This window comes from Sminthopsis crassicaudata, chromosome 3, assembly GCF_048593235.1.
Source record: "Sminthopsis crassicaudata isolate SCR6 chromosome 3, ASM4859323v1, whole genome shotgun sequence".
Lineage (NCBI taxonomy): Eukaryota > Metazoa > Chordata > Mammalia > Dasyuromorphia > Dasyuridae > Sminthopsis > Sminthopsis crassicaudata.
Window position 1 is genome coordinate 43421175 of NC_133619.1, and position 144179 is coordinate 43565353.

Sequence of the window (144179 nt, forward strand, 5' to 3'; positions counted from 1 at the left end):
TGTCTCTCTTCTTCTCTTTCTCCTTCCTCTTTCTTTATTTTTCTTTCCTTTTGTCATCTTTCTTTGTCTCTCTTTCTCTGTTTCTGTCTCTCTTATATTTTTTATTTTATCACTCTATTTTCCCAGCAAAATCTTTCTGAGAAAACTTTCAGCTTCCCATAATAAGAAAATACTCTGATCTTAGACAATACGCTCACCTACCCCTGCCTTTTTTTAATGAGTTTCTAAGTCTTGCAAGAACTACTGTCCGATGGATACACCCATACCTAGCAAATATTTCTAATAACTCAAGTCCTATATTCATCCATTTGCTTCCTTTCCTCTCTCCCCATTCCCATGTGCTGTCTCATTGAATCCATCTCACCTAGTCAGGGTAGGATACTTTAGCTCTGAAAAGTGATGGACATGAAATTGTCAAACACTGAAGGAACTAATTAAGTTTCTTGCACCATCTCTGTGAAATAAAGTAGTCTTCACTTTCCTTCTCAAATAACTATGTGTTTTCATTTTAATCCATTATAAGCACTTTGGGGTGATGACCATTTCTCTAGCTCAATTTGTATAGTGCTGACACAGCATCTTGCAAAGACAGAACTAAAGAAACGCTTTAGGCTAATGATACTTGAAGCATGATGTGAAAAAAATTATTAGGAAAACAAATAGACTAAATGAGTTTTTTGTCACATTTAGAAATAGGCAAATAATTTTGCATTTGCTCACATTTAAGCACAGAAATATATATGCCAAGCTTTATTAATTTGACATAGCTTGAACTACCTTCATGCATAATGATACTTGGGGTACAATGACTCCATCTTCAGAGAAGAAGGATTTTTTTCTCCAAATCAATTCTGCCATTTGAGTAAATTTTTGATATTTTGTGCCAGATTATTAAATTACCAGAAGTCCTGTTTTGAGATGTTCTCCCAATTCCTCCATTGGCCACTCAAGTGGGGAGGGGGCAAGGAAGAATGCAAATTCTCAGAACACACTGCAGGGAGTTCAGGTAGATCTCCTTTTTGGCAGATTAGAGGAAGCTGCCATTAGATTTAATGGTAACTGTGTTTTAGAATCATTTATAATCCACAAAAATGTTTTTTTTAAGAGTGCACATACAGCAAGATAACTGTATAAATATGCATACATATATTGTATTTAACATATACTTTAACATATTTAACATGTATGGGACTACCTGCCTTCTAGGGGAGGGGGTGGAGGGAAGGAGGGGAAAAGTTGGAACAGAAGGTTTTGCAAGGGTCAGTGTTGAAAAATTACCCATGCATATATCTTGTAAATAAAAAGCTATAATAATGATATAAAAAGAGTGCACAGAGCAGTCAAGTCTTCAGATTCTAAGGGACAACACCATCATCCAACCTTTTCATCTTTCCAATCCTGATCAACCTTGGAGTGGAACTTAGGTGGCTGAGAGGTGAACCTCACCTTGCTGCTGCAAACTATAAGGAGATTTACCTGAAAATCCTAGGTTAGACCCGTAGCATAGAAGATTACTCCTAAAACAATCTTTTCCAATAAGCTCTTCTCTGAACCAGGGAAGGACTCACATCATAGTCCAGAACTCACTGTGTCTTGGCACATGGCAGCATAGAGCTTTGGCAGGAAATCTTGGCAAAATATGGCAGACTGTAAATTTCACAAATTAATGAAAAATGTGTTGGGGAGAATTGGCTTGAAGATAAAAAAGAGGCTTTCCATTTTTCCATTACAGATAATTTTATTTCCTGCTATAGTATAGTTTTGTTGCTATATAAAGATATAAGCCATATTTACTTTGGCTAATTCAACAAATATACATTGAGAAATTAAGCTTATGAATATTTCAAATAATTCTTAACACAATGATACAATGTATAGTCAAGCCTTAATAAGAATGAAAACACAACTTAATAAGAATCTTAACTAGTCAATATATCTTTTAAAGTTTTAATCTTTTTTTGATGGGGGAAGAAAAGGATATATAGCTCTATTTGTTGTTCTGGAAATTGCAACGTAAAAATGAAAGCATGATGGAAAAATGTGATTCAGGAGGAGTGAAAAGACACATTTTAGACTAGATATTAAAAGCCCTGAGAAGGAATGTGAGCTTTGCCACTAATTAGCTACATGACTTCACAATTGGCTTCACTTTTCTCGGCTTCTGTTTCCTCACTGGTAAAATGACTAGGTTAGATTAAATGAGCTTTGAAGTCATAGAAAACTCAAAGTCTCTAAATCTATTTTTTTTTTTTTTTTTTTTTTTTGCAATCCACTCTGTGCAGGGAAGAAATAGTAGCTCCTTCTAGATTAATGTAAAGCAGTAATATATAATAAACACTATCAGAAAATCAATTCTGTAGAATGCTAAAGAACAGCCCTTTATTTTACTTATTTATTTTTTTTGCTGAGGCAATTGGGGTTAAGTGACTTGCCCAGGGTCACACAGCTAGGAAGTGTTAAATGTCTGAAGTCAAATTTGAACTCAGATCCTCCTTGACTTCAGGGCAGGTGCTCTATCCACTATACCATCTAGCTGCCCCAGTAGCCCTTTATTTTTGACTCAGTCTTTATCTTTTCCAGGGAAAGGGATCAAAGGCCTTTTGTTTTTCTTGATTCAATTCACTTTGTTGCATTGTATACTACGGCAAGCAAAAGATGAGTGAGTAACAGAATGGATAAAGGAATTAGTTGAATGGAGTTATTAAGATTTGAGGATAAAAATTTTTCAAGTGATATAGATAATCCATCAATGACTAAGAGAGTGTATGGAAGTTACATGACAATGAAAAGGGAATTAATTGGCTTATTATAGAATGAAAAAATGTTTACAAAGGATTCTTAAGGATGTACTTGGCAATAGACTTGATGGCCAACATGGTCTCTTTACAGGTTGCCTTAATCTGTGATTCTGGGAGGAGAAAACCATATCTTCCTCTATCTCGGAGCTCAAAAGCAAATGAACGCTTGATGCCAAGGTCGTAAGTCCAATCTATAGATGAGCCTGAGGTTGGATCTGTAAAATATAAATATTATATTGGAGGGAACTGTTAATAATTTTTTTCCCTTAAGAAAGAAATTTACTAGAGCAAAGTTAGATAACAAAAGGAAATTATACATATTATCTACAGCATTAATGCTGGTATAGCCAATGAAATATTATCTTCCAGTGTTATCAATATATGATAACCAAACTCCATCTTATCATTCCTAAATTCTGGAGTAATAATAGCATTGACCAGGAAGCTGAGGTATTGAGATAGAAATGAGACAATACTGCTCTCTTGAAGGTTATTTTGCTGGATATCTTATTTAGGCAAAACCAATCAACAGTGGGCAAAAATATGCTTTTAGTGACTTAAATAATGCAAATAGGATAATATTTCAAATATTCTTGATATGTGACTTTGACTCCATTCTACAATGTTACCTGTATACACAGGCCCACATGAATGAAAATGTGTTCATTGACATTAGAGCAATTATAAATGAAGCATTTTTAATGGATACAGGGATTATGGGATGCATATCAATGAAATCATATATATATATTTACATATATATATGCTATTTATTAATGACCTTGGGCAAGTCACTTAACCTCATTTTCCTCAAATATATATGTATATATATATATATATATATATATATATATATATATATATATACACATATATAGAGAGAATCAGAGACACACATACATATACACACAGAGAGAGACAGAGAGATAAACAGAGACAGAGACAAAGACATAGACAGATACAGAAACAGAGAGAGAGGGAAGACACATACATCCACAGACATCCACACACACACATCCACACACAGAAAGAGAGAGAAAAAGAGAGAAAGAAACAGCATCTTACTATTAAGATGAATTTAAGATTAAGAGATGAAGGAAAATATTTTTATGAGTGAAAGATCAAATGTATAAAATAAGTTAAACTAAGGAAACATATAACCTCTCATCTTTTTTATGATCAATCTCATGATCTATTTATTTAACTGTGTTCTTTAGGAACTTGACTTCTAAAACACAACCCATCAAACTTCACAAATATCTTTTGAAGACAGGAACAGGCCTCAAAGAAAATTGTTAAATAAACGTGCCCCTAGGCAAGGAAAAGAAGCTTTAAGACTGAAATCCAACAAATGTTTGGTGTGGAGGAGGATGAAGAAATAAAGTGTCAACACATATAAAGTTTGCTAATTTGTTGCCTCTTGATAAATATTATCCAATGAACAACAATAATAGTACTATTACTTGTTAAGTTCCCCAAAGTCTTAATACAGTCCAACTCTTAAATGATTTAAAAATCTTAGGACTTTTGGATTATTCTTTACTTTAATCTTTTCAGGAAAACTATGATTTAATTGATTTACATTCCATAACACTTGAATTTATATTTCCCTATGTCCTTTAAAAGTGCTTCATTTTCTCCCTCTGACCATCCTTTCTCATCACCCTTTCCCTTTACAGATTTTACTCTACCTAGAGTATAATCTCTCAGACTCTATAGCTCTTGTTCAGGCAACTGGTGGGTGCAATGGGTAGAACCCTGCACCTGAAGTTAGGAAGGAATGAGTTCAAATCCAGTCTCAGAAACTAACTAGTTTTGTGACCCTGAGCAATTCGCTTAACCTCATTTTCCTCATCTGTAAAATGGGAGGATAGTAGCCCCTATGTCACAGGACTGTAGTGAAGATCAAATGAGATCATATTTGTAGAAACACTTAGCATAGTGCCTGTGTGCAGTAGGCTTTATATAACTGATTATTCTTTTTTCTTCTTCCCTTCACAGCCTATAAGTTTGAAATAGATCAGTAGTAGTGTATCTGAAACCATGGAACTTTACAGTCAATGTAGTATCTTATATTTTATTTCATTTAATCACAATTGCCCTACAAGTTAGGGACAACTGATGAAGTGGATGGACATATACTGACTAAAGCTTCTCTCCTACATCACTACTCAAACAGGCAAATGAACATTAGGATGGCTAGAGTAGTTGTGTGCACATGGGTATTTTGGGAAAACCTTGGCTAATTTTTTCATGGTGGTTCCATGGTGGTATTAATGACTGATTTTTAGAAATGGTTGGCATTTCCAAAGATTATGGAGAACATCTTTATTCCATATGGAATAGTTTTCTTTCTGTAAAATTTCCCATTTGGATTAATGACACTAAATGGAGAAGATATACACTAATGGTAGGCAGTCATTTGTGGTAATTTTCCTCTACTAATGCATTGGGGCTTAGAGGAATGTCTTATTATTTTTTTTTTGTGATACATGATGGCAATTGTTACATTTTACAAACCTTAATTTGCAAAGAAAAACCATGGAAGTTAGAAAGCAAGGGCAGACTAGAGAGGTAGCTACAAAAATGTGCATCATTCCAGATAGAATGGATGGAATATAATCTGCAGTTTCTTCATTTATCTACCTATGTATCTGTATTCTCATCAATACAGCCTCATGTTCTGGTGCCATTATGGTTTGGTCAATGCATTGGCCTTTGATGGGCAATGGCTTCACAGAAAAAAGAGTAGAGGGGTCCTTAGAAGTTATCTAGTTCAACTCCCCATTTTCAGAAGAGGAAATAGGATTGGTTGATCAATAAACATTTATTAAGCACCTCAATAGTTAAGACTCCTCAAAATGCTTTTAAACACATTAATTAAAATAGATAAGATTACAAAGGAAACAATTATAATAATTTAAAAATAAAAAAATCTTTTAAAAATTAAAATAGTAGAATAGTTCTAAGTATTTTTCCATTCGTGTTTACAGACTCCCCTGAAATCTGCAGATTCCAGGTTAAGAACTCCTGGAATAGATGCTTTCCAAGGTTCTTTATAGCTCTAAAGGCGATGATACCTCAAATGACAATAAGGCTATCAGTAATATACCTTTCATCTACAAGATATAAAATCTAAAAGATAGTATATTCCCTTGGGCCTTTCATTATCTAGCATCCTACTAGGTACCATGTGCCAGGGTACAACTTCACAAACAAGACTTTTCCCTCTATATGTGACCTTCCTTTGGTCAACTTTCTCTAGTTGTCATCCTGGGTCTTGAGTCAGTCTGGGAGGGAAAATACAAAGACTCTTGAGTCCCTGACTCATATGCTTAGCACAATTTCTGGTACATGGTATGATCTTAATGAATGCTACTTCCCTGGCTTATCGGGGTGGTATAATGGATAGATTACTGATTAGAAATGAGATCTGGGTTAAAATACTACTTTAGTTACTAACTAGTTTAAAAGCCCTGGCCTTATGGTATGTATCATCCCTAAGGTTCCTTCTCCTCAAAATCTAGGACCTCATTATACAATGTGTTTTCCAGGAAGGTCGCAAGGTCATTGTCTTAGTTCCTCAAGGACTAAGATCCTTTTTCATGTTCACTTCTCTTCTCCCTCCAACCCACATATGTCTTTGTATTATTATTATTATTATTATTATTATTATTATTATTATTATTAATTTTTTTTTTTTGCTGAGGCAATTGGGGTTAAGTGAATTGCCCAAGGTCTCACAGCTAGGAAGCGTTAAGTGTCTGAGGCTGGATTTGAACTCAGGTCCTCCTGACTTTAGGTCTGGTGCTCTATCCACTGTGTCACCTAGCTGCCCCATGTCTTTTTTATTGATTTATATAGCACTTTAAGATTTACAAAGTGGTTTAACTATGTTACCTCATTTGATCTGCACAAAATCCCTTTGAGGTGCTTATTATTATTCCCATTTTACAGATGAGGAGACTGAAGCTGTGACAGGAAAAATGATTTACTTAGGCTCACATAGCTGGTAAGTATCTGAGGTAGGATTTGAATTCAGGTCTGTGTTTTCTGCTATGATTTTTACTTCCATACATATACTATGTCACCTAGCTGCCAAGACTTTGCATTTCAACGCAATAGTGTTCATAATGACATTGTGTTCTCTATGTTGACTCCCCTCTAGTATATAGATTTTTTGAGGGACGTGACTATTTAATTTTTATTTTTGTGTTTCTACATCCTAACTGTTCCTGACACATAAGTTTTTAATAATGCTTAGTTAGAAAATAGTCACATAAGGTTTAGAACTTGGAGTCAGAAAATCTGGCTTTAATTCTCTCTTTAAATACTAATTACAGTGTGACCCTGGGCAAGTCACTTTAGCACTTTATGCCTCTGTTTCCTCATCTGTAAAGTGAGAGAACTGGACTAAATGACTTGTAAAATCCCTTCTGGTTCTAAAATCTACATTCCTGTAGTTTCTGTTTTTCTTGGACTTAATCTTGGATTGTCAAGCAGAGATGGAATTTCCTGGTTATGTAGTTATTATAACACAAACATATGAAAATATAACAATTTATGTCTACACATGGATAGTGAGTAGACCCGTGGTTTCACTGTGATAGAAAATTCCACCATGAAGAAACTATCTTTATCAATATAGATTGATATCTTCTAGGCAAGTTACAGTCTCAGAGAGTGGCTTAAGCATGGAGAAAATACATGACTTGCCTAGTGTCACACAGTGTGAAAGAACTTGAATCTAGCACTTGAATTTCTGACAGAGGCCAGCTCTCTACCCACTATGTCATGCTGTTTCTCAAATACCCACTTATTAAAACAAAACAAAGTGAAGACTCACAAATTGTTGTTGCAATGGGTCCATAGACATATTGTGTTTCATATCGAGATGCTAAAGCTTCTGTGGCAATTCTGGAAATTTTAAACTGGAGAAAAAAGAAAAGAAAAAATGGAAGATTAATAATATGTTTATCCAGTATCCAAACAATTGATAGATTCAGTGGAAATCAACTTAACAGGTGATCTGGCACAGTGGAGACCCATCTAAAATGTTTTCCAGTTGAGTATGTCTACACAATGTCGACATAATCTAAATAGCAAATGATTTCACCCAAATCAATCAATAAACAAGCATTTATTAGCAACTTACTATGTGTCAAGAAGTGGATTAATTCCTGATATAGAAAGAAAAAAATGAATCAATCCCTGTCTTCAAGAAGCTTATAGTCTAATGGGAGAGTCATTATATACATGTAACCCATAGAGAAATTGTTGTAGATCAGTTGTGTCCAACTCTTCATGACTCCATGGACCATAACATCCATGGAGTTTTCTTGCCAAAGATATTGGAGTGATTTGGCATTTTCTTTGCCACTGGATTAAAGAAAAAAAAAAAAAAACGGTTAAATGACTTACCTACTCACAGATAGTAAGTGTCTGAGGTGAGATTTGAACTCAGGTCTTTCCGACTAGTCTAGCTGCTGAGCTACTTAACTACCTCCAATAGTGTATCAACAACCCTCGAGTCTTTCCACAAGCTGGGTTGGGCTCATTCACCTCATTTGTATATTTTGGCAAGTTAGTTGGTTCCTCATGGATAAAGGATCCTGTGACTACAGCAATAACTCAGAGTTCTTTAATACTTGTGGGTAACTCTTTTTATTAGCATGGATAATCCATGAGCCCCATTGGTGTACTTCCCTGAACAAATCAGCTATTAATTCTCAATTATCATAACCAAAACATCTACTGAAAATGCAAAACAAGGAGATGATATTTACAAATCATTCCACCTATCAATCTCAATCAAACTCTCCCACCAATGCAATAATATATGTTGGGACAGTAAAACACATTTTGATTTCTGGTGAATCAAGAGACATGTAAGGAATAAATATAAGCTCAGTGAAAATCATATTTCTAGAATTCTAGAATTTGTTGTTTTCTTTCTGTCTCTGAAACTCTTCACGAAACTTTGAGTAAATCTTTTGTGCCTTATAGATATCTCTCTTGCTAACCTGAACTGATTCACTTTATGCTTGACAAAATCCTCCCTGGATATGCGGCCTCAGCCAGACCAGTCAATATTCTAGTTACCTCTCTGCTTCCAAATAATTCCTCTGCTCAGCTAGATTTTCTGTAATCTCATCAACAGCTATAGAATGTATCACTCCTGGATTGATGTTTAATTAATACCTTTAGCTGCAGTATCGATATGCTCTATTTCCTAAATTAAGAAAAGGTGATGAACCATATTAGAAAGTTAGCATAAAGTTCTCCAATTCTGCTCTTTGAAGGCTTTGTTTTACTTCTCAGTGATGACAGGGACAATGCAGAGAATTATCTTCTATCACCTCTTCTATTCAATAGTAAATTATAACAGGGAATAGGGTGTTTTTTTCCTACTTGATTTTCTTCTTTGCAGCAAGTAAAAATAGAGAGTAGAAGATTTTTTCTCCCTTCTTAGCAGTGATTGTCAATAACTCCAGTTCCTCCCTAGCCAACCAGATTTCATAGTGACAAACTGACAGTGGGGAGAGAGAGAGAGAGAGAGAGAGAGAGAGAGAGAGAGAGAGAGAGAGAGAGAGAGAGAGAGAGAGAGAGAAATTAGGGTATTTAACATGTCTCTGAAATCTGTCCTTCCTGTTTTAACACTTTACCTTAGTTTATGATTAGTAATCAAATCCTTATCTTCTGTCTAAAATCAGGTAAATTACATTTGTCTTGTAATCACAACAGAATCACCGAACAGTTCTGGTGTTCATATATTCTAAATTCTTAACCTAAAAGACCTACAATTTTTGGAATTTTCACATGCAAATCACTGAGACAAACTGTGTTTTCTAACATGCTATCATTCGTCTTATACAAATAGCAAATACTATTTCAGAATGATGAGTGAGACTCATCTTAGTTACTTAGAAGTCCTGAGCAGAATTACGCCACATCCAAGTGAACTGTCAAGGCAGACTTAACAACTGCTTTTCTCAGAAGCAGACATGCCCCACACAAGGGAGTTGTCAAGGGTCACCCCCTTACATACAAATGTGAAGAATGAATACAAGGTAGTTTTAGGAAAGAGGGCACTAGCGGTCCTCCTTTAACCTTGTCCCTCCCTCACCATTGAACCTTTCCTTGAACAAAGAACGTATAAGCAAAGCCAACTGACACAGCTTGACAATATTTAACAATGTACACCATATTCCACATCTGCTGTTCCTTACTTCTCTACTGAGCACTCACAGTTCTTCAGACTGTGATTATTCACTACGGTTTGTCAGAGTTCAATTCCCTTTTGTGTCATTATCAATTATATTATTGTGACACTGTGTACATTGTTCTCTTGACCCGATACCCTTTCTATTGTGTCTCACTGCCTTAATCACATGTGTTGGAGTTCCTAAATAGAGAAGATCAAGAAAAGCTTCGTGAAGAAGATAATTTGAGCTGAGTCTTGAAGGAAACCAAATATGCCAAAAGGCAGAGGTGAGGAGAGAGTGCAATCCAAGGATGGGGATTCACCCAACATAAAGGTGCCTCACCTTTGTTCTCACCCTAGCTTAATCTTTCTTTATATTCCTCATAGCCTTCTCAACCCCAGAGATGCTGCCTTCCTCAAGTAAGGGGGCTGGAAGAATTCTTTCTTCCTACCTTTTTGTCCTTCCCGTTTTCTTGCTGATCCTTCAACATCTAATACTTTCTGCCATCTATCGAAGCGCCCTACTGTTATAAAATTGATATTATCGGTGCTTCTCTAACATTACTATTATGAACTAACACTTCTACTGTTCCTTCCCCAGAGGAATGATTTTCATCCTATTTATAAAGCTTCAATAGAGCTGTGTCTATGGGAATGGAAGGGTGCAGAAAGAAATTCTTGGTTTTTATATTTTCTTGACAAAGATACTTTGCCATTTCCTTCTCTGGCTCATTTTACAGACAAAGATTGAGACAAATGGTTAAATGACTTGCTCAGGTTAACACAGTATTTGAGGTCACATTGGGACTCAGATCCTCCTGGCTCCAGGCCCAGCATTCTGTGTGTTGGCTGCCCAATACTACAAATACAAACCTCAAAATATTTCCAAGAGCTCAACTAATGCTGGAATCAGGTGATTTTCACAGATAAAAGTTGTTGCCTTGCATTGTCCAGACATAATATCGATTTGTAAAACTTAAGAATAATGTTTTTAAAAACAAATACATCACTGTTGCTTTGCTTATGAAGGTGCATTAATAAAGATTGGGTCAGAGGACATTGGTGGTAGAAGTGTGCAAATTGGAGACATCATTAAAAAAACAAAAACAAAAACAAAAATCTACCAGTTCCTCATGATTTGGTGTCATGACCTTAGTGTAGCCATAAGGAAACATGAGCATCTGGGAGTAGGCGTGGATGGAAACATAGGCTTCAATTGCATGAATGTGACTTTGAATGAAGTTAACCACCGCTTTAGTCTCTTTCTCGGACTCTGGTGCCGTTCCTCTATATATTTCTGCACAAGGGCGATTTGTCCATGGATCAGCTATGAAAAAAGAAAAAACACACAAAGGATGGGGTTATTCATAGTCTGAACCCCATCATCATGGCTTATGTCTCCTCTGATTTAAATGTTCCTGTTAGCTCCAAAATCAGACATAAAATAAAAACTGATGCGGAGTTCAGTACTTTCAGGAGCAGTCCATCTCTTTATTGAACAGTTCAAATTTTTCCTACCTCTGTTTGTCTTTGAAAGCTCTTTATTACCTGGACTTTTTCTAACTTTCTTGTCCTCTTACAGCTTATTACTCTCCATTGACTATGTGATCCAATAACCCTGGACATCTGGTTATTCCTTACACACAATGCACTAGCTCTTGAATCTTAGTATTGTCACTGGCCATTCTCCCATTGCTTGGATTGTTCTTCCTCCTACTCTGGGTTTCTTTCAATTTCTTGTAAAGTCCTGCCTTCTGAATGATACCTTTCCATGTCCTCCTTGATTTAACGCTTTCCCTCTGAGACTACTCCTGGGTATATCTTGTTTTTATATGGTTATTATTATGTTATCTCTTTGGTGAGCTTCTAAAGAGCAGAAATGTTTTATTTTTGGCCTTTCTTTATATTTTAGGTACTTAACAAAGAGATTGGAATAAAGTAGAATCCTAATGAATGCTATTTGACTAACTGATTACTAACACTTTTCAACATTCTATCTTGTTCCTAACCTCTACTTTCAAATATCACTGGAGTCTAATTTCATATAAAAAGGAAATTGTCCAAATACATCAGATTGCAATCGCCCTTCTTAGTGCAACTCCTCCTCCCCCATCTTTCCTACATTTCCAATATCCTGGGAATGGTGCTCACAAAAGCTATCAACTTCAGCTCTTACAGACTTTTCTAATTAAAATTAGTTCATATTAACTTTTTTATTTATAAGTTTTATTTTTATTTATAATTTTTTCAAATTAACTTTTAAAAATGTAACTTATTTTCTTGTTTCCTTAAGATCTTACCTCAAGGGCCACTTTATGTATGAAACCTTTCCTGATAACTCTCCTTTCAGTTTATATTGTTTATATTTTGTATATATTTCATATATGCATTTATATGTATATGCTGCTTCTTCTGATAAAATATAAGTTTTTTAGGGGACAAAAATGATTTCATTTATGTTTTTGTAGATCCATTATGTGGCACAGAGTACACATTATGTGTACTTAATAAATGTCTCATGACTGATGAATGAGTTCTAGACGCACTATCAACTGAACTTAACTCCAGGAAAATTTGTCCTTATTTCATTAACTCTGGCTTACCATCACGGAGAATGAATGAGGTCCATTTCAGAAGAAAAGGATTTAGCCAGGGGAAATATAGAAGAAAAAAAAAGTGCTTGGAAATATATACTTGGTTTGTGACTGGAAATGAGTAAGGAGAACATAGGATGGATTTGGGGTTAATCTGAATTTCTAGTACACTGTATTATTTGGCAAGAGTTCTTATCTCTTTGGGGATGGTGGCAAATTGAGAAGGAGCCAGTATATCAGCTTTCCCAAGAGGGATGCTTTACTACTACTGTATTAAATTTCTCCAACTTCTCTCCCACAAAGGAAAAAAAGAACTGAAACTTCATTCCAGATAAATGGTATTTTGGAACATCAGGCAACTTTTCTAGTCAATTTGGATGTATATGAGCTTTTTGTTTTATTTCTTAGAAACAAAGTATTTCATAGTGTTTTATATTGCCCTTTAAGGTTTGCAAAACACTTTTTAAAGCATTCCATCATTTGATCTTCATGACAATCTTCTTAAGGAAGGACTATAATCCTCACTTTACAGATCTGGAAACTGAGCCTCAGAGAGATTATTTGATTTGGTTACCGTTATACAGCTACCAAGTTCTAGAAGATGAATTATAAGCAAGGTTTCTCCTGACCCTAAGGCCAGTGTTATCCAAAACATCATGGTAGCAATCCTAAATTAACCAATTAGTCTTTACAATATCCCTCTAAAAATGTTTTATATACAAGAAAACCATAGTGTAAGTCAGATTTCTCAATTTTTGGTGTCCTAATTACCAAATGGTCTTGTGTTTTCGTGATTTCTGTGCCTCTGTTCTCTCTATATGGGAATGTTCTTCCTTAGCTGAGTCTATTGATTTCCTTAATATTTCTTAATACCCAATTCATGGCCACTTCCTCCTTGGATCTTTAATATGTGACTGCCCCCTTGGCCCATTCTAATGTTGGTGATGAGCTTCCTTCTTGGGTTTCTTTTGGATAAATCCGCTGCACTTATGCATATATTTAATATAGTTATCTATATTTGTGTCTCATTCCTCTCTTACATTGTTGCATCCCCAAGGACAAAAAACACTTATTTTCTAAAGTGGCTCCTCTCCCTTTCTCCGTCCTCCCCTCTTTACCTTTTTTGGCCTCCTTTATTCCTTCTCCCACCCAATATGGATTTGAAAATAAAATCAGTGGTAGAGCTAATTTTACACTCTGATCCTCAACACAGATCTACAGTTTATCTTAAAATTGTCTACTACTTACAGTCCCATGAGGCATTAAAATTTCTGTTGAGGTCAATGCCTATACAAGTAGGTATGTAAGTCTTTGCTCTGTTTTTCCTCCACATTCGGTCCTATGGGAAAAAAAATCATGGATGGGCTTAAGTGGTCATTTTACAGCAGTGATTGGACAGTTCTGAATAGGTCAATGAATAGGTCAAAAGGACTAGCTGACATCTACTTGGTTACCAGGTAGTAAAAACAAATCCAGCTGACATGCATTGGGGCCAATTTTGAAAATGGGACTGTCTTATGAACTGGATGTTTCACATTTAACTCTGTGTTTCTTTATAATTATTCCTCATTGCTTTACATGGGGATTGCCTTCTAGTTAATTTTTAAATATTTTCACCACTGTTGCTTTTCATAGGGATGGATACAGATAATTCAATTAGTTTGAAACTCATGAATATAATGCATGTCATATTTTTAAACTTTGAAAGTTATCTAACAGTCATAATTTTATGGGATCTTGGGTTTAGATTTGGCAGGGGCCAAATCTTAATTACAGATGAGGAAATGGAAATCCAGAGAAATTCAGTAGCTTATTCAAAGATTAAGATGTAGGATTTGATCCCAAGTCCTTGGATAATGAAACTAACATTCTTTCTTCCTATTATGCTGTTTTGTTTTCTTCTTGTTCTGTCCCTATAACATGCCTAATTCCCCCAATTTCTTATAGTTTTTCCTACCTCTTATCACTTGAAACCTACTAGTCTTTACCTAGGAAATGAAAAGCCCAGGTTTTCCAACTGGTCTATTTTATTCTGACTAGGAATCTTTTGTCTCATGTTCTTTTAGCTCTTTTACATGGAACAGTTCTTGAATCAATGCTCAAGGATACCCTAATTTTTGGCCAGAGTTGGTCCAAAAAGAACTCCCCAGTGGTAGCCTATTACTCACTCTGTGATCAAGTGGCCATTTCGCTGTTCCTCAAGCAAGAAAATCCATTTCAGAATGTAGGGATTTTTTCTGACTACTCTTCATGTCTGAGATTCTCTTCTTCCTCTCCATTTTTTGGCTTTCTTCACGTTTCAGCTAAAATCTCACCATGTACAAGAATTCTTTTTCAATCCTCCTTAATTCTAATGTCTTTCCTCTTTTGCTTATTTATAATTTATTCTGTGGGTTATTTGTTTGTACATAGCTATTTGTGTTGTCCTTATTCCTATTGGATTTGTGAATGCCTTAAAATCAGGGACTCTTTACTTTTTTTTGTATCCCCAGGGCTTAGCACTATGTTTAAGAGCACATAGTAGGTGCTTAATAAATGTTTATTGATTATTTGATTGTTTTAATTTTTGCATGTGTATCCCTCTGGTTAATTTGACAAAAAAGGAAAATGATAAATGATGGAGAGAACATGGGAAAATTGGGATCCTAGCATGCCAAGTTGGTAGAGTTGCTCTGGAGAACAAAGGGCAACAAAACGGTGTGTTTCCCAAAGAGATCGTTAACAAAGAAAAAGGACCTACCACGTGCAAAAATATTTATAATAGCCTTTTGTAAGGGGAAAATATTAGAAACTGAGGGAATGATTTTCAATTGAGGAATGACTGAATAAGCTGTAGTACATGAATGTAATAGGATACTATTATGCAATAAGAAATGACAAACAGGCACATTTCAGAAAAACCTTGGGGGACTTGTATGGACTGATGTAAAGTGAAATGAGCAGATCCAGGAAGACATTGTACATAGTATTAGCAACATTGTATGATGATCGGCAACACAGTAATCTAAGACAAGTACAAAGGACCCATGATGGAAAATACTGTTTATATCCAGATAAAAAACTGATGTATTCTGAATGCAGATTGAAGAAGATTTTCACTGTATTTAAATTTTGCTTTTTACTTTTGATCTGCTTCTTCTTTCACAACTGTGACTAACAAGTGAATATGTTTTACATAATTGCACATATACAACCTATATATATCAAATTACCTACCATTTTAGGAAGAGGAAAGGCTAGAAGGAGGAGAATCTGAAACTCAAAATCTTGTAAAAATGAGTGCTAAAATTATTGACATGTAATTGGGAAAATATTATTTAAAATTCCCAAATAATTATTTGTTAATTTTTAACATGAGAAAATGACAGTATTCATTTTCTATATTTTCTATAGAAAGGATTCTGTATAGTTTTCTCTCTGTAGGCTAACCATTATATTACATTATATTAATTACTTTAACAAATTCTGATCAAAAGATCTCAGCTCAAATTAGAAGACCTTAAAATTGAATCATTTCATTCAGAAAAATAAGCATTATTGGTGTTGGTCTTGTTTCTCAATAGACAGAAAGGTATTTCATTTCATGCATTTCACAGGCCCATTTAAAAATAATCACTAATATTTTCAATTCCTTTCTTTGGTCCATTAAGAAATGATACCTTCAGGGATTTTACCTTACATTTTCTCTCAAAGGATGTAGTACAATGAATACCTTGGCTGTGATTTTTTTTTTTTCTGCATCTCTCTAAAGCTTGATTCTGAAGATTTAATTTTTTTGAGTTCACATTTTGATCATTTACTTCCATTTTCCTTTAGAATAGTTTTTCCAAGGTTACACATTATTAGAATCAGGCACCATGCATTTAACCAGGATCATGCTTGCCCCTCAGCCTGCAACTTATATTCTTCTTATGCCATTCTGACTTTGGAGAGAGTGAATTATATTAACATAAAACCTAAATGAAATTATTAATTTGCTTTACTTGGAACATTCTTGCTTATATTTAATACATACTTGTTATATTTAGTATAATCACATTGGATTGGAAACATCCAAATAAAGAGCCTTCATACCTTTGTCCAACTCCAGATGTAGCCATCAATGTTGAATACAGGAAGAACATAAAAATTCAGCCTGTCCAGAAGCTTTGTCATTATTTTGTTTTTCCCATAGGTTTTGGCTGCCTGTAGAGCAGAGAGAAAAAAGGAAATGTAGTAAATTCTGGCCCTAACCAAATTTTTAGCAGCTTTCAAAGGTAGAACATAAACTCTTTGAGGACAAGCATAGTATTTTATTTGTTGTTTTATCCCCTAGAACCTAATGTAGTGCTTTTCACATAAACATTTTTCAATAAATTCTCATTGAAAGAATGAATTTTATTGAAGCTAAAATTTGGGTTATTTTCATCTGAAATTCCATATTGAATACAAACAAATATGCTAAAAAGACACCATAACATCCAGAACATTTTAAGAAGGTTTGTTACATAGTCCTGTCTTGTAAAATCTCATCATCAGCAAGATGAGATGTTATGAAATAAATATTGATGGCCCAGGAAGAATGGAGCTCGGATAGGAGATTAACATCAGTATTACTAAGGCTAAAAGTAAAATGGATTCTATTTTATAAATTAAAAAAATAACAACAAAAAATACTGATCCTTAGTTGTAATGTAACGATGGGGAGAAATTGGATAGGGTCCCTAGCAAAAGTACAAGGAATCATCCAAAGGACAGAACATGGAGACCATCTGTGGAAAGGTTCAAGGATTTGGAGAGAAGTCAAGAAATTCTTCCTTCCAACTGAATTCTTTCCAGTTCTCTGGAGTCAACTCTGGACCTCTGCTTTAATGTAGATTCTCCCCTCTCACCCGGGGCCACATGTGAACGTGTCCACAAGCTTTGGTACTCTATAATTTACATCTTGTCATGGGCTGAAGCAGTCCGTCTCACACTGGAGAAAAGTTCTCTTGAGTATATGTTCCCCCAGGGACAAACATCTGTCCCACAACCAGTGAGCTTGCCCATAAGTGCCATGGAATCGGCATGTATATGGGATCAATGTGTTGTCAGACTAATAGCTAGTAGAAATAGATGATGAAGAGATGATAATAGTTAGTGATACAATGGAAACAGCAGTGGGTGGAATAATAGGGGGTTCTATTAGCGATGAGAATTTACTGTGAAAAGATTCTTTAGAATTAGAATGGAAACTCAAAGGAGTATGGAAATTTCCAGGTTGAGGTATTGGAAATGTCTAAAGAGAGCAAAGCTTTGTGTTCTCAGCCCTTTAGAAGAAAAGTGACATTTTTATGCACAATGGTTTGCAAATTGGCAGTACTTCCTATAGGCCCCTGTGTCATTATGGCACAAAGTTTCCTACAGTTTTGAAAACTTCTAGTGTAAGAGAAAGAAGCTTAAAAGATTGTTAGTTTTTTCAAATTGAAAAAATGAGTGAGATTCTGATTATGTTATCTCCTGGCAGTATCAAATTGAAACTGATCTGCCCAGGTGGAATTGCACTTACTTAAAGGGGACAGATTGACTCCAAAAAATGCTAGCAGAATGATGTTCAGAAGGGAGTTGTCAAGAGGTTCAATTTCACCAACCTGATAGACAAACCACTGGCAGAAGGCAGGAGAAATCCATTCTCGGGCGTGAATTCCACAGTCCATGAAAATGATCCTTCTCTGTCCACTCTTTTTCCCAACCTGTTTTCAGAGAAATTTGAGGCCTTACTTTGCTTAAAGTCACAAATGTAAACACACTGTCCACTTCTTAACTTAGAGATCTCTAATCTGCTCACTGAAATCCTCTCTTGGGGTGAGGTACACTCTCCCTCACTGCATTGTTTTTGCTTAGGCAGGTAATAAAAAATTCATGAGGGATATAAACTTAAATAAACTATTGCTTTCATTCAGTCCTATTTAGTAGTCAACTATTTAATAGGCTTAAAGGATAATTGTGGGGATGTACTGCTATGTTTTACTGGAGAATCATGTAATACAGGTAATGGCCATTAGTATATAGACAGAAATTCTTCATTTACTCCCTGTTTATGTCAGCCATTTGGTGCAGTGAATAGAATACTGATGTGAAATCAATAAACCTGGGTTTTAATGTTTCCTCAAATATTTACTAGCTGTGTGACCCTGAGTAAGTAACTTAAACTTTAATTTCCTCATCTGCAAAATGAGAAAAGTAATGGCATAATAACAATGGGAATAATAATAGTAGGAATGTTCTGGGCACCAGTGCTTTTCAAACTATTAAATGTTATATACATGCCTGTTATTATTAATTTGTATTTCTTCATCTGGTATTTGCTTTAATTTTCAAAATCTTTTTTCTACTATCTGAGTTGCTGATGAGATTATTTTCTATAGTATTTCTCATTTTCAAATTAGTACTCTTCGGTCAGAAAGATGACTGACTCTGATATTTGCTCCTCCATCCTCCCTCCATTTATTTAGTATATTTTCTCTTTTCTGCTTGCTATTTGTTAGTGTCCCTCCTTCCACTGACATAAACTTGTCTAGAAAAGTCATAAGAATAAATAGTTCAAGCTTTTATTTTGGTTTGTATAATATCAGATCATAAAATCTGATAAATTCAGTTTATATAATATAAGACCTTCAATGAATGGCTTAATCAGACTCTGCCTCAATTTCCATATGTGGAATACAAGATTAAGTAACAATACTATTTGTTTTTTTCCCTTCCTTCCTTCCTTCCTTCCTTCCTTCCTTCCTTCCTTCCCTCTCTCCCCTCTCTCCCCTCTCTCCCTCTCTCCCTTCCTCTCTCCCTCTCTCCCTTCCTCTCTCCCTCTCTCCCTTCCTCTCTCCCCTCTCTCCCTTCCTCTCTCCCCTCTCTCCCTTCCTCTCTCCCCTCCCTTCCTCTCTCCCCTCCCTCCCTTCCTCTCTCCCCTCTCTCCCTTCCTCTCTCCCCTCTCTCCCTTCCTTCCCTCCTTTCTTTCTTTCTTTCTTCCTTCCCTCCTTTCTTTCTTTCTTTCTTTCTTCCTTCCCTCCTTTCTTTCTTTCTTTCTTTCTTTCTTTCTTTCTTTCTTTCTTTCTTTCTTTCTTTCTTTCTTTCTTTCTTTCTTTCTTTCTTTCTTTCTTTCTTTCTTTCTTTCTTTCTTTCTTTCTTTCTTTCTTTCCTTCCTTCCTTCCTTCCTTCCTTCCTTCCTTCCTTCCTTCCTTCCTTCCTTCCTTTCCTTTCTTTTCCTTCCTTCCTTCCTTCCTTCCTTCCTTCCTTCCTTCCTTCCTTCCTTCCTTCCTTCCTTCCTTCCTTCCTTCCTTCCTTCCTTCCTTCCTTCCTTCCTTCCTTCCTTCCTTCCTTCCTTCCTTCCTTCCTTCTTTCTTTCTTTCTTAGGGTCACAGAACTGGGAAGTATTAAGTGTCTGAGATTGTATTTCAATTCAGGTCCTCGTGATTTTAGGACCTTTGCTCTATTCACTGCAGCATAATCATCATTTCTTATCTCAAGATATGTAATTGGGTTAAATACAAATGTGAAGAAATTAGTAGGAACTCTTAAAAAATTTATTTTATTATCTTCAAATTAGCACATATTTTGCAACAAAACCAACAGATTTATTTATGTAGAACTGTGATTTCCTCCATGTGGAAAACTTAAGGTCAGGAAGCTATCATTAATATACGTCAACCATTCCTCTATAATTTATAGTTGGAGATAGTTAATGAAGAGGGTAAGTGGATTGGTCCATCATGTACCTTGTATGCATCAGAGAAGAAATTGAACCCAGGTTTTCCTGACTCAAAGACTAGTTCTCTGTCTACAGTGCTGGCAGTTCTCAATTTTTTTTTTTGGCTCAGAACCTTTTTACACTTTTCAAAGTTATTGAGATAGGTCTTTGGAGACCATTTATGGAGATCCATTTATGTGGATTATCTCTACTGATATATATTGTATTAAAATTCAAACTGCTAAATTTTTTATTAATTCATCTTTAAATAATAGTAACAAATCCATTACAAGTTTATGTGACACATTTTTAAATGAAAAATAATTATTTTCCAAAATTAAAAATATTAATGACTGGAATTGCATTGACTTACATACTTTTTGAAGATCTCTTTAATTTGCTTAAGTTGTCTGGCCTAATAGAAGGCAGGTGGAATCTTAGAGTTGTTTTTGCATTTCATCTGTTGTGATATTTGCATGAAGCATATGAAAAAAAAATCCATCCTTACACAGAAATGTAGTTGGAAAAGGAAGAGTTTGGATAAGCAAATAATTAGTATTATTATGAAAATAGTCTTGATGCTAAGTTCTGCCTGAAAGGGTCTTGGGCACCCATAGGGTGTACAGACTACACTTTGAGAAGCTTTGCTCTAAAACCACAGGATCTCTCTTAATTGTTGGCTGCTTCCATCGCCACCATCTCCCACTTCCACTTAAGAAATATTTATTTTTGTTTTTACCTTGAGAACATACATTGGATTGTTTTCTCCAGTTTTTCCAATTTCAACACGAGAGATCAGTTCTGGACTCTTTTCTGTCATTCGTTGAGTCCAAGCAGCAATCTAAAGAGCAGAATCCATTTGAGGTGATTGAAGTACTTTGAGAAAATTCAAAACTATATAACAAAACAATGTGTGTGTGTGTAATGGTGTAGCTGAAGAGTTTGGTATTCTTTTTACATGTAGGATTTCTCTCCCGTACCTTGCTCCAGTCATTGTATTTTGAATAGCTGTGTCTGCCAGGAAAATCATCTTTCACATCAAACTGTTTTTCAATCTCTTCTTGCAGATCATAAATCAGGACTCTATTTGACAGAGGGATGACAAAATACATACTTACTAGAGAAAGGAAAACAGTTATCTTTTATTTGCAGCAATTCTCCCTTCCTTTCTTCTTACATCAGAATCTGCCTGCTTTTGCTCCCTCATTACTGTCTTCTCATTCTGTTCTTAAGCCCTTACTAACTCTCCTACTCTCACCACCTATGTAGATAATCACGGTCCCCCCTCATGGGTCAGAACCTATAGTTATTATCAGAAAAGTACTTCCAAATCCTCAGGGGAGAAGTCTGAAGCCAGGTTAGAATGGTCTGAATGAATTGGAAATACGGCTTCTGAGTTAACGGATGTAGCCTGGGACAGTACATTGGGGAATCCTGCTGGTGTCACAGTGAGGGATAATAAGCTCACTGCTAGCTTTCCAGGAGTTGTTTGCGCAAGATATTCAAGTCTAATGTTGACCTTTATCCACATCTATTCATATCTTGGAATATAGTTTCTACGAATGTCCCAATAAAGGACAATTACTCCATGGTCAAATTTAAACCCCTTTAGTCTCATTATTGCCAACCACTTTTGAGTTTTATGGTCCCGCCAAATCTTGGCTCTCTGCCCATGTTTAATTTTTCCATCAACTTTCTCTCTCAGCAACCCCAACTGAAAGCCTGAAAGACCTGTTGTCAGATCTCTATATTTTTGAATTTGGATTCTACTGCAGAGGCATTGTATTATAGTAGGAAGGTATTAGATTTCACATTGTAGGACCCAGGTTTAAATTCTGGCTTTCCTATTTCTGCATGAACTTGTATCTTAACCTCAGTTTTCTCATCTGTGCAATGAGGAGATGGTCTGTTTAACCTCCAAAATCCTCAACAACCCTAAAATCTATGATCCTATTAACTTGCATAATTTCCCATTTTACAAACTTTCCCTTTTACTTCTACTATTAAACACAAAATCCTCAACTGGATCTTTGCGAAACACAATTAATTCAGATCTAAAGTATTTTTCTTGGTTTGTTTAATTCTTCATCATCAATCTTATCTTCCAGCCAAACTGAATTATTATTTGTTTCCCAAACTGAATACTTGGTATCCTGATTCTGTATATTTGTCTAAATCTCAATGTATAAGGCAATGTACCAGGAAAAACAGCCCTTTCTCCCAAAATACTTACATCCTATGGAGGAGTTCTTAATCTGGGCTTCTGGAACCTTTAAGGAGTTTTTGGATGAGTTTTAGGGGATCTGTACATTTGGAAAATGACATCTTAATTTCATGAGTTGCTAGTTGAAAAGTAACATTCTTCTATCATGAATATGAGGGGAAAGCATCATTGTGGGAAAAGGTCCATAGGCTTCACCAAGCTGTGGAGGGAGTCATGATGCAAAAAGACTAAGACTCTCTGGACCAGGGGGTTGGAGCCAAGATGGCAGAATAGAGACAATCCAGTTTAACTTTCAACATTTTCCTTCCAAACAACTTTAAAAGAACATTTCAAATCAAATTTTGGAGTGGCAGAGTCAACAAAAGATGAGAGTGAAACATTTTTCATCTTAACAAAACTTAGGAGATCATCAGGAGAAATTTGGGTCCACTATAAGGGATCAGGGATCCTGGTTACAGTTTTTAGTCGTTCTAAGATAAAGAAGGTGTGTGGTTGCAGAGAACCAAAGATACTTTTTAATTAAAGACAAGGGCATAGGAAATTAGTGACCATACCTCTGTCTTCATTATACCGTATCAAAAGTACTGAAAACTTGCTCTGAAACTAGCTCAGAACTAACTCTGAAAATCACGTGCATGAAAAACCTGAAACTTAGGATAGTGTTTCTTCACTGCCAGGTGAGTAGAGGCCAACTTTAACATAAGAGTCAGAATTAAGAAATAGGATGGAAAAATGAGCAACCAAATTAACAAGAAGAAGGAGCAAGATTAAACTCAGAAGACAACAATGTAAAACAACTATGAACAAAGCTTCAAAGAAAAATGCTACTGGAACTCAAACCCAATAAGAATTCCTGGAAAAGTTAATGAAAGACATAAGAATGACAGAGGAAAAAAATGGAAAAAGAAATGAAATTGGATAGTAATGGGAAGGGGGGGCACAGAGCTGAGATAGCAGGGAATCACCTGAGCTCTTTCAAATTCCCATCTGAACAACTTTAAAATAATACTTCAAAATCTTTTTGAAATGGCAGAATTAACAAAAAGATGGGGTAAAACAACTTTCCATTTCCAGACAACTTAAGAAGTTCAGCAAAAAAGGCTTGTCTCATTGGGGTGATAGTGAAGCACAATCTAGAGCAGGCCATATTGTGGCAAACCAGCAGCAGACCTTGGAAATGAGTGAATCAGCAGTGATAGCTTCTGGAGATTTTAGCCTGTAGACAGTGAGAAAGTCAGAAAACTGTTTGGAAGGAGAGCCTTTATTGGCAGTAGATGCAGTACTCTATTGCATCACCCACAAATAGTTCTAGACCCATACAGTTTTAGACTTATTCTAGAGGAATACTAGCAAGAGCAGTGACACTGGCCACAGTTCCAGGGTAGAAAAGAATGCTTGTGGTCACTCACAGAGCAGAGCACAGGCAAGGAAAGCAGTAACTACACCTGGAAAAAGTACAAATATACAGACCCACAGAATTAGCTCTGGAAAGAGGAAAAAACCCTGAAACTTGGGACAGTATCCCCTGTGCTCTGGGAGAAGGATCCCCTTTGAACATAAAGTTCAAAGTTTTTTTTTTTTTTTTTTTTTTTTAAAGGCTAAAAAAATGGGCAAACATAAAAAAAATTAACCTGACCACAGAAAGTCACTACGGTGACAGGGAAGGTCAAAACACAAATTCAGAAGACAATAATGTCAAAACAACTACAACTAAAGCCTCAAAGTAAAATGTGAATTGGTCTCAGCCTTAAAAACAATATTTCTAGAATGGTTCAAAAAGGTGTTTAAAAATCAAATATGAGAGATAGAAGAAAAATTAGAAAATGAAATTTATAAAAATAAGAGCCATTCCCCAATTGAGATATTGTCAAAGGATATACAAAGGTAGTTTTTAGAAGAAGAAATCAAAGCTCTCTATAGTCATGTGAAAATAAGTTCTAAGTCACTATTGATTAGAGAAAGACAAATTAAAACAACTCTGAGGTACCACTCCACACCTATCAGAAATGACAAAAGCTAGAGGAGATGAGAAAAATATAGGCACACCAAAGAACTGCTTGCAAAGTAGGACAATGATTCAACTTCTCTGGAAAACAATTGGAACTAAATCAAAAGGCTTAAAACTGTGAATATACTTGGACCCAGCAAAACCATTACTAGGTTTGTACCCCAAGAAAATCAAAGAAAAGGAAAAGGTTAAACTATATACCTATACATATGTGTGTGCTTATAAGTTCCTTTTGTAGTGGTAAAGAATTAAAAATTATCAATTGAGGACCAGATGAAGAACTTATGACATATAACTGTGAGGGAATATTATTGTGCTGAAAGAAATGAAGGAATTACATGCACAAGAACTTACATGAATTGATGTAAAGTGAAGGGAGCAGAACCAGGAGAAGATTGTATATAGTAACAACAATATTCTATCATGATCAACTGAAAGAATTGTACACTCTGTTAAGTAAATTCAGTGATCCTAGTCAATTCCAAAGAACTGATGAGAGAACTGATGAACCTTGAGTACAAATTGAAATATAGTTTTCTCACTTTTTTTCTTTTATTTTATGTGACTGATATGGAAATATGCTTTGTATGATTTCATGTGCAGAACTGTTATCCTATAGCTTGCCTTCTCAGGGGATGAGGGAGGGAGAGAATTTAGAACTCAACATTCAACAAGAAAATATTAAAAATTAATTATAAGAATTGTAAAACATAAAAAAGTTTCTAAACCTTTTTGGCAGTCTACTTCTATCGGTCTGTCTGTCTGTCTGTCTATCTATCTATCTATCTATTCTCTCTCTTTCTCTCTCTCTGTCTTGGTAGTTTTCTGTACCTTTTTCTTTGAGAGACCCCTTGATAGAATGGATAGAAAGAATACCTGGTTCCAGGAAGAGCTGGATTAAAATGTACCTCTGACATTTACTAGAGGGACCTCTCTGTTCATTAAGCAACTCCTAAGACTTATCTACTAACGCACAAAAGGTTGCGGTCTGCACATGTGAAGGGAACTCCTACATTGGTGAAAAACCAATTTTTTAAGATATCTACTTATATGGGAAAGGAATAAACATTTATTAAGCACTAACTGTGTGCTAGGCATTATACTAAGCCCTTTACAATATTATTACATTTGATTTTCTCAGCAATCTTTTGATTTATATATTTATATATGGCGTGTGTGTGTGTGTGTGTGTGTGTGTGTATGTGTGTGTGCCAGGTGCTTTCTAAGATTGCAAAAATTATTCATATTATCTTCATAACAATCTTGGAAAGTAGGTGCTATTATTATTATTATCATTATTCCCATTTTACAGATGAAGAAACCAAGGCTGGAAGAAGTTAAGTGACTTGTTTAGAGTCACACTGTTTGAGGAAAGATATAGGAAGTCATTTTCCTGACTCCATGTCTAGAATTCTATCCCTGGTGCCACCTTATTGAATATGAATCATGTATCTGGTTGGGAAAAAATGAATTTGTCTATTGTAAGGTCATTAAATATTAATGTTTCAATGCTATTTTAGTTTTTACTGTGATACAGAGGAAATCAGCACTGGGGATGGAGAGCGGGACCTGGAGTTAGAAAAATCTGAGCTCTGTCTTGTTGCAAATACTTACTAACCAAATCACCTTGGGCTAGTCACTTAGTCTGAGTTTCCTCTTCTGCAAAAAAAGGACAATAAATGCTTCCTCCACTGGATTGTTGTGAGGGTCAATTGAGATACCTTAATGTTATCTGTTATTTATCCTTCCCACGATGGATCATCATCTAGTTCAAGGAACATTTATTAAGCACCTACTGAGTACAAGACCCCATGTTAGAAGACAGATCTTAAGCTCTTAATAAGATTTCTCTGAATTGTCCTTTTTTATTTTATTATTATTAAAGATGGCTGTTTTCTCGTTACCTTTCATTAACGAATCCCTAATCTATTTACTAATTTTAACATATGCTCCAAGGGAAGAGAGGTTAAGTGGATATTCAGAAACCCAAAGGAAGTAAGAAAAGGTGTATTAATCTTCTGACTCTAAACTCAGTTTTCTCGGGAGTAAATAAGTGCCCACTTCCTGTCTCAGGTTTTTTAATGAGTAAAGGGGTGAATTTTTTTATGAGCCACTTATTTGTGTTTTCTGGTTTTGTTTTTAACTTTGTAAAAATATCATTATAGGAAGAAAAACATTCCATTTTGAAAAGAAAAAGCTCTGTTTCTTTGTGATTTAATTTTCAGGAAATGGAAAAATAGAATAGGATAAGCAGATGCCTTGTAACTAAATCGTGTGTTTGCCCTGGCTAATGAGGGATGTCCAATTAAATAATTGTGTTGAATATGTCCCTTAATATGTTTTTAGAAAGGCAAGTATGGAGGACCACCCAGATGTTTCTGTTCTCATTTAAGCACAGAATCTAAGTGATAACTACTTTCAAGAGTGTTTAATATGCAAATGCAATTATGTATACAGTAAGGCACCTAAGGGGCAAGATTTCAGGATCATCCTTCAAAGCAAAAACTGTCACTGTGCATGTTTATAGTTTGGAAGGAAAAATAGGATTACAAATTCAGAGCTTTAAGAGAACCTCAGAGTCAAACAATCTTCTTCTAGATGAAGAACCTGACAACTAGAGAAATCATCCCTTATTTAAGATTGGAGGGGGAGAAATGATCACGGGTGGGATTTGAATCCAGTTCCTCTGCCTCCAAAGCCAACATTCTTTCCTCTTTATCAGACTGCCTCATCTGAAAAATGCTGCTCCTCACTTTAGCCATATTTAAGAAAACTTGCCTCAAGGTATCTCAATAAGTGAGCTGTTATTTTTCACAAGGCCTGGAACTTGTTAGACGGACATCCTGTGTCTAGATTTGCAGGAAGGCATGGACAAGAGAAGTCAACATGGACAGGAATGGATAGCTTAAACAATTAGCTGGTGAAGTGACAAACTCAGGAAAACCTAAGTACAAATCCAGCCTAAGATACTTACTAGTTGTGTGACTCTGGATAAATCACTTAGCCTCTGCCTCAGTTATCTTTTCTGTAAAATGGGAAGGACAATAATAGTCTCTACCTCTCCTAGCTGCCATGAGGAAAAAATGAAATAATATTTTTAGGTGATTTGTAAACTTCACAGAGTGATATATGAATAATATTACTATTATTATTAATCAGCAGCATTGGGTAGACTACCACTATTAATGAGATCTCAGATCCATTGACCTAATAGGATATTTAATACTTAGATTCTGGGTAGAGAGAGCAAAGAAAGACAGTTCAATAAGAATGAAAATAAAAGTCTTTATCCAGGTTTCCTGCTTGTATTTTGAAATAAGTGTTGTGCTAAAAGACCTAGTCAAGTGCTTGGAAACAAAGGGAAGTCCTGAGATTAATTTCTTGGTGAAATTGCCAATGTAGAATCATGACTCCAAAATCTGCCATGTTTTCTGTCATTGGTAATGCAGGATAGAAGCCCCTTTTCTTGATCAACACAATCCAGCAAGGCAACTTCAATTCACTTGAATTGAATGAATTTTTAAATAAATAACAATTATATGCATTGACCTGTTTTAAGTAATTTTAAGAAAATGACAAAGCAAAACTGAGCTAAAGAGATACATGGATCATAACTCAATGAATAAAGGTTTTGAATCAGGTTCCCTGATGACAAATCCAGTATTCTTTTCACTGTAACAACCACCCCAATTTGTGCTTGTTAATTTTTGTTACCTACTGGTCAAAAAGCTCTTCTTCTGAGATTCATTTTAAACATTCCCATCTTTACAAAACTCGCCCCAATTCTTCCAGCTCAAAGTATTCTTCCCATCCTTACTTTTTTCTTTACCATTTTGTCTCAGTCTTTCCTTTCTATCATTCTACTTTAGTTATACTATTCTTATTCTTGTACATATCTTATGCTTCTCAATACCCTGTAAGCTTTTTGAGGTCTATTATCTTTTACCTTCCTATATTCTGAGTCCAGTCAAACACTTTGCACATAGTAGGTACTTTAAAAATCTTTGGTTAACTGACAAAAATGTTAATTATATATATATATATATATATATATATATATATATATATATAAATTTAAATTATATATAAAATCAAAATTGTGTATAATTATAGATATATATATTAAATGACATGTAATATGTATATACTATATTACATATTATTGCATATATTTATATGAAATTTGTACATATAAAATTATATATTATATAAAATTGAAATCACGTATATATTTATTATTACAAAGAATTAGAAGAAAGCTAAATACCTACTGTTTGATAATAAGCTATAAATATGTAGAAAAGTAGAATGTTGTTAAAATAATAATATAATTTTAAAAGGAAAAAGAAGTAATCTGAATTTTAAAAAGCAGAACCAGTGGACCTGTAAACATGCTGACTTTATGGACAAATAATGAGACAAATGGAGAGAGAACAAAAAAATGCTTAATAGTCATTATGGGCATATTATATGTAGATATTTATATTTACATATAAATTACGTATGTGATTAATTTTGTTGTTTAAATTTGAATGCATAATTAATTTATTTTAATAAGTTAAGGAGGAGGCATAAGGTGGACTTTTTCTCCATGTTTCATTGGAGTATATATTTAAGAACAGAAAGAAACCTTAGAAATAATATAGTTCAATTTCTTTATTTTGCAGATGATGAAACTGATACCCAATAAGGTTGTATCATACTCAGGCTCACATAGCATCTAGAGAAGACATTATTTGAACCAGGACTTGCCATTCTATGGTGAGTACCCTTTTTTTTTTCCCTTCCATATCACATGAAAATCATTTTGATAACTTCAAAATGTGCTTCACAATCTTTTCTAAATGTATCTAATTCATGAACTGAAAGAGATCCCCGTTCTTTCTTTCCCTTATCCAATCTTGCCTTCATTGGGCCATATAGTAGAAATCAGGGGTCATTCTTGTAAGAAGAGTCAACTCTTAATTTATAATCATTTAAATGTAAATTTTCATTGTTAGGGTTATTATTAACCTTATATTGACTGGCTTATTAGAAGCTGAGAGCTATCAACATGACCTAAGAGAAAATGGTGTGATGCTAGTTTGGCAGTTATCATTAAATTTTGGCTTAACAAAAGAAAGATTCTTATTAGAATGGCTAATTAGTTAATGTATGTTTTGTACAGTTTTGAAATATATGATAAGTTTGGGAAGTTAAATAAAACTTACTCATATTCTATTTCATTTTTCTTCAGAACAGAATGGATATGTGGGAACTGATCTTCTCCAATACGGAAGTCCACATCCATTTTAGGTATGACATCATAAGCAGAACTAGGATGCCAGAAGTCAATCTATAGAGAAAAAAACACTTGTGTCAGAAGATGCCATTAAGGATGGGAAAAAGCACCTCATTGTGACCATTGAGCCTCTTGGGTCAGTGAGTGGAGACAAGAGAAGGTGTTGATTTTAGCCATCTTTAGGTTCAATATGGATAGACTGCCATCCATCCATAGTTTGGCGATTGATGAATTACAAAAAATGGATGGAATATGTGACTTCTAGCCTTCTCTGTTTTGGGAAACTTCCAGGTAAAGGATCATTTGAAATTGTAAATAGGTTGGTATAACCTCCCTCTTAGGATTTTTGTGAGTTCTAATAGGAAAACACTTCTAGGGAGTTTTGAGGATTTTAAAGTGCTCTATACCTCTAATTTTGCTGATATGGAAGCTTTCTCCATCTGTTGGAGATAAAGTGATCCTGTAATTTATCATCCTCACAGTATGAGTGAGTGCTGAGAGGATGACTGAGCTGTCTATTATCACACAGCTAGTACATGTCGGAGGCACAGGTCCGAGTCCAAGCTGATCCCCCATCCACTATCCTATGCTGTCATTCTGTTACAAAAATGTCACTTATGATGGTGATGACAATGATGATGTTGCTGTTTTTGTTGCCATTAACATCATTGCTATTTTTGCACAGAATGCCACATGAAGTTTGGTCAAAGGAATTGGTGTCGATGAAATAAAAATACTTAATAGCTGTGACTATTTTAGGGAATATGGTTAGATCAGCAGTCTCCATTCCTGAGTCTCTTGGCTTTCTCTACAGTGCCTCTGCCCACTAGGTTCCTTCATCTCCCCATACTCCCTTTTTAGCTTCCTTTAAGTTATTGTTTTCCCCCATTAGAGTGTAAGCTCCTTGAGGGAAGGGGCTATCTTTTCTGCTTATACTTCTGTTTCCAGTGCCTAGCACAGTGCCTGGATTTTCTTGATTTGGTTTGATTTAATTCTGGGCAAGTCACAAATAGCTATTTGTCTCAGTTTCCCCTATCTGTAAAATGGGGATAATAATAGAACCCATATCTCTGGTTTGTTTGAGGATAAAATGAGATAATACTTCTAAAGGAGCTCTGCAAACCTTACACTCTGTTTATTGTTGTTAAGCAAACATTGGAAAGAAGGAGTGGGAGCAAGTGTTGTTAGATTGCATGGTATGATTTCAGAAAGCCTCTGAAAAGCAGCCCTATTGCCTGTAATTGTCAGTCCAGAACTGATGCTCATAAAATATAGATTTTACCATGTCTCCTTCAGAGCAAAAATTCTTTAATGGATCTTTATTTTCTCTTACACTACAGAATTCATAGTACTCCATAATCTAGCATCCACCCATCTTTCCAGTTTTATTAAGCCCCTTCACATCCAGTCAAAATGGTTGATTAGCCATTCATTGTACAGGCGATTCCATCTTCTCCCTCCCTGAATCTGCCCAGGTGGTCCTCCCTGATCGGAATGCATTCTTTTTTCTTACTTCCCTCCTTTCCCTTTCTCTTCCTTTTGATACTGATTCTGGTGTTGCCTCTTCCCACAAAGACTTTCCCTGATCTCCCCCAAGTACTAGCCCCTTTTCTCATTTAAAATTCTTTTGTATGTAATTGGTATCAATTAACTTGTATCTATTAAGACACCATTGTGTAATGACAAGAGCACTGAGTTATAGGATCTGAGTTAAAATCTCAGCTTTGCTGTTTACTGCCTGTGTGACCCTGGCCTAATCATTCCCCTCCTTGATCTCAGTTTTCTCCCCAGGAAAATGAACTGATTGGACTTAGGATCCCTTTCAGTTCTATAACTGTAATTCTATTTGTATTCCTAAAAGGAGATTGTCAGAGCATTTAGAGAATGACGTTTTTAGTCACAATCTTTCCACTGCTTATAGATCTGCTTATAGAAAGACAATAAATTTTGAATTCTGTTTTGCAGGGATGAATGTTGAAAACCATTTATGCATATATTTTGAAAATAAAAAGCTTTAAAAAATAAAAATAAAAGGACCCAAATCCTGGGTTGTTAGGAATTCCCCAATGGCTAAATTCCTCTAAGTTCTAAAAATCTGACTGTCTCAGAATCTCCTTTTAAAATTCACATGCTCTTGCTTGGGTGGAGACATTTATCTTATTCTAAATCCACAACAATCCAGTTCTGATTTAATCTTTAGTTACTTCATTAATCTGGGATTGACTAGTTGTCAGGAGAAAGAAAGAACCAGAAGAATAAGTGGGAAGAGCCGGACAATGGAATGGCCAAAGAGAAGAAGGGAGGAAAAGATGTTGAGAAAGGAAGAGGAAAAGGAAAGAAAACTGAAATCGACTTTTGTCTATTTTATAATTCTACCTTTTACTTGATTGAAGTAATAATTGTTTAGCTAACTTAGCAACCATACAATATCTGACAGAGGCTAGGACCTATGATTTCATTAGCACATGGAACTTCCAGATGAGGAAATTCACTGTATAAATACAGGCTGGTACCTTCTTAGAGACTTAACCTGGAATACTCTTGACAGGTTAATTGTTTAGGATCACACAGACAGTATATATCAGAAGCTGGACTTGAATTGAGATGCTCTGTGTCTTAAGACCATCTCCTTAAGACCACCAAGGAGGCCACCAACCAAGCTGCCTCTGACTTGACAGAAAGGCATTATTTTTTCCATTTTACATTTGAGGAAACTGAAATGTTAAATAACTCCTCAGCAGGTCATGCAGTTAATAAAATAGAAGTATTTGCCAGAATCATCCTATTTATTCCTTTCCTTTGATTGTGGAAAACTGTTCCCAGTTATACCAAAATGGTTTGGCTTTTGAAAAAACAAACAAACATATAAAGCAAAGAAATTAATTAAAAAAAACATAAAAATCTTACCAAAGTAGTGTCAGCCAAGTCCTTCAGGATGCTCACTTGTTTTTCATCCTGGGGCTTCACCCTCAACACCTTCTCCCTTTAAGAACATAAAGGTAAGTGATGATCTGGCCACTACTTGTCACATTGAGCAGGGGATGTTTCGGGCTCCCAGATTTACCTGTCAAAGCGGCGAATGGTTGGGCTGGCATGAACGGAGGCAATCAGCACCAGAAGCAGCACAAACTCCATAGTTCTTTTTTGCTCTTTGTAAAGGCCATCTGGGGCTTTTATGTCTTTCTTCTAATCTCAGAGAAGCAACTGACTTCCTCTTCTCTGAAGTTCTATGGGGCTGCTGACATTTTGCTTTTCTAATCATTTATTTAATCTTATTGAGAGCCATGAGAGTAGCAAAAGATAGAGACTGACAAGGACAGGCAAGAATTTAACTCTCTTATGGTATGTTTGTTCAATAATAATTCTAAGGCTCTTGAGTATGAGCAGCAGAAGGTGGAATGGACAGAGAAATTACATAATTTAGGGACTGACATGGATCAGGTTGGTGGAGAGTGCTTGTTAACATCCTACAATTGTTTCAGGACGGGGATATGCTGATGAATGTTTAACAACTGGCTCCCTGTGAAACACTGACAAACCAAACATGATTTTATCTTAAGTTTAATCTGCAATATTAACATTTTCTCTATCACTTTTTTTTAAAGTGTAGGCAATAACCAAAAAAAAAAAAAAAGAATTTAAATGCTGATTTGCAGCAGTTCTGATTCTTGAGGTTTAAGTGCTCACACTGAGAATTTAACAACTAGTTCTTTGTCAGAGCTGGTTCTTGCACCAGATTTTTTGCAACCAGATTAGCAAATTCTTTCTGTTCATTGTTATCGAAAATGTCCCCATTATGACAATAATAACAGTCGGCACTGGTGTAGCTTTACAGCTATTGGTATAGCACTTTTCAATTATCATCTCACTATCACCTCTCATGTGATGCTCACAATTATTCTGTATGATAGAGGATATTATTATCTGCTTTTTGTGGGAGAAGAAACTGAGTCTGACAAAAGTCTCTCCCTCACACTTTCTATCTATATACATGTGTGTATGTCTGCATATCTCTATATATATGTCCAGGGAGCTATAGATATTGATATATAGACTTACACACTTTGTTCATGTAGTTTTCTGGCAACAGAAAGTAATTTCATTCAGTTAGTTTTTCTTGCACCCTAGACAAGAGGCTCTGAGTGTAGCACCTACTTTGAGGCGATCACTCAATTCTCTCTTATGGACACACTTATTCAGATATAAATGTATTGTGTGGGCTCCTAATCCTAAACTATAGCTCACAACTCTCCACTTACTATATAGTCAGGAGATGTAATGACTGGAAAAGGGAAGAGAATAAGTATCTAGTAAATGCCCACTATTTGCCAAGTGCTTTCCTAGTATCTCATTTGTTCCAACAACCATATTGCGAGGTGGATACCTATTATTATATCTATTCCACATATGAGGAAATGGAAGCAGACAGAAGTTAAATAACTTGCCCAAAGTTATACACATAATGATTGAGGCTAGATTTAAACTCAGGTTTTCCTGACTGCAGGTTCAGCATGCTATCCACTAGTTACCTCTAAAAAACATTCCCTCCATAATCCTGGGACGTGCTCTATCCCAGCTACATCCAGCATCAGTGGGAGAAGTGGCACCTGCTGAGGACCCTCAGGTGACTAAGGAAATCCATACTTCTGGCCCTGCAGGTCCTGATCTCTGTTTTCCTCTTGTGCTGTCCTCATGCAGCACCCCTTGTGTAGATCATTTCTTCCTTGGGCCCTTTTCTCTAGTCAGCTTAGCTCCAGTCCCATAGGGAAGACCCTTTTCTGGCTTCTTTTTTCTCAGGTCTATCTCTTGGACCTCTTCTCTGCCGGGCAGTTCATTGGATGACAAACTCTGCTGCAAGAGTGCATGGTCAGTGGGAGAAGAGGGGAAATAATATTCCCTTTCCCCACTTTCTGTCCCCTGGGCAAGAAATGATTCTCCTTCAAGAACTGACTTCTTTACTATATCTGGCTCTCTTTTCTATAGTCAGATGTCCAGTTTACTTCCTAGAGAATTGTGCTCACTTTTTTGGGAAAGTGACTTGACCAGGGTCACACAGCTAGCAAATGTCTGAGTCTGGATTATAACTCAGATCCTCCTAAGTCTTGGGCTAGTGCTTTATCTATTGTACTAGGTAGATGTCTCTGTGTCTCACTTTTAAATGTTCCCCAGAATATAACTGATCTTTGATCCAATGGTCCAGTGCCCTCTATTTATATCAATTTTGCTCCAATTGATTCTTGACACTTGGTAGAGCAGACATGTGTGGGCAATCCATTTAAGACCAAAGTAGTGGATTGTGCCTGTGAAGGGGGGGAGAACAATTGATCAGGTGAATCCCCTCAAACTTCTCCCTCTTTCCCCACTGAATTTTGGTGTTTCTATAGTACTCTGGAGTTTAATGCAATCAACATTCAGCAAATTTACTCAGAAGCAGGAGCATGTGTAAGACCTTGCCATGTATACGGAATTCCTCTTTTATTTGAACTCTGCACAAGATTTTCTGTGATAGTGACCAATGAATTTGGAGAACAACCAGTCCCTTGCCTTTTTTTTTTTTTTTTTTGGTCTCGTTTGCTATTTTATGACGAGGTTCAATCAGTGCAAACCTTTTGGGAAGCAACTGGGGATTTTGCAATTCCAGCCTTTAAAGGCCATGGTCAAGAAGAAAATTCCCACATACATCAACAAAGCTATAGCAATTTTTTTTTTGTGAGAGCAAAGACTAGAAACCAAATAGGTGCTTGTTAACGGGAGGAATGGTTAGACAAATTGAATGCAAGGAAATATGCTAGAAGAAGAGTGACTGATGCAGAATAAAGTGAGCAGAACCAAGAAAACCCAGACAGAATGTCTACCACAATGCAAATAAGAATGAACAACCATATACACATAAAGGAAAGTAATGTGAAATTATAAAGAACAAATAAAGCTTGAAAGAAGAGATATAAGAAGACACACTCCTTTACAGAGGTAGATTGTCCACAAGTGTTGCATGTTATATTTTCAGAAAAAAAAATTTTTGTATATTGATTGATTACACTGATTTTTTTTTTCTTTTCCTTTTAAAAAATGTTTGTAAAAATACTATGTGGTACATGATGTGGTTCTCTGGGAGGGGAAAGGAGGGACAAAAATAATAAAAAAACTTATTTAAAAAGAGAAGACAGAAGATTGTTGAATCGTTATATCTATGGTTGAATCTCTTAAGGATCTTAAAATATGCTCAAGAGATACTTTGTGAGAGAAGAGCTTGACTTTGCATTTTACTTTGCTGAATTAAATACTTTTTTGTTTTTTAATTAAAGCTTTTTATTTTCAAAACACATGCATAGATAAATTTCAACATTCACCTTTGCAAAACCTTGTGTTCCAAATTTTCCTCCCCTCCCCATCCCCTCTCCTAGACAGCAAGAAATACAATATATGTTAAACATGAGCAGTTCTACACATATTTCTACAAATATGCTACCCAAGAAAAATCAGGTCAAAAAGAAAAAAAATGAGAAAAAAACAAAATGCAAGCAAACAACAACAAAATGAGTGAAAATATTATGTTGTGATCCAAATTCAGTTTCCACAGTTCTCTCTCTGGGTACAGATGGCTCTCTCCATCACAAGACCATTGGAACTTGTTTGAATCATCTCATTGTTGGAAAGAGCCTCATCCATCATCAAATTGAACATCATATAATCTTGTTGCTGTATACAATGATCTGGTTCTGGTCCATAAGCAGAGCAAGACAACATGGATCTTAGTTCATTCTCTGAGCTTTGTTCTTGAATCTTGCATCTTGTCTTATTTTCCTCAGCAGAGGAAATGCCCAGTCCATTGTACTGTTCACTCCACTTCTTTGGACTTCTTCATTCCCAATCCTCCTTCTCATTTCCCTTTTCTGTGCGATCTTCCCCTGTTAGAATATAAACTCCCTGAGGGCAGGCATTGGCTTTCTTTTTGCTTATGTTTATATTCATTGTACTTAGTACCAGGCCTGGAACTTAGTAAATTCTTAATAAACTTATATTATTTTGACTTGGAAACAAAATTGGTTATTGTAATTAATCAGTCAGGGCACCTTTTAGTGCTCTTTCTGTTTACATTATTTTAGTCTTAGTGTAGACAGTTCTCCTGGAACTGCTTTAAAAATTATTATTAATATAACAGTGATCAACACAAACATTTCAATTTATAAAACAGAACAAAAAAGCGGATTGTATATGAAACTGTGAACTGCTATTATCTCTAGTTTTCTTTTGTAAAGGACATATATTATATTTAAGAAAATAGCAACAAAATGCTTTTTTCCCCTTGTGAACTTCTTTTTATTTTTAATCTTAATTCTCTTCCTTCTCTGCTCTCTTTTTCTCCTTCTTTCACTTTCTACTTTTCTTCATTCCTATCTTCCTTTCTCCTCTCTTTCTCTCTTTTCTTCCATCACTATCTTCTAACTAATCTCTCCTCTAAATAAAAGTCGTCCTTTGTTTAAAAAACAAAAAAAAGTAGTCAAATAAAGGGACAGCTACGTGTATAGTGCTGTTTGTGAATTCAGGAAGACTCATCTTCCTAAATTTAAATCTAACTTCAGACACTTACTAGCTGTGTGACCCTGGCAAATCACTTTAAACCCCATGTGCCTTAGTTTTCCCAGCTTAAAATAAGCTGAAGAAGGAAATGGAAAATCACTTTAGTATCTTTGCCAACAGAACCCCAAAAGAAATTGTACACAACAAGTAAATAAAACAAATAATTACATTGGTCATTTCTAAACATGGTTATCTCATTCTCTACCTCTGGTCCCCTGCCTCACTGCCAAGAAGAGAGAGACGTGTTTCGTTGTCAGTCTTCTGAAGTCATGATTGGTGACTGCTTCAATCAACATTCTGGTCTTTCCTGTACATTATTGTAAGCATCATGCACTTGTTTTTCTGGTTATATTCATTGTATTTGCCATAAGTAGTTAGAAGTCAAGCTAATTTCTCTGAATTCTCCTTGTTCCCTATTTTTATTGTTTAATAATTCATTACAAGCATTAACAACAATGCTAAGCCATTGTCTAACTGACGGTCACTCAATTTGCTTCTAGTTTTTTTTTTTTTTTTTTTACAATAAGAGAATTATCTCATTTTATTTTTAAAAAATTCTTTTAAGATTTTAATTTAATATTTTTCTCCAGTTAGATTCAAAACAATTTTTTAAACATTTATTTTTAAGATTCTTGAGTTCTAGATTCTCTCCCTTATCTCTACCCACAATTAAGAAACCACTTGTGAAGCTATGCAAAACATTTCAAAAGGGGCAGCTAGGTGGCGCAGTGGATAGATCACCAGCTCTGAAATCAGGAGGACCTGAGTTTAAATCTGTTCTCAGATACTTAACATTTCCTAACTGTGTGACCTTGGGCAAGTCACTTCACCCCAATTGCCTCAGCAAAAAAATAAAAATAAATAAATAAAAATTTAAAAAAGTCAAGTTGTGGGGGAAAAAAAACACAACACCAATAGATCTTCCACCCTAATAAAAATAAAAATCCTCAAGAAAAATTAAGTTAAAAATAAAGAAAGAGATAGAGTAATAAAGAATACTTCGATGGAGTCTGAATATAGATACTCAATAAGGGTACAGAGCATTTATGTTAGAGAATTATTTTAAGTAGTTTTGCCCACATAGGTCTTTTCTTTCTGTCTTTAACCTCATTAATGCCTAATAGTATTATAACTAGTTAAAAAAATCTTTATAGTTTAATGACATTTGGAGTATAGCTTCAAATTACTTTTCAGAATGGTTGGAACAATACTCATTTTTATGAACAGAGCATTGGTTTGCCTGTCCTTTCTTTGTTCTTCCAACAATTATGGTTTTTATCTTCTCTCATCTTTGCTAAAGATAAATTGCAACATTTGTGTGTAAAATTTGAAATCTTTGAGTTAAAATTTGAATTTTTTCCCTCACATCAATGATTTGTAGTATTCTTTCATGTAGTTATTAGCTTTCATTTGAAAATTGCCATCTACTTGGCTCTTTTCAACAATTAGGTGATTCAGGGCAATTTCAATAGTTATGTGATGAGCCATCTGCATTCAGAGAGAGGATTATGGTACTGAATTTGGATCACAACATAGTATTTTCACTTTTTTTGTTGTTGTTTGCTTGCTTTTTTTCTCATTTTCTACCTTTTGATCTGATTTTTCTTGTACAACATGACAAATGTGGAAATAGGTTTAGAAGAATTGCACAAAGTTAACCTATATTAGATTACTTGCTGTTTAGGGGAAGGGGAGAGATGGGGAGGGAGGGGAAAAATTTAGAAAACAAGATTTTGTAAGAGTGAATGTTGAAAACTATCTTTGCATGCATTTTGAAAAATAAAATAAAAATCTATTATAAAAAAAAGAAAGTTGCCAACCTAATTGCCTGTTGAGGAATTTCTTTTTCTTTTGGTATCAATTTGTATCAATTCATTGTGTATCAGACCTTAGCAGAGATAGTTGCTGCATATATTTCCCCACTTAATTAATTCTATTCCAACTTTAATTGCATAGATTTTGCTTATGCAAATGGAAAATTTCCATTCTATTTTCTATGATCATTGCTATCATTTTCTTAGCCATAGTTTTTTAACTTTAAATTTTTATTGATATCTTTTACTTTTATAACAATCATTTCATTTTCTTGTTAAAATTTTTATTGTTTAATGAACAGAAGTCTATTTTCTTTCTGATTCCTCACTTTATTGGGAAAAAACAAAAGAAAAAATATGCACAGTTAAGTAAAATAAATTCCTTTATTGACCACAGTCAGAAATATATGTCTCATTCTGCACCCTGAGTTTATCCTTTCTCTATCAGGAAGTAGAGTTAATAGCATCATCATTGGTCTTCTGGAATCACGCATGGTCACTGCATTGATTTTAATTCTTACAGTTTTCAAATTGTTTGTCTTTTCAGTGCTATTACGATAAAAATTATTCTTCTTATTTCTCCCCATTCCTTTTTTATCATTTCACACAAGTTTTCACAATGGCCCATTTTTGTTATATTATTGTTATAGTATAAACTATCCTTTAAGTTATGCTCACTTCTCCCTGTATCAAATTATACAACTCTTTCAGTGGCTCTGAGAAAAAAAAACTATGACTATATTTCTTACAGCAAAATGTTATATATCGCAAATTTTTTCAGCCATTCTCCAATTATAGGACATCCAGTTTGTGTGAGTGTATGTGTGTGTGAGTGTGTGTGTTTGCCACTTCAAAAAGAGCTACTATAAATATTTTTGTACATATAGGATGTTTTGTTCTTTTTTTGGTCTCTTGGGTATAGATTGAACAAGTTTATATTTAGGTTAAAGGACATGTAATATTAGTAACATTCTTGAATATAATTCCAAATTGATTTCCTGAATAGCTGTAGTCATTCATAGGTCAATCCTATTTTCCCACAGTCCCTCTAATCTACTGAGTGTGAGATGAAACCTTCAAATTGCTTTAAATTGCATCTCTTTAATTATCACTTATTGGGAGAATTTTTTCATCTGGCTATAAATAGCCTGAGTTTTTTCTCTTGAGAATTGCCTCTTCCTAGCCTTAAAATATTTATTAATTAGGGAATGATTCTCATTCTTATAAATTTGAATCAGTTCCACATGTTTTAGAAATGAGGTCTTTTTCAGTGAAAATTGTTGCAAAGATTTTCCTCCAGTGAAATGTTATATTTTTAATCTTAGCTTTATTGAATTTCTTTGTACAAAGCCTTAAATTTTTAAATAATAATAATAATGCATGTATATTTAATTATGTATAGTCAAAATATTATATGGTTATGAACTTTTATTCTATCTATACATCTGATAAGTTAATTTTATCCAAGTTATTTTTCTCATAGTTGTTAATGTTATCTTTTTCCCTTCTTTTTAAATTTTGTGATGTAACCTTTTACATTTAATTCAAATATCATTGGCTTACTGTTCTCTTTACTAATTCTTATGAACCTTATCATGTTACTCTGAATTTATCATATTTATCATTTCTTATGACACAATTATTTCTTCAGTTTTTTTCTATTTATTGTCATTTACATTGTTTCCAGGTTTTTGATACCATAAATAATATCTATGGGATCTTTTTTGTTTTGTTCTTTTTGGTCAAGCAGTCAGTCAACAAACATTTAATTAAATGCTATTATATACCAAGCAGTATGCTAAGAACTAGGGGTATAAAAGAAAGACAAAAACTTGGTTGCTCCCTTAAAGAGTTTACATTCTCATGGGAGAGATATCATGCAAAAATATCGTATGTACAAGATAGCTACATTATAAATGGGAAGTAGGTAAACACTAGCAGTAGGTGGAAGGGAGGGGTTGGAACCAGTAAAGGTATCCTCTAGAAAGTGGGATTTGATTTAAGTTGAAGAAAGACAGGGAAGCAGAAGGCAGAGGTAAGGAGAGAGAACATTGCAGGATTGGCTGGCTGGCTATCCATCCATATCTCTCTCTCTCTCTCTCTCTCTCTCTCTCTCTCTCTCTCTCTCTCTCTCTCTCTCTCTCTCTCTCTCTCTCTGTCTCTCTCTCTCTCTCTCTCATTATATATATATATATCCATCCAATAATAGGATAACTTGGCCCTGATTCCTCAGGTTGGCTTTGGGAGGGTGAGAGATGTAGACAATGTTTCCTACTCCTATTTTTCTGATCTATAGTGTCCACTGGGCTATATGTCTTAGACATTGGTCCATTGAAAACTCCAAGGCATTCCCCATTGGACAATTAGCCTTGGAACTTGCTTTTCTTTCTAGCAGTTATGGCTTTAATTGGAATTCTTGATCATCACTTCCTCATGGAAAGATTAGAATTTGCCATGCTTTTAGAGTTCAGTGGCAGAGACTTTTATAGCTTTTTTTTTCAGAAAAGCAACTGGTCCATCCTGTAAAAGCCTTCTTCAGGGAAAAACAAGAACATAAACCAAACCAAAACAAAACCCTCTTGAATTTTTCCCTTATGGAGTGACCTGTCATGTCATTTTTAAAGTTATGGCTAAGAGACTTCCCATCTCCAAAAGGAATTTTTTTTTTGCCCCAGACACTAAATTATCTTATCAAAACCCAAGTGGCAAGGTCACATGTGGTCTTTCCTATTAATCTGGTCTCATTCCTGGCCTCTCATATATAGATATTATCAATCAAAAGTGAGCTGTACATCGCTTGAATAAATTTATTAAGCCTAATTTTTCCATCATGCTTATAGGGATCTGTTTCTTTCTCTTCTGTATGAGCATAAAATAATGTCAAAAATTGTTCTTCTATACCTTCAAGACAGGACTTTTAGCATGTAGGGACAGAGTTGCTTTCAACACGCATCCTTATAAGCATTAAATACTACTGACTGTGCCAGAAGGGTCAATACCATTTAAGTAAGGTTTGTAATCCCCAGAGTTTTGGGAAACCCAGAGTAGAAGAAAGGATTTTAAACGCCATTTTAGTCTAATATGTGAAAATATGTGGAATCTCACAAAGGAGACAAATTAATATATTCTTAGTGCTTAAAACCCCCAATATTGTTATGTAAAGCACCAACATGATATCGTTCCATGTCTTTGAGGCTCATATTCTCAAGGTTATTGTCAAATGTATGTGGAAAAGAGCTGGTTTTAATATTTGTGTCGGTTTTGGTAAATCACTTAATTTAAATGGATTTTTGTCACTCTGCAGAGTGAAACCATTAGATTTCCTGTTCCAGATGTGTAAGCCATTGTCTCTAGTAAATATGTGAGAGATCTGTGATTGCTGCTGTGAATCTATAGCTTGCCACATGATTGACCAGTTTTCCCTCCTAGACCCTCCATTCTATTTAGGTTTTCCTGAACTGCTCCTTCCTGTTGTCCTCCTACCTCTCTGGCCACCACTTATCAATGTTCTTTGTTGGATCATCCTCCATGTCCCACATGCTTCCCTCCCTAATACAATCCAGTTGTTTCCTCTGGAATAAAATAGAAATTCCTATGGCTTGTAAAGACCTTTGCCATTTATAGCTGGGTGGTCCAGTGGATAGAGATTTGAGGCTGGAATCAGGAAGGCCTTGAGTTCAAATTTCATCTCAGGCACTTACTACCAGTGTGATTCTGGGCAACTCACTTAATTTCTATTTGCTTCAGTTCCTCATCTGTATATAGAGATAATAATAGTACCTACCTCTCAGGGTGGTTTTTAGGATCGAATGAGTTAATATTTGTAAAGCTTTTAATATAGTTCCTGGCACATAGTAAATGCTTAATATATGTGTGTTTCCTTCCTTCCTCTCTTTCCATATTCAATGATCCAGAAAACTAGATTTCTTATAAATGGAATTCTATTTCCACCTTTATGCCTGCACAATGACTACCCGCCCTCCACACTTGGAATATACTTCTTCAATTCTACTTCAGAGAATCCCTAGTTTTCTTCAAAATACAGATTAAGCATTGGCTTTTTACAGAAAACCTTTCCTGGTTCCCTAACTGCTATTTGTACCCTCTCTTTATAACTTCCTCTTATGTATTTAGCTGAGCTGGAGAAAGAAATGGCAAACCATTTTAGTATCTTTGCCAAGAAAATCCCAAATGGGGTCATGAAGAGTCAGACATGAATAGAATGATTGAACAAAAACAAATCTTTTGTTTATTTTGCATATCCTCATATGTGAGCATGTTGTTTTTTCTAACAGTATACAAGTTAGGAAGTTCTAAAAGCTGGATTTGAATCTATATCTTTCTGATTCTAAGCCCAAGACCCCTTGCCTTTATAGCCTATTTTATATTTATTTAAATATAAAAATTTCATATTTATTTCAAATATGTAAAGCATGTTCATCAATGATAGCATGCTCAATTCTCTTCTGAGGTAATTTTTTGTTATTATTGATTATATTTCCCCCTTTTTCCTATATCTATTGGACATAAAGACTAGACTCGAAGGTGTTTTATTGTATTTCACACTTCAGAAACACATCTTTTGTTCATATTTCTCCTTATTTCTCGGGGAATATATATATTGCATTTTATGTTATAATGATTCTCTCAGCTCAGAGTACTCTCTCTCTCTCTCTCTCTGTTTGTCTCTGTCTCCCTCTCTGTCCCTTTCTTTCTGTCTCTCTGTCTGTCTGTGACTGTCTGTCTCTTCTCCTTCTCCTCCTTCTTTCTCTCAAATTATTTCATATTTATTTTGTATGTACTTTGTATTTATTTTTCTGCCACCATGTTGGATCCATCTAATAGAATAGAAATCCCTCGATGACAAGGGTAATCTTTTTTTTTTTTTTTTTTTTTTTTTGGTCTTCAGAGTATCTAGTCCAGTTTATTGCCCGTTGTAGGATTTAACAAATGTTTGTTGAATGAGGAAAGAATAAATGTATACACCATAGCTTGTACTTTTTGCACAACCCCACTTTTAGACACCCTAAATCTTTTAAATTCTCCATAGTAGCTTACTACAAAGTAAAAATATGATTTATTCATTTTCTTGTTTGCCCATTCAAATTGCCAGAGAAGTAGATGGTTTTTAAATTGGGGATAATTTTTATTTTAATTGATATTAAGACATGATTGAACTTATTCTATGGCTTAAAATTGTTGTCAGGATTCCAAAAACATTCAAGATGTTAAAAATAAGAGTAAGAAATGAGAAATTGCATCTAAGAGTAAATTTTCTTTGGTCTTCAGAGCCTTTCAAATTAGTAAAGATGCTCCAGGACATAATTGGAAATATGCTTGATGGCCAGCATAGTCTCTTCACAAGTTGGTCTGATCTGAGATTCGGGGAGCAGGAAGCCGTATCTTCCTTTGTCCCGGAGTTCAAAGGTGAAAGAGTATTTAATACCCTGGTCATAGGCCCAATCATCAGAGCCTCCAGCTGCAGGATCTGAAACATGAGAACAAATAGAACCAGAATGATTGAATGAATCAATCAACACGAACTTGTTAAGCTTAATATGTGCTAAGTACTGTGCTAGGTGCCGAGTATACAAGTACAAAGAAGGAAGCAATCCTTTCTTAAAAAGAAGCTTATATTCTAGGGAAAGTGAAAACAAACCTTTACATAAATATGGATAAATATAAAGTGAATGTATATATATATGTATATATATACATATATAAAATAATTAAATATGAGATAGTTTGAGAGTAAGAGCATCAGTAATTGGGGAGAGGGCAAAGGATTGGGAAAAACTTCAGAAGATAGCTTTTTAAGAGAAGAAAGGAGCTCATGCTGTGCAAGTTATCACTTAAAGCTAGAAAGGTAGGGTTGGGCCAGATCCTGAAGGATTCTAAAAGCTAAACAGAGATATTTCATCCTACAAGTGAGTAGGGATCACCTGGTTAAATTTGTGCTTAAGGAAAATTATGTTGGCAGCAGAGTGGAGAGGTAGGAATAAAGCAAGAAGATCAACTAGGAGGCTGTTGTCATGATTAAGGCAAGGGGTGATGGGAGCCTGAACTAAGATGTGGTTCATGAGCTGAGATAAAGGGTCTGATGAGACAGAAGTGTGGAGATGATAACAGCAAGATTTGGCTATGTGGGGTGAGGGAGAGCCAAGGATGGAAGATGATGTTGAGATTACCGACTTGAGAAACTAATAGGATAGTAGTGTCTTTGACAGAAATGGTATACTTGAGGTAAGGAGTAGGGGGAAAGGATAATGAGTTCTCTTATATATGTATATATATATAAATCTGAGTTTGAGATGTCTCTGAGATTTCTAGTTTAAAATACCTTATAAGCAAGGAGAGAATAGACATAGAGATCTGTCTCTTTTCTTTCTCTCTTTCTCTATCTTCCTTCCTCTCCCTCTCTCTGTCTGTCTCTCTTTCATTGGTTCTGTCTGCTCTCTTTCTATCTCTGTGACTCTCTTCTCTCCCTGTCTCTCCTTGTCTTTGTCTCTCATCTTTGTCTCTGTCTCTCCTAGTCCCTCTTCTTTGTCCCTCTATAACTCTCTCTTTTGGTAATTTTATCTCATTTGGTAATTTGCACATTGATCACACATTATATATACATACCATGCATATGCTTTTACATATACATGTTTATATATATATCTATATATGCAGATAACTCAGACATTGTAAACACATATATGTGACATATATCTATATATAACACCCACATATATACCAATACATATGTACATAAAGATTTAGATAGATAGATAACAGTGTGAACTAAAAGTATTAGTGAAGTTTAAACTTTAATGATTTAAAACTCATCTAGGAATTCTGAAGCATGCTGGTGTGTGTGTGTGTGTGTGTGTGTGTGAAAGAGGGAGGGGGGGGTGGGGAAGGGAGAGAGAGGGAAGGAAGGAGAAAGGGAAGGAGGAAGGGACAGAAAGAGGAAAAGGGAAAGGGAGAATGGGAGGGAGAGGGAGAAGGAGGGAAGGAGAGAAATCTGCATAAAAATGACGGCAGCTGAGATCAACAAGAGAAACCTGAGATAAGTGAGAAGAAGGGACAGAACTTTGGCAAATACTCCCATTCAGAGGCTGAGATTGGGAGGGTGTGATGGCAAAAGACCCTGAGAAGGAGCAGTCAAGGGAATAAGATACCAAAATCCACATAGGATAAAGTATTGAGAAAAAGGAGGATAGTCAAAGGTGAGCTCTGAGAAAAGACCCTAAAATGAAGAGATCTATGGTAAGTTTGGAGAGCGGTTTCCATTGTGTGATGAAATCAGAAGCCAAATTGCAAAAGATTAAGGAAAAAGCAGGGAAAGAGGATTTGAAGACATCAGATCTAAAAAGGAATTAAACTCAGAAAGGAAGGAGAAATATGTGAGGAGAGATTGAGGGAAGAGGAGGGCCTAGGGAAAGCTTTTCAAGGAAGAGAAGATTTGGCAATAGGGAAGGAACTAGTAGAAATCTAATATTTGAGGGGGGAAACAAATGAGTAGGAGTATTCAACCAATAGATTTTCCTGTCCTATATTAAATTCACAAAGAAGCAGCATTGTATTCTGGAGAAAAGATCATCTTTGAAGTCAAGAAGACCCATTTTCCTGTATTGCCTTTAAAATAATCTAGCTGTACAACCATGGGTAAACCACGTAAACTCTTGGTGTCTTAGGTAATATTCCAAGACTATAATTTACAAATGCTTGCGTATTGTGGCTGAGTTCTTTGCACCTGTAAAAACATAGGTTAAAACAAACAAGCAAGCAAACAAAAAACCAAATATTAAATCTGTCTGGATTTACCTCACTAAGTATAAATGATTAAATGCATAAAACAACATGGGACAGGGATGCTCATTTTTCTAGTTCACTGTTTTCCTCTGAGAGTGTTGGTAACATTAAAAAAATGTGGAAGGAAAATAGAGTTGGAAAGAAATTAAGAGGTTATCTATTTCAACCCCTTCCTTTTACAGAGGCCAAAGGAGTTAAATGAGGTATCTGAGATCACAAGGGAGTACATGCAAGCAAATATGGCCACTATATACAGATACATAGACTACATAAGTCTCTCTCTATAAATAGTACATTAATACATGCTCTATATTCTGTATAGATGATGATTTTAATCATTTGCAAGTATTAAAAAATCCATATCTGTTTTCTTCCTTAGGAAGCACAAAATTTTAAATGATAGTTATGGTATAGAAATTGTCACCAAATTTTAGAGGAACCCAGAGGAGTATTTGCTTCAGTGGTGAAAGCCAATTCTTCTAGGATTACTTATATTGGGTGATTAAATTTGTCTTTTAGTAATTAAAGTTATGTATCTAGAAAATTAAAGTCATTGTTTAAAAATAATCAGGATATATATATATATATGTATATATATATATATATATATACACACACACACACACACTCACTCTAACTTTATTTCACATAAGCTCACTGGTCCTATGATTAAAAGAAATTCAAAGAAAATTAAGAGAAATCTAAAATAAATCATGCAGAAATCAATTCAGAATACAAATTGAAATTGAAAATATAATGTACAGATCATGTCTGTGTTCACACTCAGAAGATATCTAATCTCCATTGCGTTCATTTGTGTTTGAGGAAGGAGTAAGCAAAATATCTAGCCCTGGCACTTGGTTCTGTGGTTTGAAAGGGTCTGCCCACACCCACATCTTTTCTGAAACAGAAATCTGATTAAGATTCCATGTTTTAGAAAACAAATTCACAGTTGAGCTAAAGTCACATGAGGAACATTTTGGAAGAGAGAGTTAAATTGTCAGTCAGAAAGGGCCATGGGCCTGCTTTACTGACTCTTGACTAGTATTTGCTGGTGGTTATAGAGATGAATCAGACACTCACAGATGGTTGAGGCTCCAGGACCATAGGTATATTCTGTACCGTGCAATGTTGCCAGTTCTTTGATTGTTGCCTTGGCCAGGTTGTTCTGTGTGGAGAATCATAATGAAAGAAAATTCAGACACTGAAATGGTACCATTCATATTTCTGATTCTTGCTTTTTAATTACTCTTCTTCCCTTCTTTCAAGTTTTTATGGTAGTTTTCAAAGGCCCTGTGTAGCTGACCTGATTAAACCCTAGTGAGGGAGGTATTTGGAAATAAGAATATAACCTTCATCTTTTTTGGCAAGGCACTTGGGGCTAAGTGACTTAAGTGTTTAGGGCCTGGGAGCTAGATTTGATCTCAGACTCCAGGGGCAGTGTTCTAGCCACCATACCATTTAGCTATTATAATCTTCATCTTTATAAATTAAAATATTTTTTTTTATTTTTAAAGCTTTTTTATTTTCAAAATATATGCATGGGTAATTTTTCAATATTGACCCTTGCATAGCCTTGTGTTTCAGATTTTCCTTTCCTTCCCCCCCACTCCCTCTCCTAGATGGTGAGCAATCCAATATATGTTATACATGTTAAAATATATCTTAAATCCAATATATGTAAATATATTTATACAATTCTCTTACTGCACAAGAAAAATCAGATCAAAAAAGAAAGAAAATGAATAGAAAACAAAATGCAAGCAAACAACAACAAAAAAGTGAGAATGCTATGTTGTGATACACATTCATTTCCCATAGTCCTCTCTCTGGATGTAGATGGCTCTCTTCATCACAAGATCATTGGAACTGGCATCAATTATCTCATTCCAATCTTCTTAAAATGGTGAAACTGAGGCTTGGGGGTTTGGTGACTTAAGTTCTTCACAAATTAATTCGGGATTCATATTTTATTATTCATTTCTTTCCCTTTTTAGATACTTGGGAATTAGCTCTGGAATTATTAGATTTGTTTTGTTCTTCTTTGTTTTTAAATTCTTATTAAGCTTGAAAACAATCACTCAGAAAACATTTTGCTTATTGATGTTTAAAGGTCAATATATTAAGGAATTTCATGTGTCCTTAGGTTTAATTTGCTGCATATTATTGGCCTGTGGAATTGTTAAAGAGGAGAGAACCAGAGGCTGAGGCTTCTTCATGATTTTAAGAACTTTTCCATATTCAAGATACTCTATGAGCTCCCTATATTTTCTCTGGTTGTCCCCCATCCCTAGAATGTTCTCCCTCATCAGCTTCGTCTAGTGACTTCTTTGGCTTCCTTTCAGTCCCAGCTAAAACCCTATTTTTTGCAGAAGACCTTTCCCAATGCCTCTTGATTCTAATATCTTTCCTCTGTCAATTATTTCCTATTTATCCTTTGTATAGCTTGCTTGATTTGAATGTTGTCTACTTTAGATCGTAAGTTCCTTGAGAACAGGAATTGCTTTTTGCCTCTTTTTTGTGTGTGTCCCCAGTGCTTAGCATAGTGCCTGATATAGAAGCAGATGTTTAATAAATGTTGATTGATTGATGCAACTCGGGGAAAAAAAAATAACTGGGATGGCTTTTAAAGGTTTGCAGTGTAGGCCAGCCTGCCTTATTGTGCATGTCTCCTCTTCCCACATACCACAGTCCAGTCAGACCAGCCTTCTTACATTCCTCATGCATGACATTCCATTTTCCATCTCTGTGTCTTTCCACTGTCTGTTCCTCACGTTAGCAATACCCTCATCCCTCAATCTATCTCTTAGAATCCCTTATCTCTTTCAAAACGTAGTTTCAGAGCCTCCTTTTAGATGACGTCTTTCTTGATCCTTGCTCCCCTCTAGTCATCAGAATGCTCCCAACAAAACAATTTTGAATTTATGTAGTACATTCTTATTATACATGTGCATGTCAGTCTGTCCCTTTCCCCACCTTAGAATATAAGCTTCTTGAGGGCAGGGCTGGTTCTCTTGGGTCTTTAATCTTTGTATTACCAGCTTCTAATGTGGTTTCTGGCACATAGTTGGGACTTTACAAATACTTGTTGATTGATTGAATGGGAGGGAAAATGAATCCAAGTTTTAGCAATAGTAAATATCTGAAACTTAATGAAATGGTATAGAAACTTAAAGTAGGAAAGACTTAGTAGCCAAGGTGATCTTTGGGACCAGCAAAGAAATTTTCGTCAAAGTTGGAGGGCTCCTTAAAGCTCAATGAGTCAATTCCTTCATTTTTATAATTGAGGAAACTTAGAACCCCAAAGAGGGCAATTAGCTTCCCCAAAGATACACAGGTAGTGAGTAGCAGAGTTAAAATGGCATCCAGGTCTTTGGCTCCCAGGCTCATTCTCTTATCACCAGATCATGTGGCCAATAGTACACCATTGCCTTGGGGTTTTAGGCTATAGATCAGAGAATCTCAAGTCTGGTTAATTAGAGACTGTGCATTGCATTTCCAATTGCAGATGATTTGAAGTTAGGTAGAAAATGTTTTCAAGAATTTATCTGTGGACTAAAAGGGGTTGTCCCCATTGTTGCCAAGCATCATCCATTTTTCCATTTCCCATTCATATTGTCTTTCTTCCTAAGTCCCATGATAAAGGGCTCATCTTTGGTCTTAAAGGGATGGCCAAATGACCACCCTTTTTAATAACTTGTTGGCCTTATTAATAAAATGATCGCCCCCTCCAAAAAATAATTTAATTGTATTCTGCTGTTTTATAAGCAGTATTGTACTTTAATAAGACTCAGAACTCTTTAGCTTTCTAGCTCCAATCCCAAAGATGATTTCCCCAAGAGAAGCAATACATTAAAATGTTCTCTTACTTCCACTGACATACTGCATATTTGAATGAATCATTTAAGCAGTAGAGCCTGAATGGGTCTTCTGGGAAATACAGATTGGAAAAACTGATTGTTTACTGCTAGGGAATTAACTACAATTCATTCTGCTTATAAAACAAGCAACATTTCCTAGTGCAATAATATCGTTGTTTCTTGTACATATGCTGGGGATAGGCAGGGGAAGTTGGAGATAGAAAAAAAATTAGAATAATTCAATTTAGAAAAATTGGTAATTGCTCTGATTCCTTGTCCTGAACTCAAAACCAGCTGAGTAACTTGAAGGGCTGTGAAGCAAGTAAGGGGATCTGGCAGTTCTGTAACAAAAGATCTGATGTTTTACCTAACTAGTTATAAATTAGAGGGTTTGAAAAGAATTGTGAAATCAGACTAATGACTCTTAGAAAAAGCTCTTGAAATGACCCAGCACAAGCTCTAAAGTGAATTTACTGTCCATTTAAACTTTATATGCTTTGGTTTTTTTCTAATTTTTAGCTAGAAAAGGATACTTCCTCCAACCTTATAGAGTAAATGGAATCGAGTGCCATCAAAATGAGGTTCATACAGGGAGAAGGGAATAAGCATTTATTTAATACTTTACTATTGCTGGGCACTGTACTAAGCATTTTTACAAATATTATCTTATGTGGTTATTATTACCACAACTTTATAGATAAGGAAACTGAGGCAAACAGCACTTAAGCAAATCTTCTAGAAGTTAGCTGTTGTTTAATCATTTTAAAATGCATTACCACCTGCCTCATGGAGTGTTAACTATGTCAGCAATCTTTATTATTATTTTAATAGTATTAGGAGGAGGAGAAGGAAGCAGAGAAAGAAGAGGAAGAGCAATAGCAACATTAACATTAATATCATGGACATATTACATAGTGTAGTGGGGAAAAAAAAATAAATCATGACTTGAAGTATGGAAACTCTATATTTGGGCTCCATCTCTTCCACCTTTTGGTTTTGTGGCCTATCTCTTCCTCCATATGCCAGGAAACTCTCAAAAATTGTAGTTTCAGAATAATGGCTGATTTCATCGACAGAAAGTGTCTCTCACTAAGAGTTGTCCCCTCCCAAAAAAAAGCATTATCATTTTAGAAATTCAACCAAAACATTAGACTTGTTTTCTAAATCACTCATTATTTCATATTCTAGACACTTAATGAAATTAGGATAGTGTACCTGTGTTAGCTAATTATATGTAATTAACTAATCCTCAAAATGCTTTAGAAAATAATGTGCTATATAGTGGAAAGAATACTGGATTTGTAATTCAGAGGCCCTGAATTCAAATCATACCTCTGGGACTATAGAGGTATCTAGGTAGCACTGGGGATTCCAATCTAATCTTTGTATTTAGTTTATTACTAGCTGTGTTATTTTGGGCAAGAAGCTTTTTTGGAGGGGTTTAACCCAATATCCCCCAAATGGAGATAACTACAATACCTACCTTGCAGAGCTGTTGTATCAAAGCAGATAATATTTGTAAAACTCTTAGTACAGTACCTGGCATATAGCAGGTGTTAGATAAGTGCTTATTCCACTTTTGACTCATTATATATGTGATCTGAGGTCAGTCACTCTTGGGTTTCAGTTTCCTCATCTGTAAATTGATGGAGGCTGGACTATATGACTTCTGAGATCTCTTCTACTTCTGAATTTGTAATCCTACACGTGAAACACTGGTGAGGATTTTTTTTTTTTGCTCTTCTGATAATTGATGCCCTGATTCCCACTGGTCTATGATTCTCTCCTACTTGCCATTCATCAAAAGAAGGTCTCACTCATATTTCTGTGAAGTTAAGCCCTGATCCTACAGATGAACTTCCAGCCCTTTCTAGCCACTTTCCTGAGGCTTTTCTTCTGTTCTTTTCTTTCCTTTAAGCTCTGAAATCTTGAATTATATTTTTGGTTTGTTCTTAGAATACCATTTTTTTGAGCTTTTTCTGAAACTCCTAAAATTATGAATTCTAAAATATAATTTTGCACTCTTCTCTTGGCCACACACATGGAAAGTTTAGTTGTGTACATAGGAGTTTATAATTTGATCTCACCCACAGACATTTTGCTTATCATATATAACCTCCCCAAAGAGGCACTTGTGATCTTTTATCTTCCATTATCATTTTCAATCATAATTACAGTAACATTCTTAAAAAAATAAGCTATTTTCAGTTGGCCACTCCTTAAACTGTTTCTGAAGTTGTGAAATGATAACCTAGTGTTCCCTGATCATCTCTAAGTATCTTTTGGAAATCGTCAGTTTATTCTTTTTTTCTGAAATGTAAGATGAACATCAATTGGGCTGGCCATTATGTTTTATTGGCAATACCACTGTTGAGGGCTAGCATCAAGGCACTGGACTTATTAAGGCCATCTCATGACTTTATTTTAAGCATCTCATTTAAAAAAATTCAGCTCATCACTAGGTTCAAAGCCTTGGCTTAGAAGAAAGCTGTTCAAACAGTCCAAGTTTAAGGATTAAAGTATGTGTGGGGGGCTAAATTGGAGAAGGAAATAACAAGTCTGGTATATTTGCCAAGAAAACCTCAGAAAAAGGTCATGTTGGATGCAACTGAAAACAACTAAACAACAAAGGGGACTAATGGATATTAATGGAAATGGAGGCTACTTGAGTTTAAATATAGAAGATGAAGCGATACAGAAATGTCTCATGACTTTGGCGGTGGAGGATAGGGCCTTTAGGGTCTTTGATGGATGGTTTGCATGGTGGCTGGGATGACGCAGGATCATGGGCAAGAGGGCAGGGGACAGAGTCAGAAAATTCTGCTTTTGCTATTAACTACCTGTGTGGTATTGGCTCCTTCATGTAATCTCTCAGCTTTAGTATTTTAATCTGTAAAATGGTAACATTAGGTTAGATGATCATGAAGATCCCTTCCAGTTATAAATCTTTTTTCTTATGATTTAATGATTTAGATCCAGCTAGAACTGGATCCTTGAGATTGTCTTGGCCATCTGATGCCCTCATATTGCAGATGATGAAACTGAGACCCAAGAGATTACATATCTAAGGCAAGGGTACATGTAGTAATGGCCAAGATCTGAACCCAAGGCTTTTGACTACACATTCAGGAACTTTTGGTAACAGCTCAAAATGTTGGCTTTTGTCTTTGCTTTCCTATTTGCAAGATCAAGGAAAGTCCAAAATAGTTCTTAGGCTCTGTGTATGTCAGTTAGCCAAGCTATGAAGCTTCAGGCTTTCTTCAGCTGATAAATCCTGGTTTGTCCTTTGGAGGAGACCAGAGTGTTTTATCAATATTAGCTTCTGGTAGACACAACATGTCTAAGGTTCTCTGGTTTAGAGATATAGCATGTGAAGGGTACATTCAATGGAGAGCATAACTTCCCACCAGTTCCTATGCTAAGAACTGTCTTGGGAGGGGTGAGTTCCCTCTCACTGAGAGCATTCAAGGGGGAGTCTGGCTATGGCTTGCTAAGAATATTATATCTATAATTTCCTTTCCTTCGGAGAGTCTCTAGTTAGTGAATGGCTAAACGAGTTGCAGGAAATCCTTACAGAAGTATGGGTGGTGTAAGGAATATGATGCATTTTGGGCAGTTCCTAGCCCTGTGATCCCTTCTCCCCTCATAGTACTATAGTATTATTTGTGGAAACTTTTCTATTCTTGACTCAACAGAAGATTTGCTAGAACACGTTTTACATTGCATTGAAGGATAAAAACAAATAAAATATAAATCAGGTGAGAATCAAGCCTCTTACAGGCCAGGGCCACTGTGGATGTTCTCCAAGGCACACCATACTTCTTACCTCTGAACTTTTGCTCATGCTGTGCTGCCTCCTTGCTTTCCCTCTTCAGTTCTTTATGGCTTTCAAGCCTCTATATTTCCCCATTCAAACCTCAATCTTTTTCATTTCTTATATTCTGGTTTTAAAAAGATACATGACCGACAACATCCATTTGCTTGACTTGGCTGCAGATGATAATGGCAAATGGAGACAACAGTAGCTCGTGGCTAATGGAGTGGGGACTGTGAGGTCAGGGACACTGGGAGGTCCTGTCTGCCTCAGAATACTTTATTAACTAACCTGCCATTGTGCCTAAAACAGTGTGTCTAAAACACTAGAAAAAAACATGCCAGACTTAGAACCAATTATGGATGTTCAATAAATCCAGTAATTTCAGAATCACACGATCGATCGTAGATTTAGAATTTGAAGGGACTTTAGGTAGCATTTAGTCTTAGGATTTTACAGATCAGGAAGCTAGGCCCTAGGACTGATGTTAATCTTTTCTTCTGATATCAAGTTCTTTGGCATTAAGGAGAAGCTTATGAATCCCTTCTTGTAATGATGTTTTTAAATACAAAAAAAAAAAAATACAAAGTAAACACATAAGGAAAAAATGGAATACAACTCAGCTTTCAGGATGGAGTGCTAAATGGTTAGCCAACTCATTATGGGTGTTCACTTATGATAATGCAAAGAGAAAGATTATCATCAAGGGCAACTTCCTTCTTTCTATCCAGGAAGCTTCTTCTTGTGATAAGGAACAACTAATTCAGAGAGAAAATAGAGAAAATTTGACTTTTGCAGTTCTGGTTGGAAAAGAGAAGGCCCTAAGACCTTAGAAACACAAGTCAAGGTCTGAGCATGAGAGATACGAGACAACAAACATGTTTCTGAGAAAAAAGGGCAGTTAAAGGACTCGGGATTTTAGTAAGAGGGCAGAGAGTAAATGAGGGAAAAGAATGAGGAGAAATTTTGGCTTGCGAGAGAAGGGATTGTCAATCTTTAAAGGCCCTGTGGGATATGTGAGAATGCTTCCCCTGATTTAAAACAACTTTTCCTTCTTGGTTGATGGATGTGCATTTTTTTGTAGCTATGTAAAATTGGGGTGGGGGGGTGGAGGGGTGGAGGGAGAGGGAGAAGAAGGGTGAGTCAGCTGTAGTTATAAGGTCCCACTACATTCATTTACTCTGGTGAACAGCCAGGTTTCTTCCAAATAAACATTTAAAAGTACTGTGTAATCGAGATGACCTAGCCCTCTTATATTTGAGACTTGTAGAATGTCTCTTGCTATTTATTAACAAAAATACTTAGGATTCTGTGAAAGCCCCAGATACCTTTTGCCAAGAATATTTTGGAGTAGTCTTATCCTTATTTCAAGCAAAACAGATAAAAAGCACACGGATTAATTGTAGATCATTTCAGGAAAAATCAAGTGAAATGAATGGAAGAATATATTGGATTTCATACTTCTGGTAGATAATGCTTTATCCTTCATACTTCTGCCCAATTAATCTTCTGAAACAACACTGTGTGTCACTCCCCTGCTGAAGAATTTGTACTAGTCTCAAAGTATATATCGAATTGTTTGCCTCACCTTTCCACTGGGATCTTATCTTTTACTACTCTCCAACATGAACTTTTGAGTCTAGCATCTTTTGTTCCTATGATCTTTTCTCACTCTTCTCTCCTTTAAATTCATCCTCCCTCAACAAATACATTCTAGATTTACTCTTCTTTTTTTCCATTTCAAGACTAGTTTCTATCATATTTCTGCATTTACTTTGTAGTAATTGATGTATATATATATAAAACTTCTCTCATTGGAATATCAATTCTTTAATGGCAGTAAACCTTTTTTTCCTTTCCTTTTAAAAAAAATATTCTATGTATAGAGTATAGAACACAGCAAGTTCTAAATAAATTCTTGTCCATGAGTGGATTCTTACAAACTTAATCATAATTTCTTTCCTGTGCCTTTCTTTTGTCCAAATCCTATCCTCCTTTAGTTCCATTTCCTTTATGAAGTCTTCTCTGATTAATTTTACCCATATTCTCTATCCTTTTCTAAACTATTAACTCAGTCTAAATCTGCTTATTGCTCTTTTCCCTTAGTAGGGGAAAAAACCAAAAAACAAACAACAAAAAAAAACCCAACAACAACTTGTAGAAGAGGGCAGGGACTATTGCTCATTTTATCATCTTATCTCTAGTCTCTTATACATAGTTGGCACTTAATGGATACTTGTTGGACTGGATTGATTTATGATAGCCTCATACAAATGCTTCCCTCTCCCTCATCCTCCAAATCCAATCAATTGTCAAATCTAATCTCTTCTACCTCCACAAGATTTCTGGCACCCAAATTCTAAGGCTCCCTTAGGCCTCTGGAATAAAATACAAACTCATCTTTTTGGCATTTAAGATCTTTCACAAACTTGCTCTGACCTAAATAAGTCTCCAGACCTATTTCTCATTAATCTCCCTGAGGTACTCTATGTTCCAGCCAATCTGGCAGCTCCCCAAACATAACAGTCTATCTCTGACCTCTGCACCTTTAAACAGGCTCTTCTCTGGCTGAAAGCTCCCTCTCTTCACTTACTTTTTGGAATTCCTACCTCCTTTTGATGCTCAGTGTAAGTATCAGATCTCCTACATAAGAACTTTCTGGTTTCCCTTTCTTGCCTTCCCCCCTTGTTAATTCCTGTTTTCCAAAATAAATATGCATTTACTTTGTATTTTGTGCTTACTTATATATTCTACTTACTTTATTTTGTGTCCACCTTTTTAGTCTCTATTGTATATTTTTCCTTAGTAGAATGTAAGCCTCTTGAGGGTATGACATGTTCTATTTATTCATTTATTTATTTGTCTAGATATTTATTTATTCATGTGTCTTTCTATCTATCTGTCTATTTATCTATCTATGTTTGTTTTCATATTTTCCAAGATCTCGTATAATTTTGATATAGTCATAAAGACTTAACATGAAAATACATGTTGAAGATAGAGCAAGATGGTGAAGTACAGGCATGAACCCAGATGAACTCTCCCAGTGTTCTCTAAAATAACTCCTAAAATAAAATGTTGGAATGGCAGAGTCAATGAAAGGTCAGAGGGAGACTTTTTTCTAGCCTAAGATAACTTAGTTTGGAGGTCACACTTGCAGTAGTATGAGAGCCAGTCAACTACTGGAGAGCAGAGGACTAGATTACAGTTTTAGGGCAGTGAGGAGTGCTAGAATTTGGGGCTCTAATACAACAGGAGCCCCTCCTGGATACAGACTAGAGCACAGGCCAGGGCATTAATGATTACACTTCTTCCTGTATCACATCACTTTGGAAGCACCAAAAGTTTGCAGACCTCAGCACTAACTCTGAAAACAGTACCATGAAAAAGACTGAAGCTTGGGGACAGTAACTCCCCACTCCCAGGTGAGCATAGGCCAACTATCACATAAGGTTCAAAGTCAAGAAATAAGTAATTTGGAACACAAGATATTGCAAGGGTGAACATTGAAAAGTATCTTTACGTGTATTTTGAAAATAAAAAGATATTAATAAAATTAAGAAAAATAGAATGGGAAAATAAGCAAACACCAATAGTGACAACAAATCTTGACCATTAAAAGCTTTTATAGCAGCAGAGGAGACCAAGATATAAATTCAGGAGAAGTGTATGTAAAAACAAAGTCTCAAAGAAAAACTTTAATTTGACCTAAGCCTGCCACAAATTATTAGAAGAGTTAACAAAAAAGATAAGTGGTAGAAGAAAAAATAGGAAAAAGAAATGAGTTGATAAAAGAGACAAAAAAACCCTTAAAAAACAGAAATAGCTTAATGGTAAAAGAGGCATAAAAATTCACTGAAGAGATAACTATAAATATGTATACATATTTTTAACATATTTAACATGTATTGGACTACCTGCCATTTAGGGGAGGACTGGAGGGAAAGAGGGGGAAAGTTGGAATAGAAGGTTTTGCAAAGGTCAGTGTTGAAAAATTACCCATGCATATGTTTTGTAAATAAAAAGCTATAATAAAAAAATCCCCTGAAGTAAGTATTCCTATAAAAGCATGATAGGTCAAATGGAAAAGGAAGTCAAAGAAAAGAACTTAAAAAGCAGAATTGGTCAAATGAGAAAAAAAAGGTACAAAAGTTCACTGAAGAAAATTAATTTTTTAAAAAATTAGAATTGGGCAAGTGGGATGTAATGACTATGAGACACCAAAGAACAACAAAACAAAGTCAAAATAATAAAAAAATAAAAGAAAATATGAAATATTTCATCAGAAGAATGACCTGGAAAATAGATCAAGGATAGATCACTTAAGAATTATTAAACTATGTGCATTTTGTTATTGTTATTCCAGAGTTATTCCTGGACTCAGGAAGATGTATCTTCCTAAGTTCAAATTTGGCCTCATATAATCACTGATTGTATGATCCTATGCATGAACTGAAGAAGAAAATGGTAAACCAGTCCAGTATCATTCTCAAGAAAACCCTCAAAAAGGGTCACAAAGAGTTGGACATAACTGCAATGACTAGACAACACATATATCATATTTCAAGAAATTTTAAGACAAAACTGCCCTAATACCCTAGATCCAGAAAGTAAAATAGAAATTAAAAGAATCCATCAATCATCCTGAAGTAGACTCCCAAATGAAAACTCCTAGGAATAGTATAGCCAAATTTCAGAGCTCTCAGATCAAGGATAGTAACAGCCAGGAAAAAACAATTCAGGTATAGTGAAGCCACAGCTAGAATCATGTAACATTTGGTAGCTTCAACATAAAAGAAGCAGTAGGTTTGACATCCTATATTCTGGAAAGCAAAGGAGCTAGTATTACAACCAAGAATAACCTAGGTGAATATAAATTTTCAGAGAAAAATGGATACTTAAAGAAGCAGAGGACTTTCGAGAATTCTGGTGAAAAGATGAGCTGAACAGAAAATCTGACTTCAAACACAACATCCAAGTGAAGTATAAAAATATAAACATGAAAGAGTAACCATAAGAGATTTAAATTGTCTACATTACCATATGGGAAGATGATCATCTATCTAGCTAAGCTATTATTAAGAACTTTGTCATCATTAGTCTTTTTATAAAGTCTATATAGACAGAGGACGGGAGGGTGAGTCGATAGGATGATTTCTAGCTCTCTCCCAATGAAGGAGTGAGAAAAAGAGATGCAATGGGAGAAGGGGAAAGGGAGAAATAGAATGAGGAAAATTTTCTCACATAAAAGAGGCTTGCAAGGAAGAATTTTATAGTTGAGGAAAAAATGGAGGGGTGGCAGGCAATGCTTGAGCTTCACTCTCACCTGAATGGATTCAAAGAGAGAAGAATACACTTACATATACTTATATCTATATATATATCTATGAAGAGAAGGAGATAAGAGATAAGAGTGAAGATTATAAAAGGGAAAAGGGAAGGTGAGTTAAAGGCAATGTGAAACAGTGGTTCAAAGCAAAACAGACTTTTGAAGAAAAAAGATAGAGGGAAATATCCAAATTGATAAAAATAGAAGTCATTCTCTAATAAATAGTCAACGGATATGAACAAGTAGTTTTCAGAAGAATAAATCAAAGTTGTTTATAGCCATATAAAACATTTCTAAATTGTTATTGTTAGAAAAATGCAAATCAGATAGCGCTGAAGCACCACTTCATATGTGTCAGAAATGACAAATGCTGGAGAGGATAAGGAAAAATAGGCATACTATAAACTTTTGGTGGGATTGTGAACTTGTTCGACCATTCTGGAGAACAATTTGGAACTATACTCAAAGGCATAAAAAGCTGCATACTGTTTGACCCAGCAACATCACTGTTAGGTCTGTACCCCAAGGCGATCAAAGAAAATGGAAAAGGACTGTATGTTCAAAAACAATTATAGCAGCTCTTTTTGTGACAAAGAATTGAAAAATGAAGGGATGTTCATTAATTTAAAAATGGCTGAACAAGTTATGGCATGTTTGTGATGGAATGCTATTGTGCTATAAGAACTGAGGAGGTGATTTCAGAAAACAAAACAAAACATATCAAGACCTATATGAACTGATGTAAAGAAAATATGAAGAACCTGGAGATGATTGTACACAGAAATAGCAATGTGTAATGATGACTGGCTGTCAAAGAATGGATATTCTGATCAATACAATGACCGGAGACATTTCCAAATGACTCATGATGAAAAACTATACATATCCAGAGAACTAAATGAAGAACTCTGAGTGCAAATTGAAGTATAATTTTCTTGATTTCTTTATTCTTTCATGCTATGGTTGATATAGAAATTTGTTTTGCATGATTCTATATATTAATTGATGTCATTTTTGCTTATTTTTTCAGTGGGTAGGTGAAAGATGGACAAGAAAGAGAGAACTATCAACTCAAAATTTAAAAAGAAATGAATGTTAAAAATAAATAATACATTTTTTAAAAAGAAGACTATTCTTGAATTGAATTAAATTATTGTTTTCCAACATTTCCTTGTGTACAAATGCTATCTCCTCAACAAGATTTTATGCTCTTCTCAAAGGTAAGGATCATATCTTTTTTTTGTATCCTCCAGAGTGTCTACTATTATTCAAGACACATAAGTAATCAATAAATATTTGCATAAATATATATGATAACTTACTGAACTTGGACAAAGCAGAGAATTTCAATGGGACATAAGTAATAGCTCTTGGAATTGAAAAGTAGCTTCAAATATGGCAGGAATATCCCAGATACTGTGTAATGGTCATATTCAAGATTTTTTTTTGAGACTAGAGCTCTGATATTCTCACCAGTTCTATTGGGTGGCTAGCAGTTAGATTGAGAATTGGACTTAGAAGCACTATTTTGCTAAGTGGTCATAGACCTGACAAAGGAGCTAAGAAAGCTTCTTTAGGAGGCTAACAGTATGGAGCAAGGTCCACCCACCTCCTTATTATTTTAATTCTTGTCTAGGATGTCTTATTCTCATCTGTCAATACAAAAAGAAAATATGGAATGGACTAAAAGTTGCACTTGGAAAAGTTTTAAGTTCGACTTCTTATATTTCTGGATATATGACCCAAACAAATTTATGGAATTTTTCTGAGTCCTAGACTTTTCTACTTAGTTACAAATTCATTTTGTCTTAATTAATAATAATAATAATGATAATGATACTTCTTATTTATAGGTCATTCAAAGTTTACTAAGTGCTTTAACCCAATTGGACATCCAGGATAATACAACATAAATTAGAATTTTAATCCAGAGGCTTAATAATGAATAATAATCAAGTATATTGGAGACAGTAACAGAGTCCTAGGTTCTAATACCAGGTGTGCCACTAATTAGCAGTGTGATTTTGAGAAAAGTCATTTAGAGTTTTGATATGTTGTGAACAAAATACGTAAATATAAAATGAGGAGGTCAAATTAGGTGATTTCTAAGGTCATTTCCAACTCTAATATTTTCTGCTCCTAATATAGAAATAATAAGTTGAGGCCTAATATATCTCAGTGTAAGTAAAATGTGTCCAACTCAAATAGAAACTGGGACCACTAAATCAGATATAATGATCCCTCTGGATCATTGGTATAAATATGGGGAATAAATTAATTTAGAAAACCATATAATACCATTATCTATTTTGTACTGTATTTCTTATATTTTGTTAAATATTTCCAATTACATTCTAATCTGGTTTGACATTCTCAGGAACATTGTAAATTGCCCCCATGTATTGCTCACTGGATATCTCTCCTGTAAACTGGTTGAGTACAGGGACTTTGACTTTTACACAAAACTTCCAGATATTGTACAACATTGCTTTTAAAAATTATTCTATAAGCATTTGTTGTATTTATTATATTTAATAGGAATCACCCAAGTTGGGAAGAATTTTTGTCTTCTGCTTAAACTAGACATGTTTTTCTTCCCATCTATGTTTCCATCTATTATTCTGATAATTTAATCAGTCTTTTTCTACTGTGGATGGGTTCAAGATGACAGAATTGGATGCTAAATCTGTAAACTTAGCGATCAGTTCTTTTTAAGATAAAAACATAGAGTAGACTGATTCAAAAACAGGCAGAAATAGTTACAATACAACAAAAATTATAGTCAGAATACTGGTTATATAGTTATTGCTTTGAGACTGGTGATTGGTTGATGAATTTTTCATCTGATGCTAAGATGTCTTCTGTCTCTTGTACATCACTGTCATAACTATGTGTACCTGGCAGAAGAGTACCTAACTCATACACAGATGTAATGTGGTAATGGAAACCTGGCTCATAGTCTAGAAAAGAAATATGTCCAGAACTGGATTTGGGGCCAGAAATCACATGACCAAGTTTTCTTCAGGGCTAGATTCTCCTAGTTTGGCTTCCCTTATACTATTTAAATGGTTCAGAACAACAATGTGCAACAGCTGTGGGAACTCCGACTCTTGGGAGAAAGAAAGAATATATTTACTTCTCATCACTCAAGGCTGTGCTTGTATCTTCCAAGTTGGAAAGAAATGTTTCCCATTTTGTTTATTTAGTCTACTTGTATTAAAGAGAGCTTAAAATCTCCCCACTATTTCCTTCATTCTTTCATCCTTTAAGATTTTCTACCTTTTTCTGGGAATCTCCTTTGAAGAAATGACTGCTCCATTAGGAAGGGTTGTTACTCACTTTTATTTATATCTTAGCTAGCAGCCAGCTCAGAGTATACATCTTTTTAGCACTTTGTATTTTTTTTTTTGGCTTATAGGATTATAAATTTATAACAGGAAGATACCTTATAACAGGTTTTTTTTTTTTGTTTTGTTTTTTAACAATTCTGCCTTCCTGCATTCCTACCTTGACTGCCTGCCTGCTTGCCTGCCCTCCTGCCTTCCTTTCTGCCTTCCTTCTTTCCTTCCTGCCTTTCTTCTTTCTTTTCTTCCTTGCTTGATAGAGGCACTGAATTTGGGCAGGATTAGAGGAAAAGGGAACAATTATCCTTAGTTATACAGTAGAGGTTTAAAAATGTCTGGCTTGAAATCATTAGTCTAGTAAAGGAAACCAAAACATTTGATGGAGGGTTGAAATTAGAATATGGGATTTAGAATTGAAAGGGATCTTAGTTCTTATCTTATCTCCTTCATGTAAAAGATGAGGAAACTAAACTTTAATAACTTGCCCAAAATATTACAGTCTGGATTGGAACCCAGATTTTCTAATCATGTTAAGTTTTTCCCCCATTTTTTGTCAATTATGCATATATATTTTTTGAAGTTTGAGAGTATAGTTACAAATTATAAAAATCTATCACATATCACAAATTGCACCTAAGAGAAACACATGAGGTGAATTAGGAAGTGTGGAAAGTAAGATTTTTTAAAAGTTTTATAATTTTTAAAAAGGCAAACATTGGTGAAAGTACATTCCTTGAGGGGAAACTTATTAGTTTGGGATATGTCTTAGCTGAAATTTAGAATTTGGATGAGCTCGATAATACTAACTTCAGATTTTGCTTTTGGTTCATGTGAGTAATCAGGAATGAGTCAATCACTTACAAAGTACTAAATAAAACTTAAGCTAACGTCTGACTTCAATGGATGAAATTGAAGAGCTAATCACTAGAAATAGGAGTGAAGTTTTTGAGCTACCTGTCATCATCTAAAAAAAATGGAAGATGACAGGAAGAAGATAAAGTGATAAGCTCTTTATTTCTCCCTAAAATTTTTAGTTGTGTTTGGATAAAAAGAAACTTTAGGGAGAAGATAACAGTTTTGTAGCTTGTGTGTTTTTGGTTTTTGGAGGGAGGGAAGAGGTTAATGAGCATTTTACTTGGGGCTTAATTTAATTTTGTTGTTATGATCAGAAATCAGGGCAGTATTATTAATATAGGTGTCCAGGAGACCTACCTCATTCTACATTAGTCTAATTTTTAAATGAAAAAATCATCTCTAAAAGAAAGTATTTATGGTCCATATGCTTCTATAATTTATTCATGTTACCTTAGGTACAAAAATTATTTGACTAAAACAATATGATCTTTTAAATCTTGGATCTTTTCTTGGACCAAATTATGGCAGGAAATGGGAATGTACTGCATGTTATTTTGGAGGCAGAATTTATTTACTGGATTATTTTTTATTGAGGACAATTTTAAGTCCAGAATCCTAGCTGGTCAGAGCCATTTGGCTGGTAATATAATTTCAATTCTAAAAGCTCTTAAGTGTATACTGCCAGAAATAATAAAACCTATCTGTATTTTCAGAAGACAATAGGATATGTTGGCAGGAAGGGAATGGAAGAAATCTCAGAGGGATAGTTTGAGATAAGGCTTCTCTCACTAGCATTAATTTTAGTTTGTAAACATAATGTCAGTAAGCTGAAAAAAAAAACCCAATTAGATGAGTTGATTAATTTGAAAAAGTAATAATTTTAAGTTTTTCATTCTGGTATCTTGCTAAATTAACACCTTTAAGTATATAATTGGTTTAACTTTATATTTTTCTTTAACTATTTTTTCAATAAAATAGCTCAAACTCTCTGTTATTCCATGATTTAAATGAATTTACATTTTTAAAATAACTAGCACATTCCAGTCTTTTCTCCTTTTCTCAAATAATATGCAACCCAACTCAATCCAAACTCAGCCAAATCAAATCAAATCAAGTGAAGCCAAAGCTAAGGAGTATGAGTAAGTGTCTAATACATGTAAGAAACTGGGGAAATGAAGACAAAATAAAACAAAAGAAAAAACTATTCCTATTATTAAGGAGCTTACATTTTTCCTGGGGACTGGATAAAATATGTAAACATAAATAATGTGAAAGTAGGATCCCTTGATAGAAAAATAGCAAAATTTGAAATTATTCATTTGGTAACACAATGTTTCTGAGATAATTAGAAAGTTGAAAAATTGATGAATTCATAAGAACATTCTGTTGAGAATTGGGACAATTAAGTTCTAGCTAAGTCTTATCTAGTCTGGATAGGTTGCTAAATGTGATGTGGTTTTGGAAAAAAACATTTTTTCCTTCTTCTGGTCTTATTTTATAATGAGAAGATCAGTCATTGAGGTCCTTTTTTAGCTCTTATATTTATGAACTATGCTGTTCTTTATAGGATTTAGATAAAAAAAGAGCCTAGAGATTATTTAACCCAACATTATTTTTTTTGAAGGTGAGGGAACTTTAGTGGGGCTCAAAGAGTTTGTGAGACTGTCCTACAACAGTATAAATAATAAATTGCAGATCCAGGTTCATTCATTCTAACTCAAGTTTATTGATTCTAAACTAAAGGTTTTTTTTCCTACTCTACTATATGTCTTCTCTTCAATGAGAAGCTTAAAATACATTAAAATAATATCTATGTCAATTTTGATTTATATATAAAAAAACAATTAGAATGATCCAAAGAAGAATTAGGATTTTTCTTTTTGGTCCCAGAGGGCAGAAATAGGGGCAATGAATAGACGCTGAAAGAAATAAATTGGCTTAGAGGAGAAAGAAAATTTCAAGCAATTAAAGCTAGTTAAAGATGGTCTGTCAGGCTTGGTGCTACTGGTTTTCGAATAACTGGGGATTGTTAGGCAAAGACAGGATAACCACAGGTGATGTAGTAAAAAGGATGCTTGGTGAAATCTGAGATACTATGATGCTATATCTTCTAGCTTTCTTTGTTCTAGAAGAATTGAATATCTCTGCTCTTTCTTTTCAAAAAATATTTGCAGTTACATAATTCACTTAGGAAAATGTAAAACAAACTGAGCCAATACAAAACAAAATATTCCACTTCCTATAGCTGCTCAGTTTATGTATAGATTGTTCCTAAATATTAATTATATGAGAAAGCCAATACACACACGTATGTAATACTTTATATGATATAATATTTTGAATTGGATAAATGAATAAAACTTCACACAATTTCTCTGTGGGATTGAGAATTTCTATTTCTACAAGCCAAGTGTTCCTTAATTTCTAATTTTTCAATTTTATTGTTCCTGAATTGAAACTAGCTATTTTATCTTTATCTGTTATTTGTGTACAGCCTTGACATATTTCTCATAGGGAATTCCCAGGTGAGGAAATTCCCTCTACTAATGTGAGTTGTTACTTTTTTTTTCTGTCACAGTTTTGGAGAATTGCCTAGAATATTGAGTAATTAAGTGACTTGCCCAGGGTCATAGAGACAATATGTCATACAAATAGTCTAACAGTAGCCTTTATATAATGCTTAAGTATCTGAGGTCACATTTGAACTTAGAGCTTTCAGACTTTAGGTACATTACTCTTTCCTGTGCTATCTAATTTCCTGGTTGAATCAGAAGTAAATAAAACTTGAACCTGAATCTTTGGGGCTCCAAAGTCTAGTTTATCTACTATCATTATTCATGGTCAGTCATGTCTGACTCTCCATGACTCCATTTGGGATTTTCTTTACAGAGATAATGAGGTGGTTTGCCATTTTTATTTCCAGCCCATTTTAGAAGTAAGGAATCTGAGACATACATTACATGTTAAGTGACTTTTTCAGGATCACACAGCTAGTGAATGTCTGAGGTTGGATTTGAACTCATAAAGATGAACTCTTCTTGGCTCCAGGCCTGCTGTTCTATGTAATACGGCACCACCTAGTTGTCAAATCTGACTGCTACTAAATTTTACCTCTGTCTACTCTAGTTCTTTTGAAAAATTAGGTTCCTTAGTATAATAGGTTCACAATAATATTATGAAAAATGTGTGTATGATGAAGTAGCTTTGTTGATTATCTCCCAAATCTCTGTAACTGAGTCATGCAAGTCAGTTCTTCATTGAAGCATAAGGTAATATTGGTACTGTCAATTTGAAATTTAACTAATAAACCACATATGACATTCTGACCTATACAACAAATTCATATTTCCCTTTGCCAGTTTTCTTTTATGTCACTTAAGATTCCTTGAAAACATGTGAAAACTTTCAGAATTATCCCTTAGATTCTTTTCTTCCAATCATTGCAAAAAGACCCAATAATGAAATGATAGATCTGATAGACATGACATATTTCTTCTTCCTGGCATTTAAAAATGAAAACTTCTTGCTTACTTACCAACTCAACGTGGTTCTTTGTGAGGGTATAACTTTTGGAGTAAGGGTACAGCATCATCTGGGAATAGGAGTGAACTGTCACATAGGCTTTGATAGAATTAAGGTTTTGGCGGATGAAGTTCACCAGGGCTTTGGTTTCTTTTTCAGACTCAACTATAGGTCCACAGTAAGTTTCTGAACAAGGGTTGTTAGAAGCTCCAATTTCTGTAAGAGAATGCAATATGATTATTGATTGATAACTCATGAACCAGATGCCCAATAGAGCATATTAAGTTTTCAATTTAAAAAGCCAATAGCTAGAATTAAAATGGAATGTTAAAAATGATCCTCAATGATTTCAGAAAGGCCTGAAGAGCTCTATATGAACTGATGCTGAGAACATTGTACATAGCAACAATAAGATTATGTGATGGTCAACTTTGATGAACTTGGTTCTTTTCAGCAATGAAATGATTCAAGGCAATTCCAGCAGATTTGTGATAGAGAGCCATCTGCACCCTGAGACAAGTCTGTGGGAACTGAATGTGGATCACAATATAGTATTTTCACTGTTTTTGTTGTTGTTTTCTTACTTTTTTCTCTCATTTTTCTTTTTGATCTGATTTTTATTGTACAGCATGATAAATGTGAAATATGTATAGTAGAATTGGATATGTTCAACATATTTTAGATTACTTGCTATCTAGGGGAGGAGGGGTGAGGGAGAAAAATTTAGAACATCAAATTTTGCAAGGGTGAATATTGAACCTATCTTTCCATGTATTTTGAAAATAAAAAACAATTATTAAAAATGATGCTCAAGCATGTGGTAGCCTCGGAGGCATGAAGACTTGGAACCAAGCCTTATATTTGTCTATGACCCTGAGAGACTCACTTAATCACTTAGTGCTACAGGTTACTCCCTAAAAATATAAAATAAAGAATGGTGTCAATCTGCAATAGGAGAGGGAGTTTTCCCACTGATGAACTCTTCCCCAAACAGAAACAATGTGTATGGCAGTGGTGTCAAACTCAAATAGTAAACTGTCCATAAGGATTCTTGTGGGTCACCTATTGACTTAGAAAACCTATGTTCTAGTGTATTTCAATTTACTTTGTTAAATGTTTCTTAACTAAATTTTAATCTGGTTCAGTGTTGGGGGCTGTATATATATACATGTATATATATGTATATATGTACATGAACCATATGTTTGATATTTTTGGTTTAAGGGTATATAAAAAACCTATATAGGTCCTCTCACAGTGAGATTGGTAGATTTTTCTTGTTAGTATTAAAATGCCTAAAATCATAAGTCTTTATTCTTCTATCCTCAGAATACATGTGGCATGTGTAAAGCCTATAGGGTTTTTTACTTTGAAATGTGGGATAGCATATTTCCCAGCTAATATGAAAATATATAGATCATTAATCCAATGCACTTTTCTCCACAAAAACCTTCACTGCAAAATCATTAGCTGTTAATCAAAATTTTTGGTAAGAAGCCCCTCTACACTTTTTACTTCATTATTTCAGAAAAGGAAAATAAAACAAAACAGATTATCATGTGCCCAGCAGAACATTAGGGTGGATTCAAGATATATAACAATAAAGCTCTCTATACTTAGCTTGACTGGTGCTTGGATGACCCCAAAACAAACAAAAAACTAAAACAATAGCTTGTGGCCTAACCCATACAATACTCAACAAGTTTTGGGTTTATATCACCATATAAAGCCAATGTAGTATCAGGTGGGCGGGGTACCAGTGAACAATGGCAGCAACTCACCCCCCACTTCTCTGACTATTTGACTCATCATATTATTTTCTATCCTATATCCTCTTGCAATTGAGGGATATGTTCTGCTTTTTCCTTATAAATGACTTAAAATTACATCAATTAGCTCTGAGCCCCCACCTAGTTTGTTAAATACTTTTTATGAAATAAATCAGAAAAGCCTTTCCCTGTTTATCTCTCATTTTATGACATGTAAAAGTGATTCTATAAAGACAGTGAAACTGCCAGTTGCTTTAGTCTTTACAGATGACAGTTAAACTGTAACTCTGCAAAATTCATTCCTTTTAAAGATAGAGTAACAGTATTCATACTCCCTGTGGGAAAGTCGATTAAAGCTGGTGTTATACATACTTGAAGCCTTTTGACCTTGGCAGGATGCTAGAATAGAGCCCTTGAAAATGCAGTGTAACTTTCATACTGTGGTAAAGTAGCAGAGTAAGACTTGGAAGAAGAGTAATATAACAAAATTTATGTACATAAAACAAACAAATAGCTGTCATGAAATCCTGCCAATATTTCTCTATTATCTTCTTTTGGAGAAGTACAGACTAGTAATTATCATCAGTATTCTGCCAAAATTAAAAAGCTGGGAGTTAAGTATTTGTAATCTTCTCTAATAGTATGTAAAATTTATTTTTCCTTAGCGATGACTTAAGGCATTTTGAATACCATATTTTTGGTTAGAAAACTATCATATTGTCAGAAAGATACTTACCACACCATCCAGCATCAAAGTTTCTGTTGGGGTCAGTACCAATGCAACTGGAGCCTGGATGAGTGGACCGGGTCTTTCTCCACATTCGGTTCTGAAAGAAGGCACAAAGCATTGCCATTTTTAAAAAAAGGACTCTTACTTTCAGTTTCATCAAATGAATGTCTAGGCAAGAAATGGGCATGTGTACCTTGGTCCATGTGTAGACATAGCCATCGATGTTGAAAACAGGTAGAACATAAAAGTCCAATCTATCAAGAATGTCAGTCATTCGGATCTCAGTCCCATAGGTACGAACAGCCTGAAGAGTAATTGCAGTGCATTAATTGGATGGAAAGTGTTATGCATAAAACAGATACAGTATGTTTTAAATGAATAGAATGTCTTTACCTTTGGTTACCCAAAGGCATTACAGCACTAACATTTAAGAGATTAAAAATTATCTAATCATCATTAAAAGTGACAACTTCTTTGTCACATGGGCTTCAAAATTATACCTGGTTATTTCATGGAAACTTTATAATTTTTTATTTTAATTTTTTTCCCCTTAGAGGAAGGGATTAGATTTGTACTACTTGGCCCTAGAGGGAAGAATTGGGAGCAGTGGACTGAAGTAGAAGAGAAATAGATTTCGACTTGACCTAAGGGAAAACTTCCAAACAATTTAATCTCCAAAAAGATTGGCAGGCTTGGGAGGAGGAGAATTTCCTTTAATTAGAGCTACTTAGTAATGGATGACTACTTGCATTTATTCTAGAGAGGATTCCTATTTAATGGGTTGGACATCATGATTCCTAATGATCCTTCCATTCGGAAATTTTGTGTTTTTATTTTAAAGATCAATCATAATCCATCAAAATATTAGAGACTTTAAAAAAAAGTAGGGAGTTACCCTCAACTCAAGTCATTTTCTCTCAATGCCAGAACAAGGCATATTCCCTTGTCAACCTGATCAAAGAAAATAATGATAAAATAGTCAATGCCTTTTTGAGTGGCGCTAGCTAATTTTAAAACTTATAATATCTATGGCTTCATTTAACTTCTGTAGAAAATCGATCTATAGAGTTCCTATAGACTATGTCTGCAGAATGGATATCTAGATATGGAGCAGGGATGGCTATTCCCCACCATCCCAACATAAGTTCTCACTGGTTTGTAGTGGAGAAGAAAAAATCATGGTACTATGGAAAGAATACTGAATCTAGAGTCAGATAAACTGAGTATGAATCTCCTCTCAATCAACTCATGTGCATTAAAAGCTTCCATGTGGCAGATACTGTGTTGCATTCTAAGATTACAAAAAGAACAACTAGATAGAATTGCTGCCCTCAAGGAGCTTCCATTCTATAGGGGAGAGATAAAATATACACAAATAAGTAATATACAAGTAGATACAAGATAACTTTAGAAGGGAATGAACCAATAAGTAGAGAGAACAAGGTGTCCTATAATAGAGACACTTGAATTAAGTCTTGAGAGAATTAAGGATCCTAAGTGGTGAAAGTAAAAAGGAAGAGCTTTCTAGCAGTCTATCTAAAGGGATAAAGATAGAAAATCTGGGCAATAGAAAGTAGACCTCCTAATGGAATATGTGAGAGAGTGGAAAGGAAAGTGGAAGTGCTCAGACAGGAGCATTTATATGTGACCATAGAAATAAAAGGAAGCCACTGCAAAATACTGAGGAAGGGGTGAAGAGTGACCCAGCCAGAAGTGCACTTCAGGAAAAATCACTTTGGCAGCTGTTTTAGAGTAGGGAGAGAATTAAGACAGAAAGACAAATTATGAGTTTATTATCAAAGTTCAGAGGAGCTTTAGAATGCTAGAAAATTGGATAATAGCAATGTGATAGAGAAAAGAATTACAAGAATTGTTCACTATTAAGTAGAGTGAAAGAGAGGACTCAAGTGTGATCTTGAATTTATGAAATTGGATAGATGGAAGGATGGTGGTGTCCTTGGCAGTAACAGAGAAGTTAAGAAAAGAAGTTGGTTTAAGGGAAAAGATAAATTCTGTTTTGGACATACTGATTTTGAGATAATTACAAAACACCAAATTCTAAAGGTTTAATAGGTAATTGTAGTGTGGGGCTGGCACTCAGAGGAAATATAAGAGATGGATACAGAGATCTGGGAGTTATCTGTTTCCTAGAAGCTGGCAAGATCCAATTCATAACAGATAAGAACTGATGAAATAACCAAGTAAGTGTCCTACTACCAAAGGCAGTCTTTGGGAACATTCACTTGGTGGGTGTGACACAGATGAAGATCCATATAAAGATATTGAAAAGGAGTGATGAGATCAGAAGGAGGAGAACTAAGAGCAGTGTCATGAAAACCAAGAAGAGAGAGGAGCTGTGTGACCTTGGTCAGGCATTTTTACTTTGCAGAATCTCCACTTCTTCATCTATAAAGTGCAAAGATTGGACTATATGATCTCTAAGAGCCTTTTTAGTTCTATATCTATGATCCAATAATCCTAAAAGAATTCATGAGTAGTGGGGGGGAAATTTTCTTCACTCTAAACACTATCAAAGTGAAGATCTTTGTTCACTCTCTTCCTTCTGATATTAAAAGGAACTTCTATTATTACATTTATTTCTCCTACTACTTCCTTGTATTATCAAAAAAATATGTCCTGAGATCATATTAAGGGATTTGCTTGGCAACCAGTGCTCTTTCTCTATAAGGTGGTCATGTGGTCATGTCTAAAGGAAATCATATATATATTTTTTTAACACCTTCCATTCTCTAGAGTACCATTTATCTAATGAAAACAATGAACCAAAATGGCTAGAATTCTAGCCATTCTAAACTTCTCTATATGGCTATTAAAGGGTTTGATTTTTATTTAACTTCTTTATATATTTGGTTATCAACTTTTTTAGGAAACTCAAGCTATATATATATGTAAGTCTGCTGTGGCAAAACTTGTGAGACTATCAACATATAGTTTCACCATGAACTATAACAATACTTGGTCTTTTGTGTTTTTGTGATTATCTATTTGAATCCCATTAATTGTCTACAAGTTTGAAACAAAGAGGATCAAAAAGATCCTTTTTGTGGTATAAACAATTGTCCATTGGTGCAGTTAATATTTCTAAGTGGTTCAGATTCTGCCTCTAATGAATTCTGTTGTGTGATGTTGGGCAAATAACCCAACATTTTTTAAGCTTCAGTTTCTCCATCTATAAAAATAAAGTGATCTGATCAGATGTCCTTTAAGGTCTCTCTTCCAACTCTACCTAAGTAGAGGTCACTGACTATATAACCAAGACAATAATAGATATAAAGTGAGGTCTCTAAAATAACATTATTTAGTGAGATTTATTCTCCATTTAAGTCTGATCCAGTATCTCATCATGGTGTTGTGGTAACTTGGGTACTTGAAGGCTGTACAAGTGGGTCATAATCTTTTAATGGTCCTATCAGATTGGAAAGGTTTTGAATATAGTCCCAGTGGTAGATTATATATGTGTTTTCTAAGGATCAGAAGTGATAGTTTTTTAGCCACTGCAAATCTTTAAAGACCAGCTAAGTTCCAGGCAGGTCCTAATATGCTTTAAATAAGAGAGTACCCAATCCCATAAAATCAAACTCCCTAAAATTACTGAGTTAACAAAGTATTAAGGTAAAAGATATAATTCCTTATATTTGTATATGATTGTAGTTTTCAAAGTGGTTTTGTATATACTATAAGACTGGCAATAGAATAATTTGAAAATCATTATAAAACTTGGCCTATTCTAAAACTCATGTTAATTATTCTCCAATGTACCCTTCTTAACAACTGTCCTGTTCATTTTTCCATTTGTTCATCTCCCATCAGATTTTGGGGAAGGAAGCCAGAATAAAGAGAATTAAGTTAGCATTGTTCAATATTTGCTGTGAGATCTTACCTTGTAAAGGTCTGATGGGGACTGATTTAAATCACTTATTAACATGAGATACTGGGACTGTTAAAATGATCATTCTTTCTCATTACTTTGAGATAATCAAAATAATCAATATGACCTTATAAGAAATTAAAAATAACATTTATTTTCCCCAAATCAATAGGTAACTCTACTGACTCACCTCTCTCACAAACCACTGGCAAAATGCAGGGGAAATCCATTCTCTAGCATGGAAACCACAATCCATAAAGATGGCAGGTTTGTTTGATCCTGCTTTTCCAATCTATAGCAAACAGAAGAAAAAGGAAGCAATAACTCATCTGCCATACAGTGGCAAACATTCCATCACCAGACTGGGCTTGAGAACTCAACAGGTGAAACTTGACAGCAGCAAGAGATATATTCCATGATTAAATTAAAACACGATACAAGCACAGAATGTTCTTGCCTCTAGACAATCACAAAGCTGGAAACGAAGACTTACATGGTTGTTTATTATTTTTATTAAGGTTGACACGCTCATATTTTCAAAGGACCCTTGATTACTCTTGCTTCACTCACTAAATGGCTATTTGCAGATATTAATCAATGACATGACCGAGATAACTGTAAAAAATAATTGTTATTACTGTGACCTTTGCCACAAAGGCTTTTTCCTATCTCTTATGTCCTTGATCTGAGTAATTTTATTTGTTTGTCAGATTTAAATGATAAAAATGACATTTGAAGAAGACACAAACAAATTGTTGGTACATTTTGTAATGTTGTCTGATAGACTGAAGTTTATGGATCTCTTTAGCAAATGGGGTTTGCAAACAACAGATGGGATAGAACAATTTCATCAAGGTAGATGATCATTTACATTGCTTACAGGAATGTGGTTAAATTTATAGGTCAGAATTTCCCCTGTTTTATTGCATTTTTCCCTTTGAGTAAATCAAAATAATGATTTAAAAAAATCCTCAAATGAAAAAAGTAGCCAAGGAATCTGTTTGATTCCCCAGGGGGTACTAAAGAAGGATGGTGTAGAAGGTGGAAACAGGAAGAGTTATGACATAATTCTTGGGATAAGCGAGGCAATGAACCAGATGTTAATAGATTAGAATTCAATGCTTTCCAATACTTCAGGAAGGCTGGGTCTTTGTTAAAAATTATTACCTTGAGAAGGTACATAGGACGTCCTTCAAATGTGGTTCCAATCACACTTCGAGAGACAAGTTCTGGATTCTCTGCAGCAATTTTTTCAGTCCAAGCCTCGATCTGAAAAACAGGACCATAGAGAAAAATGACATGGTTGATCCGACTTCCAGAATAATTTCACAAATTTGGTGTGAGCAGTTGCTATAATTCATACCTTTTCCCAGCTGTTGTACTTTTCATAACTGTGTCCACTGGCACGGATGAGGCTGTCAAACTGAGTTGAAACCAATTTGTTCAGGTCATAAATTAAAACCCTGGAACAAAGAAGTGTGAAATCCAACATGAAAATGGGCATATTTCTTCTCAATGAAGAGCAGTGGCTTACCACTCAGTCAAAGGTCATTGCCACCCCCTTATAAGACCATACTAGGTCCATGTTCTTGAGCCATTGTTGTTTTGCCATTTATCCACCCTGATTACTTTCTTTTGGCATGGTCAAAGAGTGAGCTCTGACAGTAAAGAAAGGGCATAGAATAAACTCATTTTAGACTCAGATGGACCTGGATTTCTAACTCAAGTATACAGTGATTGGCTTTTTAGGGTGGGCTTTCAATTTTTTTTTCTACCTGAGCTTGCTTCTGTAACCTATGCCCCATAGATTACAGGAATATCCTCAGCTACCATTGTTGACATGAAAACATGCCAGTCAAGCATATGTTTATGCTCTGAGTCAGATGTCTTAAAGGTTAAAAAAGGACATTTTGCTAGGCATGGGTCCATCTGTTTTCTGTTTGTTTGTTTGCTTTTGTATCTGATTTATTTATTTAGTATTTCCCCCCAGTTATATTTAAAACAATTTTTTCTTTACATTTGTTTTTGAATTTTTGAGCTCTAAATTCTCTCCTTTTTATCCCCACCCACAATTAAGAAACCATATGTAAAATTAAGCAAAACATTTCCATAAAAGTCATGTTGTAAAAGAAAACATAGATTTCCCACCCTAATAAAAATAAAAACTATGGGTTCATCTTTTTAAAAAAAATTAGCCTCATGATAAATCTAAAATCTCTATTCCATAGTTTACTTTTTAAAGGGATATATCAAATACAGTACTTTCAAATGTGCTCAGCTCATTTTTGTCCCCTGAAATTTCTCTTTTCTCTTCTATCTCTTAAAACATATTCCATTGATGTTTTTCCTTTCTTTTTCTTTCCTTTATTGTCATTAACATCACTAGTTCCTTTCTTTGCTCCAGTTCTTTTCCTCATACACAAAAAAATTTTAAAATAAAGGTCAAAAATGATTATATTATTATATATTAAAATCAATCAACAGCACTAGCTGAAGTCTCAGAACCACAGGATTTAGAATGAAATGGGACCATAGACAGCACTGCTTCCACCATAGACTGATTGTATGTTAAAGAATCATTAAGGCAAATTTTTCAGCTCCCAGGCCACTGATTGAATGGTTAACTGTTTCCTTCTGGTTATTTGTATGGGAAAATATTTCCCAAAGGGATAGGTCCATGTGAGGGCTTCGTCCTTGATCATCACGATGTGCAGACTACAGAGAGAGACCAATTTGAGGACACATCCTTAACTGGGGGAACGGTTTCATCTGACACAGCAGAGAATCGTGGCAGCACATCAAAGGGAAGTATCTGGCCTGGATGTCCCAAGGACATGTCGATGAAGTATGTCAGGGACATTCTCTGTACCTCAAGGCCCCTACTTTCCATCTGTGAAAGTTTGCTCTGAAGCTTGAAAAACAGCTAGTAGTAGAATGCTCAGAAGTAGCTTTGCATATAGCATCTTCGTTCTACAAATAATGCCCTATTTTAAGCAACATATAAATTGAGATGGATGAAAATTAAATAGAAGCAGAGGAAAAACTAGTTGAAAGGAAAGAATAAAGGATAGAGAATAAAGAAATGGAGAGTCTTCATCCCATTTTGTCAGTTTGTGATCTTGGACAACTGACTGATTTCTCCAGACCTCAGTTTCCTGATGTGTAAAAGTTAATGAAATCTACCAAGCTATAATATCTCACAATTCTATTCAGATATGTAGACTCCTAAGTTACTTTAATAAATAGTTTCCAGGTGGCAAAAGAATTGATCAGAGTCAAGGCAGCTGTTAGCTTTATAAATTTTGAAAAGCTAGGGGATTAAGTAAAAGTCTAGTCTATGTGGTAGAAGGTGTTGGAAACTGTCACCATCCATGTTTAGCCTTTATTTTAAAAAATTCTATGAAGTGTCACCAAGATTAATAGGTAAACCATATATACATATACATGTACACACACACACACACACACACACACATATATATGTGAAAATGGGGGAGAGGAGAAGAGATAGAGAGAAGCAGACCAACAGAGAGACAGAGAGGGAGAGAAACAGAGAAAGACAGACACAGAGAGAGGGGGGAGGAGAGAGAAAATGAGGGAGAAAAAGAAAGAAACAGAGAAACAGAGAGGGAGGCAGACAGAAGGAGGGAGAGAGAGACACACAAAAAAGAGAGAGAAAATAAATTATAGGGAATGGGAGAGAAAGGAAAGAGATCGAGAGAAGAGAAAGGAAGAGGGAAAAGAATTAGAAGAAGAATAGAAAAAGGAGAGGAAGAAAGACATGGGAAAAGTTTGGGTATCAACCAATAATTTTTTAATAAAGAACAGTCTTTGCCCAAATCTTTGCTCCTTTATTCTACCTTATAGATTGAAAGGAACAGATAGATGAATTCTATATGAAATATGCATTTCATAGTGGTTAGTATGATGAGCTTGGTAATAGGAACACTTGAGTTCAATCCCACCTTTAATATTTAGCGTTTTGTCACTTTATGACTCTGAGCAAGTCATTTCTGAGCCCCAATTTTCTGATCTGTAGAACTGCAAGTGACTGTAGGACATACCCAGAAAAGGAAAATACCATCATTTTCACTAAAAGAAGAAAAAATGTCCTTGGGAGGTATCTTGCTCCCACAGTCCCCACTCCATTTTGCCATCCAGTTATTTATTCATGATAAAAAAAATGACCATTTCTGCTGGTTGATGAAATAGAGGCTATGCTAATTAAGTTTAGGATGATACTCAATGATAACTTACAAGCCCTTTGAAAATGATCATTGGAATCATAGAAAATGATCATTTAAATGCAAAGCCCACTTTTGCTTTCCCCTAGTTGGATATAACTTTCCTGCCTTGGAGAGCATGTAATTTTAGGCCTTTTCTAGGGCACTTGAACTGCATTCTTTGGTATTGTGGTGACTTGAATCATTTCTTTCTGCTAGATTGTAAGAGTTCTGAGGGTATCTAAATGCTGTATTTAGCATAATATCCTGTTTTCAATAGGTATGCAATCAATATCAGCTGAAGACCAAGGAGTGACTTAAAAAGAACTTTCCTAGCTCAATAATTATTTGATATTATTAGATTTACTGTAGAGAATTTTTCTGATCTATGACAAAATATTTCTAAGTATTGAGCCTTTATTGACTTAGATATAAACAATGTCTTCCAAAGTAAGAATCTCATTTCAACTTGTGATTTGTTTTCTTCTTTTAATATGTTCTTTTTGTAAAAATCACTAAGTTTTTATTTTATTCTATTTTAATATTTTTAGGCAAGTAAGTTAGAATCCTGGAAAGCCCAATGAACTGGAAGATGTTATCTTGAAGTAGTGAGACTCTTCCACTCCTTTAACTGGAATCTGTTATTTAGTCTCAATCAAGGGTCAGTTTATATACAAGTAACCTTAGCAGCCTTATTTATACAGTTCATACTCACAGTGCTTTAAGCAAGGGTTCTTAAGCTAGGTGTCTATGAACTTGTTTTAAAATAAATTTTGATAACTGTATTTCAATATAATTGGTGTCCTGTATAATTCTATATATTCTATTTTCTGAATTTAACATTATTCTGAGAAGGAGTTCATCACACTGCTCAAGTAGTCCAAAATACACAAAAATATTTTAAAAATCACTTTTTAAAAGATTTTCAAATGCTATTCTATCTTCATTTTAACCTTCTATTTGTGAGAGGTAGATCCTATTACTATTCATTTTACTAATGAAAAAAGGGAACCTGTTCACTCAGCAAGTAAATGTTTTTATTTTTTTTTTATCAGAATTTTGAGCCTATCTATCATGTTGTATCTTCAAAACCTCAGGGGTCTAATATCTTCCTGTGTTATCTAGAGATCATCAGAAAAAAAATTTGCTCCTTTCCTGGGATGACTACTTAATTACTAAAAAAAAGTCTCTTTTCCATATTTGTGAGAAAAGAAATAGAGTTATTCTAGAGGGGAGAAAAGGAACTGGGAAGAGAGGGAGGAAGGGGGAAAAAGGGAGAGAGAAAGGGGGACAGGGGGTGAGAGAGAGGAAGAAAGAGGGGGAGGGAAGGAGGAAGAGGGAGAGACAAAAGAAGGAAGAAAGGGAAGGAAGAGAGAAAGGGAGGGAGAAAAACAGGAAAGAAGGGAAGGAAGAAGAAAGGAAAGGAGGGAGGAAGGCAGGGAGGGAGGGAGAGGGAGAAACACACAGAGAGATACAGAGACAGAGAAAAACAGAGGTACCGAGAGAGAGACAGACACACATATAGACAAACAGACACAGAGACTGAGAGAGACATAGACAAACACACACACACACACACACACACACACACACAAAGACACAGAGAGAAAAAGTGACTTCCCTAGAGTTACATATATGATATTGCATTTTACTTGGGTCTTCCAGATTCCAGGGCCAGAACTCTATCCATTGTACCACCTAATTGTCTCTGCAAAATGAGGTTGATTCTGGGGCCCACTTCATAGGGTTATTGTGGGACTTAATAAAATAAAAAGCACTGTGCAAGCCTTAGCATCTGGTATAGAATGGTCAGTTATTATTATCTGCATTAGTTGGTGCCTAGAATATAGCACAAAAACATAAATTCTTGCAGACAAAAAATCATCGAGGTGCTAATTTAGTATTGCCATATGGGGCTCTCACGGAATGCACAGGGGCTCCTTATGATATTTGCAGACATATTGCAGGCCTGCTTCTTGGGGATTTTCAAAGGACTTAATTATTATTTAATACTTAGAATGCTATATACAGAAACTCCACTAGGCATGAGCACATGGAAATTGAACTTAGCAAGGTCTTCCCCCTTGGGGATCTCACTGAATTCCAGCAGAGATAACGTACTTACAACCTCCCACGAAAGGTTGCCACTATGAGATGGTGATGTGCCCAGCTCGTAAAGGGAGATTGATGTGAAAATACAACCACTTGGTCCTCTTACTCTTTGGGTAATAAAAATAGAACTAGGCCATGAGCCAGGCTGCTGAAATTATTCTGTGGTCATTAATTTTCTTCTGTTTTCCTTAAACAATTATAATAATTCACCAACAGAACCGTTAGATTTTAAATGATGGCATCAAGGTCCAGAAGTTTAGCTTCACAGTCTACAGTGGAGATCAGGGGTTCTTGACCTGGGCTCAAGGGACCCAGGGAAAAAGCATCAGGGGGTCTGTGAACTTGGATGGGAAAAAAGGATTACATCTTTATTTTTCTTAACCTCTAACTGAAATTTAGCATTTCCTTCAGTTATTTAAAAGTCATATTGTGAGAAGGGGCCCATGGGCTTCCACAGATAGCCAGAGGGTGGCTAAGGTTAAGGCCGAAGTTAAGGTTAAGAACCCTTAATGCAGTTGGTCAACATCAGATTATAAAACATTTTCAACACAGTCATATTTTTTGGTTTTAAAAAAGACTTAAAATGTCCTGTTAAATCCTTCCCTCAGGCAAGTCTAGAAATCTAAGCTGCATGGGACATAACATTAGAGTTGAACTACTGTAGTCTCGATTATATCCCTTAAAACTGTGTTTGGAATCATTATTCTACAATTAAATCTATCTGCAGAATACTTCATAGTGTAGTTATCTCATTCAACAGATATGATAAGGGGCTAATACTAATATTTCACACCAGCAGAAATATTATTAGATTTAATTTCCTTTGATCACATCTAGCTAAAGTGTGCTGTTAAATGTTTAACAACTGACTCTCCACAGCAAAAAAATGCATGGTACACTTTTAAGTTTACTTTGCATTATCAATATTTTCTCTACTTTCTTTTTAAAATTTTTCCCCTCTACTTTAAGAATGATCAAACAGAAAATGGTGACTGTGTGGTTGCTACACCACACAAAACGGACAAAGCACTACCCTCTAACAGAGGACCTGAGTTCACTTAATATTTCTGTCATCGATTAGTTGCATGGCCCTGGGTAACTCAGTTAAAATCCTTGGGCCTCAGTTTCTCATTTGCAGAATTAAGAAGGGTGAGGAAGGAGTTCCTAAAGAAAATGAATCTTAAACAGATACAAAGGGTGGATAAGGCAAAGACCCTGCCCTTATGGTGTTGATAGTTTAGCACCAATGAGACCATGTCTGTAAACCCATTTTCAAAAATATATGTGAAAGACTTTAAAATGTTATAAAAGATTTATTCATTTTGAAAAATGAACTCACTCATAAGTTAGTCCATTCTCTTCCAGGAAATGTACAACTTCGTCAACTTGATCAGCTTTAATACGGAAGTCAGTTGTGCTTTCTGGTCTGATTTGGGAAGCTGAATCTGGTTTCCAGAAGTCAACCTGAAAAAGGGTTAGAATACAGAAAACGTATTGAAGGTATCTAATATGTGCCTGGAGCTATTCTAGTCTGTGATGATGTATATCTGGAAGGGGAAGACCCTTAGGATTTCTGGCCAAAGCAGAAATGATTGGAAATTACATTCAGTCTGAGTCAATTGGGACCCAAATAATGACCAAATGGGGCTTGAACTAGGACTTATTTGTGGCCAATGAAAATCAGATTGGTTTTAGTTTAAGGCAAGGATCGTCAGAAAGAAATCTAGCCAGTAAACCCCAAGATATCTTGGGAAGATTAATGCCATTAATCTCTAAAATGAGGGAGCTAATAGTCTTCCGATTTTCTGCATTCATTGGATTGCTAAATTCTGGATACTTTAGGATTTTCTATCTGATTTGCAGTGACCATTGGTCAGAAATCTTTCAGCAAAGATCCAAACCTTATATGAGAATTACTAAATTCCAAGGTCCCTTCCAAATCTAGGTTTCCATGATTTTAATGTTGCCATTATTTTGTTCTACCCATGGAATCAGATGAAACAACCAATGGAAATAGAACCCTCAAAAAACATTTACGAAGTACTTATTATGTGCTTTGCATTGCAGAGATGCAAATATAAAAGAAATAGTTCTTGCCCTGGAGGAGCTTGTATTCCAAGAGACTTTAATTCTATAATGTAAGAGAAGATGATGAAAGTGTCAGTGAGGAGATAAAACTCTGGAACTGGTGGTAGGAAACCATGTATTCAGGTATTAGCAGTGACCCTGGGAAAAGAATTTAATCTCATTCAATCTCAGTTTCCTGACCATAAAATGGAGATAACCTCAGTTTCCTGATCTATAAAATACAGATAATAATAGTACCTATCTCACAAGATTAGAACTGAATGAAATATTGTACATAAAATAACTTGTAAATCTTAAGACACTATATATTACTTATTACTATTAAAACCCTATTTCAAACCCCTATGACCCAGGCATGATGTGTATGTATAAGGCACAAAGTTTCAATAGTAAATAATTTTAATGACAGAAAAATAACAATTTTTGCTCTCAAGCCACACTGAAGAATTGCAGAAATATTTTGATTTGGGTATTCATAAGAAAGGGGCACAGCAATAGCCCTTTAGAGGCTTGCATTGTACTACCTTATGTTCTGTTATAGCCCCATGATACTATCGATATAATTAAAAATGTCAGTTCCCATTCCATGGAAGATGCTTTTTTAAAAGCTAGCACAGGAATTTGGACAACAGCAAAGCCAAAGGGAAGTATTGAAAACATCCTCCCTGCCATTGTTGCTTTGTCTCCTGTCGTGTCTTTCAGAGTTGGCCCAAATCAAGGCCACAAAATTTCATATAGTTTGCTTTTGGATGAAAGAAACTCAGCGACAAGTGATGACACATGGCACATGAAGCTCAAGTTCAACCTGGCCAAAAGCCCAAGTTGTTTTCCAGCTTACTTCTAGGCAGATCATTTTACTCCTTTGAGGGAGATGGTCAGGTATTTTGCATTAAAAATCTCCCGTGGTTGTCAGCAATTTTGAAGCAGGTTGACAGCCTCTGTCAACTGTTTTAAAGTTTACTGAAAATCTGTTTTATTGTGGCAACTAATGAGAAGCTGCATGAATCAGCTGAGAGAAGACTGGCCTTTGGAGTCAAGAACATCCATATTGCCCCTGCCTCATGTCCTATATCCACGTCTAGGTCTCTAAGTTAAAGGCAATTCTTGGTCTGCATGAGGTAAAGAAGTGTCTGACAGAAGGTTGAAATCACAAGTCAGGACCCAAACCCTTCCTAATTTAATAATGGCAACAGATAAAGTGATGGCTGTGTTACCAGGATAGTTAAGTTAGAATTATAAATAATAACAGTCTGAAAACAGATTGTTTTCAAAGGTTTTTCAAAGTATGTTTCATTTTCATTTTTTCTTGGCATGACTCACAAGGTAAATTTTAAAATTCAAAAGTAAGAGCAAGAAAACTCCAACAAAACTGTCTGCCTTTGTCCATGTACCTGCACGTTGTTGGCCAAAACATTCATCAGGTGGACCTGCTCCTCATCCTGGATATTTACTCGGAACACCTTCTCCCTGGGAGGTAAGGTGGAGAAAGAAACAGAGAAACAGAAAAGAAAAGGGAGACTTTCAAATACCTTCAGTTGGACAGAATGAGGAAAAAGGACTGGTTTGCTATAGCTATTCCAGGCTTACCCCACAAAGTGTTCACCAGAGTGGTGAGCGGAGGCCAGGCCCACACTAATGAGAATCAGGAAGGTCAACATGGTGCTCCAACCAACACTGATGAATGGGTCTCACCTGCTTTTATATCCAGCCTATTTCTTTCCTTCTTGTCTTGGCAGGAGATTGACCCACTGGAATCATGATTAATGGACTTGTTGGCCTTGCTGCGGCAATAAAGTGTGCAGTCCGGCTGGATATCTCTCCTAACACCTGTAGTCAAGAGCAAATAGTCTCAGGTTCAACCCAGATATTGTATGAGGTTCCAGGACTCGAATGTTTTAGAGTTAAAAATTGATGAGTTTCCAATGTAGGAAGATTCTTTCCATATGGCTACATTTTTCATGTTTAAAAACAAGTTTCAGTCCTCCAATATACCTGCCAATAAGTAACAGAGAACTTTCCAAATTCTGCCATTTTAAGATTGTTTTAATGAAGAGAGTGGGATTCCACATGGATCTAAGCAAATTGTAAAGAAATAAGATGTGTTTTTCAGAAATGAACTAATGAGGGACAAGGAGGTTTCTGTTATAATCTTCATGGATAAAATCTAAAGTTGAGTGCATTTTTCAGTTTTATTTTTAATGTATATTTTGATTCTTGTTACGGAGAATTCCCCATTATTGTCCTTATTGAACCGGGACAAGGAGATGGCCAGAGTTTTATATATTATGTGATAGATCTCTGGAGTGGAATCTACAGAGCTGGAAAGGACAGACCAGATGTCTATAGACCAAAGTTCATCCTGGCTAAGATTGGAAAAACTTATCAGGTATTGGCTGCAAGGGAATGATTTTTTTTTAAGCCATAGCAACTTTTAAAGACCAACTACTATGCTTCAGACGACTGAGATTTTGAAGCATTAGGGAGACGACTGATGAAATCAAAGATCCTTGAAGTACTCAATTGAATTATATCAAGGATGGCAATTTATAGGATTGCACTTGAAATGGAGAGATGGAAAGATCTTGAGATGACAGGGAGAATGCTTTGCGAACATGTTTTTCTGAAATCTGTAAGATGAAAAGAAAAAAAGTTAATTCTCCCTCCTTGTGGCTGAGGACAACAGCAATATATCCTTTTTGATGGAAACCTGCCTAAGTCTTTCCTTGCCATAACTTTGAGTCTTCCCTAAAGAAGATGCTTCTCTAGAGCAGTGGTCATCCTTCCCTCTCTAAGCTTACCCCCAATACTTAGGTGCCTAAGGGGCTGTCTTCTGTCTAAGTTCAAATAAAAAGTAGTCAATATATTGGTGGCCAAAGAGCTGCCTGCTATATTCCCTCACTCAGTAGCTACTCTGAGCTTTAGTATGGCTGTATATTGATTCCTGCTGAGGTGGGAAGTCTGGGGACTACGGAAGCCAACATAGAATTAGGCAGACATGCTCTATTTCAGACCAAGACCCTTAAGACTTGTACAAACAGAAGAGGTTTATCAGAATGAAATATACCAGGGTACATTTTTAATAATCTTTAATTTATGGATATAAAAAAATCACTCAACATGATTTATTATGGAAGAAATGCTAGTTAATAGAATTGATGTTTTAGTATTGAGATTTTTTTGATGGAATACCTTTAATAAATCTATCTTTTATGTTTGCTTTTTCCAGATGTCAAAGAGTTATTTGTCAGGAAACATTACGTCACTTTGTTAATGAAGTCAAAGTTAACTATTTATCTTTCTGTAGGTCAGTTGATCCATGACCAATCTTTACCAGCCACTTTGCAAGTTTTTGATTGCTCAAAGAACCAGTGAGAAAGTGTAGAAAATAACTAACAACTATAAAGTACTTTAAGGTTTACAAAGTGCTTTACTTGTTAGCACATTTATTTTCCCTCACAACAATCTTATGAGGTAGATGGTAAGATTATCCCCCTTTTACCGGAGCTGAGACAGAGATTAAGTAACTTGCTAGAGGTCCTCCACTTAGTTTCTGAGATATGAATTATAAGTAGCTAGACAAATATTATATGGACAGTCAATGGGCTAGAAAAAATCTGACCTCAGATACTTACTAGGTGTCTGACTCTGGGCAAATCTCTTCACCTTATTTTCCTCAATTTCCTCATCTGTTAAATGATCTGGAGAAAGAAATGGAGAACCACTCTAGTTCTTTGCCAAGAAACCTCCAAATGGGGGCATGGAGAGCATGACATGACTAAATAGCAACAAATATATTTCACTTCTCGGAAAATAGGAATGGTCCTCTGTGACTTCTGTTATCCTTTTCTGCTTTGCTTGAGAGTGGATCTATTATCAAAAAGGCTGCTAGCTATCTTAGATGATTCTTTCTGTATCTAAACCAGGTCTCATTCCACATACTCCGTCATACTATTGCTAGGTCTAAATGTGTAAACTGCTTAATGGCTTTTCTCACATAATTAAATAGTTTTTCATATTGGTTGAATCATTTCACAATTCCCTGAACAATGTTCCTCTCTTTTTATAGCTTCCCTAATATAAACTATTTCTAACTTTTAGCATATTTACCCATTGAATATGTAAGAAATGAACTATCAGATTTTGATTAGCATTCTTTTTATTATTAGTGATTTGGGGTATATTCCGTTTAGTTGTTGATAGTTTCAATTTCTTCCCTTATTTGTCCGTATCTTGCACCTATTTATATAGAAAATGGCTCAATCACATTTTTGTGTCAATTTCCTATAAATCTTGGATATTAGCTTTTTGCTTTCTTTTCAGTGTAGTTGAACAGTCAGGTTTTTAAGTGGTGAGCCAGTTCTCAGGGTGATTTGACTTGTTAATACCATGACAGCCAAACCCTTCATTCTAGACTGATCAATTTAAATCACTGAGGTAGAGCTGCAAGAAATCTTAGTAGGAATCTAGCTGATTATCCCCTCTCCATTTTATTTTACTTTATTAGACCAATCCTGACCGAGCCAGCATACATGAGATACTTTTGAATGACTGCCCAGAACTCTGACATTTCAGCAAAACAAGCCTGGTAAATTTCATCACAATGCACCTACATTGTGTTATGGTAAATGTAACTAATAATACATGGTTGCTCTTTCCTTCTTTTTATGGGCACAAGAAGGGAGGGCATGAAACATATCCTTGGCTGGCAACTCCTTTCACATTTAAGGGTTTCAGTATGCTTCATCATCATTAGTGGTGATAGCCTACATATCTCTGGAAATGGTAAGAATGCTATTCTTTACTGGATTGAGACACTTTATTTCTGAAAGCCGAGATAAATATGACTACTATTTCTCATAAATCTTAACTTCTGACTCAACAATTTGAGATTCCTTATTGAAACCAGGAAAGCATCTTTAATCATGCAAATATTTGGAAACTGCAAGTACATATCTACTTGGAACTTGTGAAATAATTAAAGCAGACAAGGTGTGATTGATTAACTTGGGAAGGATGGGTTCACTAAAAGGCAATTGGTTCTTTTTTCTTTCCTTATAGCAACAGTTCCCCAACAGCAACGAAGGAAACAACACTAGTGGACTTATAAAACAGGACAAAAAAGAGTGAAGGCAATGTTGGAATCATGTCAAATGAATCTAAATGCACATTCCAAATTTGTTTCAGTTATTTTTTTTATAGGTTGGCTTATTTTTTCATTCATTGCCTTACGTATATTTTTATTTTCCTTGCTTCCTTCCTTCCCTCTCTTATTCCCTACCTTCCTTTCTTTGTTCTTCCTTCCATTTTTGATATCTTTTATTTTTATATTATTGGCGGGCTTCACTGATGACTGGAAATAGAGAAGAGAAAATGCAATGCCAGTTTTTAATGGACCTCTTTGAAGACATCAGGAACACCAAGGAAAGCTCTAAATGAGCTTCCTAACAGAAATCTGTAGAACCAGGAGCATTTCAATTTCTCATTGTATCTTCCTGACCTCAGTTACCAACTATAACAAATGATATTTTTAACAAAAAAGAAGCAAAAATAAGCAGAGCTATCAATAAATTAAAAAAAATTGAAAACATATGCAGAGTTCTAGATTCATGAACTTTCTACTTATGCAAAAGGAGCTGGGAGAAGTTTCCTCTTATAACTCTTCTTTGGGATCATTCTTGTTCTTTGTATTATGTTTTTCTAATTTTTTTGTTCAGTCATTTTTTTTTCTGTTATGTCCAAGTCTCCATGACTCCATTTGAGATTTGTTTTTCTTTTTTTTTCATTTGGGATTTTCTTGTCAGAGACAGTGGAGTAGTTTATTGTTTCCTTTTCTAGATTATTTGACAAATTGAGGCAAACATCATGAAGTGGCTTGCCCAGGGACATAGGGCTAGTAAGTGTCTGAGGTCAGATTAGAACTCAAGGACATGAGTCTTCCTGACTCCAAATCCTGAAATCTATAAACTGCACCACAGATTTGATAAATATTGTGAATGCCTTTTGAAATGAAATACAGCAAGGCTAATAGAATGCTGGACTCAGAGCATGAAAACCAGGGTCCAATTATCTGCTTTGCCATTTATTTGCTATTTAACTGAGGGAAAGTTTTTCCACCTTACTAGGCTTCAGACAATTCCTTGGGAGTTAACTGCTAAGTGATAGATGGGTTACTCTGTTCACAGAAAAAGTTCCCACACTGGGAATTACCTACATGATGAAATCCTCCTATGTATTTTGAAATGTTAAACAAATAAATCAGTAATATAATGTCTACATATTAATTATTATATTCACAGAAAACCTCCAGGTCACAAAGAGGTATCAGGATCTCAGTTTTTATTTTACTTGACACATAGTTAGATAGCTTTTGTAGGAAAACTAGGAAAGGGGACCCTATTCCCTCCTGAGGCAGCTCACTCAGCTTTTTCAAAAAGTTTCCCCTTCCACATTATCTCAGTTTGCCTTTTGTCTGGCTCCACCAATTTTTCCTTTTTCTCTCTGGAGTCAAGAAGAACAAATATAATCTCTCTCCAGCAATCCCTTAGGTTCTTCCAGGCAGCTGCCATATTTCCCCCAAGTCTTTGCTTCTTCAGGTTAAATAAGTCCAGCTTTTAAAAATAAATACTCATATAAAAGAGATGCTTTCATTGCCCTCTTTTCCCTCTTTAGGACCCTTTCTAGTTTATAATGGACCCGAGCCCAGAAACGAACTTAAAACTGGACAACAATGGTATCATCATCTTCTTCTTCCTGGATGCTACGCTCATTAGGTTTATGGGCTGTCCTATCACCTTGTTGACTCTTTCTAACTTTTATTGAGTACTAACGCCTCCAGAGAAACAGCTCCAGAGGTCGCATTTCCTCCATTTCTAGTTAAAAATTTGAATTTGGAACCCCAATCTAATATCTTGCACTTCCCTATTAAATTCCACTTTTCACCTGGACAAGTTTTGTGTACCCTAATTCTGTCATTCACTATCTTTTCACTATCTTTCCTAATCTTGGGTCCTTTGGCAAATTTGACAAGTATACCATCCTCATACCCTGATCCAAGCATTCCCACCAGTTGTTAATTATGTGACACCTTGGAAGACCACTTATTATAAACATCATACTTCTTAATCATTAGCTCCTTGAGGAGAATGCTTTTGTGAATTAGCAAAGGATGAAATCTAACATTATAAGATGAAGAGAGCACTGAATTTAGAGTCAGATAAACTGGGTCTGGACCTCATGTGGTTACTCACCTGACCTCTGGGAAATGATTTCATTTTTTTGGGACTCAATTTCCTCATCTATAAAATAAAATTATTGAATAAGATGATCTCCAAAGTATCTTCCCCTCGAAATCCCAGGATCCACAACCACACTGAGTCAAATTCCAGAGTTCTCAAATGTTTATTCCCCATTTACCTCGGTGTTTTGTTTCCCCCCAGTGCAAGGAGGTTCAAACTTCTCTTGCAATTAATGACCTAATTTAGCAGCGCTGCATGTTGCTACCCCACACTAATCTGGCTTGGAGGCAAGTCGGCTATGCAGGATGACAGCAGGAATTATTCCGACAGCTGCCAGGAACACGAACGCAGGACTTCAGAAGTTTCCATGTTCCAAGTACGGGATCTACATGATTGGCCCGTTACATGGACTAATGCACCAGCAAATATATTAGCATGGGATGATGAAGCTCAGACCCCATTATGAATAAATCATCACGAGAAATAATTCAACAAAAGACAGATGTCAACATTTTCCCATGAAACACCGGAAAGCAAGTCAGAAATAGAAAATGCTAGCTTTGAACCTTGAGAGTTCTTTAAAGAAATTTCTTGTATTTTTTTAATACCACAAAAAATATCTTCTCCCAGTCCCTCCTCAAGCCTCACACATGCCCACCTCCAAACTGACCCTCACAGACCAGTAGTTAGTAAATCCTTAGTCCCAAACTTTATAAAATGTCAGCATGGGGCTGTGACAGGCCCACCTGTCCATCGATGACTCACATTCGATGGAAAACAAGAGCTGCCTGTAATCTGGGGATGGGCTCCTTTTGCATGGCAGGATTGATGGCCAGGTGTCAAATGTGCTGATGAAGTGCTCCGAGCCTGGTTTTGTGTTTTCAAACAGCAGTACCCGAACATTCAATATCTGCATTACAAAGTGGCAACCCAAGGATAAATCAAATAGCAAATTAAATTTAGGTGGGCCATCTGCTGCCTTGATTTTATGAATATCGGCCCAGAGGACATTGACTGGGCATGAATGTGTAAACCATTGCCTTTTATTGTGGGTATCTACTACCCGAGCTGGACAAATGACTCATGCACACTATCTGTCTTCTTGGAAAGGGTAGGATTTAGAGAAGGAGAATTTGTTGTTGTTTGTTAGTTTTTTTTTAAATAAAAATAAAATGCAACAGAAGAAAAACCAGCATGTACTTATTTCTCCAACTGCAGCAGCTCAGCATGGTTTAGTTGCTCATCAACAAGGGGTAAATTGTTTAAAGCATAATTGTAAGTAGAACTGTAAAAAGCCATATAGACCTCCCCAATTTTATTCTCTTCTTCTGGCAAAAGATCATTACCTCTCCCAGGGCCCCTAATGGTGAAGCCTGTTACAGCTTTACCATTTGTGAGAAAGTGCTTGGCTCCATTTGGCAGTGTGACTCATGTACAAAATCTTGTCTCAAAAGTAGTGCCTTTAAGGAATCATGCTTCATCACAATTTTGGATCTTATTTGGCCTGTAAGACACAAGACAAATCTTTTGGGGAGCTTTAAGTGAGTTAAGATGCTTCATGAACTCCCTGAAACTAAGCTGTATTTTGGTACTACCATTTGGAGATGACTTGACCTCCTCTTTCCCCTTTCCAGAGTAAAGCTCTTTACTGGGTAGATTTTGCTCAATGCCAGTGGTTGCCAAGGTCAGTGATTGCTGCTTTTTACCAACTCGAGCTTTTCAGCTAACACCATAAAATGAGTTCCCCATTTCTGAGGATAATAAAAGTCTGAATGTTATGTGCAGTCAACAGATGGGACATAAGGCCATTTTGGCAGTGGACAGTTGAAATCTGCCCTTCAGTTGTTTGCAGAAGGTAGCCACAAAAGTCAACAAAAAGTAATTTTCACAGACAATTTAATTCAGAGAGAAATGTGAGGGGAATGATTGGTTTAAGTCCAATATGTAGAAGGTTAGCAATTAGAAAGTTCTGTTGGATGATAAGTTTTGAGGGAATGTCTGGTTGATAAAGAAAAGTCTGGTACTAGAGGATTGTTCAATAAGTGGGAGTGGCTTGGTCTCAGCAAAATGAAATGGATGATTATCATGAATTCTGGAAAAAAATTTTTTTTGAAATGCATTAGAAAAGCATTTTATTTACATGATCAATTCGGATGATCGTAACACCTCTGTAAGGTAGATATTACTATTGTTCTTATATTTAAAAATAATTTTTAAATAAAAAAGTGTTATTTTGGCCAGAATTATCTTGGAAAAAACTTGGTAATTCTTCAGCTTTCTAGTTTGCTTTGCTTACACAGACCAGATATTCAGTTCATTGTTAGACTTGTGCTGTTGACCATCATAGTGGGGATTAATCATTTAGAGCTTTGGAATAATCCTGATTTGGAATGGGACTAATATAGTTTGCAATGCCTAGGAACCTTGATTTTCATTGTTAGTTGAAAAATACAAAGCATATGGAAAGACCATTGGATTTGTAATCAAAATTAGCACTATTTAATGATTATATGACCATGGTTGGGTCTTTTTTCTTCTTTGGGGTTTGGATTGTTCATGTGTAAAACATGGGTCTTGGTCTTGATGATCACTGGAATTCCTTCCATCTATGGTTCCGTATGGATATTTGTGGTGGTCTATATCTATAGTAGAGATGGGAGAGGAGAGCAGTTATGGCTGTGCTGGATCTTCCCCAGTAATTAGGAACTCCTTGAACTCAAGTTGGGTTTCTATCTTGGTGCTTAATAAGTGTTTTTGCAATCAGAGTTTGGATTATATGATAGCAGTGATTTGTATTAATATGGAAACTTAAGGTTTGCAAGATATTTTATTTAGATGACCAATACTGATGATTATAACAGCTCTGTTAGGTAGATATTACTGTTGTTCTTGTAGTTGTAGGCGGCTGGGTGGTGCAGTAGATGGAAACTGGGAAGCAAGAAGACCTGAATTAAAATCTGGACTCAGATTCTGATTGTGTGATCCTGGGCAAGAAACTTAACTTTTGTTTGCCTCATATAAAAGGGGAGAATAATAATACCATTTCCCTCCCAAGATTGTTGTGAGGATCATATGAAAGATCACTTATGATAGTGTCTAGCATGTAATAAACCTTATATAAATTCTTATATTTTTCTTCCTTCCATTCCCTTTAAGATTTGCCTGGACCTGTTATTTCTTTGGAATAATGGACTTCTAAGAAAGGAATTTCCTATTCTAGTGCAAATCAGTAATTTCTCTGCTGTGGCTCTCCATGGAGTTAAAGAGCTGCCCTGGACACAGGAAGCTTACTTACTTTCCCAAAATCCCATAATAAATGGCAGAGGTGGGGGTCTTGCTAATTCCAAGATCAGCTCTCCATCTACCACGATGCATTGTAATGAGAGACAAAATCTATCTTTATGAAAAGAGTCTGAACCTTCCTTGCCCTCTGCCAGGTAATGATGGTAGGGTCTTGGGCCAGTAACAATTTCTCTAGGCAATGTTTTCTCATATATAAATTAGGGATGATTTTCTCTGCCCTGCCCAAGTTTAGTGAGTTTTAAATTGAATGAAGTAAAAATAATGGGACTACTATAAAATACTTCCATCTCTTGGGGGCAGCTAGGTGGTGCAGTGGATAGAACACCAGCCCTGAATTCAGGAGGACTCGAGTTCAAATCTGGTCTCAGACACTTTCACTTCCTAGCTGTGTGACCCTGGGCAAGTCACTTAATCCCAGACTCAGGAAAAAAAATGCTTCCATCTCTAACCTACTTTGAAAAATCTAAAATATTATTATGAATATTGTGAAACACCAGAAGAAAGACACACAGAAGTATGTATAGAAAGCATTTGTAATGGGGCTCTTTTGTATATTTATGATAAGCAGCATGGATAGGGCATAGAAGGTAAAACTTTTGAAGTTAAGTTGTCTCAGGTTCAAGTCATACTGCACGACCCTGAGCAGACCAGTTGCTGAGTCTATAAATAACAGCTCATTTGCCAATCTTCACATTGGAGGGACTTTCTGCACTAGGGATTCTCTACTCCAGTGACATGACAGGTCTACATTAAAAACAAACAAGCAGATAGTGTATTGTGTAATGACTTGTCACAAAACATAGTTCATTCCACAAATAGATGTTATTGATATTTTTCTTTGCATGTATCTTGCTTCTTTTTTTTAGATGAAGTCTGAGAGGGCAGATGCTACAACTTTCTGAACATTCTAATGAGTAGCAAATTATATCGTATTAGAGGAGTTTTTACATGTTGTGGGAATGCACATTCTCCATCCAAGAATAGGTAAGGGGCCACGGGCTTCTGATTGGATTGTGATGTGTCTTGTGTGGAGGCTGTGGTGATAGGGTTTAGGTTAATAGTTCTGACCTGACTCCAGATACATCCTAGCTGTTCTATCCTGATCAAATCATTTAACCTCTGTCTGCCTCAGTTTTATTATTGTAAAATGGGGATAATAATAGCACTTGCCTCCAACGTTGATTGTGAGGATCAAATGACATGTGATATATGTAATAAAATGCTATGTAAATGCTACATTCTACTGAGGGATTCATTTTGAAAACAGTTAAGTAAAAATAAGATAATTTGAGGGAGAAGAGAACACTAAAAATTAGCAAAAATAGGGAAAATGTCCCAGGCATGGTGATCAAGCTGACCCTTGAAAGCAGTGAAAGATTCTAAGAGGAAGAATTGAGAAGACAGCATCCAAATAGAAGATGGGAAAATTGAGTCTAGAGAAGAAGGTGAATTTTGCTGGAAGTTCATATAGTTAAGAGAAATAAGATTCAAGCTAGATGGTCAAGGATAACTATTTCTTGGAGAAGTTAACATTTTAGCCTACACATAATTGTTGCTGTTCAGTCATGTCTGATCCTTTTTGGATCCATGGACAAAATACTGGAGCGGTTTGTCATTTCCTTCTCTAGTAAATTAGTGTAAATAGAGTGACTTGCCCAGGATTACAGAGTTATTAACTGTCTGAGACTGGATTTGAACCCAGGTTTCCTAAATTCAGGCCTAGTGCTCTGAACCACCCAACTGCCTCCTTGGGACATAATAGGGAACATTTTTTTTTCCTGAGGCAATTGATTTAGTGATTTGCCCAGGGTCACACAGCTAGGAAGTTTTAAGTGTCTGAGACCAAATTTGAACTCAGGTCCTCCTGACTTCACGGCTGGTGCTCTATCCACTGTGCTGCCTAGCTGCCCCTCATAAAACAATTAAAGATTGTTATGAACCTTAGGGAGATGATTTTGGCTGATGGATTAGAGGAAAAACTGGAAACAAGGAGACATTTGGCTATTGGAGGCTATTGGAATATTCCAGGTGAGAGGTGAGGAAGGCTTGGATTCATAGTGACTTATGTGGGTGGATGGAAGGAAGATATAAATACATTATATAAGGAAAAATAACATGACTTGGCAAATGATTGGAAATGGAGGCAAGTAGGAAAATTACATTAAAGTCTGAGTTAAGCAACTCCTTTATTGGTTGGGGGGTAATTGGAGTTTCCTCCAGGTCACTGATAGGTTATTGGCCTATCATTATTTGGCTGTTCAGGTGTTTTCATTGTCTCAAATGAAACTTCCAAGTTTTTACAGAATAAAACTTGTTTATGACAGTAGGGCTTCTATAGCTTTCGGATGCTCGTCAGTCACAACAGAGGCTAATAATAAAACAACTAGGCCATTCAAGGTGTAGCTAATCTCAATATTTTTATGCAGGTTCGTACCTTTGAAGGGGCCCGCTTGAAAATGAATATCAACATATAGCAATGTGCCTTTTTGCCTACTCAGGCTGTTAGCCTACAGCCCAGTTCTTGACATTTTCAGTGATGTATGTGCTCATCCCACTGGATTCCTACGCTTTTATCTGATGAACCACACACAGGTGTCTCCTCATGCAGTTCCATCCTTTACCTCTCTCTCTATTCCAAAGCATTCTAGTACAGCTTGATGGGTCACTTTTTATGTTTAGATGACCTCCAACCCTGCCCGTTTAACCTTTACCTTTATGGCATACAAACCCTTAATGGCCCTTGTTCCATCCTGAGTTTTTGACAGACCTCCCTAAACCCAACCCATTTCCATATTATCCTCTTATTCTTGTCCTGACTCCGGCTTAGAGCAACCCAGTGCATTTTTGGGGTCCTATATTTGATACAATCAAATAGGGGTGAAAATGAGAGTTAAGGTAAAGATCTGCCTTGATCTGAAATTGAGAGCACACAGTATAGGAAAAAAGCTGTTTTAAGAATAGCATAGAGACTGTTTTTTAGCTTTTCTAGGGGGTTTTGAATAGAATTCACTTGGTCTGGTAATAATATCATGATTGAAAGCCACTATGTTCATTTTTCTTGTCTTCATTTCTCCATTTCATCCATTTCTTTCATCATTTGTCATATCTAGTAGATTTTCTTTGATTATCTCCCTGAGTTTCCTCTTCTTGTGTCCTTACGTATCAATCCAGTCAATGATTCATACAAAGATATGTATTTCTCTGTGAGAAGTTGGAGGGAGATCTGAATCTTTCTAGAAATAAAAGCAATAGAGAGTATGTGGAAAAATTACAGAAAACTGGATTCACCAGGTCCTGCAGTCCTAGAATCCTAGAATCTCAGAAATTGGAAGCTGGGAATCCATCTAGTCTGACCTGTATCTCTCCCCCTCCACCCAAAGCATCCTATTTCCACAAACATGACCAATCTGCTGCCAGATTTTGCTTGAAGACCTTCAGGAAGGGGGAAGCCCACTGTCTCCTGAGATAGTCATCAGAACAGAAAAAAACTGAGCTTAGCACTAAAATAGTTTGAGTAATTAGTTAGAGCAGAAGGTCCTCTCGGGTCAGACTGTGTTCTAATGCTCTTTTCCTATCCCCTCAGCATCACCTTGTGCAGTACCCGCCTCCGACTGTTCCAGGGCAGTGATGTCAAACTCACCTACAAGGATTTTTTGTTGTTCAGTTGTTTTAAGTTGTATTTTTCTATCTCTCCTAAATTTCAGTAAAGGAAGTGACAGGAGTAAGCATTTTTATGGCACTTAATATATTCCAGGTATGGTGTAAGAACTTTACAAATGTCAATACATTTGATCCTCCTGCCAGGCAGGAGTGATCATTACCCCTCTTTTATAGTTGGGGAAAGTGACTTGCTTAGGGACACACAACTAGTAAATGTGAGAGGAAGGATTAGATTCATGTTTTCCTGTCTCAAGGCTTATTGCTCAATACTGCTCCAAAAAGCAGAGAATTAATGTGAATGCACAGAGAAGGGGTTTGCTGTGTGTGTGTGGGGGGGAAGAACTATTAGTTATCTTTAAATGTATGAGTCTTGTTGGAAAAGAATTTAGATTTGCCTTGCTTAGCCCTGAAGACAAAACAAAGACAAATGGATGGAAGTTTTAGGGGGAAATTTTTGGTTTAATATTAGGAAACTCACCCTAATAATGACCTATATGAAAGTGGATGATCTATGTGGAGAGGCAATGAGATCTCCTTCCCTGGAGATTTTCAAGTGGAAGGTTGATGACCACTTGTGGATATTCTAGGAATCATGTCCAGGTCCCTTCCAAATTTGAGATTCTCTGATTCCAAGTTATATAGAATTATATATATAATTCCAAATTATATATATATATATATATGCATTCCAAATTTTATATAAATATACATTGTTATCACAAAGAAAGTTGATATGCAAAGTCAGGATGCCAAAAGACAAACCTATAAATAAAAATTTATTAATCAAAGCTAAACCTGTAAGCAAAGGACAGTCTTTGTGATATATGGATTCATGGAATTTTGGAATTGGAAGAGTTCTCAAATACAAGCATCCTTTCATTATAGACAGGGAATAGAAATGCTGAACAGAACAAGTTCGAGGATAGAGCTATACAGCACACCGTTAGAGACTGCCTGCAGATTAGCATTAATTTATTAACCTTCAGTCCATATGTAAAAGTTGCTCAGCTATCCACAAATCCATTTAACTCTGCTATTTTCCAATGAACATTTTTGAGCTTATCCACAAAGATATCACAAATGACTTGGTCAAATGTCTTACTGAAAGCCAGTTAAGCTATTATTATAAAACATCCCCTTATCTGCTTATCAAAGAAGGAAATCTTAGCAAAGAAGGAAACAAAGTCTATTTGACCTGGCTTTTTTTTTTTTTTTGACCCCATACATTCTGCTGGTGATCACTGCTTCCCTCTTAAATGATCATGCGGCATCTATCGAATATTCCATTATTGAATATTTGTAAAACCTTAGTACAGTGACTAGCACAAAGGTGCTTCATAAATGCTTATTTCCTTCCTTCCTGAATATCAGAGAGGATCAGTGCTCAGTTTATTGGCCTAAGGTTTCCAGAATCTGTCTCGTCCCCTTTAGAAAATCAGCATTTGTTTCCATGTGAAGATTCCTGTTACTTCTTTTGTTAGACTTTTCTAGATTGCAAATTTATGTGCAAGTTCCTCCACTTCACCTCCTCAACTCACAAACTTTCTTTGTCCTCATTCCCATGGAATAAGTCATCTGGGAAAATCTTAAAATTGAAAGGAACCTCAGAGTCCAATTTAGTGGAACCCATGTTTGAATAAGGCTTCTCTCTACAATTTTTCCAACAAGTGGTCATCCACTCTGCGTATAAGTAGTCTAAGTCATTACTTTTGACCCATACCAAGCTTACAATTAATAAAATCCCCTAGACTAATTTCTTCCAGACAACATGCTGCCCAGCCACACACCTTCCCCATTCTGCAGTTGTGATACTAATTTCTAGAGTTTTCATTTATGTCTATTAAATATAGAATTAACTAAATATTATAACATCTTTTTAAAAAGCTGAAGAATACTTTCCTTGACTGACAAAGTGGAAGACAAAGAAGAACTAATTTCTCTGTGCTTTTTTTAAAAAATAAGGTAATGGATATAGTAAAGAGAGTATTGGTAGGATGTAGGTTTAATTTTCACTTCTGGCTCCCATCTGAATCATGATTTTCAGTCACTTGATTCTTCCATGCCCCAGGCAAATTCTGAAACTGTAAATTAAAGAAGAACTGCCAATCTATCGCATTAGTAGGAGTTTCCTCACCCAAATATCCCTAGAATAATAGAATAATTAGTGTAAAATAATTAACATTATTCCACCTGGACAGTTCCGTTAATGGCTATGGCTCCCTTGTTCTTCTTATTCGGAACATCCAGCTTCAAAAAATCCCTGTGGCATGAGCCTGGTGGTCTTTGAGCCAAGCCAAGCCTTGCTAGCCCCCTTTTATGCATAATTGTCTTCAGTTCAGCACCTTTGTTTATGGCTTTTTTTCTTGCTACCATTCATTTATAAGTGTTGGGTAATGCTCACCAAGTTCTCTTACACAAGGAGAGACCAGTTTCCAATGTCTCCCTTACCCTAATGTATCCAAGGTTTCCAGAGGGAAATTGCTCTTCTTTTTCATAACCATTTCCCGGATTCTTTGGCTTCCTTTACCTCACCCATTTTCTGGCTTTTCCCTGGTCACTTCTGGCTGCTCTGATACTCTATATATCTTGTATATTCATAGTTGTTTACAGATTGTCTCCATTATTAGAAGGAGGACAAACATTACAATAAAGTCAGCTACCACATTGATGGTAAATTCTTCAGCTTGAAAAGGCTACAAGCCAGAATTAAAGTGGAAAGTAGTTAGTGCATGATTTTTTTGTTTGCAGATCATTGTGCACTCAATGCAACCTCCAAATGTGAGATGTAATAAAGCATGGATGTGAACTCCCAGAGAGAACTTAACACAATACCTGGAACATAATAAATACTTAATAATGACACTGACTAGCTGTATGGCCTTGGACAAGACAGTTAACTTCTGTTTGCCTCAGTTTCCTTAAATGCAAAATGAGCATAAAAACAGCACAAATCTTTCAGCATTGATGTGAGAAAATAATATTTCTAAATCACTCAATATAGTTTCTAGTATATAGTAGGTACTCTATCAATGTTTATTGCTTTCCTTTCCCCACTTATTGAGTGCCTAAAACAATTTAAATTCAATTAAATCCAACAGTTTAGACATTTTTAATTTCATTAAATATTTCCTAAATTCATATCAAAGCTTTTTAATGTTAACTTTTAAAAATTTTGACTTTCAAATTCTTTTCCTTTTTCCTACTTTGCCCACACCTATTGAGAAGGAAAGGAATGTGAAATTGATCATTTAGGTAAAGCCATGTAAAACATATGTTCATGGTAGCCATGTTGCAAAAGAAACATACACTGAAAAACAAGAAATATAAAGTTTAAAAACCTATGTTTCTATGGACACTCAGATTTTATCAGTTTTTTTTTCTGGAAGTGAATAGCATTTTTCATCATTTGTCTTTGGAATTATCCTGGATTATTGTTCTGAGCAGAGCAGCTAAATCTTTCACAATTCATTATCCTCATAATATTGTTACTGGGTACAATGTTCTTCTGGTTCTGCTGCTTCACTTTGCATTAGATCATATCAATCTTCCTAGGTTTTTCTGAAAGCTTGCTGCTCATCACAATATTACTCCATCACAATTATATACTACAACTTGTTCAGCCATTCCCCAACTGATGGGCATCCCCTCAGTTTTCAATTTTTTTGCCATCACAAAAAAAATTAACTATTTTTTTACAAGTACATCCTTTCCCCTTTTCTTTGATCTCTTTGGGATATAGACTTAGTAGTGGTTTTGCTGGGTCAAAGTATATGCACAGTTTTATTGCCCTTTGGGATTAGTTCCAAATTGTTCTCCAGAATGATTATATAAGTTCACAACTATATCAATGATATATTAGCATCCCCAATTTTTCACATCCCCTGTAATATTTATGGCTTTTCTTTTGGTCATGTTAACTAATGTAATAGGTGGGAAGGTGGTATCTCAAGACTTAAATTTTTATTTCTCTAATTAATAGTGATTTAATAAATGTGACTTAATAACATTGATTTATTCTTCTGAAAAATACTTGTTCATATCGTTTCATTACTTATCAACTGGGGAATCATTAAGAGAATGCAACTAAGTTCCCTATATATTTGAGAAATAAGATCTTCCTCAGAGAAATTTGCTGTACAATTTCCCTATTTCCTCCTAATTTTCTGCATTAATTTCATTTGTGCAAAAGCTTCTTAATGTCAAGTAATCAAATTTTGCATTTTACTTCCCTTGATCCTTTCTCTTTCTCATTTTTGGTCATAAACTCTTCCCTTATCTATAGATTTGGCAGATACATTTTTCCATGCTCCTTTAGTTTACTTATATCACTTTTTATTTCCAAATCATTTACCATTTTGATGTTACCATATTATTTTCTGTAAAATGTTGGTCTTTGCCTGGGTTTCTTCCAAACTGCTTTCTAATTTTCCCAGTGATTTTTGTCAAATGGTAACTTCTTTCCCCTTCAAAGGTTGGATTTGGGGATTAAGCAAATGCTAGGTTACAATGGTAATTTACTATTATGTATTTAATCTATTCCATTGATCTACCACTCTATTTCTTAGCCAATTCCAGATTGTTTTTCATAATTACCTGCTTTGTAATATAGTTTGAAATCTGTTTCTGCCAGGATGCCATCCTTCAGATTTTTTTTCATTGATTCCCTTGATAGTCATGTCTTTTGTCCTTCCAGATGAATTTTTAAATAATTTTTCTAGCTTCATAAAATAATTATTTGGTAGTTTGATTGGTATGTTACTTAAAAAGTTAGTTTTAGGTGATATGCTACTAAAAATTAGACTTTAAGTAGTACTGCATTTCAATTACATTGTCTCAGTGTACGTGTGAGCAATTAATATTTCTCCAATTATTTAGCTGTATCTTTTTTTGTGTGGACAAATGTTTTGTAATTGTGTTTATATACTCCTTAGGTTTGTTTTGGCAAAGAGACATTCAAGCATTTTATATTGTCAGCAGTTATTTTAAACGAAATTTCTCTTCCCATCCTTTCCTACTGAGCTTTGTTGGTAATATATAGAAATGCTGATGATTTATGTGGATTTACATTAATTACAAAAAAAAGAGACAGTAAAGCTATGCTATTTGGGGATCTCAATTTTATTTTTTCGAAACAAGATAAATCTCACTGTAGGAAGAAGAAATTTAAAAAGTTAATAGAGGCTTAGAAAAGTTAGACATAATAGACCTCTGAAGAAAATTGAATGGAAGTAAAAGAGTATACATTTTCTCAGCTTTATATAGCATCTTAAAAAATTGAACACATATTAGGGCATAAAATATTCACAAACAAATATGGAAAAGAAAAAATATTAAATGCACTTTTTTAGCTCATAAGGCAATAAAAATTACATTCAAAAGGGGGCAATGAAAGCATAGACTAAAATTAAATAATCTAATCCTAAAGAATAAGTGAGTCAAAGAATAAATTATAGAAAAAATAATTTCATTAATGAGAATGACAACATTGAAACAATATATAAAAATTTGTGGGATGCAGTCAAAGCATTATTTATGGGAATATACATGCATCCACATGTATATATGCATTATATATACATATATGTGCATACATATATATAAGTATATATCAAAAATGAAAAGAAATCAGAACAATTAATTGTGAAACTAAAATCAGCAACAATGACAATAGCAAAACAGCTAAGGAGAGAACAAATTTAAAATCCCTAGTTAATCACCAAAAGGGAAACTCTGAAAATCAAAGGAAGGATTAATACAATTGAAAAGGTTTTTTTTACTTTATTTTTTTAAAAAAAGCATACATTTTTCCTACTTCTTAACTTTGATTTTAAGTTAAAGTGGGTTTTATTCCTCATCTGGGGAAGTGAGAGGGAGAATCCCAAACTTCAAGATTTTTTTCACTGCTGTTTTCAGATTTAGGTATGGGGGTTTGGACATTTTCAGTGCATCTAAAGTAATGTGATCTGGGGAGAGGTAGGGACACTGTGTTCCCTGCTCAGGAAGAACCTCTTGCTATTGCAATCAATATTACTCCTTAGGGTCCCTGCTCCCCTGAGACCAGAAGAGATATTACTCCTCAGGGACTCTCCTTTCTTTTAACCAAAATAACTCCTCTCTGCTCTTGAACAGTGAGTCAAAAGAGGGTGAAGTCAAAGAGGTTATGAAATAGCATCTGGTCTTGCATCCAGTTCTATCACAGAAGTCCCCTGCAATGTCTTTCTAACCACTTGCCAGATCTTATGACTGCTTCTGGCCTGAGGGTTCTGGAAGCTGTTGCTGCCTATGTCTCCACCAACACATCCCATCACTGGTATTTCATCTGCATCGGCTCTGATTCAGATTCTAATCCCATGTTCCAGTTCTTTTCCTCACATTTCCTAAGTTGTCTAACTTTGTTTTATTGGCTCTCATACTCCAGAATTTGATTCAAGGTTTAAAGTTATTTGGAGAAGAATGTTGGGAGATCTCAGCTAAGTGCTTCCTCCATTTAACCATCTGATTTGGTACCCAGAAGTTCTTAAATACAGTATGATAAAGTGAAAATTTACCAAAACAAAATAAAATGAAAGATTTTAAACTGAAAGCTAACTCTAGACTTTCATTTAAATATGGGTGGAAAAACCCTAATTTTTTTCTGTTAACCTTTTCTTCTTCCCTCCCTTCCTCCTTCCTTCACTTTCTTCACTTTCCTTCTTTCCTCCCTCCCTCCCTCTTTCTCTTTCTCTCTCTCTTTCTTTCTTTCTCTCTCTCTCTCTCTCTCTCTTTCTTTCTTTCTTTCTTTCTTTCTTTCTTTCTTTCTTTCTTTCTTTCTTTCTTTCTTTCTTTCTTTCTTTCTTTCTTTCTTTCTTTCTTTCTTTCTTTCTTTCTCTTTTTCTTTCTTTCTTTCTTTCTTTCTTTCTTTCTTTCTTTCTTTCTTTCTTTCTTTCTTTCTTTCTTTCTTTCTCTTTTTCTTTCTTTCTCTTTTTCTCTCTTTCTCTTTTTCTTTCTTTCTTTCTCTTTTTCTCTCTTTCTCTGTTTCTTTCTTTCTTTCTCTTTTTCTCTCTTTCTCTTTTTTTCTTTCTTTCTTTCTTTCTTTCTTTCTTTCTTTCTTTCTTTCTTTCTTTCTCTTTTTCTCTCTTTCTCTTTTTCTTTCTTTCTTTCTTTCTCTTTTTCTCTCTTTCTCTTTTTCTTTCTTTCTTTCTCTTTTTCTTTCTTTCTTTCTTTTTCCTTTCTTGCTCCCTCCATCCCTTCCTTCCTTCCATCCTTCCTTCCTTCTCCCTTTCCTTCCTCAGTGAGGTCAGTTCCTGGCTTATATTCTTTTCTTCTTCTCTATTCTTGCTAACAAACTAGGAGCCTACAATATACATACTGCTACTCCTCCCCACATTATAATTTCCCAGTTCCCCATTTTAATCCTTTCCTATAATTTACTCTTCCACTCTACCACATCTATGCATAGAGATGTTCATAATCCTTGATAAGTATTCCTCTGAAATTCCTTTATGGGATCATTATCTGTTGCATTTCACCTTTCTCTCTTACTTGCAAACTGTTTTTGGACCTACCATGATCTTTAATTCTTTATCAGTTCTTTATCAAGGCTATTACTCCTAAATGTATAAATTTTCTTCCTTTCCCTATCCTGATGCCTTGGTGAATCATTTCAACCTGATACTCCCCTGTTTTCTACAGTCCCTTGCCCTGGTATCCTGTAGAAGATATTACCCTGTCAAACCTGGCATTGGATCAGTCCCAACATTTTATGTCTTTGCTATCAAGTGATGTTAAATGAAACAGGAGAAAATCAGGGAGTCATACTGACTGGGTTCCTTACAAATTATGCTATATAATCTCACCTGGCCCTCACTGCACTAAGGCTATCTTTCTATACCTTCCTAATCTATTTGCTTCCCCCCCTCACCATGGCAGGTTTTACAAACCTTTCCCTTCTCAGCCTCCTCATAGCTCCTTCTTTCCCCATCTTCTAATTTGAGATACTTCCATTATATTGAACTGGAAAAACTGAGTTATCAACCTCTTCCCTTCATTTTGTATTACTCCATTGTCTCCTGCCACTATCTCTGTATCACATGAAGAAATGGTCTTATTCCTTAGTATGGCGATACTTTCTGCATACACAGGGGATCCTATTTCATCCCATCTTCTCCAGAAGATTGTTTCCTCTACCATCCCTACTCTCTCACTAATCATCCATTTCCCTTGTCTACTGGCTATTTCCCTCCTGCCTATAAACATGCTCAGATCTCTCTCACCCTCAAAAAACTTGTTCTATTCATCTTTACTGTCACCCTATTTTTTCCCTTTCATAGATATAAACTCCTTAAAAATACTGTCTACAACATCTGCCTCCACTTCCTTTCCTCTCATTTTCTGTACTCCAACTTCTGATCTCATCATTAAACTGAAAGCACTCTTTCCAAAATTATCAGTTATAGTAGGAGGTGTGAAGTACGAGGTGGCTTCTTGTAGCAGAAGGATGTGACCTCACAGTTATGTTCTATCTACCCACTGTGAGTCTTGATGCTTTCAGTGCCTGGGGAGAACTACCTCACCCTATTCTCTAAATAGTTAATTAATAATTAATAGAATTAACTGAAACTATTAAGCTTAATGTTACCATTTGGGGGAACTTTCATTTCTTCAACTCATTTTCCAGTGACTAAGTCAAGTTCTCTCCAAAGGTTGCTTTCTCCGATGACCACCACCATTTTAAAGCCCTGCTTCCAACTTTTTTATGCAAATCACTCACATGAGCCATCTAAGTTTTGGCTCACTTCTAGTTTTGTTCTAGTGGGTAAAGCCAAGAACAATAATTGGAAGTTATGGAGAAGCAAATTTGGATGGTCGGGAAAATTTCCTCATAATCATTTGCCATAGCAATAGGGGGAGCCACAGTAGATCAATGCAATACAACCTTCACTTTCTCTGCTTTTCTCTGGCAATTGTTTTCCTTTTCACTCTCCTATTCTCATTCTACTTCACTTATTCCATATCACAAACATTCCTAATAGTCAGACAGTCCTGCCATGCAAGTGCTGACTTCCTATCAACAGCATAAGAGGAACATAGATTTTCTTATGACCTTGGGGAACAATTAATAATGGCGGGCATCTGGCAGCACTTGGCAATAACCCTCTGAAGCTAGCTGAATGCTTTCTCTCTAGGTTTTCAATATTATCAGAAGCTGGATTGTTTTAGATGGGGTCCATTCTTAACTCTCAGGTTTTATTTTCTAGGTCAGCTACTGACGCCTCTGCTGATAGTTTATGTATTTAGGAGTAAAGAAAAGATCTCATTCTCATAATTGCCTGAATGATTTCTGAAAACTTTGTCACCAGAGCTCTAGGCTGTCCTGTATATCACCTTTACCCGCCCTACATCAGTAGGTTGCTAAGGAGACACCTTTCCATTTGTCTTTTTCCTAGGTGCTTTATTGAAAACCTTGAATTATATACTGAAAAATTAAAATACTAATGAGTATGTGAATATGAAAAGTGCAGCTAAAAGGCTGTTAAAATTTACTTGGAATCTGGTACAATTTACTGTCATTCACTAGTAACTGCCTTCAGTCTTCCTGTCTGGAATAAAAATGACATATACATTATATTTACTCCTCAGCTAATACTCCTGTAAAGTTGACAATTGTCATTTAAAGGCTGTCAGTAGCAGAGCAATGCAAAATATACTCTAGTATATATCACTTTTTACATCTTTTTATAGCTAAAGAATTTAGGTAACTTCTTTAAAGAACCAAAGAAAAAATAAAGTCAGTTTGAGACCAATAGGTCTATTCCGTTTGGGCTTTTCTGACCTCTACTGGGATAGTGCAAAGAAGTAAACCAATTTGCTGGAGAAAAGCAGAGAAAGTGGAGGGGGTTTCCCTTGATCTGCTCCTTCTGTAGCTGTCCCCATTGCCACAGTAATTGAGAACTCAGTTCTAAGGGTGACATTTTTAAGGTTCTGAAAATGGGAAGCAAGCTGTGTTTGAAGTACAATGCAAAGTGAAAACTGATGGTCCACAGGACACTTTCTGTTTAGTTGGGAGAGAGGGTGTGAGATTTTAAGTTACACCGGGAATGTAAACTTCACTTCTGGCTACTGGCTAAACAAATGCAACTAACTGTCAACTGTCCTTGGAGGACCTGATGAGCTTACTCTTCTGACACTTAATTCTTACAAGATGTCGGGCAACTCACTTAATTGTTTATTTTTATGTTACAAATGTTTTTGTGTATCCTTGAATTTATTAACATAGCATAAAATATGCATGAGCATAACATTGTTTTACAATATTGTCAAATAGAACACCTGAGTTATGGATAGCACCAAGAATAGAGGCCTATAGAGTTCTTTTGTTTGACATCAGTTCAATAATCAATACTCTTTGGACATAGCTAATCAGCTACAATGATCCTTTTCCTCCTTCTTTGAGTTCACTTGCCAGAATTAAATTTCTTAGAACCTCACCAAATTTCTTCGTACTTCCACAAGAATATTGTGAGTTATTTTGTCAAAAATATCTTAATAATCCAAATGGACTATGCCTTTGAGAATCAATTAATTAATCAAGCTTTTATTAAGCGTTTATTGTGTGCAGGCACTATATTTGGTGTTGGAGATATCAGTACTAAGAGGGAAACAATCCCTACTAAATAATAGTTAGCATTCACATGGTGCCTGTTGTTTGTCAGGTGCTTTACAAATATCCCATTTGATCCTCACAACACATTGGGAGGTAAGTGCTATAATTTACTTCATTTTATGGGTGCAGAAACTAAGGTATATCGGTGAGTTGCCCAGGTCATGCAGCTAGTAAATTTCTGTGACTGAATTGAACTTAGTCTTTTTGACTCCAGGCCTGATTATCTGTTTACTTTACTTTCTAACTGCCTCAATTTAAAAGGTATTAACTTTCTATTGGAAGAAACAAGTACAGAGAAAGACATGCAGCATAAATATAAAGTGCAATATCTTTGCCAAAAATGGAAATGAATTTAGTTTCAAATGATTTCTTAGAGAACCTATTCTAGTTTCTAGTATTAAGTGCTTTTTTTTTCTAATTAGTCTTAAGCCATCCTATTGATAATCCGTTTTGTAATTTTGCTATTATTTTTTCATCCAGTTAAGTGACTTAGTCTGAAATGCCCTTTTTTTGAAAATCAAGTAACACATTCCTGTTTTGATTCTTCCTCCCACCCCCATCTTCCCTGTATCTCAAAGATGACCAACAATGATGCTGCAATCTTATCTGAAAGTTCTTTCAGTTATTTGGGGTGTAATTCAGAATTCTAGGCTTGAAGACTTGGGCTCATTGAAATTTCTTAGTGTTCTCTGACTGAGATGACTCTCTGTTCCATATTTTCAGTTTGAAGGACATTCTCTTTGACAAAGAGAACAGAATCAAAGTAGGGGGTAAACAGTCCTTCTTGCTGTTAGTTATTAACCTTCTACCATCTATCTCAAGCAGTGAGTTTATATCTTCCTAGTTCTTGTGCTATATTTTTGTTTCTTCCCTTCCTTCCTTCCTTCCTTCCTTCCTTCCTTCCTTCCTTCCTTCCTTCCTTCCTTCCTTCCTTCCTTCCTTCCTTCCTTCCTTCCTTCCCTCCTTCCCTCCTTCCTTCCTTCCTTCCCTCCCTCCTTCCCTCCTTCCCTCCTTCCTTCCCTCCTTCCCTCCTTCCTTCCCTCCCTCCCTCCTTCCTTCCCTCCCTCCCTCCTTCCTTCCCTCCCTCCCTCCTTCCTTCTTTCCTTCCTTTCCTCCCTCCCTTCCTTCCTTTCCTCCCTCCCTCCTTCTTTTCTACCTCCCTCCCTCCTTCCTTCCTCCCTCCCTTCCTTCCTCCCTTCCTTCCTTTCTTCCCTTCCTTCCTTCCTTCCTTCCTTCCTTCCTTCCTTCCTTCCTTCCTTCCTTCCTTCCTTCCTTCCTTCCTTCCTTCCTTCCTTCCTTCCTTCCTTCCTTCCTTCCTTCCTTCCTTCCTTCCTTCCTCCCTTCCTTCCTTCCTCCCTTCCTTCCTCCTCTTCTCTTCTTTCCTTTCCTTCCCTTCCTTCTCTTCCGTCCCTTCCTTCCTTTCTTCTTCCCTCCTTTCCTTCCCTTTTCTCCCCCCTTGGGATCATTTGCAATTTTACCATTAGGATTTAATTTCTTAGAATTTTCCATTGATCTTGAGCCATTTTCTTGATTAGAATTTCACACTTGTCACTTCTCCAAACCCTTTGAAATCATCTTTCCTCTGTACAGAGGGCAAGTCTAACTTAATATCTCTTTTCTTGGTGATTATGAATGCTGAGATGATTACTCACTTTCTCCAAGCTTCCCATGTCTTTTACTTCATTAATCACATCTTCCTGGTGTGCTGGACTTAAGTCTAGAATAACAGATATTGTTGCTTCTTCTGTTCTCACAAGGGACAAATCAGATGAGTTAAAATATTACTATCAAATCTTAGGGTAGCAGCCTTCTTCTAGAGAAATTATTTGGGAGGGTGAGTTGGGGGAGCAGCCAGAGGGTTACATATGCTTTTAGTGGAATGAAAAAATACATAAAGTGTTGGAATTACTCATCATTATGACATGTTGTCAGTTTTATGATTTGGTATGGATGTATTATCTATAATCTCCATTTGGTTAAAAAGTCTATAGGAAGATTCTACTGATTTATTTATTTTTTTTATCCAAATGGTTTCCACCATGTTTTCATTTTTTGGAGATGGGAGTGGGGAATGTAATCTTCAAGGTCGCTGAAGGTCACTGAAAGAGTCCCTTTGGTTTTTGTTGTTAAAAACAGATGCTCTTCTAGGCATAATGTCCCCAGATGATACACAAAAAATATTTTTGCTCTAGAAATTCACCAGGAAGTTATTGAAGTTTATGATGAGAATACTTTCAGCTGACCAAGCTCATCAAAGGAGTATGCTGAGTTTAGGGAAGGAAGACCAAGCCCCACTGAACAAAATGTCATCTGGAGACCACATGTTTAAAAAAGAGCAGTCATGTTTTACAGTATGTAAATATAACAGATAAGCCAAAGAGTAAGTACACTGTGAAATGTTAAGGAGAAAGCCCTTTACTTCTAAACAGGCAGAACAGATCTTCTCCTCCCTTTTCTCCCCCCCAACAACAAAATATCAGTGTAAAAATGGTATTTATTCTTGTTCCACACTCCCCTTGGAGGCAGTGTCAGAATCAAAGGTAAGATCTATTTGCAACAGTGCACTCCCCCACTGCAGGAGGCCCACTGCAGGGAATCCAGACTTGGAATGCTAAAAGCAACAGACCCAAAGGAACTCTTAGCTTCTTTTTTTCCCCTCTTGGTGTCATACATATTGCTGATGGTGGCCAGGTGGAGAATTTGGCTATACTTTCTAATTGCTCATAACAAGAGAAATAAGTGCATCACACAGTAACTGTGAGCTACCCCCAGATACAAATTAAGGAGAACCAAAGTGCACTTAGAAGAAATTAAGAAAGCTCCAGAATGGCAAGTGACTTTAAAAAATTCATTCTCTTTCCATTTCAATTTTACGATTAATGGGAAATGAATAAATGAGAAGACAAAGAGGGGGAGGTAATAGTGAGGGCTGATTACTTTAACATGAAGCTTTTATAGACATTATATTCTAATGGTCTTAGTGAAAAGATGGATTTTCAATCATTTCCCCACCCCCACCCTATGATAAAGAATACTATTAAGGAAAAAAAAAAAACCTTTAAGATAATTCAATATATTTGGGATTTCAACAGTATCGAAAACACAAAAATTTAATCTCAAATATAGAAGCCACATCAAAAGAAGAAATCTTCTTTTCTTTGTAGGTGTATATATTATAAAGATAACTCATGGCTACATGACCCTGAAGATAGAGAATTAGCCTTAGAGTAAGGAAGATCTGGGTTCGAATCTTATCTCAGATACATTTTGGCTATGTGCCCCTTGATAAAAATTTAATCTCTCACTGCCTCTGGTATTTCTCTTAGATTTGAAATACTAGCTGACATAGAAAGAACTTCCTCACTAAGGTTCACTATCAATGAAATCACAGAAATAAACTACTTATAGGAGTTAGGAGAATCACAAATTTATTAATTTCTACAAATAACCTGCACAGTGCTAAGGAGAAGCATAAAGAACAAAGATCATCATTCATTGTTTAAAAAAGGTCCAATTATAAAATAATAAATTAGGCTAGATCTGGTCATTCAATATAATTGCTTTTATTGAATACTTTAAGAACCTCTCTATTGTAGCATACTTTAAGCTTAACAATGTTGGAAAACAGTATAATATAAACTAAGTATAGATCAACATTTTATGCCACATACTAAGATAAAGTAAAAATGGGTACATGATTTAGACATAAAGGGCAATATAATGAGCATAATAGGGGAGCATAGAAAAAAATTACCTTTTAGATCTATGGATAATGGAAGAGTTTATGACTAAATAAAAGATAGGGAGGATCATGGGAGATAAATGAATAATGTTAATTACATTAAATTAAATAGTTTTACACAAACAAAACCAATGCAGCCAAATTGAGAAGAAAAGAAAGAAATGGGAAAATATTTTTATAGAGAGTTTCTGTGATAAAGACCTCATTTCTCAAATATACAGAATACTGAGACAAATTTTTAGAAATAAAACAAAAATCCATCAGTTGGTAAATGATCAACACATATGAATAGGCATTTTTCAAAAAAAGAAACCAAAGTTATCAATAGTCATACGAAAAATTGTCTAAATCACTAATTATTGGAAAAATGAAAATTAAAGTAACTCTGAGGTGCCAAGTCACACTCATCAGATGGTGAACATGGAAGAAAAAAACATATTTAACAAATACTGGAGGGAATGTAGAAAAAATAGTCATACTGATGCCTGACTATTTTTGTTGGTAGACTTGTAATCTGTTCCAACTATTCTGAAAAATAGTTTGGAACTAAACCTAAAGGGCTGTAAAATTGTGCATACTCTTGGCCCAAAAATATCACTAATAGTTCTGTACCAAAAATATATATAAAATAAGAATATTTACAAAATATTTATAGCAGCTCTTTTTATGGTGGCAAAAAAAAACAAAAATTAAGGGATGCCCATCAATTGGAAAATGACTAAATAAGTTGTGATGTATGATTGTGATGACATATTATTGTGCTGTTAGAAATGATGAAAGTTCCCAAAAAACCTGTACCTATTAGTAGCAATATTGTAATAATAATCTACTGTGAATGAATTGGCTACTCTGATAAATACAGCTACTGTGATGAATACCATGAATCACAATAATTCTAAAGGACTAATAATAAAAATGTGTTCCACTTCCAGAGAGAGAACTGATCAACTATGAGTTTAGATTGAAGTATATTTTTTTCACTTTTTCTTGCCTTTTTTTGTGGGGGGAGGTCAGCATCGCTAATGTTGAAATGTTTTTCATAACTTCATATGTAGAATGGTTATTGAAATTTGGATGTGGAATGCAGGGAGCAACAGAATCTGGAACAAAAATAAAAAAATAAAATAGATTGTGATATCATAAAAATATTAAAATGCTTTTTCCTATTATCTTATTGGACATTTACAACAATTGTGTGGGGAGATTACTAAATATATCATTATCCCTACTTTGTGGATGAGTGAGTCTCAGAGAGTTTAAGTGACAGTCATACAGCTGGCATAAATTTCTAAGGAAGTATTAGAACTTGCATTTCTTCTGATTTCCAGCCAGTATTTTTTCTACTATACTGCATGGTTGCTGCAGAGAGAAGGAAAAAGAAATGAAAGAAGAAAGAAAGAAAAGAGAAAAAGGAAGAAAAAAGAAAAGAAAGTGAGGAAGGAAAAAAGGAAATGAAGAAGGATGAAAGGGAAAGAGGGCAGAAGAAAAAAGAAAGAAAAGAAGGAAGGAGGGCAGAAAGGAAGAATAGAAAAAAAAAAGAAAAAGGAGGAAAAAGGAAGAAAGAATTAAGGCATCACATTACTTTATGACTGGGGAAAAATGACTATCTATTCATTCCATGTATTAGAATATAATGTCTATAAAAGCTTTATGTAATCATCCTTCACTAACCTAGTATGTGCATGAGGGTTGAGAACTGCCGAGTTTGTGTTATTTTCAAAACAGAGAGAATAGGTAGACTTACCTTGGTAATTTGGTAATGAATTTGTGTCTCCTGAAAAAAGAGAAAGGATGAAAGGAGTAGGATGGGGTAATATTCTAGTTTTCTCCATGTACTGTTAATATTGGTTATAAGTTAGTCATCTTTAGCTATCTTACTTAGTTGCATATCCTCATGAAGAAATATAATTCAAAAAGCTTTCCATTGTACTTTAAAAGTACTGGAATAGATCTCATTTTCCTTTACAAGACAGAACCGGAGTAAATACCTTTCCCCAATTGGTACTCCTATAAATTATCATTACTTTTTCAGATGGTTTTCTACCCAGGTGGCTATGTTTTTACTTGCAAAATTAGTTCACATGGTCCTAAACAAAATTCCATCACATACTTTATGTAAATGAAATATTTAACAGGTAATGAATTCCCTTCCCTCATTGCTAAGTCTAATCTGGCCCAATTTAAAAATAAAAATTTTTATGAGTCTCCTGTCTTCTGATTGTTTCAATATTTATTCAGTATTTTTCTTTAAATGCTTATTGAGAAATGTAACAATCTTTTGGAAGATTTAGCTCTTGCCTAGCTTCCCATCTGGAAAATTCATTTGTCAGAGAAAGATCATATGGAAGAGGTGCCCGCAAAGGTGCGGGCAAGTGTGTATGTGTGTGTGTGTGTGTGTGTGTGTGTGTGTGTGTGCGCGTGTGTGTGTGTGTGTGTGTGTGTGTGTGTGTGTGTGTGTGTGTAGTACTTATAATTAATTTTTTTTATCTGTCTTTCACTTTCACCCTAAATAAAAATATTTCTTTCTACTAATGATTTAAAATTAAAATATAAAACTATTACTTATTTATGTTTATAGACTTTAAACTTTAAGTTATTAGGTTTACATTTACTAAGATTTTACTTTGCAGCTCAGGCAACATTAGACAAAAGAAACCAAATGATTCCAGTTTCCTAACTTTGAACAATGAGAGCTGTTGGCTAGATTCTACTTTATTTCTACATTTTGACAAGAGTCTAGCCCGGAGCATATCCCATCTATGCTAGTTCAGAACAGTGTTAAATGACTAGTTCCCTTTTAGACCAATATTCATTGCTTGGCATAGACAGACCAATTCAATTCTGTACAGCTTGTCTGGAGATTGGTTTTTGTGGGGAACAGAGGGAAAAAAGCATAACAAGAGTAAATAAAATAAAGGGGGAAGGAAAATAAGAAAGGTAATGAGTGGGAGAAATAAAAAATAAGGAGAAAAATAAAATAGAAAATGAATTAGAAGAAAAAGGAATTGGGAAATCTTCATAGATCAGAAGATGGAAGGAAAGCAAAAGTAAGAAGGGTTGTCTCAATACTATTCTTTTAGATCCCTTTCTTCAAAGTAATAATAATGGCTTTAACTTACTTAACCCTAACCAACATCCTTTCCCTCTCCCTCCAAAAAAAGATTTTAAAACTTCTGAGTATGGATAGATTATCATCTTTACTTTTTTAGAGAAAGAAATTGAGACCCAACATAGATCCTGTAATTCCATGATTTAGTTGGAAGGGACCTTAAAGGTCAATTCTATTCTTTACTTAAAACAGAGCTTCTTTCTGTCATATGTCAAAAAGGCACCCGTCCCCCACTGCCCCACTCTGAAGATCTTTAGGGACAAGAAACTAAAAATTCCTACCTGAAAAGGGCAGCTCATCTGATTTTTTTGATAGCTTTAATTATTTTTTTTCCAATTACATGTGGAAAAAATTTTAATATTCATTTTAAAAGTTTGAGTTCCAAATTCTCTTCCTCCATCTCTCCCCATTCATTTCATCAAAAAGACAACAAATTTGATATGTCATATATGTACAGTTATGAAAAACATATTTCCCTATTAGTAACATTATATAAGAAAATACAAACCAAAAAAACAAACAAAAAGAACCCCAAATCTATCCCAACAACAAAATTTTAAAAAATACTTAGAAAAAAGTATGCTTTAACCAGCACTTAGAATTTATCAATTTTATCTCTGGAGGTAGACAGCATATTTTATCATAGGTCTTTCATAATTTTCTTGGATCATTGTATTGCTTAGAATAGCTTAGTCATTCAAAAGTAATTATCAAATATATTACAATGGTTTACAGAGTTCTCCTGGTGCTGCTCACTTCTTTATTTCATCTAAATCATTTTAGGTTTTTCTGAAAGCATCCTGCTCATCATTTTATTTCAGCCTTTTCCCAGTTGATGAACATTATCTTCAATTTCTAATTCTTTGTCACTACAGAAGGAGCTATTATATTTTTCTGCATATATATATATATATATATATATATATATATATATATATATATATCCTTTCATTTTGTCTCTTTGGAATACAGATCTAGTAATGGTATTGGTAGGTCATAGGATATGCAGTTTTATAGCTTTTTAGATATAGTTCCAAATAGCTTTCCAGGATGGTTCGATCAGTCCACAACTCAACTAATAGTGTTTTAGTGTTTCAATTTCCTCACAATTTCAACATGTTATTTTCCTTTTCTTTTAAAGTGGTACCTCAGAATTGTTTTAATTTGCATTTTTCTAATTAATAAGGATTTAGGACACTTTTTTTGTGTGATGATAGCATTGATTTCTATACTCAAATAAATTATATTATTCCCTCTTTTAACCGACTCTAAAGAGAGTAAAGTTCAAGCATTGTCCATCTTCTACTTCCCAAGTTCCTCTCCACTTCAAAAGCTCTTTCATCCTTCTTTTATATGAGATGATTTATTGCATTCTGCCTCTCTCTTCCTCCTTCAACCAATGTATCTTTCTTATCCCTTTAATTTTTTTATAGGTATCCCATCAGACTCAACTCATATCCATATTGTCTGTTTATATTCCTTCTAACTACCTTAATAATGATATATAAAGCTTTTAGTCATAAGTATCTTCTTCCCATGTGGAAATGTAAATAGTTCAACTTTATTAAATGTTTTATAATTTCTCTTAACTGTTTCCCTTTTTCTGTTTCTCTTGTGTTTTGTATTCAAAATGCAAATTTTCTATTCAGCTTTTGTCTTTTCATCAGGAATGATTCAAAGTCCTCTATTTTATTAAATATCAATTTTTACCTCTGAAGGATTATATTCACTTTTTTTGGGTAGGTGATTCTTGATTGTAACCCTAGCTCCTTTGTCCTCCAGAATATCACATTCTAAACTCTTTGATCCTTTAATGTAGACACTGCTAAATCTTGTCATATTTCAAATCTTGTGGTTCCATTATATTTGAATTGTTTCTTTTTATCTGCTTCCAATATTTTTTTTTCACCTGGGAGTTTTGATGTTTGACTCTTGATTCTTGGGAATTTTTATTTTGGGATTTCTTTTGTTCTTTAAATGTTTATTTTACCCTGCAGTTCTAGGATATCAGGTCAGGTTTCCTTGATAATTTCTGAAAATATGAAGTCTATGTTCTTTTTTTAAAAATTGTGTCTTTTAGGTAGTTTAATAATTCTTAAATCATTTCTTTTAGATTTATTTTCCAGGTCAGTTGTTTTCCCTAAGAGATATTCCATATTGTCTTCTATTTTTCATTCTTTTGTTTTATTGTTTCTTGATATCTAAAGGTATCATTAGCTTCCATTTGCCAAATTCTAATTTTTAAGGAATTATTTTCTTTAGTGAGTTTTTGTACATCTTTTTCCATTTGGCCAATTCTGCTTTTGAAGGCATTTTCTTCAATGAATTTTTGTGCTTCCTTTTACCATTTTGCCAATTTTTAATGTATTATTTTCTTTTGCGTTTTTGTGCCTTCTTTTCCCAAGAAGTTAACTTTTTCATTATTTTATTACATCACTCTCATTTTCCTAATTTTTATTCTTCCTCTCTTATTTGATTTTCCATTTTTTGAGCTCCTCCAAATTTTTTTAAAAATCTTATACCAATTCACATATGTCTTTAAGTCTTTGTTTTGACGTTTTTTTATTCTGAATTTTTGCTTTGATTTTCCCTGTCACCGTAGCAACTTTCTATGGTCAGTTTATTTTGTTGTTGTTTTCTCATTTACCCAATCTATTCCTTGATATGTAACTTTATGTTTAAATTGAATTCTGTTTCGAGGGCGATTGGAGCAATGTTACAAACTTCAGCTTTCTTGTGTTGTTATTTTGAAAACTGGAAGCTAGGGTCTGCAAGTTCACAGTTTTTTCCTAGGTAGTATGATCTAAGATCTCCTGGCATGTGCTCTAGATTGTGAGCAACCATAAGAACACTTTTCCATATTGGAAGTGTTAGCAGGCTCACTGTTTTCTTGATGCTTCATCTTGGATAAACAGGCAGCTGCCAGACTGCCACATACTTCATTGTAGCCCCAGGGAAATACAGAGACACCCCATGAGCCTCAAAACACACCAGACATTAAAACTTAGCTCAGCACTAGGTAAACTGTCAGGTCCATGAAACCTCTAGCAGTGTCAGCCACCCTTACCCCACACCCTTAGTGCAGCAGTAGCCATTAGTGTAGTGCCGGGTAAATTTTCCAAGGTCTACAGCCCCTTGCACAAAAAGCCTGAGGCAGGGTCTCTTCCAACCTGGGAACAGAACTCAAATTTAAAAGAAAGGTAATTTATTTATTTATTTTTAAAAGACTAGCTATATATTTTTATTCATAATTTTGGCACAATTTTACAGATTTGAAAATCTATAAAATATACCACATTTGCAATGTATGAAGGACTGTTTTGTTATGATATCCCCTGAGTGCTATTATTTCAAAGTCATTTTCATTGAAAAAATTCTGTCAATTAAATTCTGAAAGACTTATGATGAAATATGCCATCCATCCCCAGAGAAAGAATGAAGTCTAAATGCATATCAAGGAATACCTTTAAAATTATTTTTAAATAATAGCTTTTTATATTCAAGATATGTGCAAAGATAGTTTTTAACACTCACCCATGCAAAACCTTGTGATCCAAATTTTTCTCTTCCCTTTTCCCCCCCATCCCCTAGACAGCAAGTAATCCAATACATATTAAACATGTGCAATTCTTTTATACATATTTTCACATTTATTGTGTTGCACAAGGAAAAACAGATCAAAAAGGAAAAAAAAATGAGAAAGAGAAAAAAGTAAGCAAACAACAACAAAAATAGTGAAAATACTATGTTTGATTCACATTCAGTTCCCATAGTCCTCAAAGAAAGGAAATTTAAAAGATGAGAGGGTGGGTGATGAGCTTCACTTGAACCTTATTCCCCTCAATATCAACTCAAAGAAGGAGTATACACAATCGGTTGAATATAAAAAAAATTTCTCTTACTCAATGGAAAAGTAGAAAGGAAAGAAATTAAGTAAAGATTGGGGGGTGGGAACTACCAAAAGTTCCTGAGAGGTAGTAGATAGAATTTAAATAATAAAAAAAGAGCAAACAACAATAACAACAACAACAAAGAATCTGATCATAGAAAGTTACTATAGTGACAGAAAAGACTAAAAAATAAATTCAGAAGATTATAACAATGTCAAAACACCTGTAAGCAAATCCCCAAAGAAAAATGGAAAATGTTTTTAAGCCCAGAAAGAAATTATGAAAAAGTTCAAAATGGAGCTTAAAAATCATATAAGAGGGGTATTTGGGAAAAGAAATGAGAATGATGGAAGAATATTATGGGGGGAAAATGAACAGCTTGGAAAACAGAAAACAACTAAGCAGTCAGAAATGACCAAATGAAAAAGGAGATAAAAAAATTGACTGAAAAAAACCCAATTCCCTAAAAAATACAATTGGTCAAAAAGTATAAAAACTAAGTGAAGAAAACAAATCCTTATAATTTAGAATTGGGCAAGTGGAAGCTAATAATTATATGAGATATAAAAATCAACCAAAAATGCAAAAGAATGGATAAATAGAAAAAATAATGTAAAATACCTCAATGAAAAAAAAAAAAAACTGACCCAGAAAATAGATCCGGGAGAAACAATATTGGAATCTTGGACTACTTGAAAGCCATAATTAAAAGGAGGATTGTTAGGATTCTTACAAGATACTAAGTCACTGGAATTGATAGGGACAATAATTATCTAATTTGGCATGGTACTTAACAGTCTCTCGTTCACTAATGTACTTAGTACCTATTAGAGTTCTAGAAGATTCACACCTTTAAGAGAGCATATATAAGCTAGCAACCTCAATCAGGATTCAGTCCGGAACATTCAGAAGTCAGAGAGGAGAAACACACTAGAAGTTCTGAGAGGCTGAGACAGATTTATTCCATCGTCCACCTTTCTTATGGCTGGAGGCTAAAGTACAAACCTTTGGATTTGGAGACATTTGGAGGAAGCTAGCGGCTGAAGCTGGCAGAGGCAAAGGACTAGTGGCAAGAGCTCTCAGAACCAAGGAGAGAGATAGGCTTCTAAGAAAGCTAACTGGGTCCAAGGAAGGAGACAGTATTGTGAAAGAGAAAATAAAGGATTTGGACTTTAACTTCTGGATGCATTTGGGGTGATTACTCTAAACTGAAATGAAGGCTGTCTCCAGAAGCCCCCAAAAAACCTATTTCCAGGTAACAATACATTTTAAAGAACAATATTACAGAGGATCTGAAAAGTATCTTCAAGGAAATTATCAAGGTAAATTGTCCTGATATCCTGGTACCAGAGTATGTCTATAGACATAGAAAGAATCCATCAATCAGAAAGGATATGGAGTAGTTTTCAGATGAAGAAATCAAAGCTATCTATAGGCTCCTGAAGAAGTGCTCTTTTTTTACTTTTGATTAGAGAAATCCAAATTAAAACAACTCTGAGATACTACCTCTCACCTATCAGGTTGGCTTTTTTGACAAAAAAAAAAAAAAAAAGAAATGATAATGGAGAGTGTATAGTCTGGGCCACCTCCCCAGAAGGGCTCAGAATCAGCCAGAGTCAGGATAAGAAAAAGTTCTTGCCCCATGCTAGGTGCCAAAATGTAAAGTTCTGTTGTCTCTAGATTGTAATTGTTCTCTGGGGGCAGATCTCTTGGGGAACTTCTGGGGAGGCAGCCTTAGTTTTAGTTCAAGTACCAGTAATCCCCAAAATGCAGCCAGGAGTTAAGTCCTGATCCTATATGGTGTCCTTCAAAGTCTTGAATCCTTCACTTGAGGCTCGGATAGCTTTCATAGAGGCCTTCCTCTCTCTTTGATTCTCTGAGAGCTCTTGTCTCCTGCCAGTTTCAGTCTCTAGTTCCCTCTGAATCCAAAAACTCCAGCCAGCACGAAGGTAGATGTGGGAATGAATCAGACTCTGCCTCCAAGAGTGTGGGATTGTAGGCTTCTCTATGCTTGGCCCTGAGAGTTTCTTTCTTATATGGTGCACACTGAGTATACACCAATCATTATATCATGAGGAAACCATTATTTGTTGTAGCATTAAATCAATGCTAAATTAGATTTAATCATTGTCTCCTCAATTCCATTCAGTACCTTGTTTCAAATTCTGGCCCATAACATCTCTTTGTAGGATCAAATCAATTGTCTCTATTCGTTCCAGTGACTTAGCACCTTGTAAAAATCCTAACAGAGAAGACAGAGGGAAATTGGGAAACTAATGCATTGTTAGTGGAGTTGTGAAGTGATCCAGCCATCCTGGAGATCAATTTGGAACTATGTCCAAAGGGCAATTAAAATGTACATACCCTTTGATCCAGCAAAAGGCTGTATTCTAAAGAGAACAGAACCTATGTGTGCAAAAATATTTACAGCAGCCTTTATCATGGTTGAAAATATTGGAAATTGAAGGGATGCCCATCCCCTGAGGAATGGCTGAACAAGTGGTGGTATATGAATGTTATAGGATAAGAAGATGATTAGCAGGCAGATTTCAGAAAAACCTGGAAATACTTGAACTGATGCAAAGTGAAATGAACAGAACCAGGAAGACATTGTACAAAATATAAGCAACATTGTGTAATGATCAACTCTGAATAACTCAGCTCTTCTAAACAACATAATGATCTAAGACAAATAAAAAGGAAAATGCTACCTCTGTCCTGAAGAAGGCCTTTTGGGATCATGAAAGATTGCTGAATGCCTTCCTGAAATCCAGAGATACATGACTCCAGCATTTCCCTGGCTTACTGGTATGGAATTCTGGTTTAGTATGATTTTTTAATAAATACTTTAAAATTAGTTTATTACTTCAATTTTTATAAGATTTTGAATTCCATTTTTCTCCCTCCTTTCCCCTCTTCCTAAGATGGTGATCTGATATATGTTTCCCAGCTTTTTGTTTTCCTTTTAATTTTAGTTGCATTGGTTCTGTTTCTACAAAATCTTTTAAGTTTAACATAATCAAAATTATTCATCTTGCATTTCATAATTTTTTCTATCTCCTGATTAGTCATAAATTGTTTTCTTTTTTATAGGTTCTGACAGGTAAAATATTCCTCGCTCTTTCAATTTGCTTATGGTATTACCCTTTATGTCTAAATCATGTATCAATTTTGACCTTATCTTAGCAGAGGTGTGAGGATTTTAGTAAGTGCCTAGTTTCTGCCATATTATTTTCTAATTTTTCCAGCAGTTTTTGTTAAGTAGTGAGTTCTTATCCCAGAAGCTAGAGGTTTCTAGTAATATTAGATTATTATAGTCATGACTATTGTATCTTGTGTACCTAACTTAGTGCCCTGATCCAACACTCTTTTTTTCTTTTAGTCTGTACCAACTAGTTTGATGGCTGTCACTTTATAATATAGTTTTAAATATAGTATGGCTAGGCCCCCTTCCTTTGAATTTTTTTTCTATTACTTTCCTGGATATTATTGACTTTTTGTTCTTCCAGATGAATTGTTATTTTTTTCTTGTTCTAAAAATATTTTTGGCAGTTTGATTGCTATGGCACTGAATATGTAAATTCATTTAGGTAGAATTGTCATTTTTATTAGCTTGGTCTACCCATAAACAATTGATTTTTTCAAGTACTTCTGACTTTGTCTGAAAAGTGTTTTGTAATTGTATTCATATAGTTCCTGGGTTTGTCTTAGCAGGTAGATACCCAAATATTTTAAATTGTCTACAGATATTTTAAATGAAATTTATCTATTATTTGTTTCTGGGTTTGGTAGTCATATATATAAATGCCAATTATTTAGATATGTTTATTTTATATCTTACCATCTTGTCAAAATTGTTAATTATTTCAAGTAGTTTTTTAGTTGCTTCTCTAGAATTCTCTAAGTGTAATACCATAGTGTTATCTGCAAAAAGTGATAGTTTTATTTCTTCATTTCTTTTTATAATTCCTTCAATTTCTTTTTCTTCACTTATTGATAAAGCTAACATTTCTAGTACTATATTAAATAGTAGTGATGATAGTAGGCACCCTTGCTTTGCTCCTGATCTCATTGGGAAAGCTTCTAGCTTATCCCCATTACATATGTTTTCTGATGGTTTTAGATAGATACTGCTTATCATATTAAGGAAAAATCGTTATTCCTATGCTCTAGTGTTTTTAATAGAACTGGGTGGTGTATTTTGTCAAAGGCTTTTTCTGAATCAATTGAAATATTCATATGGTTTCTATTGGTTTTGTTATTGATATGGTCAACTTTGTTAATAATTTTCCTAATATTGAACAAGCTCTGAATTCCTGGTATTAGTTTATTATTCTTCGTGGACCCAAGCTGATTCATGTGGTTCATACTTTCATAACTTTATTTCTAATAATTCACTCTAAAATTTTACCAGAAATTGCCAGTCCAGCCAATGATTCATAACTTTGTGGTTTTAAGTATTTACTCTCTTTGAATATTAGATTCACCTATAACATCTCTCATAATCATCCTAATTCCCTAAATTTACCAGTATATCATGTACCCCCAATCTTACATTCTTATATCACCTTCAGACTTAGTCTATTTAGAAGGAATGAGGTTCCTTATTTACCTTAAGTCTAGTTTTCTATGAATCATTTCCCCCTCAATCTGAAGGGCCTTTTCTTTGATACAGAAAATAGAGTAAAATAGGGATTTGACATTCATGATTGTATTCACATCCACTCTGGATTTGTTGCTTTTCCCTTCCTTGGTCTTCTTTTTGTACTCAATATAACTTAAAAATCCTTTTTGTTATTTTGATCATTTATTTAAATCATCAGATAATAATGAGTTTTAGACTTTCTGACATTGTTTAAATTTTAATTTATATATATAGAAAAAAAATTATATTCTCAAATACCCTGCTCTCCCTTCTGTCTCTTCCACATGTCTTTGAAAAATCTAAGCTCTTTGGTGAGCATCCAGTGCATCTACATTGGTTTCTTTAGATCTTTCCCCCATTTCTTTCTCACTGGAATCAACTATGACTGCACCCTCAGAATTACATTGCTTGATAACTCAAAAGCCCTTTCCCATTTAAAGGTTCAGGTCTGTGGGGATTAAAATTATCCCACTTACAATAAAAGAGGCTGAGACAGATCTCTGAATCAATGCACTTTATTAAAGGGTCCATGGTCCCCTCTAATGAAGTGGACTTTAAATCTTCCTCACAAACTGAGATAACTCCTCCTTCCAAGATTCTGTTTTTATAGCGCTAGATGGCAAGTCATTCAAGAACAGTTATACCAAATGGATACTAATTCCATTGATTGACATGTGATGCCTAAGATAAAATAAGGAAAATAATATGTCATTAGGGGTCACAAGTTGGGTGAAGCAAGGAATATTTCCACATAAGATAGACAGGCTTCTCTTTAGGTTAGGCAGAAGGACATGGTTCAAGCTATCATAGTGGTCAACTTCTCCTATTGAACTAATGATTGGTCTGGAGGTACAAATGCATTTTGGGGGGGCTTTCCATGTAATTGTCATCTCTGCCAAACTGGGCTTGGTCACCATGACAAGGAAAAACAAAGCTGGAGGGCCTTTAATTAATTTCCTATAATTAAGCAAGTTAACTACAATCTGCAGCTCACAGCTCTGGGGCCTTATATACAGAACTTAGATATAATTCTGTCAAATTGATTAATATTGATTAGTATTGAGTAGGGGTCTAAATAAATCATCTCTCATAGTCAGGTCATAGGATTATAGCTATCCTGTTTTTGAACTCTTTGAAATCTATATCTAGTGTCTTCCCCCTGTCTATCAGAAATCCAAAAACGGCACATCCTCAGATTCCCAAGGTTCCTATTATTTCCACTTCAGCCAGTTCAGATCCAGAATTCTTATTCAACATCCGAAGGATGAAATGATCAATAGTGCAAGTCAGGAATTTATCGCCTGCTCTGCTTTTATTTTTATTTTTCTTGTTGGTGTTAAATAGTTATTTAGTGGTGAAGATGGATTGCAAAGAAGTCACTAGGTTCACGCAGAGCTACAGGACAAGGCGCAGGTTAGAAAGAGGGATTGGAGAGGTCATCACAAAGATTTGGATCCTAGTCTCTGCTCGTGGTGGAGATATGTTGGATAGTCTTCCCTTACTGGGGTCCGCTAACATGGAAGGCTCTGGTTTAAGGACCGACATTGGGATTGTTAGAGATGTAGACGGAGATGAAGAGGGACTCACTGCCGTGGGTTGCTCCCCTCGGACTGGGTGCGCAGTACTTGCCTTCGCTGGCCTGTCCGACCGCTTTGGCCCTTTTGATGTACTCCTGTTGGGCCATCTTGGCGCTGCACTCCCGCCCTGCCCAGACTTTGGCTGCAGAAGCCTGTAGGGGTCGGCCATAAGAGAAGGTCAGGGTCCATGACTTGGGCAGGCAGCATTTGTTGATGGCGTTGAGGAGCAGAGTGGAATCCTCCTCGGACTGGCCCCCCGACATGAAGGCCACACCGGGCACCGCGGGGGGCACAGTGTTTCGCAGAGCTGTGATAGTGGCCGCTGCGGATTCGTCTGGGGGGTACTTCTGGGCGCAATCGTGGCCTGCCGTTACCATGTTGAGTTGAAGCACGGTCCCTTCAAGGTAAATGTGGTGGTCGTTCAGAGACTTGTATACAGAAGCCAGAACCTTCTCGGCGATGTGCTGAGAGTGGTTCAGGTCATGGGTTCCCTCAGAGAGGATGTCCGGCACAATCAGGGGCACCAGGCCGTTCTGCTGGCAAACACTGGCGTAGCGGCCCAGCACGTTGGAGTTTTCCCAGATGGCGAGAGGAGAGGGCATGTTCTCCCCGATTTTCAGGACACAACGCCACTTGGCAAAATCAGCTCCATCTCTCTTGTATTGGGCGCAGCGCTCGGCCAGGCCGTCCAGCCCTTGGGTGGTGGTTTCGTTATTGGTCCCTGGCAGAGGTACCACACCCCTGTCCACCTTGATGCCCACGACAGCATCCTTGGCCTTGATGACCTCTGGGAAGGGCCGGCCGTCGTCACACTTTTGATAGAATGTCTCATGGGAAAGGATGATCCCTCCGATGTAGTTGCGGATTTCGTCGTCGGCGGTCACAAACAGCTGGCGGTACAGGCGCCTGTTGTCTTCGGAGTTCTCCACGCCCAGACTGGTCAGCCTCTTATTCATAGTACAGAGGGACTCGTCTAAAACCATAATGCCCTTGCCCGGAGCGATCATCCGCTTAACAATCTCGCAGAGGTTCTTCTTCTGGTCCGGGGTCAGGGCTTGGGCGGGCATGTTCGCAAGGAAGGTGCAGCTTCCTGTTGGGGAAGGAGACAGAGGCGAGGAGGAGCCTAGGCCGGCCTCGGGAGATGGGACTAGATCGTGAGCTTGTGGGAACTAACCAGGCCGCCGACGCCCCGAATCCGAACCTCGGAACGTTCCGAAACCGAATGGGGGCTATTGAATCCAGGGAGGGTGGAGCGAAGGAGCATTTGGACCGTTTAAAGGAAGCTCAGGGACAAGGTGAGCGGCTTGCTTTTTATCTCTAATCTCTCCTTCTTTCCTTCTCTTTTTCTTCCCTTCTCCTTCTTTTCCTTCCTTCCTTCCTTCCTTCCTTCCTTCCTTCCTTCCTTCCTTCCTTCCTTCCTTCCTTCCTTCCTTCCTTCCTTCCTTCCTTCCTTCCTTCCTTCCTTCCTTCCTTCCTTCCTTCCTTCCTTCCTTCCTTCCTTCCTTCCTTCCTTCCTTCCTTCCTTCCTCCCTTCCTTCCTCCCTTCCTTCCTTCTTTCCTTCTTTCCTTCCCTCTCTCTGTCTCTGTCTCTTCTTCTCTCCCTCTCAACTTTTTTTTTTTTTTTTTTTTTTTTGGAAGGGGAGGGACCATTTCAATTCATTCAACTATGATTGGTAGCGTGTTGGGAGTCAGAGTGCAGATCCTCTCTATGGCCTTCTTAGAAGATGTGTTTGCTCCTCTCTAGGATTCCTCCTTAACTTAGGTAGGCGAGGGCTAGGTATGCACTGAGCAGCTGGAATGAGCAGGAAGGTTTCCTTTGTAGCCAAGCAGAATGCTCAACACATAGTAAATGCTTTTTGATTGATTGGAAAAATGTAGACAAGACATTGAGACACTGAGATCCAGTGGAAAGATTCAAGAAGAGATTCTAGGGATAAGGAAGGAATACAGCTGTAGTAGTCTGGCTCTGGGGTAGTAGGCCAGAACATCCTTGTAACATTGTTGTTTGTCCTTCCTTTTGGAAAAAGGACCAAGACATTAGGGAGGTGATGTCAGGACATATAAATGAACTGAATTTAAGTGAGGGAGGGCTGTGTAGGTCATCAGACTTACAGTGCTTCCCGCCTTCCCAACAACTAACACCAAATGCTTTCTGCTTTCTTTTAAAAATTGAATATTTTATTTTCCCCCAATTACTTGTAAAGCCATTTTAAAAAACATTTATCTTATTTAATATGTATGGGAATGCTTGCCATCTAGGGGAGGGGGTGGAGGGAAGGAGGGGAAAAATTCAGAACAGAAGGGAGTGCAAGGGATAATGTTGTAAAAAAATACCTATGCAAATGTACTGTCAAAAATGTTATAATTATAAAATTAATTTAAAAAATTTATTTTTTAAAAATTGAGTTCCAAATTCTCTCCTTCATTCCCTCCCTTTTTTAAATTGGGAAGGCCAGAGATTTGACATAGGTTATATATGTGTAATCATGCAAAACATTTCCATATTAGTCATGTTGTGATAGAAAACACAGGCAAGAAACCACCTAAGAAAAATAAAGTGAAAATAGTACATTTTGATCTGCAGTTAGATTCATCAGTGTTTTTATCTTCAGTTGGATAGCATTTTTCATTATAAATCTTTTAGACTGATCTTGGATCATTGTATTGCTGTGAATAGCTAAGTCATTCACAGTTGATTATCATACAATATTGCTGTTGCCATAAACAATGTTACTCTTATTTCACACAAATTTCTCCATTCAAAGAGTTTATAATAGTCAAATAAGGAAGATACTATGTGAGCAACTATGTACCAACTTGATTTATACAGGATAAATTGGAGATGATCTCAAATGGGAGGCATTAAGGTTAAGGAGGATTGGGAAAAGCTTTATTTAGAAGGTAAAACTTCAGTTGAAACTCAAAGGAAGATAGGTAAACTAGTATATCCTAAGAGAACATGGCACTTCTCTTACTGATCTCTAGTAACTGAGACTGCTTCCTAGATGAAAGACAGGCTATTCAGTTGAGTTGCCCTTTCCTTCTTGGTCTTTAAAAGTGAGTGGAGAATTAGCTGGATTTTTTTTTTCTTTTAATGCACTTTCTCTTTTTTGGACTTCTAGGGCAATAAAGGACATCCGTAGGGGATTTATTGCTTTCTCCCAAAAGCATTGGGTAAATCACTTAACTTTATTAGTTAAGTGTCTCAGATTTTTCAATGGTAAAAATTATTCTATTAAAAGAATGAATGTGAAAGCATTTATTAAGTGCCTCCTGTATACCAAGTACTGGGATACATGTATAATTTGAGACAGTCCTTCAACTCAAGAAGTTACCCTTTTATGGGAGAGATGATATATAAAAAGAAATGGTGGCCAGAGAGGGGGTGTTTTGGTTTGGGAGTCATGAGAGAGTAGGTGGAACCACAGAGTATTTGAGATTCTTTCCAGTTTTGAATTTATGAACCTATCATCTTAACTTTTTGGTATGATCATCATTTCTTTTGATGCGTTAGTTAGGAAGAACTCTGGCTATTGAGTAACTATATTTTCCTGAAACTGTTAAACCTCCATTTGTGACTGATACTATTTCATTACAAAAGCTATCAGGGGCTAGATTTAAATTCATACACTATAGGTGTTGATCAGCCATGTCCTATTTTCCATTACCCCATTTTTTTTTAGCAATTCTTATTTTTCTCTATTTAATATTTTATTTCCCCCCAATTATATATAAAACACTACTTAACATTTATTTTAGAACATTTTGAATTCCAAATTCTCTCAATTCCTTCCCTCCCCGTTGAGAAGGTACATTTGAAATTATGCAAAACATTATCACAAGTCATGTGAAAACATGATTCTCTCCCTCTCCCCCCCCCCCCGCCAAAAAAAAAAAAAAGAGAAAAAAGCAAAACATTTGCGATTTTCTTGGTAGAGATGATGGAATGGATGGTCCTTCTCTTCTCCAGCTCATTTTACAGATGAGGAAACTGAGGCAAATGGGGTTGTTATTTACCCAGAGACACAAAATTGGTAAGTGACTGAGGCCATTTGAACTTCAAAAGATGAGTCTTCCAGACTTTAGGCTCAATACTGTATCATTGTACCATACTCTAAATACCATTTGGTAGTTTCCAGTCTATTATAATCTTTCAATCTCTTTTTGGTTCTTGAACTGTGAGAATATTAAAAGGGAAAAGATTGTGTTGATTTAATCTTTAAGTCTTTTCCAAGGTCCTTAAAACTGTCTTTAATTGTGTTGATACTTGCTCTTTCTAATGACTGTATCCCTCTGTAACTAATACAGGTCTCTTACTTTTCATTTAGAGTCCTATAAGATAAATTTGAATGTCCCATAAAACTGATACAAACAAGACTATCCTATCAACTTTAAAGAGAGTGTCATGCTCAGATGAACAGTACAGATGAACAGAAGCTCAGGACAATCTCACTAACAAGCCATCAATGGCATATCCTGTTTCTTGGTTTCCAGGAAACTGAAAACAATTTTTTTTTTTAATCCAGGTCACAGCTGTCTTGGGCCAGGTTCCAATCATTTTGATCTGGTGAGGATTCTTGTTGGCAAAATAATCCACCATGAATGGGCTATAATAACAGAGTGGTGACAGCTGAAATGCATTTCATCATTTTGATCTAGGTGAATGTTCTCAGTAGTATTGCTTGAAGACCATATGTTTTCTCCTCCTACCCTTACATAAGGGATTTCTGAAAGCATCAAAAAGACATTTTCTTTTTCTTCATTAAGCTTTTGAAAACTGGAAATTATGAGATGGTGTTGGCTAATACATCATTTTGTAAAACATGAAAATCAATAACTTGAAAAATGGAAAATATCTCTCCCCCATAAATCTCTGAGGAATGAATTCATCAAACATTACAACAAATTTGTTAGTTCTAATTATGATGTATCTCATTTTAAACATTTTTATGCTATAATTGATCAAAAGTCTTCCTAACAGACTTCCCAGAGCAATTCATTAGTCCAATAAAAAATAGTGAGAGCCAGAATTGGAATATACTCATTTCTAAATCATTATGTTATAGAGAAGTTTAGCAGCTGCAAGCTGGCATAGAGAGAGATCAGATATAGCTGATTTATCAAAATGGATTGATCTTGTCAATTTATGTTCTGGAGTTCTGAGTAAGGAACACCATTAGGGTTTAGTAAAGTTTACCTAGCTGTATCAAAGTAAAGTTGGCCCAGTTTCTAGGCACATGTGTTGTATGATTAGGAGTTGTCACTTTTAGAATTTATTTAGCAGGGAAATCTTGTGTATTCATTAAAATGAGTAATAAACAGGAAAACTATACTTTTTTTCTTCCTGTAGCAAAAGTAACAATTTTTAAAAAAAGTCTTCATTAAAACTGGAGAAACTGCTGCTATTCTTTCCCCAAACAACTGTTTACTCATTGGAATATATTGCAAGTCTTGGTCAGTTAAAAGTCAACTAGGGACTTCAGGGATTTTGTAAAGATTTCAGATGTAGATCATCCTTATAACCCTTTATAGGCAACTCTTTGGGGAGAACTTTGATATTGTGAGTACATTGTAGATCACAATACCAAATGGTTGCCTAAACTGAAAACTTCTGCTGTGTAGCTCAGACAAAAGAGTGGTTAGACTTTAGAGTTAGCAGACTTAGCTTCAAATCCTGTGTCTGATCTAGTTCTAATGTGACCCTGAAGAAATGACTAAACCACTTCAGCCTCAGTTTCCCCATCTGTACAAAGTAAAGAAATTAGCCACCTTCTAGTTTCTTCAGTTAAGGATCAGTTTTCTTATATCTACTGTGACCCAGATTGGTAGATTGCCACTGCTATTGGGCCATCTGTGCACTCTAGTTATCAGTTTTAGACCTTGGACTTTTTTCTAAGCTCTCAGGGGAACTCTAAGAACTCTCTCATGCAGGCAAAGTCATGGGGCTTGGGACTGTGGGGAAAAATTAAAAATCACAAGCAATCAAAAAAGAAAACCTAACCAACAGATAAGAAAAAATGAGCTGTGTTATTCAGGAACATTTGGGCTAAATTGATTGGAGTTCTTAACCTGGTGTCTGTGAACTAAAAAAAAATTCTGTTTGTATTTCAATATAATGAGCATCTTTTGTAAACCTAGATAATTCGCTTTTTTAGTTTATTGTTTATAATATTAGTTATAATTACATATAATAATTATAGATTATATATAACATATATAATATTATATATATAATATATATATTATTCTGAGGGGAGGAGCCCATAGGCCTCCTAGATTGCAAGAAGTAGTTCATGGCATACAAAAAGTTGAGAACAGCTGGGTTCAAGAAGGCTGTTGATTTTTTTCTAGATGATCTCATGATTAATAAATCCTTTTTGAACACTCAATTCTGCTCTGGGTTCTATAGCTTTCTGATGGCACCTATTTAACCCTCTTTTACAATAACATTTGCTGAGGGAAGCTGCCCATCTTTTCCAATGTGTGAGCAAATGAACCACACTCATGGAATAAATGAGTGTCTGGAATAAACAAGAGTAGCTGATGGCAGATCCAATTTGTGTAAAGATGCTAAATATTAATTTGCTTTCCAAGTGAGAAATAACCACTTCTGTGCCCTTTTATATATGTCATACTGCAAGGAGCAGTCTGCTTAACCATATCATCATATGGTTTTAGAGACTTCCAGTAGAGGAGAGAGTCCAACCCCCTGCCTTCACTTCTCATCTGCTTTTGCAAATTACCATTTGCTCACTTCTTTAGCATTGGAAAGAATTTTTGCTGGATGAGTAGGAAGAAACGTTGCATTCATGCTGGTTAGTTTTTTGGTGTTTATTTTAAAGCATAATCACAGTCATTCTATAGAAATTGAAACCTACCTGATTCTTAAGACATGAAAGACTGAGATTTAGAGAGGTTTATATACACACACACATACATATATGTACACATGTACATATATATATGTATATATGTATATATATATATATTATATTCAATAGCTAGGTGTTAGACCACTCTTGGTGGTACTGTCTGGGCAGGTTTGGAAGTTTAAGGTATAAAGCAGAAATAAAAAGGAAAACTTACTCCTGATGAGCCCTACCTTTGGAATTTGAGTATGGCTACTCTTCTCTGGGGCAGTATCATTCTTTCTCTTCTTACATAGTGGACCTAATTTTCTGTTATTTCTCTTATTGCTTGGGGTGAAAGCAATGGTTCAAACATACTTATCTTACCCTCATCACTTTAGATTTTTAGCTGGAGGGGCAGGACAAACCCCAGAGCTAGCTTAAATTCTACTTTTAAAAAACTTGCAAAAATGACTAGTCGCCAAAGAAATAAGATTCTCATAACTAAGAGCTTCTCAGCTGGGATTAAAAGCAAATTGACACATAAATCTAATCAATTTAGTCTTTTCTTCTGGACTAACCCCAAACCTTTCATTGATTTCTTCTGTTCTAGAACCCCTATCCTTGATGATAAATACAGATGAAAAGTTATGACTTGTGACAGTTTTACAATGAAAACAATAATGAATTTAGAATATTTTAACAGAGAAATTAAGAAGCAAATCTGTCACCTGTAATCAGAAAGTTTAGAGAATGATGGTGTTGTGGGAGTGATGGTAGGAGTCACTTCACTAGCTTTTTTAGGTCTTTGAGAGTGATTATAGTTCATCAAGCTTCAGTCCATTTAACCACATCCATTAGAAGTTTTCTTTTCCTAAGTGGAAACTGTAGTCTTAGGAACCCAATATGCATTGTCCAGTCTATAGCTTCAAAATGCATAATGATGTAACTTCTCTTTTTTTCCATCCATAGTATATGTGCCACTGCTTCTTCTTCCCTTTGAAATTGCCAAGATTTTCCTTGCTAAATGCAATGTCTTAGAAGTCCATGCATCTGGATCTCAGAACCTTTCCCTACATACAGGAAAGTTGGTCTCAATAATCAATTCTTGTAAAAAAGAAGGTCCAGGGCCTTTTATAGGTCTGCCCTCACAATGTCTAAGAAATGCCCAAGTGATTAAAGTTCTCTAGAAGATGCTCTAAAATATATCTTGGCTATGATCATGTTGAAGCTTTCTAAAACGTGGGTAACAATCCCCAAATCCTTCACAGACACTCCATGTATAATATGGACTTTGGGTATAGGCCAAACTTTATTTCATCTTTGGGAGAAAATGAGTAAGATGATAAAATGGCACTAGAGCCTTGAAGAAATATGGAAGTATAAGTATGCAAATAAACCATTAGCTTCCCCTTGAAAAGGACCTAAATTTAGGCTTCAATGCTTATTCCAGGGAGTCCCACTTTCCTTCAGCATCCTGCAAAGTCTCCAAGAATTGTCTCAGCCTGACGTCTAGACTATACCCTTGCCCCCAAACAGAAGCATGTTTTGAGAGTTGCTAAATAAGCAGGCCATTCTTATTAGAACTGTACTGTCTGTTTAACTTGCTAGCTTTGCTCTGTAAGTGATGAGCTGCACACCAGGACCAGGAGGACTTTTCCCTTTGTAACCCGAGATTTCTGCCAGCTCTGGAACACTTTTCATGAGGCTCTGCTAATTGCTGGTGAGAATACCGGCTTAGCATGGTGTGTCTGTTTGAGGGATGCTATTACTTGGAGAGCTTTTTCTCCACCAATTAAGAGAGTCCCATGAAAAATGACCCGGGCTTGTTTGAAAATCTGAGTTGTACCAGGGACATGCCAGAGCTCAGGAGAGAGTTGGTTGTTAAATTTTCAGTGTGAGAGTTTACACCTCAGAGATGGGCTATGACTACAAATCAAGACTTGATTTTTTGTTTTATTGTTGTCCTGGGCTTTAGAAAGAAATGGATAAAATGCTAAGGGTATAGCTTAAATTTAAGTACCCTCTCTATGTATATACATAATACACACATATAATTATATATATATTAATAATTTATACATAGTATATATAAACATATAAACCATATGTAAATAAATTTTATATGCACATGTATAAACTGTTTATATAAATAAAATTTATATCAATTTATATAGGTAAAATTTGTCTAAATGTATAAAGTATATTTAAAATAATTTTATATAAATGTATAAATTATATTTATATAAATGAAATTCATATATTCATATATAAACTACATATAAATGAAATTTATGTATAAATGTATGTGATATTTATATAAATGTATAAACTATGTAAACAAATATATAAGCAAACATGTTATATTTAATATAATGTATATATAAATGTATGAATTGTATTTATGCAAATATACTCTATATATTTATATAGAAGTATATAAATTTATACATAAATGCAAAGGTTATATTTACATAAATATAACTTACATATATATGTAAGTTATATTTATATATAAAACAAATACATGTAATTTATATAAATGTATAAACTATATATAAATATAATTTACATACAAATACATATAAATATAATATTCACATTAAATGTGTATATATATATATATTTTAGAGAGTCTGGTGGTTAATCATATACCAATATACCCCTAGTTATATCTAATTTCTCCAAGGATTATGGTGCTTCAAGAATCCTTTTTCTCTCCCTAGAGGCTCCCAAACTTTTGGAATCCAGAACTTTCAAACTTGGGGCTACTATGAGTCAGTTCCCAAAGTTGGTGCTGCCCAGAGAATCTGCCTTCTGTGGCTAGAAGGCAAAATTGCAAGAGCACAGTGCTGCTAACTAGGAGTCTGGGTTCAGGAAGAGGGATCTTGAAGCCTTATTTTTAGGCTGATATGTCTACCACAGTCAGGTGCTTGTGAGCTGATGCTATTCCCAGCCCTGGCAGAGAGAGAGATCCCTTCCCATCTCTGCCCTTCTATTGCTGCCTTCCTCCCTCAAAGGCAGACTCAAAGACCGAGAGGCAGTTCTGGAGATCAAGGATCAATGAGATAAAACAGTAGAGTCAGGAATGGAGTCCAGCTTTTCTATTCTAAATTGAGGGATCCTCCCCACTATATTGTATAACAAGAGTATATAGAAAAAATATTGTTTTTTCAACTGGCATGCCATAAAATCAATGTGCTTGAATGGAATACACCCTAGATTTGGAGACAGAGGATCTGGACTCAAATCTCGCCTGTTACTCGATGTGTTAGCTTGGTCTATTTGGGGGTCTCTTTCCTCATCTGTAAAATGGGATAGCTTGCCTAGATCATATTCAAGGTCCCTTCTAGTTGTGAATCTGTTTCCTGTTGTTCAGTCGTTGAAGTCATGTCCAACTCTCTGTGAACCCCATTTGGGACTTTCTTGTCAAAGATACCAGAGTAGTTTGTCATTACCTTTTTTTAGGTCATTGTACAAATGAGAAAACTGAAGCAAACCAAAGGTTAAGTCTTTTAGAGCCACACAGGAAAAATCTGAAGCTAGATTTGAACTGAGAGAGACCAGGCACTCTGTCCAGCTGACATAAAACATGTTTAGTTGTCGAGGTTGTGTCTGACTCCTCATGACCCCATTTAAGCTCTTTTTGGGCAAAAATACTGGAGTGGCTTGCCATTTTCTTCTCTAGCTGGAAACTGAGGCAAAAAGTGATTTGTTCAGGATCACAGAATCTTATAAAATAGAAAAGAAAAATTGGCTGGGAATAGGGAATATTGTAGAAGGGGCTCTAATTTCTTCCATCCCTTCCTGCTTCAGTTGTCTCTCTTCCAGTACTTTTCATCACCCAAGGAATAAATATTAAGGATGATGTATCACTTATTGGCAGAGGCAAATGCACTCAACCTACATATTTAGTAAGATGATTTATAGCAGGGTTTGGTTTTCAAATGACCTGGGTTGCTCTGGTTTAGCTTTCTGTAATTGATTTTCAAGGTTTTTTCACATCTTTTCCATTTTCTACACCCCAGGTCATGGCTTAGGGGCTATGATTTCTTGAGTATGGCTTTTATGAACACTCAGTGTGACCTTGGAAATGCTATCTGACCTTTCTACAGATCAGCTTCCAAATTTCAAAATGAAAATGACAGCAGCCATCCCCTTGGTAGGATTATGACTTATAGGAAGAGAAGTATGTTGCAATAAATCCCAAATGATGCAGATCTCAGTTGGGGCACTGTCACAGTTCACATATAAATACCATCCCCAGGGACTTTTAAGATGTAACCCAGGAGAGCTGAATTAGCTCAGGGAAGGTGGCTTTAAGACTGACTGAAAAGGAATTGTTGTTCTGGTCAGTTTACCCATTTGTCATATGACATTTGGGATGAAACAACGAGATAAAAATAGCAGCTGACATTTATGCAGGGTTTTAACTAAGGTTTCCAAGGTGCATTCCTTACATTACATTATCTCATTGAATCCTTCCAATAACTATGAGATGTAGAAAATGTTATTAGTTATCTTTTGCAAATGAGAAAACTGAGTAAGAGAAAATGAGACTAAGAAACAGAGAGAGACAGAGATAGACAAAAAGAGAGAGATAGAGACAGAGACAGAGACACATAGAGACACACAGAGAGATAGATTAGAAAGACCAAGAGGGAAAGACAGAGATAGATTGATGCAGAGATTCAGACTTAGATAAAGAAAGAAAGAAACAGAAAGAGAGAAGGACAGAGGGGACAGACTAAGGCAGAAGGAGAGAAAAGAAACAGGAAGAGAAAGACAGAAGGGCAGAAAGGAGAGAGAAAGTAGAGAGACAGACAATGAGAGAGAGAGAGAGACAAAGAGAGAAAGAAAGGTAAAGATAGAGAAAGGGAGAAAAAGAGGAAGAAAGGGAGAGAAATGAGAGAAACAGAGACAGAGAGAGTGATAGAAAGAGACAGAGATACAGATACATATAGACAGAGATAGAGACACACAGAGAGAGATACAGACAAGAAAGAAAGACAGAGAGACAGAGAGAAGGACAGAGGGGACAGACTAAGGCAGATGGATAAAAAAGAAACAGGAAGAGAAAGACAGAAGGGCAGAAAGAAAGGAGAGAGAAGATAGAGAGACAGACAGTGAGAGAGAGCGAGAAAGAGAGAGAGACATAAAGAGATTGAGAAATAAAGATAAAGACAAAGAGGGAAAAAGAGGAAGAAAGGGAGAGAAATGAGAGAGACAGAGACAGAGAGAGTCATAGAAAGAGAGACAGAGATAGAGACACATATAGAGACACACACAGAGAGATACAGACAAGAAAGAAAGAGACAGAGAGACAGATAGAAAGAGAGAAGGACAGAGGGGACAGATGGAAGCAGATGGAGAGAAAAGAAACAGGAAGAGAAAGACAGAAGGGCAGAAAGAAAGGAGAGAGAAGGTAGAGAAAGAGAGAGAGACATAAAGAGATTGAGAAATAAAGGTAAAGACAAAGGGGGAAAAAGAGGAAGAAAGGAAGAGAAATGAAAGAGACAGAGACAGAGAGTCACAGAAAGAGAGACTGAGATAGAGACACGTATAGACAGAGAGAGAGAGAGAGAGAGAGAGAGAGAGAGAGAGAGAGAGAGAGAGAGAGAGAGAGAGAGAGAGAGAGACAAGTGACTGTATAGTTAGCAGTTAAGATCTTGAACTTTTGCTAGTTTTATATATGAGATCTTAGCAGGATTTGAACCCTAGTTTTCTGGATTTCAAGGTCAAAGCTTTCTATTATGCTTGTTGGCTTCTGAACTCCTGCCCAGTAGGGAGGAATCTGGGACAGGGGGAAGAGTATTGACTGGGAGAGCAGCCTAAGAAAGTTTTTCTTCTGTGGTTAAACAGAGGTCATGTGAATTGTCACCATGATACCTTTCATTTTGCAAAAAATCTGAAGAACAAAGATTTTTTTTTTCAAAAGCAAGGAAAACAGGTTTGGCATAAGTTATGTGACAGTTACAGTAAGGGGTTTTTTCCCCCTTGGATAAAAGACATTGACAATCAGCCTCAAGGGGCTGATGTAATCGGAGAATATAGCTTTAAAATCATATTACATGTGGCAGTGCTTAAGATGAATATAGAGGCCATTTACCTTTTTGCTACTTGCCTTATTAGCACTTAGAAGTTTGATTTACAATCGGAAAAACAGAACCTGGTTTGTTAGAAAAGAAAGGAGGCACTCTAAAAATTAACATGAGAATAATGAACTTAGTCACACAGAATTTCTACAGCACGATTTTTTAAGAGTAAGTCATTGCATATTTTTGACATCGATCATGGTTTCTTATTTCCTGGCAAGGTCATCTCCCAGTCATGATTTCTTAAGAAAATTCTCAACCCCCAAGAACTCTAAAAAAGACTTTATTTATTTTTTCTTCTTCATTCAACTGTACCTTGCCTTTTCCTTAGTTTTGCCACTCAAGAATTTTGTTTTTAAAGTTCAAACTAATTAGCATGGTTCCTTCTTGAAATATGTGTGGGTAAATGACTGAAATCTGGAAATGTCCTAAAAGCAAATATGCTTTCTCCTAGTCATCATTTAATTTATTTATTATTATTTTTTAAAATTTAATTATAGTTTTTATTTACCAGATATATGCATGGATAATTTTACAGTATTGACAATTGTCAAATCTTTTGTTCCAATTTTTCCCCTCCTTCCACCCCTCCTCCCGCCAGATGGCAAATTGACTAATACATGTTCAATATGTTAAAGTATAAATTAATTACAATATATGTATACTTGTCCAAACAGTTGTTTTGCTGTACAAAAAGAATAGGACTTCATCATTTAATTTAAAAAAAAATTCTATCTTATGGGGCCACCCCAAAATTTACACTTTATGTCTCCAGACAAGGTTACCCATAGCTTCAAGATACTTTATGGGTCATCATGTACTGGATACCAGTTTTATGAGCCCCCACTAATGTGTTTACTTTTTCTCAGTAGTTAGAGGAATTGCCAAAAGACCTCTGGGTTTGAAGTTCCTTGGTTTCTCAATTCCAAAATTTTTACAGATAAATAGAAGAGGAAAAGGAACAGTCAACAATCAAAAGGTCAGTCAGTCAACAAAACTTTATTTAGGGCTTATTCTTTGCCAGACATTGTGCTAAGTATTAAGGAGCCAAAGGAAGGCAAAAATATAGTTCCTGCCCTCTTGGAGTTCATATTCTAAAGAGAAAACCAACATGCAAATGCGTTCAAGATATATAGAATGCAAATGTCAGGCAACCTCAGTGGGAAGGCTTGGGGATGGAAAAGACTTTACCTGCAGAAGTCAGGATTTAATTTGATGCTAGGAAAAAAAAAAGCCAAGTTAACTAAAAAGAAAGAAAAACTAAGCCTAGCAGACAAGGTTATGTCTTTCCTCAGTTTAAGTTCTTTCATATGTAAAATGTGGCCAGAAAATATTTTAAGCTTAAATTCATTCTATAAAACAAGAAAATTTTAATGAATGCCTATAGTGGATAAGGCACAGTGGGTTCCTATTGATGGCATAATAGCTCTTACTTAGATTGCTCTTAGGGTAGAACTCATATCTGTGAACTTGGAGAAATGAAAGCAGGAGATGGCAAAATTCAGCTAAAGATGAATATTTGCCTGTTACCTTTGCTATCAGTCTAGATTGCTGTGTTCTTTATGTCTTCTATGGTTCTCCCTCTGTATCCATCTTTCTTACTTTCTCTCCTTTCTTTTTTCTTTTCTATTTTTCCATTGTTTTTCCCTCCCTTCCTTCCTTCCTTCCTTCCTTCCTTCCTTCCTTCCTTCCTTCCTTCCTTCCTTCCTTCCTTCCTTCCTTCCTTCCTTCCTTCTTTCCTTCCTTCCTTCCTTCCTTCCTTCCCTCCTTCTTTCTTTCTTCCTTTTTTCCTCCCTCCCTCCCTTCCTTCCAAAACCACAGACCACAGAATCTCAAACTGAAAGTTGGAAGGGACCTTGACACAATTAATATTTTGAATCTATGCCTGAGTGCCTTCTATGCAAAATTATTGAAAGAGAACATGAAGGGGGAGAGGTAGAGATGTGAGGATAAGGAATTACAGAGAAAAGAGTTTTGCTTGGCTGGTGTGCCCATTAATAATTTAAGTGAGATGATTTAGAACCCTTGCCAATAGCAAGGGTATAGGGAGACAGTAATAAGCACCCCTCTTGTGGTTTTAGAAATCTTATTAACATCAATGGAGCAGGGGATAGCTGAAAAATCATATATCTTTGAGGCTTCTTAACTAATTACATGTTTACAAATATATGTGCACATATAACATTACTCACAATATTTTAACAAGACCAATAACATATATGAGATAAAAGATACATAGCGACTAAAGAATGAAGAATATCTTTCTTTTAAAATACATTTCTCTTAGTATCAGTAGTGGAAGAAGGAGGAGAAAATGGATGGATGGAGATCTTCCTCTCACAAAGGTTTATTATTCCGTTGTTTTCAGCCATGTTTAATTCTTTGTGATCCCATTTGGGATTTTTCTTGTCAAAGACATTAGAGTAATTTGTCATTTCCTTCTAAACTCATTTTATAGCTGAAGAGACTGAGGCAAAATGGGTTGGGTTAAACAACTTGATCAGGGCCATATAGTAGAAAATCAAGAGTAAAAACCAGGGTCTCTTTAATTCCTAGTTTACATCATAAATGTTACCTCATTATTTTTGAGCTTATCTCTGCAGAAGTAAGAGACCAGCTTGAATTCTATGTTCTAATTACAGAAGTCACTCATAGTCATGAGGTGTTGCAAGTTATTTTTTAATATTTTATTTATCCAAATTACATGTCAAACAATTTTTAAAATTTAGTATTATTATTATTTTGCTCAGACAATTGGATTAAGTGACTTGCCCTGGGTTATACAGCTAGAAAGTATTGTGCCTAAGGGCAGATTTGATTTCAGGTCCTCCTGACTTCAGGGCTGGTGCTCCATCCACTGCACCATCTAGCTGCCCCATATAAAATAATTTTTAACATTTATTTTTAAAATTTTGAATTCCATATTCTCTCCCTCCCTCCCTACTCCGTGCCCTTCATTGAAAAGGCACATGCAAAGTTATGTAAAATATTTCCATAAAAGTTGTGTTGTGAAAGAAAACACACATTCTTCCCCCCCAAAAAAAAATCAAGAAAAATAAAGTTTAAAAAAAGTATGGATCCATCTGTATTCAGACACAATCAGTTCTTTCTTTGGGTATGTATAGCAGTTTTTCTTGGTAAGTCCTTCAGAGTAGTCATGGATCATTGTATTGTTGAAAATAGCAAAGTCATTCACAGCTGATCATCCCAAACATTACTATTACTTTGTACACAATGCATTTTACTTTGCATGTGCTCCTAAAGGACTTTCCAGGTTTTTCTGAGAGCATCTTGCTCATCATTTCTTATAGAACAATCGTATTCTGTCATAATCCCGTACCACAGTTTATTCAGCTATTTCACAATTGAAGGCCATTCCCTCAATTTCCAATTCTTTGCCCTGAGAAAGAGTTGCTATAAGTATTTTTGTACATATAGGTCCTTTTCCTTTTATTTAAGAAATCTCTTTTGGGATACATGCCTAGTAGTGGAATTGTTAGGTCAACGGGTATGTCTGATTTTAGAGCCCTTTAGGTATAGATCATACCTTTTGATCATTTATCATTTGGGGAATAGCTCTTTTTTTTTTTTTTTTTTTTTTTTTAAGCCTGCATCTGTTTTCGGGCATCCAACACTGCAACCTGGATCTGAGTAAGGGCAAAGCAACAGAATCCTGTCTCAGTGCCACCAAACAAACCCCTATAATCCTCCTCTGACCGGCTGTTTCGTTCCCTTTCCTGTGTGCTGAGACCTCTGGAAGAACTGCCTCTGCTATGGATTCAGTGGCTTCTGGTTTGCTCGTACCCCAGTGATACAAACCTTTCCTGGACAACCTTCCAGGTCATCTTTGGTGACTGCGGGCTGCGAGATCTGTAAACCTCTGCTGCAGGCACTGATTTACAGGCCCTACGACCCACTGCCTGGTTTGCTGGGAATGGGACTGTGTTGGCACAATTTGCCCCATGACTGAGCTCCTGTCCCATCTTGGTGCAACAGACCTTTCCTGCTGACCTTCTAAGTTGTCTTCAACTGGAAAATTGTTCTTTTTGTGGTTTCTGATGCTCTAAAATTTGTTTAAAATCCTGATTTAAAGGTGTTTGGAGGAGTTTGGAGGAGAGTTTGGGCAAGTCCTTGCCTTTATTCTTCAGTCTTGGCTCTGCCTCCCCATGTTTGCAAATTATTAGGCTAACTTTAAAGGTGACTTTAATTCTGATCCTTTATAAGGTACTAATGCTTTTCTGATTGAATCAAGAAAGGAAGAAGATGATGGGCTGAGAAACAAATAAACCACAACTCTGGAGGCTTTGATTTTTTTTTAATTAAAACTTTTATTTTTTTAGTCTGTGAATGGGACCTCAATATATCTCAGCTCTGGATAAATTTTAGCAGTTTTAGAATGAAAAAGTACAAGAGCTGCTGGTAGAGGAGACCGATGTGTGTGTATGTGGGATATAAAAGGATTTTTCTCTCTCTCCTAACCCAAATCAATAATATAACTTTGAAGGAGAGCTATTCAGACACTCCATCTAGTCAGGAAAAAAAAAACACAACTTATTCATCATATTGATCAAGATACAGGAGTAATCAATCACCTGATAGAGGAAGTATCTTTGAAGAGTATGACTCCTTGGCTTAGAGAAGAGATTATGAAGAATAGACTTGGGAAACCTGCTGAACAACTGGCTCAGAAAAAATGCTGTATCCAAAGTGAGTTGTGTGAAAACTCCATGTTAAATCTCTCGACCCTGCAATACCATGAGTTACAAGTTTTCTTTGTCACATGGCTATTATATTTATGTTCCTCACTACCATTCTATTCCCTATCCACCACGGGCACTGGGCAGATTTACAAAAGAATATTCTGCTGTTTTATGAGAGAAATGTTTTGTAGCTATCATTTTTACTGCACACCTTTAGTAAATACTTGGATTGATTGTTAATGGGAAGTTCCCTTCCTCTCTCTCTCTCCCTGCCTCCCTCCCTCCATCCCTCCTTCCTTCCCTTCCTCCCTCCCTTCCCCTTTTATCCTTCCTTCCCTCCCTTCCTTCCTTCTTAACTCCCTCCCTTCTTTCCTAAGCTAAGTATTTAGCTGATAAATATAGGTTTAAATTAATTTAAAAAGAAAAATTATGCAAAGTGAAAAAAAAAAGTAAAAAGATGTGACAGTTTGGTGTGGAACCACTCGTATCCAAGACTGCCAGTAATCATGAAGACAATTCTACCTGGAATGATTCTTCCAAGCTTTATCAAGTTGTATGTGATTCTGTTACAACATCCATTCCGAAAACCTGCATTTTGTGCATGCAAATTGGGTAATTGAATGCTTATATGCCTGATTTGCATGACAGAGGCATACTGACAATTTTATGTATAACAGACATGGCAATCATTCTCAGGGGGATTGATATAGTTTTAGAAAATGCCTTTAAAATAATATTTTATGTTACTCTACTTTTGGCTACACACACAATATTATTAAGACAATTCAAAATTGTAGTCAAAAACTTGTAGTAGGTTGGCGACTACTTGGGATCTTTCATTGAGGTGTAAGAGGAATTTTGTTTTTTACCTTTTTAATGTCGTTTTTGTTTTTTTAATCAATGTGTTTGAATAAGATTTTCTCCTTTCTAAAGGCTCTTTGACTTGAATACCTTCAAACAAAAAGCAAACTTAAACTATTTAATATTATTTTGAATTTAAATTATTCCTGATCTTCATAAAACAAAGGTAAGTGTCATAATGGGTTATTCTTTTAGGAATTAAATTTGGGCAGAAAAATTAGCCCTTCTTGCCACATACATTTCTATTTAGAGAACACTTGCAATATTTGCATTGAAATAATTTCTATTAGTTGTATTTCTTTTACAAATAGGACATATGGTGTGAGATATTAATAAGTTCTTCCAGGAACTGTAATTGACAGTTATTTTCATAGGGTTGTGTTACCCTAAAGAAATCATCACCTAGTAATAAGTCTATAGGTGATGTCATCATGTTCTTCACTAAGCTATAGGGTCTATCATCCTGACTACACTTAATGGATAGGATCTTGCAAAAACTTTTGCTCTTTTGGCAAGAGCTCAGTTTTACCTCTACATTGCTATGTACCATCAGAGGAGCACTTTTGTGGAGGAGTCTTATATGAGATGATAAGAGAAAATTTCCATTTACTAACCCCGTAGTGGTGGGATCTCCTTTGGAAGTTTTTAAATAAAGCCTCGATGTTCATTTGTGATTTGTTCTGTAATGCTGGAGAAACTGAGGCAAGATAGAGATTAGAGAGTTTTTAATATTTTATTTATTGGAGAGCTTAATTAATTGACTGGATCGGACTTGTGTCTCAAAGGATCCAGAATCGAATGTGAGATTCCAGAGATTCTTATAAGACTTTAGTGATAAGGGTGAACAGAGGCAGAAGACAGAGAGCACTGGACATTCCAATAAGTTGGGAAGTCCAGGAGCCAGGATGTCTGAAATAGATCTCCCCCCATCTGAGATTAAACATTTGCAGTTTATGACCCTAGAGTAGTCAGCCCTAATGGTCAGGAGGAGGGGGTTGCAACCAGGGAAACTGAGGCAGAACAATTCAGGGAAACTGTGGTATAACAGTTCCAGAGTGTTGGGTTTTTGTTGTTGTGGTTGTTTTTCTGAAGGGAGAGATATGCATTTGACTCACTTGCTAAGGTCCCTTCCAACTTTGAACTTCTGTAATGTATACACTGAATTATACATTACAACTTTATGCCCTTATATTTGCTATTGTTGAGTCATGACCAAGTCTTTGTAATCCATTTTTGGAGTTTTCTTGGGAAAGATCCTGGAGTGCAATTTTACATGAATAACTGAGGCAAGCAGAATTAAGTGACTTATTCAGGATCACACAACTAAT

General features: G+C 35.6%; 2 protein-coding genes and 1 pseudogene across 2 annotated transcripts; all 3 read right to left on the bottom strand.

The window, feature by feature from the left end:
- Window positions 1–1718: 1718 nt before the first annotated feature.
- CPA3 (carboxypeptidase A3) lies at window positions 1719–33035 on the bottom strand. The gene is made up of 11 exons (XM_074298380.1): window positions 32879–33035; window positions 32722–32797; window positions 29744–29868; window positions 21282–21384; window positions 21041–21142; window positions 18206–18307; window positions 16671–16781; window positions 13845–13935; window positions 11127–11329; window positions 7645–7729; window positions 1719–3013 (listed from the first exon to the last, which is right to left on the bottom strand). The coding sequence occupies exons 1-11, from the start codon at window positions 32947–32949 to the stop codon at window positions 2826–2828; spliced, it is 1257 nt and encodes a 418-aa protein (XP_074154481.1). The 5' UTR covers window positions 32950–33035; the 3' UTR covers window positions 1719–2825.
- Window positions 33036–44331: 11296 nt separating this feature from the next.
- On the bottom strand, window positions 44332–84240 carry CPB1 (carboxypeptidase B1). The gene is made up of 11 exons (XM_074298381.1): window positions 84132–84240; window positions 83936–84011; window positions 81796–81920; window positions 75485–75584; window positions 75289–75390; window positions 74312–74413; window positions 70426–70536; window positions 70239–70329; window positions 67747–67949; window positions 48093–48177; window positions 44332–44697 (listed from the first exon to the last, which is right to left on the bottom strand). Exons 1-11 carry the CDS (start codon window positions 84200–84202, stop codon window positions 44510–44512), a joined length of 1254 nt encoding a protein of 417 aa, XP_074154482.1. The 5' UTR covers window positions 84203–84240; the 3' UTR covers window positions 44332–44509.
- Window positions 84241–124063: 39823 nt separating this feature from the next.
- On the bottom strand, window positions 124064–125552 carry LOC141560368 (fructose-bisphosphate aldolase A pseudogene; annotated as a pseudogene).
- Window positions 125553–144179: the final 18627 nt, after the last annotated feature.

Bases quoted from the DNA above. Each gene is read 5' to 3' on its own strand.
- CPB1 (XM_074298381.1), bottom strand. From the start codon at position 84,202: ATGTTGACCTTCCTGATTCTCATTAGTGTGGGCCTGGCCTCCGCTCAC. The intron at 74,414-75,288 runs GTAATAATTTTT...TGTTTGCTATAG, and splicing joins GTCCTATGTACCTTCTCAAG to ATTGGAAAAGCAGGATCAAA. The intron at 48,178-67,746 runs GTAAGTAAGCAA...TTCTCCACACAG, and splicing joins CAAAGAACCACGTTGAGTTG to AACAACCTGGCCAAGGCAAC.
- CPA3 (XM_074298380.1), bottom strand. From the start codon at position 32,949: ATGGAGTTTGTGCTGCTTCTGGTGCTGATTGCCTCCGTTCATGCCAGC. The intron at 21,143-21,281 runs GTACGGGAGAGA...TCTGCTCTTTAG, and splicing joins AATACAATGACTGGAGCAAG to ATTGCTGCTTGGACTCAACG. The intron at 18,308-21,040 runs GTAAAAACAAAA...CTCTGAAAACAG, and splicing joins ATCCAATGTATGTTCTCAAG to GTTGGGAAAAAGAGTGGACA.